Source organism: Hypanus sabinus, chromosome 11 (assembly GCF_030144855.1).
Source record: "Hypanus sabinus isolate sHypSab1 chromosome 11, sHypSab1.hap1, whole genome shotgun sequence".
Classification (NCBI taxonomy): domain Eukaryota; kingdom Metazoa; phylum Chordata; class Chondrichthyes; order Myliobatiformes; family Dasyatidae; genus Hypanus; species Hypanus sabinus.
Window position 1 is genome coordinate 46,234,585 of NC_082716.1, and position 144,179 is coordinate 46,378,763.

Genomic DNA, 144,179 nt, shown 5'->3' on the forward strand with positions numbered 1-144,179 from the left:
TTGAATGGTCTTCTTTGTTCTCATTTAACATTAAAAATTTCTGCACTGTTGTGAAAGATTGATTGCTTTAAAATCAGTACCATAACTGTAGTCTGATTGTTGATATTTTAGAGATAGCCAGACAATTGGCTACTATTGTACAGAATATATTATATGTTGCTATACAGCAGCTTGTAGTTTATTAACATGATACTAGCAATGCATTTATAAATTCTATGTACATTTTTATGAAATTTCAAAATGATTTATTTAATCAAATTAAAGAGACTTGCTGTTGTGTTATTTGCATACTAAATTTTTATATGACAGCTTTTCACATTTTAGATAAAATATAATGTTGTCAGGAAATAGAGCTTAATTATAAATTTAAGTGTGCATTTGTTAATAAAATCAGTTTTAACTCGGGACCTCCTCTGATATTAATTATTATTTGACTGTATTTATCACAATGGGACATTTTATAATGTATGAATCCACCATTATTTTCTGTTCCAATTTCATACTCAATGGCCTCCATCTCCTAACCCTTTAGCCAAAACCATTTTGGAAGCATCTTTGCCACAAAGATTGAAGTGATTCAAGAAAGAATATCAATACATGCTCAAGGGAAACCTAAAGTGGGCAAAAAAGTACCAGCCTTATTATATTGTTATTTCTTACCCTAACACAATCTGTGTAGATGGATAGAATTCACACCAAGCATGCAGTTTACCTTCAGAACAGATTTCCCCTTTATTACAATCTGATTTCAGCAGGGGAGTCACTCATCCTAGAACAAGTGCTCCCATTCCAAAGTTTTCATTATTCTTAAACTATTTTTGTCTACCCCTTCCCCCCCCCAGTCTGTCTCTACCCCACATGTACTGTATATACAGAGCTGAACCTTCTGCTGTGTCAAATATCACCAACTATGTGCCACGTGAGCCTGCAAGCTTAACTGCCTTGTGTGCTGCATAAGCTGTGTTCAGCTCTGTCTTTTACCCTGCATGTACAATGGCGTGCTCCCATTCTGCAGTTTATGGAGTTGTTCAGCAAGCAAGCAGGCATGAATTTACTATAGTTCAGTTTAGACTGCAGGTTGTGGTTTGGGCTGGTTTGAACTTGTTCCAGACTTTATATCCATGGTACAACTGTGTTGAGTCCTCTGATAAATCTCTGCTCCATGGTCATCCCCTATTCTCTATTACTGAACCACAGAACCAAGAATTCTATATTCCCTACTACACTTTGGATCAATATGCATATACAATCCATGGGCTATATACTGTCTATGACTTGAAAAAAGTCAGAAAGAGCACAGATGTTAAGTCTTATATAGGAGGTTTTTGTCAGTGTATCAACATTTTTGATGAGAAGCATTATTGGTTTTGGTTGCCTGCATCAATTGATCTATTGGCTGGTCTTCAATGCTGCTCAGTGAAGACATTTTTTTTTTAATGAAGATAACATCAGATAGGTAATCTTTCTCTTGAGGAAGATACATCACAGAAAAAGTATTTTTTGAAAAAGTATCAAAAGTTAAATGTTTGTAACGTTGTGTGACCATTTGTCTTTACAGATGATTCAACATGATCTGTAAGTTTACCATTTTTCATCCAAATGGATGTTATTTTTGGTAACTGAAATTTAGTGCTTTAACATTGTCTATAGAATTTTTAAGTCCTGGGGTATAATCTTTACTGCTGAAGTAGTTAAGCTCAGAGAGTTAGTCAAGGAAAGTTTTATGAACTCAAAGTACTTCAAATATGGCTGGTGAAGGTATTGCCTTTTCATTGCCTCTGGAATAAATTCTATTATAACCTTTTGTAAAATCAAGTACATTCATTAATTGTAACTCAAATAATAAAGTTCTTAGAATCATAGAGTTATACAGCACAGGAAAAGGCTGTAGTCTATGCTGATCAATATGCTACATCCAAGATATTTCTATTTACCAGTGTTTGGCCCGTAACCCTCTAAACCTTTTCATTCCATGTACCTGTACAACTATCTTTTAAAAGTTGTATTGTACCACCCTCAACTGTTTCCTCTGGCAACTTAGTTCATGCTTAAAAAAAAGCTGTTCCTCAAGTTCCAATTAAATCTTTTCCCTGTCACCTTCAACCTATGCACTCTAGTTCTTGTTTCCCTGACTCTGGGAGCATGATTGAATGTATTCACCCTCATTATTTTATACACCTCTATTAGATCACCTCTTATAATAAGGTTAAGGAGAAGGTATGTGCAAAATCCTTGCTATGTTCTAACCAGTTTTCTGACATAAAATGGAATAAGGAGTAAAGAAAACAAAACTTCGTGTAAAAACACAAAAAAATACAGATCTTTTTTATCAGTTATCCACTTTTTAATATATGTGCATATTAAGAGAGTCTATCCACTTGTTATTGGTATACAGTAGCATTATTTTTGAAAAATCTCCTGCAGATCCCTGTTGACCAAATACTCAGCTGGACCAGCCTTATAAATATTATGGCCTCTGCAGCAAATTAGACACAAGATGGTCCAGGTTGAGTGACTTGCTCCCTGACATCCAAAGTGCTTGGGCTGATGAAGAGAATGTTAATATAAATACAACAGACTTAAATGACATGTTAAATCTATTCAGCAATTGGGTCTTTCTGGAGATATTAAGTTTATATTGTCAATCACATAATAGAGATTAACAAACTAATTGTTATCCAGATTCCATTACATATTGGTTACAATACAATAGAATATACATTATTAGCTACAACCTGACACATGAAAATAATAAGTAAGTAAAATTATTGCTAGCCAATTTCTTTGAAAATGACTGAATTAGTAAAGGCCCTGTAAATACTTTAATTACTGGTATAACCAACTAAAATAAATGTGGGGTTATGATAAGTACTTGTAAAGATTGTGTGTATGTAAGTAAAAGTCATGTAAAATGAGAGGATATACTTCTAAAATGTACTACTTACAAAACCCTTTAATGATTTAACAAATCAAAAAGAAAATAGTTTATTGAGTAAGAAAGAATTTTTTTCTCTATGAAGTATTGATTATGTAGAAAAGATGTAGGAAGAGTTGCTTTAAAATCCATCTCAACATAGCTTGTTATTTTAATCAAACCAAAATCTCAGTCCATTTTATGGTATCTTCCTTTAATGCAATAATGTTATGTCGGGATGGGCTGCCACAAAAGCATTTGACCATCTTAATAAGATACAAAAACAAACTGCTGTTACCAACACATGTCAAAAACCCTTCACTAATTTGCTGAGAGTTTCCCATGTTTCTGTTTTTATCTTAGATTTTTGGAATCTGCAGATTTTGGTTCAAAAGATTACTTATATAATTTGCACATGGCGTAAATTATGTGCAATACACCTTTTTTTTTACTACTACACTGACAATCACTGCTGTGCTTCTTCATGAGTACCAAAGACACAGCAGACAGTGGGTGGTAGCTTCCATTTAATCTCAAACTCTGAAACAACAGTCTTTGGTGTCCCAAGTAAGACCTACAATTTTGAACTATTTAAGTGCTTCTCAAAAAGAATTAATGAAAGTAGTCATATTCTATTCTCATGCCATGGATGCACTCGCTGGAAATTTCATAATTTCATGGTCATGTAGACTCTGAACTTCCTCGACACTGGATCTTCTCAAACAGTTGCAGCTGTGACGCTTATCCTTTAAAGGCTGCAATTTTGGTGAAGTGATCGTCTCTAACTAGTTACCAGTGGGGAAAAATTAGGACCCAGGCACTGGAATTTGCTCAGGCTCAGACTGCCGGCTTTCCAAATGTAGGGCAGCTCTCATGCCATAGAGACTCTTAATACTTAACAGAATGGCAGGAAAGGCTCTCGTTTCCTTAATGTGCAGTTAGATGTGGACACAAGAAGATTCCTCATGGTCAATAACATGTTTCCAAGGGGAGCATATGACTCCTTTGCCAACCATTTTCAATAACCAGCACTAAGGATCCTGGAGAACAAGGGCTACTCCCCTGGCTCCTCACACAAATTCACAGCCCACCACAGGATCATGGGCTGATTACAGCACGGAAAAGAGCTGTTTGACATCCACAGTCAGCAACCCCTGAACAGAGGAGCCATACGTCATACAGAACCATGCATGGGGTTTCTTGATCGAGGGACACCTCAGGATGAGCCTGCAAAGTCATAGGCCCCAAAGCAATTAGGCCATCCTCTTCACTCTCCTCTGTTTCTACATTCATGCAAATAACGTTATAATTTTAAAAGTGTAGTGAATTACCTGGTGACTATTTAAAGCATTTTGTTGGGAGGAAGAGGGAGTCAGAAAAACAACAGATCAGACAGGACAAGAAATGTTAAAACAAAACAAACTTGGAACATTGAAGAATGTAAAGGAACTGAGTACAATTGTTTTTTTGTTCTGTTTACAATATTTTTAAGTTAAAAAAAAGCATTATTTTAATTGAGTTACTCCTGGAATTAATTATCTTTGTTCTTGCAAAGCTGCTGTCAATTTAATTAATATGTTACCTGTAATCTTACATGTTTGAACCTGTCAATAATAGAAAAGTTAATTTTTATGGAGTTGTTGCCATTAACCTACTGTTACAAACAAGTATTTCACTGAAGAGGTACAAAACCAGTCCGTAAGTAATCAACACGACAAAAATTATCCAAAGTATCCCCAGCAGAAGACATTAACTGCCAGTAGAATTAAAGCATTTATATTGCACACATTTTTCCAAAAGGGTTCTTCTTCAATGCTCGTTAAGCGTTCCCGTATGGCATCATTTTCTTCTTCTGTGAGTTCAGGCTCCTCCTGTACTGACAGGCCACAGAGGCAAAAGCATGTTTTCTTCCACCAAGAGAGTGCAGCTGTTTGAAGATAAAGAGGTACACCAAAATCAAATGGAGTAACAGCATCAAATGTAATGCATTCATTCTCATTAAGGGGTAGGAGCATGGAGTTTCCCCATAAAGCCCTTCTTCCCTTTGTACCTGATGTAAGACCATAAGATATAGGAACAGAATTAGGCCCTGTGGCCCATTGAGTCTGTTCCATTATTTTATCCAATTTTCCTCTCAGCACCAATCTGACTTCATGCCCTGACTAATCAAGAATCAATCAACCTCTGCCTTAAACATACATAAAGACTTGGTCTCTACATCTTCCCATGGCAAAGAATTCCATAGATTCACCTCTCTCTGGCTGAAGAAGTTTCTCCTCATGGAATTCCTCCTGGAATTTGTTGAGATTACAAGTAGGATAGATAAATGGGATGCAATGGATGTTGTATATTTGGATTTTCAGAAGGCCATTGACAAGGTGCCACACATGAATCTGCTTACCAAGTTAAGAGCCCATGGTATTACAGGAAAGTTACTAACATGGTTAGAGCATTGGCTGATTGGTAGGAGGCAGCGAATGGGAGTAAAAGGATTCTTTTCTGGTTGGCTGCCAGTGACTTGTGAAGTTCCGCAGGGGTTAGAGTTGGGACCACTTCTTTTTATACGGTATATCAATAATTTAGTTGATGGAATAGATGGCTTTGTTGCCAAGTTTGCAGATGATACAAAGATTGGTGGAGGGGCAGGTAGTGTTGAGGAAACAGGCAGGATGCAGAAGGACTTAGACAGATTAGGAGAATTGGTAAGAAAGTGGCAAATGGAATACAATTTTGGCCATGCACTTAGTAGAAGAAATAAATGTGCAGACTATTTTCTAAACGGGGGAGAAAATACAAAAAATCTAAGATGCAAAGGGACATGGGAGTCCTTGTGCAGAACACTCTAAATGTTAACTTGCAGTTTGAGTCAGTGGTGAGGAAGGCAAATGCAATGTTAGCATTCATTTCAAGAAGTCTAGAATATAAGAGCAGGGAAGTGATTCTGAGACTTTTTAAGGCACTGGTGATGCCTTACCTTGAGTATTGTGAACAGTTTTATCTACGAAAAGTGTGCTGGCTTTGGAGAAAGTTCAGAGGAGGTTCACAAGGATAATTTCAAGATTGAAAGGATTATAATATGAGGAACGTTCGATGGCTCTGGGCCTGTAGTCACAGCAATTTAGAAGGATGAGTGGGCGTATCTCATTGAAACCTTTCAAATGTTGAAAGGCTTGGACAGAGTAACTGTGGAAAGGATGATTCTCATGGTGGGCGAGTCTAGGACAAGAGGGCACAGCTTCAGGATAGAGGGGCATTCATTTAAAATGGAGATGCAGAGTAATTTCTTTTGCCAGAGGGTGACAAATTTGTGGAACATTACCACACGTAGTTATGGAGGCAAGGTTGTTGTGTCTATTTAAGGCAGAGATTGATAGGTTCTTGATTGGCCAGGGCATCAAAGGTTATGGGGAGAAGGCCGGAGAGTGGGGCTGTGGAGGAGTAAACCTCATCTGCACTCTTTACAGCTTAATGGCAGTATGGTGACCAAAACTGCACTGCTGTGAGAGAGTGCACCAGTGACCAGAAACTACATATCAGTGCAGAGTCTGGGTAAGCACATCCCTGACTTCCCAGAACTGATCCATCATCAACCAAGTTTATAAAGATGTGATGGAATTCTTCCTAATTACCTAGATGTGTGTGCTTCTGTCAACTGAAGAAATTCAAAACTACTCGAGACAAGGCAGCCCACTGGATCACTATCCTTCATTTTAAACAACTGCCTCTTATAAAACGGTCCAATAGGCTTAATGACTTGCTGCATTCCAGTTCAGTGGGTTCTGGGATGGCCGATGAAGCCAGTGTGGGACCGTATCCTCTAGGAGGAGCTTGATATCGTGACCTGCTGGGTGGACTGTAAGATAGTGCAGTCCTTCCACTTTTTAATACAGGCTTCCACATGCTTCCCCCTCACTGTAAGAAGTTATGGGCCAAGGATTCCCATGATGTTACTCTTTTTCAAAGAAACCTTCAGTGTGACCTTGAATTGTTTCCTCTTATCTATTTGATTATCTCTTACCAAACCAGAGTTCAGAAGTTTAATTCATTTCCTTTATTTCATTCTGCTTCTTCAAAATCCCTGTCCTTCTGCATCCACAAAATCATTAGGTAAGAGAGCAGACTGTCCTGCTATTGACTGAGATCCCAAGAAATACATTGCTTTGCTATGCTCTTCCAACATTGCACTGCATTATGAAACAGTGCAATATTTTGCAGGACAATCTGTAATTACCTAATCTCTATTGCAGTCTTCAATATGCCATGGTGTCTTCTGCTCTTTATTTACATTTGATGCTTTTATTCATTGATCCAGCTCCCACCCTTTCTTAGCTCGTTGTTTTTGTAATAGTTAAGTGGGATCTGATATAACTGAACCACCAACTACAAATGTAAATGCTGCTTCAGGAAGGAAACATGGAGAAAGGGCAATAATAGAGGAAAAATTAGGTAGGTAATATGCATACAATAGCCGCTTTCTTGGTACCTTGGTACCATGACCATATGTTCATGGTCTTCTGCTACTGTGGCCCATCCACTTCAAGGTTCAACTTGTGGTGGGTTCAGAAATGCTCTTCTGCACACCAGTGTATGGTTATTTTTTTGCCCACAGAACTGCCCATCACTGGATTTTTTTTGTGTGCTTTGCACCATTCTCTGTAAACCCTGAAGACTGCTGTGCACAAAAATCCCAGGAGATCAGCAGTTTCTGAGATACTCAAACTGCCCTATCTGGCACCAACAATCATTCGATGGTCAAGGTCACTCAGATCACATATCTTCCCCACTCTGATGTTTGGTCTGAACAACAACTGAACCTCTTGACCATGCCTGCCTACTTTTTATGCATTGAGTTGTCTCATGTCTGGCTGATCGATATTTACATTAACAAGCAGTTAATGAAAAGGTACCTAATAAAGTGGCCACTGCGGGTATTTTCAAAGAGTAAGTGCCTTATGTTCCTAACCCTGTTCACTCAGTGGTAGAATTTTGTGCTTGGGATTGTGGTGATGCAGGCAGTGTGCATGATGAATCCTGTAATAAAAACAGCAACTGGTGGGGAAACCCAGCTGTCAAGCAGCAGGTTAACAGAAACAGAGTTAACATTTCAGGCCATAGCTCTCCAAAACTTCTTTACCTGTTTCTTGCAGTTCATCATCCTCTGTGATAGATAATGATTCAGCGCTTCTGTCAATCAGCTCGGAGATTGTCTTTGGCTGGTTCCAGTTATTGTCCAAGTGCTTTGTAGAAATTTTGATGTTTCTAGTCCACCAGGTTAATCGAATTAGCTTTGAAAATATAAGTAATTCTTATTGTGTGAACTAAAGAGATCAGTAAACTTTATGTACAGTTGACAATTTTGAAAAATAACAAAAAGACAGACTTACTTACTGTGTGTTCTGTAATGTTATTGAGAAAGTACTGGCCATATATTACTACAGTAAAATAAGGAGGTTGTATTACCTCCGGATTCAATGAGGGAAAAGGTTGAGTAGACGGAAATTAGACAAAAGACAGGTTGTAGCAATGGCAGCTCAATATTAAACAATTTCAGGGAACTGTCTTTTTTTTTGTTCTGCACAGTGACACAGTTAGAGCAGCTGTTCTCTCAGCTCTAACAGCCTAGGTTCAACCGTGTGCTGTCATTTCCACATCAACGGGAAGACTAGCTATGAACAGCAAATGCACTACACTATTTTGAAAAGCACACACAGTTAGATTATTACTTCATTTAGAAAAATTCTTGCGACCGTAAACAGATGATAGGGTTGAAATAAAAGGTTTTATGTCCGCAGTTCTATAAAAGGGTGTCATGGGAAGGGGCTATATATTCCCAAACCTCTTTGCTTCTCAATCCAAATTAGTTGAACATTTATCTGACTTACTCTCCCAATCAAAATAAAACATCTTGTACTTCACCATACTGTGCTAGCCTGCAAAGATATTTACTTTGCAGTTTTAATTTTAGGAGTTAAAACTTCTATTTTGATCTCTGCAAAAGTTGTTACCTATTCTTGAGTCAATATTGAGCATGAGTTGCCCACTTTTTTTGCCAGTACAGGAAACTTCTGTAACCTGTTAATATCAATTTTCTATTTTAAAGCTATATTTTGATCCTATACTGCTACCTGCCCGTTTATTCTATAAGATATGCTCTTTGCCATCATTTACTTATTTGGCACATTATCGAAGCTTTTCTGAAAACAAAATATATAACAGGTCCACTCTATTATCTGCCAATGTATTTTCACATTAAGGTAAATTTACTGATTGATTGACCATGAGCTCTCTCAGAAATCATTGCTATTTTATTTGATATCCTCCATCCTGAGATGTTGTACTATCTTGCCCATTACTGACACTAAGACAATTGGTCTGTAGTCCATGAATTAGTTCTTTATTGGTCGAATAATTGTTATATTCTGCTGTAATCCTGGAACTACAGATATTATTTCAAATTTCAAGAAAAATAGCAATGTTTTAGCTTCAGAATTAGTGAAGGAAATATTCAAATATTGTGTCAGTTCAACAACTAAAAACTGCTTATAAAACACATGTAATATTCTTTGTTTGGGATATCAAATCAAATTAATTTTTCAATACACCAGTGAAATAGTTGAAATCAACATGAAACCTTTCATTGCAATTGAAGTAATTATGTCATATCAGTGCTGGTACCTGTGAGACAGTAAAAACTTAAACAATTGGAGCAGAAGGCCCCTTATCCCCTGAATCTGCTCCATCATTCAACAACACAGTTGATTTTCCACATCAGCTCTACTGATTTGCCTAACGTCTAGACGTATATCAGTCACAGTCTTATGTGTACTCATTACTGAGCATTCCCATTCTTCCAGGACAGCAGAAATTCATGTGGAAACAACACTTCAGCTTACCAAGTCTGCACCAACCATTGTCTTAACACGTCCTATATTAACCTATTTTATCCTTCCCAAATTCCCATCAACTCCTTCCAGATTCTGCCACTTGCCTACATATGGGGCATTTTATTATGGCCAATTAACCTATCCACCAGTACAAAGGAAACTAGAACAACCAAATGGGAACATGCAAACTCTACACAGGAAGCAAGAGGTCAAGGGTGAACCTGGATCACTGAGGTTGTCTATCTGCATGACTGTTGGAAAGAGACTAAAATTAAGCAGCTGCTAAAGCAACCACACTTGAACAATTAATGGTGATGCATGGCAATAATGTAACTTGTGGAAGAAGAGACATGCAAGGATTCAAGTGCTAAAGAAGAGCAGTCACCATTATTTACCTATTTACACGTTTGAGGTATAAGTATTTCTAGAAGCCTCTGCATGAGCTGAAAGTAACTGTACTCGTACACATTACCCCTTCAATTCCAATTGCTGGAAGTCTTTGTTTGGCTAAGGTAGCTCTGCAGACGAGGATGACCATGTGACAGAAAGGTGTAAGCAATGGGAGATGGCAACCTTAGGGGCCAGTAGCAGCTGATGAGCTGCCAGGCATTGAAGATCTCTGCCTGATAGCCACCAACATATATTGTGCAACTTCACTGACAGTACAAGTAACAGCTGTAGGGCTGCCAGACTGCAAGAAAGTAAAACTTGTTTGCCATCTTCCCTTAAGCAATGTCACACGAGTTCAGCTCTACAGGACTCGGATGAGGACAGGGGGCATTATACACACAAATGTGCTCGAGCATGAATGTTGAGATGCTGGTGTCTGGTCTGATATCTAATAAAACCCTCATGAAATGTCCTTTATATGATTTATATGAGGCCCTTACTTCCAGCTTGTAAATGGTAGCAACCGCACATAAATAATGACACAGCAAGTGGTGGCTGACGACAAGAAGGTACACAAAGGGCTACCACAGGAGTCCAGACTGCTGCCATCATGGCTCTGGATGAAGTGTCTGAAGGGCCTTGAGGGTTCCAACAGGTTAATAAGTTTCTTGGGGTCCAGGTCATGGCAGTGGAAATGGTCTTGTAGAGTATAAATCTTCTTTTCTCTCAGGATGACCACATACATTCATGCCAACTTTTCCATTTCCAGTCAACCAGCTGATTTATATGGTTTATATTGTTTACAAAAATTAAATCCAGCATTCAACTTGAGTTAGGCACTCAACTCTGGGAGAGTAACTCAGATAACAACTGGCTCACCTAACCTCACTCTTCTTAAAATCTTCTCCTGATTAATATTCCACCTTCAGAATTGATTTGCTTCAGTTACTGAGTCACTCAGTTCACCTTTGACTTATCTTTTGTTTTTTTACACAATTGTGATTAATGCAACCTTAAGCTCTAGCACCATATCGAACCTGTCATCAGAATCTGACACTGCGTCAATAAAATGTTTGTATATGAAAACTAATAGAAACATTCCTGTACTGAGAAAATAAACCAATTACAAAGAACAGAAAATGTGCAGATGCTGGAAATCTGAGCAACACACACAAAATGCTGGAGGAACTCAGCAGGCCAGGCAGCATCTATGGGAAAAAAAAGTACAGTCAACGTTTTGGGCCGAAATAAACCGATTCGTTTTTTCTTTCAAAATAAAATCTAACCCTATTAGAGTACTCTGGATGGACATCAAGGTTAAAATAGATCAAGGTTAATCAAGGTTAGTCCTGGACATCAGTTCAGAGGTGATGGTTAACTGATGTTAATGGTTGATTTTAAAATTGAATGGACCAAAGAAAAACTAGTCTGTGTCTTACAAATAGCACAGCTACAAAATATAAGGAAAACATATTCATTTTATTTTTTTATGGGGATCCTCTAGGAAATTCTAAGCATGATCTTGGAATACCTTGCTGTAGTAGACAAACTAAGGAAGAACTTAAAAGGTGGATTTTTTTGGGAGATGTACTAATATATCAATATCCATCACTTACATTTTCTTCCTGGATTGCTGGCGTCAGTAGGCTGACGATGGTGATAACAATTGCACTTATTCCACATAGAATCAAAGCAAAGTAAAGGTAATGCACGTCCTTGAGGAATGATGGTCTTTTATCCTCTTCACCACATGATGGCACTCCGTAGACAAACTCCATGACCATTCGAACAAGGCCCAGAATCAGCCCAACCATCAATCCCCAAAAAGCACCCTGTAACATATATAAGAAAATCTCATCAAGATGCTTTAACTACATAATAATCTCTACTAAAGAATCCAGGTATAACATATACACTCAATGTACAATTTCCTTTAGGAAAACAGGCTAAAATATTATTATTTCAAAGAAAACCTGTGTGCATTTTATTGCTTACACATGTTATAACCTTTATGCTAGGAATGTAGTTACATAGAATGTGACATGCTGTTCCTAATCAGTCAAGAATTTTCCTGTTTGGCAGACTAGTAAAAAATTTAGGTCAATGTTCATGAAAATGATCTACTTTCATGATTATCCGCGCCAATACTGTAAATATAATGTGTCATGATGATTTCATGATATCCTTTATACTGAGCGATAGCCTACTGTTTGCTGGAGTGAGAATATGTTAGATCATTCTGCCTTAGAGCCATTTAGTTAATTCAAATGCAACCTAAGCTGTTTTATAATTTATATCTTCTTAAATATGACTCTGGCACTTATCATTAAAAGGAAATTGGATGAAGGATCCATAATCTCAAGTAGGCAGTTGGCCTCAGGGGTGTCAATCTGAGTATATATTAAAACGGATGGTATTCAGCACTATTCTGTGAAACTGTGGGGGGAAAATACTCATAGAAATTGATTTAAAAAAGGATTTGGCATGACAGTATTGAAACAATAATGTTTAAACATGAACTTGAATAATGGCCACTTAGCAAGATTACTCAACAGTTGGACACATAGGAAGGAGATAGAAAGTCTGGCTGAGTGGTGCTACAGCAACAGCCTCTCACTCAATGTCAGCAAGACCAAAGAGCTGATTCAGGAAGAGGAAAACAAAGATTCATGAGCCAGTCCTCTAGGGGATCAGAGGTGGAGAGGGTCAGCAACTTTAAATTCTTTGGTATTGTCATTTCAAAGGATATGTCCTGGGTCAAGCATCATAAGCGCCATTATGATGAAAGCATGGCAGTGCCTCTATTTTCTTAGAAGTGTGTGAAGATTTGACATGTCATCTAAAAATTTGACAAACTTCTATAGATGTGCAGTAGAGAGTATATTGCATCACAGCCTGCTGTGGAAACACCAACGCCTTTGAATGGAAAAGCCTACAAAAAATAGTGGATACAGCCCAGTCCATCATGGCAAAAACCTTCCTCATTGTTGAGCAAATCTACATGAGGCACTGTCGTAGGAATGCAGCATCCATCATCAAAGACCCCCATGCTTTCTTCTCATTACTGGCATCAGGAAGGAGCCTCAGGACCCACACTACCAGGTTCAGGAACAGCTGTTGCCCCTCAACCATTAGGCTCTTAAACCACAGGGGATAACTTCACTCAGATCCACTTGCCTCACACTAAACTGTTCCCACAACCTATGGACTCACTTTCAAAGACCTTCATCTCATATTCTTAAGATGGCAGAGAAACATCAGTTATAATTGATGCCTATACCTGGCTGGAAGCCCAGGAAGACTTTATTAATCTCAGGGTTGCATATAATTTCATATATGTACTTTGATAATAAATTTATTTTTAACTTTGAATAAGTTTGTACATTGCATGCTGGGTTATGGAATGGGGTTATACTTATCAGGAACATTTCTAACTCCAAAGAAAGTGTTCTTTCAGCAAACTGGATTACTTTAATTCTTTGTAGAGCAGTTTATGTTGATATTTATACATTTTGAAATGCATCATTTATGAAGATTTAATTCTGGTTTCAGCAGATTTTCTACATTAATGGGCTATTAAATGACAGTAATTGCAATAGCTCTCACTGGTACTGGTTCTCACCGGCTCATTGACTCTTGTCCAGAAGACTGCCATAATGAAAAGTGCTGTGATAGGTGGTGCTAAGTAGCTGGTAACAGACTGAATGTAGTCAAATAGCTGGCCACTGTTAGCTTTCTGAATAATAGGGATCCATACTATACTGACAGCAACTATGAAAATAATAAATACCCTGCAAAACAAGTAAAAACAATGACAGGTTAATTAAAAAATAATACTTGGACACAGCTGAAAGGTCTCTGCTTCATGTCCATTCAACCACCTTTATTTCAAGACACTTCTGTAATATTGATCAATGCATTACCAATCACTTCTTGTTACAAGCAGCAAATATACATATTCAATTGGAGAGAATTTCTCTTCTGCAGTTATGGAGCTTTTGAAAAATAAAGTCCTTGTATTACAACTGCACAAATAATTGCCCATGAACCGGTATGCAAAAGAAGTAGTGTGAAAGATACACATCAACAGCCCCTGTTTATACTGAGTTTTAAAATCTCAAGGATCCCACAAGATAAGAATATGTAAAATGGGCACTGAGCCCAGAGAAAGAGTTACCAGGAGGCTTGTTGATGATATTGAGAATTTAAATTCAGTTAAACAGAGTAAATTCAGAACAAAATGCTGGTATCAGAAAGTAATCACAAAGCAAGCAGTTTGTTGTGAAATTCAATTGATTCATTACGTTCATTTGGAAACCAGCAGGCATATCTGGTTAAATTCAAGCTGGACATTGGAAGCAATATGTGAATGGTAAGTGAATGAACAGAAAAGCTAGAAACGATTGTTTATAATCAGAGGGTCAGACAGCATCAATGGCCAGAGGAAAAAACTTATTATTTTCAGGTTAATAACCATTCATTACAATGTACAAAAGGCAGAATTATAGCAGGTTTTAAATGCAGAGTAAGAAGAGGAAGGCTAGAACAAAAGGGAGTCAGTAATAGGGTGGAAAGCAAAATGATAAAGATCATGCAAAAATTGAGTATTCTTTTAAGGAAAACAAGATCAGTCTAGAAAGGGTATAAATGACAACAGCAGAATCATTGCCAATAAGAAAATGGCTGAAATAAGAGAAACATGGTTTCCTTCGCAGATGCTAGCAAATATATCATCAGACAGAGATGTTCAGTTGCCTGTCTGCCACTCTCCTCATGCATGTGCAAGTGCACCATTTCACCAGTACGTTTCCTTCTAAATGCTGATGCAAATCTGAGAAATAACTCCCTGCACTGAATATCCGTAGAATCAGGCCTTCTGCAGATTTTGCAGGTGCATTGAAACAGATGGCCTGCACACCTATTATCTAGAAATGGTCCATATTAAGTAGTTAAAATGGAGTCCTAAGGTAATGGACCTCTATGCACTTCAGTGCTTGTGCTCAGTAAAACAGAGTGTGTAGTCTCATCACCTGCTGGGTACTGGTGCCAGCTCAGTTCGTGGAAAAGTTTTCAGGTCCTGTTAGCTTCCTCACACCCTCTCTCAAGTGTGGACAGAGAATTGATATTCAATAGTGAGTGGCTCATCTCCTAGCATTCCAAAACCTTTTCGACTTCTACAAAGTATACAGCAAGAGTGTGATGGAATACTCTGCATTTGTCTCCATGAAGCCATTTTCCTCAATTCCTAATAAGCTCAACTCCATCATGACAAATCATCACAGATCATGCCTTTATTTTCTCCTCTGCTGGTGCACAATGGCTCTGTCTACCATCTATAAAATGCAGCCAGTTATCATGCAGGTTCTCTTCCTGATTTGAAAATATAACACTTATAATGCTCTCTAGAAATCCAATTCTAATTCTATTCATTTTTTTTTTGTCAATTAACTGCATTTTTCAACACAGTGCAAAATATAACTATCCTCCAATTCCACTTGCGAAGGATATTAGGCAGGGTTTATAATGGGCAGGTTATTCAATATCTCACACTTCAGCCTGGCAAAGTTGATTATTTTGGTGACTGAAAGAAGCTACAGAAAGTTGTAAAATTAGTCAGTTCCATCTTGGGTAGTGTCCAAGACATCTTCAAGGAGCGGTGCCTCAGAAAGGCAGTGACTATTATTAAGGACCCCCATCACCCAGGGCTTGCCCTTTTCTCATTGTTACCATCAGGTGAGAGGTACAGAAGCCTGAAGGCACACACTCAGCAATTCAGGAACAGCTCCTTCCCCTCTGCCATCTGATTCCTATATGGGCATTGAACCCATGAACACTAATTCACTTTAAAAAATATATATATTACTTCTGTTTTGCACTATTTTCAATCTATTTACTATACATACATATAATTGCTGTAATTATCTGTTTATTTATTTTTTCTTTCTATATTATCATGTATTGCATTGTACTGCTGCTGCTAAATTGACAAATGCTGGTGATAATAAACCTGATTCTGTTTCTAATTCTAACTCTTTATGTTCCACAATGCCAAAGATATCCTGTTAGTTCCAGCAAATAAACTTTTTAAAGTACTTAGGACAACTAAAGGGAAATGTCAAGAGGGGAAATAATTGTGATGAGAAAGTGATTATACACCTGGATAAGTGGGATACTTTTTAACATCTTGATGAAGAAGCTATTTTCCACTTGTACCTTTCTAATGTACGATCAGTAGATCAGCACCACAGCATGCCTGCAAGAGACTGATGCCAATTTCAGGCCAGAGCGGAGCATAATTGCCCTTCTACATCCATGTCTTATGTTCATGGACTGGTTGCACAAGATCTGCTGATCTGCCAGTTAGCAGGTGAATTACCACAGACATCCTCAAATGGCCACATCCTGGCAAGTGCAGTCAAGCAGGCAACACAGGTCCTGGTTACCTTGCTATTACTCATGCAATAACATGAAATTACTTGAGAATGCAACAGCATGAATTTTATTTCATCGTATTATGTGAGAATATTCATGATATTTTTCATTGTTGTTCGTTGCCGCTTATGCGCGGGAGGGGGGAACTGGGGGGGACTTCGAGGTTCTAACATTTAACTGTTGTTCATTCTTTGGGGCACTCCTCTGTTTTCGTAGATGGTTGCAAAGAAAAACCATTCCAGGATGTATATCGTATACATTTCTCTGACATTAAATTGTACTTTTGAAAGTAAGTTCATGGGTACACTGCCACAATTTTTAATTTTTCTTGCAAACCCTCCAGCATAATTGTGTGAAAGGCATTCATATATCTATGTGTCGACTCTGGGATGGTTGCAGGTATTACTGTTCTTGAAAAGAGAAGCATCCCCAACAAGGTCTGCAAAGCTGAGGTTCACTGTACCTCATCTGCAAACATTGGGTCATAGATGGACAGAGAAGAGAACAGAGATTTCCCGTCACAGCCAGACAACCTAACATGCTGCTACTGGAAATGGAAATCAGCAGAAATAAAGAAGACGGCTGGCTTGTAATGGACGAAGTTGAAAATCTATTTTTTTATGTACACTGTTTGGTGCTTTTACACAGACCCTTTTTGAATATGACAATGAAGCTCTCAGCTGATTGCTTAAATCATGGTACACCAAAAACACTCACGAGTTACTCTTGAGCAAATTAGTGACTCCAATTCATGTTTACCCTCCCCAACCTCACGATGAGATGGTAAAGGAGCTGAAATACTCCCTTTTTTATCGGTTATCAGTCTTGCTGAAATGAAAAGGTACCTGCCGACAATCATCAGCTCCTGTTCAGTGGCATTTGTGCGAAACCTCTGCCAGATATCCAAGGTGAAGAGTGTGCTGCTGCTGTTAAATATTGAGGTGAGTGAACTCATTAAAGCAGCCATCATTACTGCTATCATCAGCCCCCTCAAACCTGGTTCAAAACAAACACAGAAAGAAAAAATAATCAAGCGTAGTAGAAAAGGAGGACAATATCACAATTTTTGTAATGTCCCTATTATTAGGAGATTAGGAGAACAGACAAAGGAGTGGCAGATGGAATACAGTGTCCAGGAGTGTATGGTCATACATTTTGGCAGAAGAAATGTAAGGGTTGGCTATTTTCTAAATGGAGAAAAATACAAAAAAACTGAGGTGCAAAGGGACTTGAGAATCCTTGTGCAGGGTTCCCTAAAGGTTAATTTGCAGGTTGAGTCTGTGGTGAGGAAGGTACATGTAATGTTAGCATTCATTTCAAGAGGACTAGAACATAAAAGCAAAGATGTAATGTTGAGACTTTATAAAGCACTGGTAAGGCCTCACTTGAAATATTGTGAGCAGTTTTGGGCTCCTTATCTTAGAAAGGATGTGCTAAAACTGGAGAGGGTTCAAAGGAAATTCACAAAAATGATTCCAGGATTGAATGGCTTGCCATATGAAGAGCATTTGATAGCTCTGGGCTGGTATTCACTAGATTTCAGAACAATGAGGGGTGACCTCATTGAAATCTATTGAATAGTGAAAGGCCTTGATAGAGTGGATGGGGAGAGGGTGTTTCCTGTGGTGGGGTGTTCTTTTAGAATGCAGATGAGGAGGAATTCTTTATCCAGTGTGGTGAATCTGTAGAATTCTTTGCCTCAGGCAGCTATGTAGGCCGATTTTTAAAGTATATTTAAGGCAGAGATTGATAGATTCTTGATTGGTCAGGGCATGAAGGGATACAAGAGATGGGGCAGGAGATGGGGGCTGAGAGGAAAACTGGATCAGCCATGATGAAATGGAGAAGCAGACTTGATCCACCAAATGACCCAGTTCTGTTCTTGTGTCTTAAGGTCTTAGATATCAATAAATAGATATCAATCATTATCCTTTTCATAATTTCAAGCACAAATGATCAAATCACATGTCTTATACAGAAGAATTTATTGTTGGACAAATTGCTCTGTATAATTAATTCCCCTATATCAGATACCCATTCACCTGTTACATTTAGTCAGTATTATTTGTTTCAGTTTCTGTGTGAGGTTTTCAAGGTGGTAGCAGATTGATGAACAATCAGTGTATAAGAACAATCAAAAGTTATTGATTTTAATGGTCAATTTCTATATTTTTCTAAATTTGGAGTATTACTCCACATCTGTAGAAACATTTGCTACTTTGTTTTGATTATTTGAGCCAGAGAGAAGGGATATTTCCCAGCTGAGATTTAACCCCTTATCTGCCACATTGCTTCAAGGTCTTCAAGAGCAACTTCTCCCTAACAAACTTTTGTTTCAAGTTATCACTTGGTTACATTTAGCAGTGGTATTCTTGATTGTGAAGGTTACAGGTGGGAGAAATACTTATAATGCAAACATAGTCTTCCCATTTGGAATGATATTGTAAGTTCTTGATTTTAGCAAAGATGAATGGAGACCAAGCAGCTACTCATGTGCCACTTTGGCAAACAATGACAGACAGACAGACATACTTTATTGATCCCAAGGGAAATTACACCCACAAGGTCTTGAATGATTTGCCTGGCTCATTCCTCGTGGGAAATGGGCACCTTAATCATGAGGGTGAATAAATGGAGGCTGAAATACACTTCAGGAATAATTGTGAAATAAATTAGCAAGGTGCTGTGCTGATAATGGGAGCTGACAGGTTGAGCAGGTGACAAGAATAGATGCACTATTCATTGGTATGCAAGATGGTAATAAATACAGCCTCACCTACAGGCATAAGTTCCACTACCAGCTTGGGGTAGGCAATGTTTGAACATCCTACTCTGGCTCCACAGACTGACTCACAAATGTCAGGATCCACACAGCCCACCTGATCTGGAAATATTCAACGTAAATTATTAACAAAGGAAATACTTCAGAAATTCAAGTGAATACCTTCTATACATTTTAAAACAGTTAACGCTAATAGAGTTGATGCTAAAGTGTTAACATCAGAGTTACCTGGGACCTGGTACTTCCACAGAATGTGCTGAATAGCTTTTTTCTCTCAATTGAAAAAATGAAACATTGTTATTCCTCCTGCCACATATTTATTCATTAATGTACTGTCTACATAGATATTATAAATATTTACTTAATATATTTAATATACTTAAATATTTAATTATCTTTCTGTGAAAAACATGGTTTACAACAATAATTGCCTGACAGTTTTATACCAAAATCTCCAAAACACAAATTTGATATACACCTGGATACAGAGTTCTGCTGATCATGCCAGGCCAGACAATGAAGAACATGGGCAACATCTTCAGATAACCTCCCAAAACTGATCCCCCTTTGGCATGGGAAAGAGTTTTTGCTGAAAGGGACCTCTGTACGATTACCTAATGAAAGGAAACAATTGTAAGTAAATTATATGTAAATTACAGAACAACGTATCAAGTCATTAGGGTCTGTTAGCTGCAAACAGCCAGTATTTCTACAGTAGGGGTGATTCCAATGCCAGCTACCGTATTGGATTGGATGACCAAACAGCTGCTCGAGTAACCAAGCAAAGAGGTTTCGGCATTGGTCAGTGTAAATGACATCACTTCAGGACTTACATAGTATATAGGATTCTGCTCTCATTTAAACCTATTGAATTTTGAAAAGCCTAGATAGAGTGGATGTGGAAAGGATGTTTCCAATAGTAGGGGAGTCTAGGACCAAAGGGCACAGCCTCAGAATATAATAACATCCCTTTCAAACAGAGATGAGGAGGAATTTCTTTAGCCAAAGGGTGATGAATCTGTGGAATTCACTGCCACAGATGACTGTGGAGGGCAAGTCTTTGGGCATATTTAAGAGGTTCTTGATTAGCAAGGGTTACATGGGAAAGGATCAAAGGGTTAATAAATCAGCGATAATGGCATAGAGGTGCAGAATTGATGGGCCAAATGGCCTAATTCTGCTCTTATGCCTTATGGTCTTAAAAATCCAAAACCACACGAGATCTACAAATACTTCATTGACTGGGGAGAGTAGGACTGGAAGGAAGAAAGGAAAATAGCATGTAATGTCTTTTTATTAAATAATTGCTTCTATATTTTTCATTATTTACAAGTGCTTTCAAATGATTTATTTAATTCCATGTCAGAAAGTTCTCCGGTGGAGGCATTTTACCAGCTTCCAGACTTTCAAAGGAGGATCACCTTCAAGTCTTGTACTTCCTCACTTTTATCACTCTGCCATGTTTTCTGAGGCCTTGCCACCATCCAAGACTCCATCACCTGGCTCTTGGCCAATCAAGACCCCAGAAATCATTCTTCCTGATCCAAAGGAGATGAGGTTGTAGAATGAGGAAAGGAAATAATGAGCCAGGACAATAAATTTGATATAAACAACATTGCTACTTTTCCTATGGTTTGCTCTACCTGCCTTTAGGACAATGAGACATTGACTCTCACATTATATCATCATACATCCTCTGAATGAATTAAGTTCAAAGTTCATAGTAAAAGTTATTGTTAGAGTACACACATAACCCTGATGTTCTTTTTTTTACAGGCAAATTTATAGAACAGTAACTGTAACAGGATCTGTAAACTGTAAATATCAGGAACTAAAAACTGTAAACAAACTGTGCAAATGCAGATAAAAAATAAATAGTGAACATGAAAAAATGAGATAAAAGAGTCCTTTAATGAGTGTAGTTACCCCTTTTGTTCAAGAGCCTGATGGATGAGGGGTAGTAACAGTCCTTGAACCTGGTAGCGTGACTCCTGAGGCTCCTGTCCCTGAATGCAGCAGCAAGAAAAGAGCATAGCCGGCGGGTGGAGGGTGGTGAGGATCTTTGATTAGCTTGAATGAGTTCTGTTGTAATTTAGTGAACTTTAAATGGCTTAGTGTTTTTACTCTGAGCTAACAAGCAGAAAATACCAGTCCCAACAATAAACATCTCAGGTCATCGTCATTTCAGGGTCAGTAGGAGTCACTTCCATTGGCAATGATGTTGGGTATATTCTTAACGTTTCTAACAAATGCTCGTTATAATAAGGAAGAAATATGGTACAAGTTAATTCACCATGTATCTGCTATTATCATCTGCATTAGTTTAAAGCCATACAACAAGGGACATACAAGGAAGTCCAGATTGCCATCAATAATAACACTGATTTAACACAATAGAGAATCTGACTTGTTTAATACCTACCCTTTTCCAAGAAACAACATATCAATCTTAATTTACTCATTAGAGCTCTAGCAGTATGGGAATACATTTGGCGTATGTTATGAATGGACAGCACATTTGTTCATTAAACAGGAAAATCAAAATGTGAAAAAGGAAAAAAAAACACTGCATAATTAACTTCCATAATGATTGTGAGATATCTAACCATGTGGAGATCAAATCATTTTAATTGCTATTAAATTTCCCATGATGATGTCCTTAGACTATTGCGATTTACCTGATCAGTACACCAACACCATGTGGCAAGTACTGTAAGTCCAAATATGAGTCCAGGCCAAGGAATGTCACCATTGACTGGGTCTCGAAACATGTGGAAAGCATCAGCACGTGGAATGTGACATGAAGTATTTGCCACAGTAATGTTAGGAATTGCTTGAAAGTACTTTTCTTCCAACCCTGAATACCAACCGACTTTGTTTAAACCTGAAATCAAAAAGACACATTTTATTTCCATGTACCAAGCAAACTTTTATTAATAAATTCATCAATTTCATCTGAAAGTTACAACAAAGCACTACTTCTTAATATCTAGAATATATTTTACATTATGAATATGAATAATTTATAAAATAGGTTCTGATCTGTCTTAAAGACCATGATCTTGCTATTATACTTGAACAATTTCAAAATATGAGTTTACTGAATTTATGCAGAAGGCCATGGTATGGATTAACTAACAGCTCAGAATAAGTTACATCTAAATATTAATATTGGCAAGTCAGTTCACTTGTCACCTTATCAATTGCAACTGGTTGCACTTAGTGTGAAAAGTGTTACTTCAGTCAGCTGACAACATTCTTAACGCAGAGTAGTTGTTTCTGGGATCGGATTTCTCTTCAGAACAATTGGTAAATTGGAGAAAAGGAACAATGGGAGACAGAAAAAGGGATTAAAGAAGAGCAAGAGTAGGCCAGCAAAGACTAGAGTGAAGGGGAGTGGGGTTTGGTGCAAGTTTGTGCACAAAGTAGAAAATAAGTTCAGAATTATAGAATAGTAAAAAAGCATGGATGAGGGTTTCGTTGGTGGATTATATATATATATATATATACATACACACACACACATGCACATATATATAATATGACTATAAAAAGTATTCAGCTCCCTTGGAAGTTATCATGTTTTATTGTTTTATAACATTTAAGTTGGCCTTTTTTACAAACGTTTACATCGATAGACAGAAAAAGACTCTTTTGTGTCAAAGTGCAAACAGATCACAACAAAGTAATCTAAAATAATTATAAATATAAAACACAAAATAATTGATTGCAAAAGCATTCACCCACTTCAAGTCAGTATTTAGTAGATGTACCTTTAGCAGCAATTACAGCATTGAGACTGTGTGGATAGGTCTCTATCAGCTTTGTACATCTGGAACCCGCAATTTTTCCCCATTCTTTCTAAAACTGCTCACGCTCTGTCAGGATGGATGGGAATTGTGAGTGAACATCCCTTTCCAAGTCCAGCCACAAGTTCTCAATTGGATTGAGGTCTGGACTATGACTTGGTCACTCCAGGACATTAACTTCGTTGTTTTTAAGCCATCCCTGTATAGCTTTAGCTTTATGTTTGGGGTCATTGTCTTGCTGGAAAACAAATCTTCTCCCAAGTCGGAGTTCTCTTGAAGACTGCATCAGGTTCTCCTCCAGGATTTTCCTGTATTTTGCTGCATTAATTTTACCCTTCCAGGGCCTGCTGCACTGAAGCATCCCACAGCACGATGCAGCCACCACCATGCTTCACGATAGGGATGGTGTGCTTTTGATGATGTGTGGTGTTTGGTTTATGCCAAACATAGCATTTAGTCTGATGGCCAAAGAGCTCAACTTTAATTTCATCAGAGCAGAGAACATTCCAGCTGATTTCAGAGTCTACCACATGCTTCCTGGCAAATTGTGTATTCATGTGTGTATTTTTCAACAGTGGCTTCCTCTTTGCCACTCTCCCAAAAAGCTGTGATTGGTGAAGCACCCGGGCAACAGTTTTTGTCTGTGCAGTTGTTCTCATCTCAGCCACTGAGGCTTGTAACTCTTCCAGAGTTCTCATAGGTCTCTTGGTGGCCTCTCTCACTAGTCCCCTTTTTGCATGGTCACTCAGCTTTTGAGGACGGTTTGCTCTAGGTAGATTTACAGCTGTGCCATATTCTTTCTATTTTTTTGATGATTGAGCTATCTGTGCTCCAAGGGATATTCAGTGACTCCAAAATTCAATGGCTGAGGCTTTGAATTACTACTTTGTGTCAGTATTCATGGTGGAGGACACATCTAACATGCAAAAGAGAGGTTATGGATGTGATGGAAGGTGAAGACCTCAATACAATAGCTATCACTAAAGAGGTAGTGCTGAGCAAACTTGTGGGCCTGAAGATAGACAAGTCCCCTGGTTCTGATGGAATGCATCCCAGGGTATTGAAGGAAATGGCAGAAGTTATAGTGGAGGTTTTGGTGATAATTCTTTGGTCAGGTCCGAGCAGATTGGAAGATGGTGAATGTCCTGCCACTGTTCAAAAAAAAAGTAGGCAAAAGGAGGTAACTATAGGCCACACGAGTGAATCTGCAGATGCTGGAAATAAATAAAAAACACAAAATGCTGGCAGAACTCAGCAGGCCAGACAGCATCTATGAGAGGAGGTAGTGATGACGTTTCAGGTTGAAACCCCTCATCAGGAGTGAAGTAACATGGGATGGTCAAGGGGGGATAAGAAGCGGGGGGGAGGATGAAGTAGAGAGCTGGGAAGTGATAGGCTGGAGGGAAATGGGCTAGGGGGGAAGGTGGAGAATTATAGGAAATAAAAGAGAAAGAAAGGTAGGGCTGGGCGGAGATTGTAGTGAGGGGGGGATAAAGAGAGAGAAAGAGAACCAGACTAAAATTATAGATAGGGATGGGGTAAGGGGGGGCAGGGGTATCAACGGAGGTCTGTGAGTTCACTCCTGATGAAGGGTTTCGACCCGAAACGTTGTCACTACCTCCTCCCATAGATGCTGTCTGGCCTGCTGAGTTCTGCCAGCATTTTGTGTTTTTTAACTATAGGCCAGTTAGTTTAACATCTGTAGTTGGAAAAATGCTTGAAGCTGTCCTTAAAGAAGAAATAGTGAGGCACCTGGAAAGAATTGGATCCATCAGACAGATGCAGCATGGATTCAGCAAAGGCAGGTCCTGTCTGAGAAACTTACTGGATATAATGAGGGGATCAGATAGATGTTATTTACTTGGATTTGAGAAGGCATTAGACAAGGTGCCACATTATCCATAAGATAAGAATGCATAGATTTGGGGGTGATGTATTAGCATGGATAGAGGATTGGTTAACAAATAGAATGCAGAGAGCTGAGATACACGGATACTACTCTGGTTGAAATCAGTGCTGAGCTGTGTGCTGCAGGGATCAGTGCTGGGCCCACAACTATTGACGATATACGAGTGGTAAAGGGAAAAGGAAGTGAGTGCAGGGTCCCCCTGCAGCCATTCCCCTCAGCAACAGGTATACCCCTTTGGACACCTGTGGAGCATCTGAGCAAGGCAGCAGCAGTCAGATCAAAGGCACTGTGGTTGGCTCTGAGCCCCAGAAGGGTAGGGTAGGGTGAAGTGAAGTGGAGTAATGGTCATAGGGGAGTCGATAGTTGGAGGGACAGAAAGGAGATTCTGCAGCAGCAAAAGAGACGCCAGGATAGTGGGTTGCCTCTCAGTTGCCCTAGGATCCAGGATGGCTCTGAATGGTTGCAGAATATTCTTGAAGGGGAGGGTGAGCAGCCAGAGGTCATGGTACGTGTTGGTACCAATGACATAGGCAGGAGAGGGGTAGAGTTCCTGCAAAGTAAGTTTAGGAAGTTAGGAAGAAGAGGCTGAAGAGCAGGACCTCCAAGGTGGTAATCTCTGGATTACCCCCAGTGGGGTCAGAACAGGAAGATAGTGGAGATAAATGAGTGGCTGAGGAGATGGTGCAGGGGGCAGGGTTTCATGTACTTGGATCATTGGAACCTTTTCTGGGGAAGGGGTGAACTACACAAATGGGACATGTTGCACCTGAACTGGAAGGGAAGCAATATCCAGGGAGGGAGATTTGATAATGTTATTGGGGAAGGGTTAAACTAGATTTGCAGGGGGTGGGAACTGAAGTGAAGAGGCAGATGATAGGTTGGTTGGCACACAAGTAATGACAACTAGTAAGGAGTTTATGAGGAAGGATAGGCAGATGACAGAGCAAAGATGCACTCAACCAGATGGTATGAGATGTGTCTATTTAAATGCAAGTAGTATCATGAGGAAGGCGGATGATCTTAGAGCCTGGATCAATACGGGGAACTATGATGTTGTGGCCATTACAGAGACTTGGATGTTTCAGGGATGGCTGCTGAGTGTGCCAGGCTTTAGAAATTTCAAAAAGGACAGGTAGAGAGACAAAAAAGGTGGAGGAGTGGCACTGCTAATCAGAGTTAATGTCACAGCTGCAGAAAAGGAGGAAGTCACAGTGGGATTGTCTACTGAGTCATCGTAGGTGGAAGTCAGAAAAGGGAAGGGGGAAGTAACTCTACTGGGTGTTTTTATAGACACCCCCAATTGTAACCGAGACAATGAGGAGCAGATAGAGAGGCAGACTCTGGAGTGGTGCAATAATAATATGGTTGTTGTGTCGGGTGATTTAACTTCACCAATATCGACTAGTATCTCCTTAGAGCAGGGGTGGAGTTTATTCAATGTGTTCAAGAAGGTTTCCTGATACAATATGTAGATAAGCCAACTAGAGGAGAGGCTGTTCTTGATCTGGTATTGGGAAATGAACCTTGTCAGGTGTCAGTAGGAGAGCATTTTGGAGGTAGAGTTAGGCAGGAATCTGGAAACATAAATTGGGAGTAGATACTCTCAGGGAAATACACAGCAGAAATGTGGCAAATGTTCAGGGAGCATTTGCATGGCATTCTGCATAGGTATATTCCATTGAGGCATGGAAAGGATGTTAGGATAAAAAAACCATGGCATACAAAGGATGTAGAAAATCTAGTTAAGAAGAAAAGAAAAGCTTACGAAAGGTTCAAGAAACTAGGTACAACTAGAGATCTAGAAAATTACAAGGGTGCCAGGAAGGATCTCAAGAAGGAAATTAGGAGAGTTTGAAGGGGCCATGAGAAGGTCATGGTGAGCAGGATTAAGGAAAGCCCTAAGGAATTCTACGAGTATGTGAAGAGCAAGCGGATGAGCCGCGTGAGAATAGGACCAATCAGGTGCGGTAGCGGAAACGTGTGCATGGAGTTGGAGGAAAGGTACTTAATCAATATTTTGCTTCAGTATTCACAAGTGGAGCGGACCTTGGCAATAGTGGGAATAACTTACAATGGTCTGAAAGGCTGGAGTGTATAGACATTAAAAAAGACGATGTGCTGCAGCTTTTGAAAAGCATTAAGTTAGATACTGTAAAAAAAAGCCTCAAAAAGTAAACCAGGAAATTATAGGATGGTAAGTTTGACATCGGTGGTAGGTAAATTATTGGAAGGAATACTAAGAGATAGGATCTACAAGTATTTGGATAGACAGGGACTTATTAGAAACAGTCAGCTTGGCTTTGTGTGTGGTAGTTCATGTTTAATCAATCTATTTTTTGAGGAAGTTACCAGGAAAGTGGATGAAGGGAAGGCAGTGGATATTGTATACATGGACTTTAGTAAGGCCTTTGACAAGGTCCCGCATGGGAGGTTAGTTAGGAAGATTCAGTCGCTAGGTATACATGGAGAGGTAGTAAATTGGATTAGACATTGGCTCAGTGGAAGAAGCCGGAGAGTGGTAGTGGAGGATTGCTACTCTGAGTGGAGGCCTGTGACTAGTGGTGTGCCACAGGGATCAGTGCTGAGTCCATTGTTCTCTATATCAATGATCTGGATGATAACGTGGCAAATTGGATCAGAAAATTTGCTGATGATACAAAGATTGGAGGTATAGTGGACTGTGAGGAAGGTTTTCAAAGCTTGCAGAGGGATTTGGACCATTTGGAGGAATGCGCAGAAAAATGGCAGATGAAGTTTAATGCAGACAAGTGTGAGGTATTGCACTTCGGAAGGTCAAACCAAGGTAGAACATACAAGGTAAATGGTAGGACACTGAGGAGTGCAGTAGAACAGAGGGATCTGGGAGTACAGATACATAATTCCCTAAAAGTGGTGTCACAAGTAGATAGGGTTGTAAAGAGAGCTTTTGGTACATTGGCCTTTATAAATCAAGTTATTGAGTATAAGAGTTGGAATGTAATGGTGAAGTTGTATAAGACCAAATTTGAAGCGTTGTGTGCAGTTTTGGTCACCTAATTAGAGGAAGGATATTAATAAGGTTGAAAGAGTGCAGAGAAGGTTTACAAGGATGTTGCCGGGACTTGGGAAACTGAGTTACAGAGAAAGGTTGAATAGGTTAGGACTTTATTCCCTGGAGTGTAGGAGAATAAGGGGTGATTTGATAGAGGTGTATAAAATTATGATGGTATAGATAGAGTGAATGCAAGCAGGCTTTTTCCACTGAGGCTAGGGGAGAGAAAAAACAGAGGTCATGGGTTAAGGGTGAAGGGGGAAAAGTTTAAAGGGAACATTGGGGGGGGGGCTTCTTCATGCAGAGAATGGTGGGAGTGTGGAATGAGCTGCCAGATGAAGTGGTGAATACTGGCTCACTTTTGACATTTAAGAAAAACTTGGACAGGTATATGGATGAGAGGGTTTTGGAGGGATATGGCCCAGGTGCAGGTCAGTGGGACTAGGCAGAAAAATGGTTCGGCACAGCCAAGAAGGGCCAAAAGTCCTGTTTCTCTGCTGTAATGTTCTATGGTTAAATCACTGGTTAATACCCCAGGATACTGTGGGAAGTGAAGAAGGAGATTGCTGAGCCTCTGGCAATGATTTTTGCAACATCAGTAGGGACAGGAGAAGTACCAGAGATTTGGACGGTTGCAAACATTGTTCCCCTGTTCCAGAAAGAGAGTAGAGATAACTTGGGGAAATTATAGACCAGTGAGTCTTCAGTGGTGGGCAAGTTGTTGGAGAAGATCTTGAGAGGCAGGATTTAGGAGCATTTGGAGAGACATAATGTGATTCGGGATAGTCAACATGGCTTTGTCATGGGCAGGTCAAGCCTTATGAACCTGATTGAATTCTTTGAGGATGTAACAAAACACATTGATGAAGGTAGAGCAGTAATTGTAGTGTATATGGATTTCAGTAAGGTATTTGATAAGGTTCCCTATGCAAGGCTCATTCAGAAAGTAATGAGGCATGGGATCCAAGGAGACATTACTTTGTAGATCCAGAATTGGCTTGCCCACAGAAGGCAAAGGGTTTGTATTCTTCATGGAGGATGGTGACCAGTGATGTTTCACAGGGATCTGTTCTGGGGTTCTTCCTTTTTGTGATTTTTATACATGACCTGGATGAAGAAATAGAAGGGTGGGTTAGAAAGATTGCTGATGACACAAAAGTTGGGGGTGTTGTGGATAGTTTGGAGGGTTGTCAGAGGTTACAGCGAGACATCAATAGGATGCAGAACTGGGCTGAGAAGTGGTAGATGGAGTTCAATCCAAAAAAGTGTGAAGTGGTTCAGTTTGGTAGGTCAAATTTGAAGACAGAATATAATACTAATGGCACACACAAAATGCTGATAGAACACAGCAGGCTAGACAGCATCTACAGGGAGAAGCGATGTCGACGTTTCGGGCCAAGACCCTTCGTCAGGACTAACCGAAAGGAAAGATAGTAAGAGATTTGAAAGTAGTGGGGGGAGGGTGAAATGCGAAATGATATGAGAAGACCGGAGGGGGTGGGATGAAGCTAAGAGCTGGAAAGGTGATTGGTGAAAGTGATACAGAGCTGGAGAAGGGAAAGGATCATGGGATGGGAGGCCTCAGGAGAAAGAAAGGGGGAGGGAAGCACCAGAGGGAGATGGAGAACAGGCAAACAACTAAATATGTCAGGGATGGGGTAAGAAGGGGAGAAGGGATATTAACGAAAGTTAGAGAAGTCAATGTTCACGCCATCAGGTTGGAGGCTACCCAGCCGGTATATAAGGTGTTGTTCCTCCAGCCTGAGTTTAGATTCATTTTGACAATAGAGGAGGCCATGGATAGACATATCAGAATGGGAATGGGACGTGGAATTAAAATGTGTGGCCACTGGGAGATCCTGCTTTTTCTGGCAGACTGAGCGGTGGTGTTCCACGAAATGGTCTCCCAGTCTGCGTCGGGTCTCGCCAATATATAAAAGGCCACACCAGGAGCACCGAACGCAGTATACCACACCAGCCGACTCACAGGTGAAGTGTCGCCTCACCTGGAAGGACTGTCTGGGGCCCTGAATGGCGGTGAGGGAGGAAGTGTAAAGGCAGGTGTAGCGCTTGTTCGGTTTACAAGGATAAGTGCCAGGAGGGAGATCGGTGGGAAGGGATGGGGGGAACGAGTGGACAAGGGTGTCACGTATGGAGCGATCCCTGCGAAAAGCAGAAGGGGGGGGGAGAGGGAAAAATGCGTTTGGTTGTGGGATCCCATTGGAGGTGGCGGAAGTTACGGAGAATTATATGTTGGATCTGGAGGCTGGTGGGGTGGTAGGTAAGGACAAGGGGAACCCTATCCTGAGTGGGGTGGTGGGTGGATGGGGTGAAGGCAGATGTGCGGGAAATGGGAGAGCTGCGTTTGAGAGCAGAGTTGATGGTGGACGAAGGGAAGCCCCTTTGCTTAAAAAAGGAAGACATCTCCTTCGTCCTGGAAAGAAAAGCCTCATCCTGAGAGCAGATGCAGCGGAGATGGAGGAATTGTGAGAAGGGGATAGCCTTTTTGAAAGAGACAGGGTGGGAAGAGGAATAGGTCAGGTAGCTGTGAGAATCTGTAGGTTTATAGTAGATATCAGTAGATAGGCCGTCTCCAGAGATGGAGACAGAAAGATCAAGAAAGGGGAGGGAGGTGTCGGAAACGGACCAGGTAAATTTGAGGGCAGGGTGAAAGTTGGAGGCAAAGTTAATGAAGTCGACGAGCTCAGCATGCATGCAGGAGGCAGCGCCAATGCAGTCATCGATGTAGCGAAGGAAAAGAGGGGGATGGATACTGGTATAGCCTTGAGCGTCTGGTGCTCCCGGTGTGGCCTTTCATATATCGGCGAGACCCGACACAGACTGGGAGACCATTTCGCTGAACACCTACGCTCGGTCTGCCAGAAAAAGCAGGATCTCCCAGTGGCCACACATTTTAATTCCACGTCCATTCCCATTCTGATATGTCTATCCATGGCCTCCTCTATTGTCAAAATGAATCTAAACTCAGGCTGGAGGAACAACACCTTATATACCGGCTGGGTAGCCTCCACCCTGATGGCATGAACATTGACTTCTCTGACTTCTATTAATGCCCCTCCTCTCCTTCTTACCCTAACCCTGACATATTTAGTTGTTTGCCTGTTCTCCATCTCCCTCTGGTGCTTCCCCCCCGCCTTCTTTCTCCCGAGGCCTCCCGTCCCATGATCCTTTTCCAGCTCTGTATCACTTTCACCAATCACCTTTCCAACTCTTAGCTTCATCCCACCCCCTCCGGTCTTCTCCTATCATTTCGCATTTCCCCCTCCCCCCTCTACTTACAAATCTCTTACTGCCTTTCCTTTCGGTTAGTCCTGACGAAGGGTCTTGGCCCGAAACGTCGACATCGCTTCTCCCTATAGATGCTGCCTAGCCTGCTGTGTTCCACCAGCATTTTGTGTGTGTTGTTGTTTGAATTTCCAGCATCTGCAGATTTCCTCGTGTTTGCTCTTTAAATAATACTAATGGTAAGCTTCTCAGCAGTGTGGAGGATCAGAGAGATCTTAGGGTCCATGTCCATAGGGCACTCAACACTGCTACGTAGGTTGACAGTGTTGTTAAGAAGGTGTATGGCATGTTGGCCTACATCAACCAAGGGATTGAGTTCTAGACTCATGAGGTAATGTTACAGCTATATAAGATCCTAGTTAGGCCCCACTTGGAGTACTGTGTTCAGTTCTGGTCACCTTATTACAGGAAGAATGTGGATGTTACAGAGAGAGTGCAGAGGAGATTTACAAGGATGTTGCCTGGATTGGAGAGCATGCCTTATGAGAATCGATTTAGTGAACTCGGCCTTTTCTCCTTTGAGCAACAGGGGATGAGAGGTGACCTGATAGGGGTGTGCAAGATGATGAGAGGCATTCATTGTGTGGATAGCCAGAGGCTTTTCCCCAGGACTGAAATGGCTAACATGAGGGGGCATAGTTTGAAGTAGATACAAGGGGGATATCAGAGGTAAGTTTTTCACACAAAGATTGGTGGGTGTGTGGAATGCACTGCCAATGAAGGTAATAGAGGAGAATGCAATGGGGTTTTTTAAGAGATTCTTAGATAGGTACATGAAGCTTAGAAAAATAGAGGGTTATGCAGTAGGGAAATTCTAGGCAGCTTCTAGAGTAGGTTACATGGTCAACACAACATTGTGGGCTGAAAAGGCCTGTATTGTGATGTAGATTTCTATGTTCTATGTTCTATAAAATACATTAATGATCTGGAAGAGGGGACCGAGAGTAGTGTATCTAAATGAATGGGCAAGGGTCTGGCTGATGGAATACAATGTTGGTAAATGTGAGGTCATCCACTTTGGAAAGAAAAATGAAAAAACAGATTCTTATTTAAATCATAAAAGATTGCAGCATGCTGCTGTGCAGAAGGACGGGAGTGTCTGTGCATGAATCACAGAAGATTGGTTTGCAGGTGCAGCAGACTATCAAGAAGGCAAATGGAATGTCAGCTTTCATTGCTAGAGGGATTGAATTTAGGAGAAGGGAGGTCATGCTGCAACTGTACAGGGTACTGGTGAGGCCACATCTGGAGTACTGTTAGCAGTTTTGGTCTTCTTATTTGAGGCTTTGGAGGTGGTGTGGAGGCAGTTCACCAGGTTGATTCCAGGGATGAGGATGTTAGACTATGAGGAGATACTGAGTCCACTGGGACTGTACTCACTGGAATTCAGAAGAATGAGAGGAGATCTTATAGAAACATATAAAATTATAAAAGGGATATATAAGACAGAGTCAGGAAAATTGTTTTCACTGGTATGAGAAACAACAACTAAAGGACGTAGTCTCAAGATTCTGGGGATTAGATTTAGGATGGAGATGAGGAGGAACTTCTTTTCCCAGAGAGTGGTGAATCTGTGGAATTCTCTGCCCAATGAAGCAGTGGAGGCTGCCTCAGTAAATATATTTCAGACAAAGCTGGATAGATTTTTGCATAGTAGGAGAATGAAAGGTTATGGAGAAAAGGCAGATAGGTGGAGATGAGTCCATGGTCAGATTAGCCATAATCTTATTGAATGGTGGAGCAGGCTCGATGGGCCAGATGGCCTACTCATGCTCCTATTCCTTATGTTCTTAATTTTCTTGTACCATCTCCTGACTTGTGCTTTTCGATAATCTTTTAGCGGAGTTGCTTGAAGTGTTCTTTTGTCTTAATGGTGTGGTTTTTGCCAGGATACTGACTCACCGGCAATTGGACCTTTCAGATACAGGTGTATTTCAGTTGAAACACCTTGACTGCACACAGATCTCCAAAAACAGATCTCCATTTAACTAATTATGTGACTTCTAAAACCAGTTGGCTGCACCAGTGATGATCTGGTGTGTCATATTAAAGGGGGAAGGGGGTTAATTCTTATGGAATCAATTATTTTGTATTTTACATATGTATTTAATTTGGATCACTTTGTAGACATCTGTTTGCACTGACATGAAAGAGTCTTTTTCTGTAGATCAGTGTCAAAAAAGCCAAATTAGATTCACTGTGATTCAAAGTTGTAAAACAATAAAACATGATAACTTCCGGGGGCTGGGGTGATGAATACTTTTTATGTATAACATATTCCCATTTTATCTCGTAAGATAGTTTTAAATGAATGAGGCTTCTCCATATTAAACTTAAGAAAACATTTAGTGGGCTTAATAGATTGATAAATTAATAAGGTAGCTGAGGAGATCATATTTTGCCTGGTTGACGAGTTAAGATGTAAGAGTCGCAGTCTCAAAATAAGGGCTAGTTCAAATTTAAAAAAGACATTTCATCTCTCGGTGGGGAACCTTCGGCATTCTCCACTTCAGAGGGCTGTTGGAACCAAGTTATTGATTTCATTTAAATCTGATTGCTTTCTGATTGGATGATTCAAAGCTTGTGGGTTCAGAGCGGGAAGATGGTGCTGAGGTGCTGGATTAAAAGGCAGTCAAGGCTTAAACATTGAGCGGCTTCCACCTCTTATATCTTGTACTTTTTATTGCTTAAAGTTCATCAGTAACCTGCTCCAGTGTTGCATTAGGCCATATAGTTGACAAGGTTGCTGGTTAGATTATTTGTTAACCATTGACACCCCTGACAGTTTGTTTGCGTAGACTTTGCTGTGATCTCAGATTCTTACCTCTTGATCAAACCCACGGATACTTATGCCTGTAGGTGAAAAAACTCAGGGGGAGATGTACCAATGAATTCACTCAGTTCCTGTACTCATTCCATCTCTAAAGGAAACCCTTTTCCATCTGGTGCATTTAACTACTGAAGTGCTGGTAGTATTGGCAAACCCTCAGTTTTCCTGCTTATTTCAACTCTTCCTCAGATAATGAACTGAATTAACCCAAAGGGAAGGCAGCAGTAAATCAGCTTGAGGTAGCCTCTGTTCCTTCCCATGAAGAAAGAGCTACTACTTTGATATTATTTCATAATCTAGCAAATGGAATATTTTAGGTCTCCATTTTAGCTTAAAGTTAAAAAGTAAACAATTATGTGCTGTTTTTCTTTATGGTCACCCTTTCAGTTAAGTGCAGCATTTCAATGTTTGTTGGAAAAAGAGGTGCTGCCATCAGCCTCCCTCGATAACAAATGAGCCTCAAGCCATGGAAAGGAATTGCGTTAACCATGGAACAATATCACAGTTGGAACCAGTAAAATTTGCATCTCCCCTGTTCTCTACCCTAATCCACTCTGGTTTGTTTGGTAATCTCAAACTTCACTCTGTTAGCAGAACAGCATTACTGACCCTTTAAATGTTTAAGTGACGTAGGCAAAGTATATCCTCATGGAACATATTTCAGGGGAACTGCTAACCTAATGAAAGAAGAACCCTTAAACATTAATGATAATTACAATGACAATGAATGAACTACAGATACCTTTAGGCTGGTTAAGCAATATATATAAACTGGTAAATTAATAATTAATTGCATTGATATTAACATGCCCTCTCTATTTAAACATTTACACATGACAATCCAGTAATGTACACAGAATATCCGAGGACATTTCCACCCCTCATATCTATAGATATTATCTTTATAATGCTGCTTTTGTCTCCCTCTGTATTTTAACAACTTCTTCTTGCCCCTTTTCTGTCTATTTCTTCAAGTGACGAAAGAGATGAATATTGATGAAAAAGTTAATATAGGCGGCTGGTGGAATATAGTGGGGTAGGATCTGCCAGAAAATAATGGATTAATTTTAGGCTACAGGTCCAGAGTGACAAAGAGATCTTGGTGTCAGCATGCATTTACTGACAGTAACTTACAGGGGAAACTTGGTTAGAGGGAAGAGAGAATACTGCTTAGAGCACTGAAAGGAGTATTTAGGTCAGGATGTAGTAAAATAGAGCATTATAGATAAGCATGAACCTTTGGAACTAACAATAGTTTTGTGACTATATCCTTGGCAATTTTTAGAAAAATATAGATTACAATTGCACTTTAACTCTAGAATACAAAAATTAAAGGCAGACATTCATACAGGTTCACTGCTGAGGTCACATTAGAACTTTGTGACCACTTTTTACCATTGGAGAGCAGGTGGTTATTGTGCTGCAATGCCTTAGAGTGAGGAAACTCTGCCAGTAAATCATGTTTCAAGCAGAATGTCATTAGAACTATCATCATTTCAGGACCTTTAAGTGATTCTGAAGACAGATGAGTGGAGGGCAGTGATTGTTGATCTAAGAGGCTAGGAGTGTGAATGGGATAGAAAAAAGAAATTGGTGAGATCAGTCTTCCCCGGGTATTCTACAGAGGGATGGCCCACAAACACTACTATTAGGGAGACATGGGGGTTTATTGCAAATTGCACAAAAATGGCTGTGGGCAGTTGAGACAACATCATGCATTTGGAAGTATTGTAATAAAAAATAAGAAAAAAAGAGTTTGATGGTAAATTACATTTTATGACATACACATAAATACCAGATTGGATTTTCAATATACTGATACAATGCAATATAAATACCTTTTATGATTTATCTATCTGAATATGTAGTTTGAAGCTCTCAGACTGTTTATATTAAAAGCTTATTAATGTTCAGCCTAAAGCCTTCAATTCCGGCTGAAAGATAAATGGTGGATGTGCAGGCTTCAACGTCACTAAGCTGAATCTGCTACTCAATATGGATGCCTTCATTTCCATAATATTTCATAAAAGTTTATGTTTTTTCATACAAAGAACTCACCAATGAACATAAGGATAAGTGCTCCTGCCACCATGATCACAGTCTGTAGGGCATCTGTATATATCACAGCGGTCAAACCACCTGCCAGTGGGAAGGCAAAGGACCCATTTACTGACTTTTCAAACACATCATCCCAGATTGTATGCAATAAATCTGACATAAATGTAGTCATGTTACTCCCTGAAGAATTCAAATGAAGATAAATCTTTTGAGCTCAGGTTGTGGATCTGTGTGCAATAGAGATTAGTTTTCAACTTCTTTTCATTTCATTTATGACTAGCTACTCTAAGACTCCAACACAGATTTCTGATGCAGCACCAACTATAATTACCTTGTTACATCCCTCTTACATTTATCCTATTTTCTCTGCATTTCCATTTCCCCTTTTTGCTACAACTTATCTGTACACTTAATTCAGTTTACAGTGACCAGAATTTAGGAGTATCAGTGGGTATCTCATTGAAAACTATGGAATATTGAAAGACCTAGATACAGTAGGCATGAAGAGGATGCTTCCTATAGTAGGAAACGGCACAGCCTCACAATAGTACATCCCTTTAGAACACAGATAAGGAACAATTTCTTTAGCCCAAGGGTAGTGAATCTGTGGAGTTCATTGTCACAGATGGCTGTGGAGGCCAAGTCTTCCTTTAGCTCCAGATGGCTGTTCATGCATCTGTATGTCTGTACATTTCTGGAATTGTCTGCTGAAGAAATGCCTCAGAGCAACTCATTCATTTATGACCTACTGATGCTCCCCCCCCCCCGCCCCAGTTCTTCTTCATTATAATGTTCTTGAAAATACCATGTAAATAAAAGTAAAAATCAAACTCGTATCTATCTCTTGAGCTCCATGTATTAGTGCACCAACCCATCGTAACATACTGATAAAAAATGCATCAATGCTGAGCAAAGTTGTCAACCTATAAAATTTTAATCGCATTTAAAATCTTATTATAACGCCTAATTTAGGTTATGAATTGGCATATGTAAACCAATTTAGATTTAAAATATTCATCAAGAAATCAGTGAGCATCATTTAACTCACAGTAATTTTAAGGATTTCAGGAACTTAATTGCATACTGCTAACAAGAGGAAAGGCAATTGATTTGAAACATAAGCTCTTTTATCCCCACAAATATTCCCCGACCTGCCAAGCTTTTCCAGCATTTTCTGTTGTTTATTTCAGATTTCTAGTAGCCGTAGTGTATGGAAAATTTGAAACCAATTTTAAAATGTAGAAACTGCTCTGTAAATTTAAAGAGTAAAGAATATCAAATAGAAAAACAAAAGAAAACGATTGAATCAGAAAAAATAAACACAAGGAATGTTTCTGAGCGTCAATGGAATAAAAAATAAAAACTGGTGAGACACAAATGGTGCTGTTGGTTTGTAGTAGCTTTTTTTGAGTTATTACCAAAGATCGATTTCATTCCATTACGCATAAGAGGTAGAAATGAAATATTATTTTCATCTCACCTAATTTTGACATCTAAATATTATACCAATTGTGACTTTCACTTGAACTTTTATATTCATGGGGTGGGTAAATTAAATCAAATCCTTAGAAAGAGGTGGACATAGGATCAGAGGATGTAAAATCCATGTGGATAGAGTTAAGAAACTGCGAGGGTATACAGACCCTGGTGGGATGGGAATTTTTTATACAGTCCTCTGAACAGAAGACAGGCTGTGGGATACAAATTACAACAGAAGAGAGGAAAGGCATGTAAAAAGGACAATGTTATGATATGGATTTCAATATACAGGTAGATTGGGAAAATTAGGTTGGTGCTGGATCCTAAGAGAGGAAATTTGTAGAATGGCTATGAGATGGCTTTTTGGAGCATCTTGTGGTTGAGCCCACTAGGAAAAAAAGCAAATCTGCATTGGGTATTGTGTAATGAACTTTAATTTGATTCTGGAGCTTAAGATAAAGGAAACAGTAATCATAATATGATATCACCCTACAGTTTGAGATGAAGAAGCTAAAGACAGATGTATCAGTATTTCAGTGGAGTAAAGGGGCTTACAGAGGCATGAGAGAGGAGCTGGCCAAATTTAATTGGAAAGACACACTAGCTGGGATGATGGCAGAACAACAATGGGTGGAGTTTCTAGGTGCAATCAGAAGGTACTGGATAAGACCATAAGGTATAGGAGCAGAATTAGGTCATCGAGTCTGCCCCACCATTTCATCATGGCCAATCCAGTTTCCCTCTATAAGATCATAAAATATTTACATACTAAAGAAGAAGTATTCTAAAGGAAAGATAAGGCAACCATGGCTAACAAGGGAAGTCAAGGCCAGTGTAAAAGCAAAATAGAAGGGCATATAATGCAGCAAAAACTAGTGGGAATTTGGAGGATTGGGTATCTTTTACCATAAGGAGAGAAAAGATGAAATATGTGGTAAGCTCGCCAATGATATAAAAGAGAATACCAAAAGCTTTCCCTGATATATAAAGAGTAAAGGAGAAATGACAGTGGATATCAGACCACTGGAAGATGGTGCCACAGAAGTAGTAATGGGGGAGAAATAAATGGCAGACAAACTTAATAGGTGTTTTGCATCAGTCTTCACTGTGGAGGACACCAGCAGTAGGAGAAAAAATTGAGAGTGCAAGGGGCAGAAATGTAGTTATTATTACTGAGGAGAAGGTGCTTGGGAAGCTGAAGAATCTGAAGGTAGTTAAGTCACCTGGACCATATGGACTACACCCCAGAGTACATAATATCTACATTTTTCTTTTCATTTGACTTTCTTAAACTGATCAAAATGTAAACATCTTATTTAAGTAATACATACAATGCATTGGGAGAGCTCAGCAGGTCAGGCAGCGTTGATGGATGGGAATAAACAGTTGCCGTTTTGGGCTGAAACCCAAGTCGACGGTTAATTCCTATCCACAGATACTGTACTGCCTGGAGCTGCTGAGCTACTCCAGCACATTGTGTGTATTACTCTAGATTTCCAGCATCTGCAGTACCTCTTGTGTTTATAAATACTCTTCTGTTCAGTTAAAGTGTTATATAAGATTAACTATTCCATGATTCCCTTTGGGTTTAACTATCCAATCAAAACTCCAGTTATATGTGTACTTAAATAGAAGTCTTTAAAATACCTATTATTCTTGATGTCATTCCATTGGGTATTTTCTTTCTTCGCTGACAATAGAAAACTAAGTACTTTGCGTCTGTCTATTGTTTGCTAGCAGTATCAATAGATTATTAGTGAAATTCCAATGAAAGTACTACATCAGCTACTTATCTCCAGAGCTGCTTAGCATCTACTCTTAATTGAAAGTTAACAAGGTACATATTCTTGCTTTATTTTCTTGTTATATTTTATGAATTAGTTAAATCCAGGTTAATACTACCAAGTTATCCGCATTGCAGACTCTGATATGAGAAGTTTGTTTGAATATTGTAACATCTTTGTGCAAGGTTCAAATGAAGTTTAGAAGAGTTCAAGGTGATTGGGTTGTAACAGCTAATACCTTGGAGTGACTTTAATTGGGTGGATGTGGAAATGATGCCTGTCTTTGTGGGAGAATCTAGAGCTAATGGTTAGGGTTTAAACATAAAGGGTATCAATAGAAGACAGAGATGAAGCAATATTTTTACTTTCAGATTGTTATGAATCTTTGGATTTCTCCTCCTGAAAGATGATGGAAGTAGAATCCTTGATGATTTCAAGGCAGAAATGAATAGATTCCAGATGAGCTCAGGACTGAAGGGTTATTGGGAACAAGCAGAAACATGGGGGTGAGGATACAGATATATCAGACATGATCTGTTTGAATGATAGAACAGGCTTAAGGGGCTGAGTGGTCTATCCTTGTTCTTATATACACATTCATATATTTAAACATCAGATTTACTTAAGGCATCAAAATTGCTTAACAGAATTTAACCAAATATTAATACATATGATGAACCTACTGATACTTTCCAGCTGTATCTGAAGATTAATGATTAGCTTGATTTGTCACATGTAGATTGAAACATCGAAACCTACAGTGAAATGCATTGCTTGTGTCAACAAGCAACAGAATCTGAGGATGTTCAGACGCCAACATACACATCCACAACTTATTTTCTCTAACCCGTTCATCCTTGGAATGTGGTAGGAGACCGGAGCATGTGAAGGAATTCCACATGGTCACAGGGAGAATGTACATACTCCTTACAAGCAGCAGCAGGAACTGAACCTCGACTGCTGGAACTCCAAAGCGTTATGCTAACCAATTGAAAATTCGGATTGAAAATGTGCTTTTTCTGTGGAGGAAATCTTTTTGAACTAATTCTGCATAATGACTAACTTAATTTCCAGTAAATGGCAGGAACTTAAATGAGCTTCCTGTCAAAAGATGAAAAGCAAACTCCGCAAGCTTAAAGCAACAGTTTAAAGGCCATGGCAATGGAGGTAGAACAGAGACACATTGCAGCTGTTCTTGCTCTGTTATTGCCAATGATTTTCAAGAATACAATCACAAATGACATTATGCTGCATGATTAACTTCTTCACAGAAATATTCCACAAAGGATCACTTGAAAAGGCTCTTACAACAAGTAGCCATTTCAATGTAAAGAAAGAGTTGTTTATGATTCTTAAGGCAGCAATTTATTATCTGGAAAGGTGGTTTAATTTCAGAATTACTGGCTGAGGATATTTCCTTTGTACATTTAACAGATTCCTTTCTGGCTTTAATGGCTCCTTTTTTGATTATAATTTATGTTGCTAAATGAAGAAATCAAGTTGTGTAATTACCAGCAATTGTGTAAATGGCAGTTACTGCCAGAAGAGTTACTGTAGAAATGTAGAGATTCCAACCCAGTGAGACTTGGATAAAAAGTGCTCCAGAGAAAATGTCAGTCTGAAAGAAAGATTTCAATTAATACATAAACAATAATATGATCTACATTACTAATATACTTACTGAAGACAGAAAAAGCATGAAAATTGAGGAATCCATTAAAAAAGACTTTCAGATTTAAGTTACTGAATGTATTCAATATAAAAAATAATACTTTACCACATTTTGAAATTATTAATACTTATCATTGCGTACAATGTGCAACTTACATGAGATTACTTATTTTATCTAAACAAGTTCAACATCCTCAAAATGCTTTTGATATAAACTTAATAAATAATGAATTAGCATACCATTACATAAACCTCATAGGTAAATGAGTTATTCTTAATTTCAAGTGCTTAGATATGGATCTAGTGACAGCTTGACTTGTGAAAATCAGGAAAATGATAATAGCTCCATACCATTTTGAGGACACAACCAGGATTATTTCAATGCATGGCAAGTTTACTCCCAAGATTATCCATCCCTTCAAAAATCATTATGAGAATTATTTGTAGAATTATTCACATTTTATTATTGTTGACCACAACACATGAATTCAAAGCTTTGTCTAGTATAACTTGCCCAATTGGTAGGGTATTAGCAATTGCACTCTTCTCTTCTAAGGTGAATATATGAGGGAGAACTTGCATTATTTAACCTAAATTCATTTAATTCACCATTTATCATTTCATAAGGAATTGTCAAATATGGAAGTTTGCAACTAGCTAACCTGCTTGTGTTGTCGCTGTGGATATAATTCCAGAAAACAAAATATTGGAATGATTTCTGTATAACATGTAAACAGTGGTCTGTAGCAAACTGTATTTTCTGCTGATCATCTCTTCACTATAATGCCCACAGATATGATTTGATTTGCATTTCTTCCCATGAATATGAACCATGCTCTTAATCAGCTAACATACAACAGTATTTTACCCTGCTTTAGCATTTCAAAACAAAAAACAAACACATAATGGAACATATTAAAGGGCAGACTGACATGGTGAAATTACAGACATCTCTGGCGGACAGGTGCTGAGTTTTCAATAACCAAAATGCAATATTTTTTATGGTAATGGACACTCCTACAACCCTCAACAATGTTCAGTAAATTTATCTTACAAGAGATAAAGGTTCTCCAGGCAGTTATAATATTGTCTCACTTACTTACCGATATCTTAGTAAATATATACAGGATTAAAGATAATACAGACATGTAGATTTGGATTCTTTGTCCTCCAAACCTTTTCTGTAAATACTCAGGCATAGTAACCACACCAGCAGCAATGTACACTGGAACAAAAATCCAGCCGAGCACCACAAGAAGCCAAGTAGCCTAAAGTAAGATTATATATAATTAGAGAGATCAAGTCAGATTATCTTCACATTTAGAAAAAAAAACATTAATTTGATAAATGTTTATTAATTCCTAGCAATGATTATTAAAAAGACATTGTATAAAACTAGAAACTTGCACCATAGGAGCACACTTAGTTTGTAATGCCTTCTAAGAATAGTGTTGCTTAATTCCCTATTCCTACTTTATGATTATAAATTTACCAGCTTCTCATCTTTAATTACTTTTTCAGCTCCTTTTAAAATTACATTGATCCAAATTTCAACACTATTTTGGTGAATCATTCGTGTTCCTGACAACCTCAAAAAACTAATTATACAGTTGCTCAACTAATTATACAGCATGAAAACCTGCCCTTTAACCTGCCTTTTCCATGCTGTCCTTTTTACCATCTACACTAGTCTAACAATCTGCATTGTTTCTGCTGCACCCTGCCATGTCCACACACTGCATTCAATTCTAATCACCCTTTTCTCCCTGCTTCACCCTATGGCTTTTATACATTCCTTGGTTAATCGCCTTTCTGCTCTGTCCATCCCTGCTTCTGGTTCACACTCCGCAGTCCAGTAGGACATTACCACTTCAGGTCAACCTGATTTCCATCCAGCCTTTACCCTATCAGGTCCACTTGAACTTCTCAATGCCATCTCCTTTTCCAGCTCGCTTGAGTTCCACCCTGTTGTCACCATTTCAGGTCTAATTGAGCTCTTTCGAGATGAAAAACACTCATCTTTTTTTTTACACAGTTCTCAATTACAGTGGATTCTGATTAATTGGCCCATCAGTTACCTGGGGCAGCTGCCTATTTGGGACAACTCTTAGAGAGCAAAAACTAATTGAGAAAATAGCTGGGATTTTCTTCTTCTTTTTGGGACACTATGCCCCTTAATTGGGGCAGGAGACTGTTGCTGAACAGCTTCTAATTTTTGGGGCAGCCATTTGTGTGACTGTTAGACACAAGCTCACTGTAGTTTCAAGCATTCAGGTTTGGAGATGCCAGAAACGGCCAGGAGTGAAAATGAAAATGTTAAGAATTATGAAGAATTTGAAGGCATCAATGTTACAATGAAAATGAAGATTTGGAGTAGGCAATCATGAAAAATTGAACGAAGGCATGTATTATCTACACAAAATGTCTGTGATGACTTTGTTCATTTCCAGCGGTCGAAGGAACACAGCAGCATACACTCAGCTCTCACCTGTGGCTGCAAAGAGCTGTTGGCATGTGACAGTGGGCACACCCCAGTATAGCGCTTCTACAGGCAGAATAAACCAGTTGAGCGTAGTCGGCGAGCCTTGTACCCCGGTATGATAGGGACATGCCTGCCCTAGCATGCAAGGTCAGCTCTGACAGACTGGATGGATAAGATCTAAGTAAGATCCAACAGACAGGAAGGCAGTTCTGCAATGCTCTGCGGAGAGCAAAGGGCTTGACAAGACACAGCAGAAGCCATGTTCAACACTGCAACCAAAGTGGACCCCAGAGTGATGACGTACGTACCATTGGATACGGACATCTGGGGTCGACAGGATGGAACCACCCCAGTGCAATGGATTTTCCACTTTAAAACTCTCCTCCACAAGTTTCCTGTCATTGTTGGATAGCCAGACAACCACTAAATCAACTATTAGGAACAAATCACAGTTTTAGATATACTATAGTAGTATTGGTGGTATTCTAATTTCTTTTGTATTTCACTTAAACACATAATTTGTTCCTCAGTTAAATGGTAATTTGTCTTTTTTTATACCTTTTTAACTATTCCAATAAAACTGCAGCTAAGTGGGGCAGCTAATTCACTGGGCCAAAATGTACTGGTCCCAATGTGTCCCAATTAACCGGAATCCATTCTGACTTCATGTGCTCATTCATATCCATCTAATGGGAGTACACAAAAATCTGACTTCTGGCTATTCTTCCAATCGCTCCAAAGAGTTCTTCTCTTTCATTCCAATAAAACATGGTCTTAAAAATCTTTATGAGTTCACCTCTTAATGCTCTCTTTTAAGAAGGAGACATATATAACTATTTCAACATCTCCCTTACACATTGCTCATCTCTGGTAATGTCCTGTGAATTTCTTTTGTGCTGTCTCTAAGGATTACTCTACTGACAGGCACCAGGCCTAAGAACAGTGCATATCTCTCCTTGCTCAGCAATTATCCTGACTGTGGCTTCTGTAATTGGATTCTGAGCTGGGATAATGGTGTGTAAAATGATTACAGCAGAGACTGAAAGTGATTAACACAGACAGGGAATGCAATCCTTGCATAAATTTGTCTGACACCATCCCCTAGGATCAAGGATGGCTTGCAGTTCATTGGGTCTCATGGTCACAAATGAGGCCATTATAAGACCTATAGACTTGGCCATATGCTCAGCAAGGATGCTAGATAGTTTGGGAGATGGTGAGTTCCTTCCATTAAGGCTTTTGTGTACTCCAATCAGATGGATATGTGAGCATATGAAGTCAGAGTGGATCTTAAATTTCTTCCTGAAAGGATTTGAAAACATTCTTTGATCATTTCTTTCGTCCACCTGCATTCTTTTTCCCTGATGGATCCCAGAGTAAAAATGCCTACTTCAGCCATCTGGCATTGAGCTTGCATGTACCGTAACCTGCGGATGGGAGATAAGATCCTTTATATTGGGGATGCTGACCATGGCAAGATGCTGATACTGCTCCACTTATCTTGCAAGTCGACATGGAGAATTTTGCACAGGTAGTATTGTTGGCTTCTCAGTGCTTTTAGCTGTAGATATCTCTTATTTTTAAGGATGTAGGAGGGCAGATATCTCGTCTGCCTGATAAACAACATTCTATACGCCAGGTTTGAGGTCTTGAACTTTGAACCCTCTTTTGCTTAGATGGCCAAGTACTTCCATTGTGACAATGCTGAATTACATCGTCAGTGTTTGCTTTCATGGGATGTTGGCTCTGAGAAGTGAGAAGTTGCCCATGTTTTCCAAAGTCTCCTTGCACACCTTTATCATCTTGATAAACGTGGATATATTCAGAGAATATTTGTTTTATGTCTACTTGCTTGTACATTCAGGTGACCTACTTTGGCCACCAAACATGAACATATATAAGCATTGTGTGCACTCTGTGATATGATAGTACTGAATGACTCTGATACTGATATATGTGAAAGCTTAACAATTTGTCCTGTAAACTGACTTTACTCTAGCAGAAAATGAGGAATAGCACATGCAGGGATGATGTTCTATCTGTGGTACTGAGAATAGGTCCATTGTGGAATAATTGGTTATGGTCTGGCTTATGTGCTGCCATGTAGCAAATGTAAGGTAGATTTGAATATCAATGGGTCGCCAGATTTGAAAAGAATGCTCCAAAATCCTTCTTGCTTAAAGGAGCCAAAGACCTTTGGGAGGTCAAAAAAGCCATGTATAGTATTTCTCTTGGAGCTGGTGATTAGGGGAGATCATATCCATTGCAATATGGGAGGGCAGTCTTTGACCACTTAATAGCAGGTAATTGAGCAAAATACTGACAATATTTTCCCTATGACAGTCAGGAGAGACAGGCTGACTCCGCTGTACAATGTCTCAGAGGTTCCTTGACGTTACATGAGAACATAAGAAATAGGAGCAGGAATAGATCATCTGCTGGAGAGTCAGTATCCTGGCAAAAACTACACCATTAAGACAAAAGAAGACCCCAAGCAACTCCACAAAAAAGTTATTGAAAAGCACAAGTCAGGAGATGAATACAAGAAAATTAAGAACATAAGAACATAAGAAGTAGGAGCAGGAGTAGACCATCTGGCCTATTGAGCCTGCTCCGCCATTCAATAAAATGGCTGATCTGACCATGGACTCATCTCCACCTACGTGCCTTTTCTTTATAACCCGTAATTCCCCACCTGTGCAAAAATCTATCCAGCCTTGTATGAAATATATTTACTGAGGCAGCCTCCACTGCTTCATTGGGCAGAGAATTCCACAGATTCACCACTCTCTGGGAAAAGCAGTTCCTCCTCATCTCCATCCTAAATCTACTCCCCCGGATCTTGAAGCTATGTCAAATTGTTCTAGTCTCACCTACCAGTGGACAACTTTCCTGCCTCTATCTTATCCATCTCTTTCATTATTTTATGTTTCTATGAGATCGCCTCTCATTCTTCTCCTCTTCCCACACGAGTAAGATAATGTTGTTTATTGTGAATGAAATTCTTCTTAACCACGATTTAGGGCTTCAGCAGAAATACCAAGTGACCTCTAGGGCTTATTGTTTTTCAGTTGTTAAACAGCCAATGTGACTTCATGTCATATTTAGGTGTATGGCAAATGAGACTAATACAGGAATGTCAAATTCTTCCACAGGTAGATTAAGTGATGTTCATCAGAACAGGTGTGTGGATAGTCTGTGTGTATGCAGGGTTTTTCTGTGCTTCCAATGTATAACCCCAAGGTTCTCAATACTACCCAAGGTGCTTTTTTCACTTTGAGAGATATTTCCAAGATCTAGTGTGGTAGGTGAAAATCTTCAAGGAGACTTTGAGCATATCCTTGAATCTCATCCTTTGTGCACCTGGTAATCACTTTCCATGACAGACTTTGGAGCAGAATGCTTCTTTTTGAAGTCTGCTGTCAAATGGTAGCATTGTGGCACTCACTACAACATGGGTGTGATACTACTGTATCAAAAAATTCTAAAAATCATTGACACTTCTGAGTCACCAGTGTGAAATATATTGAGATATCTTAGTAAAGACAGTATTGCAAACTAATGTGAAGCAAATTGAGTGACATGGAAAAGGTGTGGGTATCTAAAATTAGTCGGCTGATGGGTTACTTTGTATTTCATAGCAATAGTTGCCTGTAGATTAAGCTGTAGCAATGAAGAGCTCAGCAATAAAGTTGAGACACCCGTGATACATCTGATAAGACAAAAATATGTCTCGGTCTGTAGTTTCTGCGTATGGATAGTGCTGTGTTGGTTTGATACTGTCTGATTATCCTGCTGCTCTGTAGCATTTCCATTGTAAGGACATGTTTTTTTGTGGCTCTGGAGACATGCTGATTCTAGGCCGGTGCCCATGACTGAGGCGTCGCGGGAGAACACGGAACATCGGGAGCAGCGGGCTAGCTGCCATGGGTTGTGTGCCCGGAGATCTGAGCCTTTCTGGGGCCGACACTATGGCACAGAGTTCAGACAAAGCGATGCAACAAACTTATAATATTGTAAATCACAGAGTTGTTTGTTATGTCTCCCTTCTTGCTGTGAAACGGAGAAAACTTTTTCCCTTATTAGGGACAGAGAGAGAGAGCCCGTGGTGAGTCGAATTACCGGGTGAACGAATAGTCTTTGGGGTAAAACAAGTCTGTGTCTTTATTGGTGCTTTGCTGCATGCTTGAGTACTCGGTAGAGAGTGCTGATGATTTTTTGCTGGTGGGGGTGGGGGGGTCATTGCCTTGCTGCTGTTTGTGTGTGGGGGGGGGAGCTGGGGGAGACTTTGTGGTTCTAACATTTGACTGTCATTCATTCTCTGTTTTCGTGGATGTTTGTGAAGAAAAAGAATTTCGGGATGTATATTGTATACATTTCTCTGACATTAAATGTACCTATTAAAACCTAAACTGGTTCCTCATTAATTGCTATTTCCAAGTTTAACACACATTTTAAAGCAATTTTTGTACGAATAAAGAAAATATCGATGTTCATACTCATCCTATAAAGCCCTTAATTATTTTAGAATATATTTTATTCTCAGGCCTGTTTTCTCAGAGGTGGGATTATCCAAAGCAGAACTCTAAGCTGTCAGCAATTAGTAAACAACAGGTTTCTACTTTGTATGTGGCATCCATCATATTTACACTTGGTGGACATTGTACTAGATGCCTCCTGTACCTAATAAAGCAGCTACTGAATATATGTCATTTAAATAAGCTTGAACGAACATTTGTGTATTAACAAAATGTTTTTATATATAAGTCGTGCTTTGAATATTAGGTTAAAGTAATTAAGTTTGTTATTTTCCATGGATTTTATACGAGGACCTGCAAAGGTAAAGACATCCTAATCCCATTTTGATTTGTTTGCACATTCTTCAATGCAAGTGAAAATATTGTCCTTCCAATGGAGTAATTAATTCACATTCAAATAAACATTATATCATGACAAGGGTGCAGAGCTGAATAAATTCAAGGATTTATTACTATATGATTTGTTGATTTTATTTTGTAGCTGCTAATGTTTAGAAAGAGCAATTGATTTAAAATTTAAATTGAAATTTCGATGAATAGATTTTGAACTAAGATCAAGAATACAGTGGATGACAGATTAATTTAAAAGTATATGCTGTTTATGAATTCGATTTTGTGTGCACTTTGGAAATATATCAACCAAACCTACATTCCATTCAAAACCACCAACAGCAATGCCTCCTGCAGCTCCAGTGCCTGCCAGACCGATAAACAGGCCACTCCCAACATTACTGGACATTAGAGAAGCCCCAATCTGTTCATGAAGCAAAAACAAATAGAATCAAAATACTGCACTGGTTCCAATGTTAACCATGTCATTATATATGCATTTCCTCGTGACTTGTATCATTATTCAATTATTTGATTACAACTCTATTTATCCAACTAATATAAACATTTGCTGGCATTATCTATTTTCTTTAGTGTGAAGTTAAGATTTCCTGTTATTAATTTACCCATGCATTTTATCATCATTATCACAAAGACAGTAGAACTAATGTCATTATTTCTAGTTTTTATAACTACTTGATCTTGTAAACTTCATAACAGAAAAACAAATAATAATGAACCTGATTCAGGTATGGGCAAGTGAATAAACAACTAGAAGTTCTTTGATTTGCCTAACAGATGAAGCAGCTGCAAACTAAAGTCTGGTCTAGAAAGCAGCAGCCTTTACAAAGGAAGCATAAAAAGTAAACTATTTTTTTTAACAGACTTTGAGATAGCAGTAATATCTCTTCCAGTTTTTTTAATCAGTTATTTATTTTCCTTGCTTATTTTTTTCTGGCAGCTAACATGAAGTAGTCAGGGCATTATTAGAATGCTACAAGGGTGAAAACCCAATATACCCAGATGCAGTGGCCTATACAGGATGTAACATTAAGGAAAGGAAGTTCCAAAGTTCTACATTAAAATTTTCAGGAATTACCAGGTGAGTTAAAAACTATGACTTCTTAGGTAGTTACCTCAACAATTCTTATACTGTGCATGAGTGAATATAGCATTAGGAGGAATAATTGATTGCCGAAAGTAAAATGTTTCTGGGAGTTTTTCAAATACCTGGGGTAATGTGACCATGTTTAAGGCTGAAGGGTGTTGTGGAGGGGACCAATACTGCTGAGAAGAAGATCGGGGTCCCTCTTCCATCCATTAGAGATATTTAGCAAGAGTGCTGCATATGCAGGCCCTTAGCATTGTCAATGATCCCTCCCATCCGTCCAACAATGTCTTTGACCTCCTACTATCAGGCTGGAGGTACCATAGCATTCGGACAAGAAATGTTAGGATAGGAAACAGCTTTCTCCCCCCAGGCTGTAAGACTACTGAACTCCCCACCACCACCCTGGTCTTATCATGTATGAAGTGCCAGTAGCATTATACTGTTTACTTTTTGACTTGCATCATATATGCACCTTATTAGTTGTTAATTTATTTGTGGCAATATTACTTTATGTGTTGTGTGTGAGTTATATGTATGTGCTGTGTTGTGCACCTTGGCCTGGAAGGATGTTGTTTCATTTGGCTCTATGCATGTGTACGCATGAATGACAATAAACTGAACTTGAACTTGAATACTTGCAGAAAATGAAACATTAACTGAAAGGGTTTAAATTATTCTTCCAGGGGATGAATATTGTGATAAAATATTACAGAGGTAAAACATGGTTTAGGCATTAAAGAGAGCTAAATAGCAGCAAAGAATAGTTCAGAAATATGTAGGACCAGCCAAACAAATATCAGACAGTCTAAAATGGGTTGGAATTGAATGAGGTGACATGTAAGGTAGGCGAGCTGCACATACTGCATACAGTAGAAAAATAACAACATGGCTGAGACTGTTATTCTGGAATTCCCTGCGTAAAACACACCGCTGTTTTACTCTTTGTGGAAAACACTACATTAAGTATTTCTCTTAGACAAGCACTTGGACATCTATTCTAATATCTTGAGGACTGCAGTGGCATAGCAAAACTATTAATCATTTGACTTGGAATATAGTGTCAAGCTCAAATCCCCACGGGGTAGATAGGAACTTAACCACAAATGAATTAAAATAATCTGGAAATAGTGATCATGAAACAATCAGATTGTTGTTCTAGTTTTCCCTAATATGCTTCATTAAAGGTAATCTTACAATCTCTGGCCTAGGTGTAACTCCAGATCCATTGCATGCTGTTGAGTCTTGTTTATAATTGTCCATAAACTGAGCAGTTTTGAAGCAATAAGCATTGGCCTTACAAATGATAAAGACCAATGCAAATATGTGGCTCCTTATTTTGTTTAATAATATTCTATGGCTTGTGGCAATTCATTTCATTAAATGCAACATAAAAGTTAATCTTATTTAGGGCAAAGGGCTGAAGAGATGGGCAAAAAAAGATCAAGGTCAGATTAAAACTGAATTAGGTTTAAGAAGGTTTCATTACGCAGTAGAAAATAAAGTTTACTATAGGCAACTACATTGAAGATTTAAAAAGAGAGCAAAGAGTTTGCATAAAACCTCATAACACAAAAGGTAAGTCACCCATAAATATCTTAAGAGTAAACCAGTGATTAGAGACAAAAATCTAGACAAAAAGGAGTGATTAAAGACAAAAATCATATTATTGAAACAAAGGGCTTGGCTGAAGTCTGGTATAGTAACATTAGGTACACCTTCAGTAAACAAAGATGATGCTACCAATACTGTAATAATGGAGGAGGCAATAGCAATATTGAATTCATTAAAAATAAAGGAGCTATTTAACAGAATGGGGATACTCAAAAGTGGAAAAGACACCTTAGGTAGGATGCATCCCAGAATGTAAAGGGGGGGGGGGAGGGAGGAATCTCCTTCCTATACAAGGGAGTGATGCCAGAGGACTGAGGGACACAGCCTCAAAATACAAGGATGTCCCCTTAGAACAGATATGAGGAGAATTTCTTTAGCCTGAAAAAGGTGAATCTGTGGAGAGCATTGCCACAGGTGGCTTTCGAGGACAAGTCACTGGTAAACTTGATAGGGAGAAAGTAAGGTCTGATGTAGCAGTATTTCAGTGGAGTAAGGGAAATTACAGTTGTAAGAGAGAGGAGTTGGTCAAAGTAAATTGGAAGGAGCTGCTGGCAGGTATGTCAATGAGCAGCAATTGTGTGTGTTTCCGTTAAAAATGAGGAAGGTGCAGGACATGTGTTTTTCAAAAATGAAGAAATACTCAAATGGTAAAATAGTACAATCGTGGCTGACAAGGGAAGTCAAAGCTATTGTAAAAGCAAAAGAAACGGCATACAACAAAGCAAAAATTAGTGAGAAGATAGAGGATTGGGAAGTTTTAAAAAACCTATATAGCACAAAAATCATTGAAGGGAGAAGATGGAATATGAAAGCAAGCTAGCAAATAATATCAAAGTGGATAGCTGAAGTTTTTTTCAAGTATGTTAAAAATAAAAGAGAAATGAGAGTGGATATAGGACTGCTAGAAAATGAGGCAGGAGAAATAATAATGGGGGACATGGAGATGGCTGCAAAAATAAATGAGTATCTTGCATCAATCTTCACTATGGAAGACACTAGCCGTGTATCTGATGTTGTAGTGTGTGAAGGAAGAGAAGTGGGTGCAAGCGAGAAGGTGCTCAAAAAGCTGAAAGACCTAAAGGTACGCAAGTACCTGGACCAGAGGAACTGCACCCCAGGGTTCTGAAAGAGGTAGCATTAGAGATTGTGGTGGCATTAGAAATGATCTTTCAAAAATTATTGGACTCTGGCATAGTGCCAGAGGACTGGTAAATTGCAAATGTTACTCCACTCTTTAAGAAAGGAGGAAGGCAGCAGAAAGTATATTATAGACCAGTTAGCCTGACCTCAGTGTTCGGGAAGATGTTAGAGTCAATTGTTAAGTATCAGGTGATGGAGTATTTTGTGACACAGGACAAGATAGTACAAAATCAGCAGGGAAAATCCTGCCTGACAAACTGTTAGAATTCTTTGAGATTACAAGTAGGATATTTTGCAGTGGATATTTTATATCTGGACTTTCAGAAGCCCTTTGACAAGGTGTCACACATGAGACTGCTTATCAAGTTAAGAGCCCATGGTATTACAGGAAAGTTACTAACATGTTTAAAGCATTGGCTGATTGGTAGGAGGCAGCAAGTGGGAATAAAAGGATTCTTTCCTGGTTGGCTGCCAGAGACTAGTGGTGTTCCACAGGGGTCAGTGTTGGGACCACTTCTTTTTATTCTGTATATAAATGATTTAGATGATGGAATAGATGAGTTTGTTGCTATGTTTGCAGATGATATGAAGATTGGTGGAGGGGCAGGAAGTGTTGAGGATATAGGTAGGATGCAGAAGGACTTAGATTAGGAGAATGGGCAAGAATGTAGCAAATGAAATATAATGTTGGAAAATGCATGGTCATGCATTTTGGTAGTAGAAATAAATGTGCAGACTATTTTCTAAATGCAGAGAAAATTCAGGAATCTGAGATGCAGAGGGACTTGGGAGCCCATTGGCAGAACACCCTGAAGGTTAACTTGCAGGTTGAGTCAGTGGTGAGGAAGGCTTATGCCATGTTAGCATTAATTTCAAGAGGTCTAGAATACAAGGGCAAGGATGTGATGCTGAGTCTTTATAAGGCACTGGTGAGACCTCGACTTAAGTATTGTGAACACTTTTGGGCCCCTCATCTTAGAAAAGGTGTGCTGGTATTGGAGAGGGTCCAAAGGAGATTCACAAGGATGATTTCAGGAATGAAAGGGTTATCATACGAGGAACATTTGATGGCTCTGGGTCCGTACTCACTGGAATTCAGAAGAATGAGGGGGGATCTCATTGAAACCTTTTGAATACTGGAAGGCTTCCTAGTCAGAGTAGATGTGAAAAGGATGTTTCCCATGGTGGGAGAGTCTAGGACAAGAGGACACAGCCTCAGGATAGAGGGGTGCGCTTTCAAAACAGAGATGCTGAGAAATTTCTTTAGCCAAAGGGTGGTGAATTTGTGGAATTTGTTGCCACATGCAGCTGTGGAGGCTAGGCTATTGGGTGTATTTAATGCAGAGATTGATAGGTTTTTGATTGGATATGGCATCAAAGGTTACAAGGAGAAGGCTGGGAATTGGGGTTGAGGAGGAGATAGAAAAAAAGCATCAGCCATGATTGAATGGCAGAGGACTCGATGGGCCAAATGGCCTAATTCTGCTCCTATGTCTTATATTTAAACTGGAGGTTGACAGGCTCTTGAGTAGTAAGGGGTTCTAAGGTTACAAGATGACAGGACAATGGGTTTGACAGGTATAAGTCACCCATGAATGAAATGGCAGAGCAGACTCGATGGGTTGAATGGCTTAATTCTGCTCTGTATCTTATGGTCTAGGAATTCAAATAGTACATTCACTATGGGGAAAGAGCAGTGAATAGGAATAATCCGGAACAAGCATGATAGCTGAATGGTCTCCTCTAAAATTTGAAAATATCCTTGACAAGACTACACATAAAAGTTAGTCTATTTTTTGATTAAGTGTTAAAAAATCTTGAGATTTGTTTGCTTACTGGCTGAAAGCAAAGAAATCTCAAGGTTGTATAATTTATACGTTCTTTGATAATAAATGCTCTTTGAAACTTCAGAAAAATTGTAACATTTAGCAAGACAAAATGCACAATACTATCACTGATTGAACACTATACTAATCCACAACCAATATTAACTTACTTCAGAAAAATAATTATATTTATGAACTTACAGGCCACCATGTCATAGATTTTCCTGCAAGGAAATATCCTCCCACAGTGTTCCGGTTGGCTCTCATTGACGACTAATATAGAAAGATTTGAGTGTCAATTCTCTTAATCAAAGTCCAAAATGAAAAGGAAAATAGACCAGTTAAAAATAAACTGTAGGCACCAAGGCCTTTGGAATACACTTAAGATTTTATATTCAGAAATCACGAACTGTTTCAAATCAATGTTATTAAAGTATTTCTTCAGCTTTCTAAATTCATATTTGTTTTTATATTTCTTTAATTTTTAGTTTAAAATGAGCCAAGAAATAACCAGCAGGCATAAACTTACTCAGCAAAAATAATTGTAATCTGTTTCTCATATTTTGCTTTAATTCCAGCATAGAAGTTCAATTAATAAAATTTTCACAAGCTTAATTTTCAGAGTATTATAACATAAAGATTAATTTTGGTTCAAACATTTAAATGCAATCCATATGTAATCACTAACTACATTGCAAGTTTTGAGAACATAAAAGTTTGGCAGTCAGCAGTTGATTTTATGCATGTCATTGAAATAATATATACCAATAAAAATAAGAGAGCTAAAGTTATAATAAAAGACAAATTTAGGCAAAATTAATGTTATTTCAGGCAATTAATTATGTCATTTAGTTACTCTAAATTAGTAACTGCTGCAGTTTGTTTAGAACCATATTGTACTATATTGACATATCAAAATACACCAAAGGGTTTTTAAACTCCAGAGGTGATAATACATTCAAGTTCAAAAGTATAAACATCGTGGAAGATATTTAAACACTATCTAAAAATGCCACAGTTCAAGGGTACAACTATCACATTTTGAGAACTGCTTATTCCAAAGTACTCTGCACTCACCCATATTCCAACACACATAACAAATACAAAGTAAATAACAACCACAATAATGTCTGGTATCTCCAAAGCAAATATTCTCGAAACTCTGGGTGTCGGTTCCATTCTGTAGTCTCACTATTGAATTTTGTAAGCTGTGTTCTTTTGAAATTGAACTTTGGACACATTTAATTATTAACATATTGAAGTAAGGGCGTTACAATCATTGCCAAGATGTAGCAATCACTTTTTTAAAATAAATCTGCTAAGCTTCTTGTTGGATGACCATATCAAATTCAAGCTTCTCATGACAAGCCCATTGTTTCACTTGTACATTGCTGTCAAGCAAAACAACTCCCTATTAACATGGATCCGATGCAATTTCAGGTGATGACAGGAAATCAGTTTGAAAATATTTTTTAATTTAGGAGCTCTAAGCATAACTAAAATTGAGACAAAACAAACTTATGAATCTTTCTGGAATTGTTACTTTTCAGATGCCATCATCAAACCACTAAGCCAAACAATTATGCAAGTCTAAATCTGCTCATTCTCCAAATCATGTTAGTAAATTTGAGGATGACTCCAAAATTGGTGGTATAGTGGACAGTGAAGGTTATTTAAAATCACAACAGGATCTTGATCAATTGGGTAGGGAGTCGAGGAATGGTAGATGGAATTTAATTCAAGGTGTATGTGAGGTTTTGCATTTTAGTAAGGACCAGGGCCAGACTTAACACAGTAAATGGTAGGGCTTTGTGGAGTGTTGCAGAACAGAGACCTAGCAGTGCAGCTGCATAGTTCTTTTTAAGTGGCAACACAGGTAGAGAGCATGGTGAAGGTGGGTCCAGTGTAATTGATTGTATTGAGTACAGGAGTTGGGATGTCAGCTTACAGAATCAGAATATCACTGGCATATGGCGCAAAATTTGTTATGCGGCAACAGTAAATTACAATACATAATAATAAAGGTAAAATACAGTAAGAATATATATTTAAAAAGTTAAATAAGTAGTGCAAAAAAGTAGTGAGGTAGTGTTCATGGGTTCAATGTCCATTCAGAAATCAGAGAGAAAGAAAGAAGCTATTTCTGAATCGTTGGGACCGCAAAAATGCTCATGAGAATATTATTTGTACTGGAGGGCTTGGGTTAATGAGAGTCTGTATAGGCTAGGACCTTTCACTCTGGAGTGTAGGAAGCCAAGAGTAACTATAGAGCTTATTATCTCATGAAGAGCATAGATGAATTAAGTGGCCAGTCTTTTCCATAGGGGAGCCCAAGACCAGAGGGCGTAGTTTTGATACTACTGCTCAATAGTCCTGATGAAGGCTCTCGGTCCAAAACGACAACTGTTTACTCTTTTCCATAGATACTGCCTGATCTGCTGAGTTCCTCCAGCATTTTGTGCCCTACTTTGATTTTCCAGCATCTGCAGATTTTCTCATGAATGGGTAATAACACATTTCCTTTCAGTTAAAGATGCCTGTTTCTACTTTCCTCATCATGTCGTCCTTTCAAAGGATGGCTGTTTCCAAACACTCTTATTTTATTAATACTGTTTCTCAAATCCAAAGCATATTGCTGGAAAGCTGTCTCAGCTATGCTTTCACTGGGTGTCAATCTCATGCTCTTTTTCATTGCACTTTTGTTCTGTTCTTCTTAGCATCTTTAGCAAGCCAAGCATCCTCCCAGCACCTGTCAGGATTTTTGATATCCTGAGCAGAGAAAGAGTACACAGGTACCTGAGGGCAACTTTCTCCCCTCCCCACAAGCAGTACAGAATGTGGCATGAAATGGAACAAGCTGCCAAAGGAAGTGGTAGAGGCAGGTAGAATTATGACATTTAAAAGGCATTTAGAAGGAAAGGTTCAGAGGGATATGAGCCAAATGCAGAATGCTATTAGCTCAGTTCAGCAGTTTTGATAGTTTAACTGGTAATAAAGGGCATTTACATATTTCTTACCTCAATAATCTTAATATTTTTAAGCATTATTCTAAATTTGTATTTTTAAAACTGCAATACATCTATGCTTAAGTAGATATTACAAATATAAGACTTCTGGGATACAATTTTTATTTCCTCCTATTTCACAATGTTTGGAGCTTGTTTAAGCAATCATCAAAGCAGTGATAACAAATATTGGCATTCGTTCAAATATTCTCCAAACTTTAATGAGAGTCCGGTTTCAAACAGATTAGTCAATTTGATTTCCATATTTTTACCATCATATATTCTATAGCATGTGTAAACTTTGGCATTCTTTGGCCTTTTTAAAACTGGAAATGAACTAACAGCTCCTATGCAGATGACTTATCCATGTTATTAATTTTCCACCATTCCGTTTTTGTCACATTATCAGTGTTAAAACAAAATCATACTTCAGTTTTAAATGTGGCATGATTTATGTTAATGAGGCCAAACCATTCACAGCACTCTCCTGTCCTAATAGAAGAAAACAAGTAACACTGATGTTAGAATCCAAGTACAGAAATGCTGGAAGAACTGAGTTGAGGAACATAAGTAGAAGGAGAAACCAGTCAATGCTTTTGATCAGCAACTCTTCCTCAGAACTGATGTGATGCTGGGGAAGGGTCAGGGGACTGACCTAAAACATTGACCGGTTTCTTCTACCACAGATGCTGCTGACTAGCTGAGTTCTTCCATCATTTCTGTAACTGTTTCTATCCTAGTAAAGCATTATTCAACGGATCACAAAGTGCGAGTCTGTAATCTTAGTACCAAAACTATTATTCATTTATTAAGATTGCATTTATTATACATATTGTTCTATCTTTAGAATAATAAAATGAAATTAGCTGTAATATTTCAGTTAAATGGCCACAACCAGACTATGTAAGTTTCTTCCTCCAAGCTATCAGACTCAATACCCAGAGCCTGGACTGACACCTACTTACTACCCTATTGTCTTATTATTTATTGTAATGCCTGCACTGTTTCATGCACTTTATGCAGTCCTAGGTAGGGCTGTAGTCTAGCATAGTTTTTCTTTCTCTGTGTTGTTTTTTACGTAGTTCAGTCTAGTTTTTGTACTGTTTCATGTAACACCATGGCCCTGAAAAACATTGTCTCGTTTTCACTGTGTACTGTACCAGCAGTTATGGTCGAAATGACAATTAAAAAGTGATTTGACTTGACTAATAACATTGTAAAGCTCAAGCCAATTTAACTAGTTCTTCATGGCACTGAGCAATTTATCAAAATACATGCATGTCAAACTCCTATAATGTAGGCAGAAAAGGCATAGGAAGCATAATTATATAAACACGAGGCTGTAATGCTATGGCTTTATATGGTATTGGTCAAAATGCTCTTGGAGTATTACAAGTTTTGGGACCACAAAAGAGATTTTACAGATGCACAAAATGCTGGTGGAACTCAGCAAGTCAGGCAACATCAATGGTTGGGAGCAGACAGCTGACATTTCAGGCTGGAACCCTTCATCAGAACTGGGAAGGAATGGTGCAGAAATCACAAGAAGGTGGGGGGGGAGGGGAAGGAATCTAAGCTGGCATATGATAGTTGGAGGCCAACAACTTATTAATATTCAAAAACATTTCTCCTAGCAGTTGGTGTAGAAATACAGTAAGAATCCATTGCTTTATTTCCCATGTTCATATAGAAATACGAAGTTCATTAAATCATCAACAAATTTATTGAGACTTATATATATGAGCACCATCAATCTGCCGTTCTAGTGCCGTTGACACATCAAGCCTTTCACTAATGGCTTTGCCTTTCTAAAACCCAACAATCTGAAGATTATTTTTTCTTCCAGAATTTGCTGTAATCTTCAACTTTAAATTCATCTTCAAGTTGCTCTTCTTTTACTTTGACTTTCTTGGGGCGACGTTTGTGCATTCTTGCTTTCCGTTCAGCTTCTGGTAGAAGAGAAACATCCACTGGCATCTGTAACAAATCATTTACAGAGTATTCTCAAAATTATGGTAAACAACCCAATACCTGTGTCACAACAATACTCAATGTACTTACAAGCATATGACGTAAATTGTCAAAGGATATATTTTTTGTCGAGATATTCTTCACAGAGGCTATTACACCCGTCTCTCGAAGCAACCCCATTCCTCTATTGTATTATTATTCTTTCCAACATACCCATCAATTCCTTGGCAGTTCTCCTAACACCTACCACTACTAGCATTATTGAAAATAATCAATTCATCCTAACAACCTATGTAAGAGAAAACTGAAGAACCTAGAAACCCATGCAGTTATTAGAAGAATGTACAAATATATATAAACCTTCTTTACCTACCCTTGCATTTTCACAGAAAAATGCCCATATCACCTTGAACCCCTTTGTTCTTGCATCCCGTTTAGAATTGTGCTTTCTAGCTTACACTTTCTCTCCAGTCCTCCTATCAATATTCCTCACAATTAAATTTCATCTTTCCATTTCACCAGCCTATCTGTCTCCTCAGAGGACTACAAAACACAAAGTACTCTGCAGATGCTGTGGTCAAATCAACACGTACAAACAAGCTGGAGGAACTCAGCAGATCAGGCAGCATCCTTGGAAATGAGCAGTCAACGTTTCGGGCCGAGACCCTTCGTCAGGACTATCCTGCCCACAGCTTATTCCATATCAGGGTTTTGGAATGCATGGAGGTAGGAAAATAACACAATATAAATGATAAATTATATATTTTAAGAAAATTTATGATATTCACAGGCACTTGCACTCATCCCTTTTACTTCGTAGTGCCCAGTCTCAAGATTACATTAAACTAACAACACTGAACATCTGATCTATAAAAAAACATTAGTTTAATGAGGACATTTAACTTTTAAATAAATTATTTAAAATATTATTTAAAAATTATTAAAAAAGTATTATTTAAAAATTATATTAGTTAAGTTAAAAACTATAAAAATGCCCTAATGAAAGAAACTGAAGTATGGACTTGTGGTACCTTATCACACTAGTAGGAGAGTCTCAAGCAAAGAGGTGATAACAACATGATAAAGGGCCAGTCATTTAAAACAGAAATAAACTTTAAATTTTTTTCTCTTGGAAGTTGGTAAATCTCTGCCCCAGCTGGAAGCTGGATAATCAGGAGTGTTCAAAGTAGAAGGCAATAAATAATTTTTAGATGTGGAATAGAGTGTTTTGGAGAAATGGTGCAGAACAGAAATCGAGGCTAGCACAGATCAGCCACCATTGTTACGATATATTTGTACGTGCACTCGTGGGCAGACAATTAAAGTCGGTGCGCATGCGCCGTTGTTTTTATCTGAAATATCTGTCTCAAAACATGGTGGCAGCAGTGGTGCTCAGAAAATTTGCTTTTTCTCAACCGCAACGCCCAATTTTTTGGCAGCACAATAATAGAGCAACTCTGAAACATCGGAGGGTGAGTGTAAGTGTAGAAAAGTATCAACCGAGATGAGCAACTAGCCACAAATAGAGATGGGTGTAGAAACAACACCCAGAGGTGAGACAGCAGAATCTCAGCAGCACCCAGCACCCACGGGCGACCCTGTGCTGGGGAACCATGGTCGGGCCAGAAGTCCTCCCCCAGTCAGCGGCATTCGCCTGCCACTGGCCATGACGTTCAACCACGGACTGATAGACGAATGGAAGACATGGCGGCAGATGTGGACTCACTACAGCGTCATGGCACAACTGCACAAACAAGTTCCAGAATACCAGACGGCATTAATTTTGCATACAATTGGACCGTCAGGACTTGAGGTCTACAACAGTTTTGTGTTCGCAGATGAGGCTGAAAGCCAAGACCTTACAAAGATTTTAGCTGCATTTGACAGATATGCTATCGGGGAGAAAAATGAGACACGTGAACGGTACTTGTTCAACAAGCGGCAACAAGAACAAGATGAGACAAGATGAGTTTCTTGCCAGCCTTAGATCTCTTGCAGAGACATATAATCTTTGCTCGCGTATGTCAGACAGTCTGCTGAGAGACAAGATCGTACTGGGCATTAATGACTCTCAAACCAGAAAACGTCTGTTACAAGAGAGAAAGCTAACGCTCAATAACTGCATTGACATCTGTAAAAGCACAGAAATGGCTGAATCACACCTACAACTATTCAGTACAGCTGCAGATAGCAGATCCACTGCTGTCCATGGGATTAAACCTCGCGCTAACAAGAAAGGTTCGAAGCATCCTGGACAGAAGGCTAGTGCTTCCGGTGGAGCCAGAGCAAAAGGTACCTTGAACAGCTGCAGAAGTAAAGTGAACCCTTGCAAGTACTGTGGCACAGAACATGTAAGAGACAAGCAACAATGCCCAGCATACGGACAGGCTTGTGGCATTCGAAATCACTTTGCAAAGGTATGCAAGCAGAAGCCTGTGCATAGGGTGGAAGCACAAAGCGATGACCAAACCGACAGTGACAGCAGCACCAAGTTTATTGACAATGTCATACTGGTGGCCAACAGTTTGAAGACAAAGGATGACGTATTCGCACAGATGCTCATCAATGGAAAGCCAATAGATTTCCAAGACCACAGCAGGTCAAGCATTAACATTTTACCCCGCAAATACTTGGAGGGAGTAGATCACACACCAAGACAATGCACAAAAAAGCTGATGATGTGGAACAAGACCACCATGGATGCAGAAGGGATGTGCAGAGTGAAATTGCATAACCCCACGACGAACCGCAAATATTCTGTCAAATTTGTTGTGGTCACTGACAACTTTACAACATTATTGGGAAGCAGGGCCAGCCAGCAAATGAAGCTGATTATGATCACCGATGACAACTTTTGCAGAGTGCATGTATCTACACTCAAAGAAAAACAATGCACACCAGAAGAATGCTATGAAGAGGTGTTCTTCGATGCGCTCAGGGAGCTTCCGGGTGCAGCCCATCTACAGATTGATGCGGAAGTTCAACCCACAGCGTTATCCCACGACATCTAACTCACGCTATGAAGCAGAAAGTGAAAGCTGAGCTTGATCAACTGGTAGATCGCAAGGTGATAGCTCCAGTCCATGAACATAGAAGGTGGGTTAGCCAGCTAGTGGTTGCAGAGAAGATGCATTGACCCTTGACCTTTGAACAAAGCACTGAGGAGAGAACACTACCCTCTTCCGGTAATAGAGGACATTTTGCCATATTTTGACCAGTAAGCTTGATATGAGTTCTGCATTCTGGCAAGTGAAATTGGACAGTGAATCAAGCGTGCTCACCACCTTCAACATACCTTTTGGGTGGTATAGATGACTCAGACTTCCGTTTGGAATCAGCATGTCATCAGGCACTGGAAGGATTACCGGCAATGATCTGCGTCACAGATGACATTCTGGTGTACTGAAAAGGGGAAACGCAGGGAAGGGCAATCGCCGATCATGATGTGAAACTTGAGCAGCTATTACAGCGTTGTGCAGAGCAGCATATCAGGCTCAACAAGAACAAATCTGTCTTCAGAGCGACAGAGATACCCCTTTTGGGGCATCTCATCACAAGTGAGGGACTTCAGCCAGATCCTAAAAAGGTCGCTGACGTTCTCAACATGCCAGCACCCACAGATGTGCAGGGAGTGCAGTGATTGATCGGATTTGTCAACTACCTGAGCTGTTTCCTACCAAGTCTCTCAGATACCTTGAGCCAATAAGACAGCTGACAGAGCCAGATGTAGCATGGGAGTGGTCAGCTGAGCAGCAAAACACTCTCTCCAAGACCAAGCCGATGGTATCTGCAGCACCGGTGTTAGCATACTACAATTTTAAGAAAGAGCTAACCATCCAATGAGATGCCAGCAACAAAGGCCTAGGGGCAGCACTTCTCCAGAAGAATGCAAGCAGAGCGCTAACGGACACAGAAACGCTTTACACAGTGATCGAAAAGGAAATGCTTGCAATCGTTTTTGCACTTGAGCATTTTCATCAATACACTTTTGACTGCTTCACAAGAGTACTCTGCGATCACAAACCTTCAAAATGATAGTTAAGAAGCCATTGGTGAAGGCACCAAAGTGCCTACAGGGAATGCTTCTTCGCCTGCAGAGCTATGATTTCGACATCACCTACTATCAAGGAAAGCTCACGCACCTCACAGATACGCTATTGTGAGCAGTTAGCAGTGCTCCAGACCAGGAGAATATCTTCGACGAAGTCAACATGCTATTGCACCTGCCAATCCGCGATGAGCTACCAGAGCAACTCGCACCTTACTGTAGCTATAGGGATGAGCTTGCAGTCCAAGATGGCTTAATCTTCAAAGGTGAGCGTGTCACCATACCGCAAAGTGAACAAAAGCAAATGAAGGAAAGGATTCATTCGTCACACTTGAGCATAGAAGGATGCCTCAGACGCACACGCGAATGTCTTTTTTGGCCAGGCATAAGCAGTGACATCAAGCAATATATTGCTACATGTGATGTATGTTGCACATACGAAATGAATCAGCAGAAAGAATCGCCTATAAGTCATGAGGTACCTGCTTGGCCGTGGGAAAAGATAGGTACCGACCTACTTACATTCGAAGGAAAAGAGTACCTCATCACAGCTGATTACTACAGCTATTACTTCAAGGTAGACCTTCTTTGCGATATGACCAGCACTGCCGTTATTCGCAAACTGAAGGCTCACTTTCAAGATATGGTAGCCCAACACAAGTGATAATGGGCCACAATACACGTCAGCGGAATTTCACAGATTTACATGAGAATGGGATTTTGAGCTCTTGTGTAGCAGTCCCGGAAATAGCAAAGCAAATGGAAAAGCTGAATCAGCAGTTAAAACAGCTAAGCGGATCCTCACAAAGAGCAGCAAATTGCGAGCAGATCCCTACCTTGCACTTATAAACCAGCTCAACACACCTTCGCAAGGGCTCAGCACGAGTCCTGCCCAGCGTCTGATGAATTGTCACACAAGCATACAAAACAACGCGTCCAGCAGCAGGCCGACAATTACAACAAATCAGCCAAAGATCTTGCCCCACTCGACGAAGGGGATACTGTGGGCGTGCAACCCCTGGTGCAAGGTAAAAAGAATTGGGAGAAAGCAATTGCGTGTTGGCGCCTTGATGAGCGTTCATATGCAGTTCAAACCCCTTCTGGGATCTACTTCACGCATACATCTACGAAACACGGCCGAGGAACCGCCTGAAAAGCACATTATCAGGCAAAATCAGGTCAAACAACCAAGATCAATGATCACAGTGTGCCTACCGCATCAAATGCACACACAAACACTAGCAGACGCTAGTGATACAACACAAACGTTGAAACATGCAAATAACAAACAAGAAGACTCAGACAAAACAGTAAAAACTCGTTCTGGCCGCACAGTGAAAAGGCCACAATACCTAGAAGACTTTGTCCTACACAGAATAATTGTATGAACAATAAGACTGTGACACTATTTGGCATTTTAATGCCATGTTTATACTCAGAGGAGGACCATGTCCTATTTGAGGTTGTGTAGTTTGTAGTTTGATGTTAAAGTCGAATTTTAGTATGTTTTATATTTTGTATATATGCTCCCACAAACAGAAATAATGAGTGGTATGTATTTGTGACACGCATAGAGACATAAAGCATGATTAATGAATGCTTTGAAAGTTAATCCCATGAAAATATACTGGAAAGCAGACTCCAGAGAAATGAGTTTAATTGTTAAATACAATTGTTCCTTTACTTTGTTTTGATATAAAGAGGGATGTTATGATATACTTGTACGTGCACTCATGAGCAGATGATTGAAGTTGGTGCGCATGTGATATTGTTTTTATCTGAAATATCTGTCTTGAAACAGCCATCACTTAAAATGGTGGGGCAAGGTAGAAAGGCCTGGTGGCATGACCCCTGTTCCTATGTGAGTGGGTTCTAGCATATCATTTCTTGGAAATATTGTGAAACTCTTTTAAACTTTAGACCATTTATAAAAAAAACTAATTAAACATTAATTGGTAAATCCTTACAGTGATAATTCTTTTGGGCTCCTTGTATCGGATATTGATAGTAGATCCATCAGGTTGAACCAGCAGAACAGGATACAGCCTGGCGTAGACTTGCCTTCCAACGCGAACTACTGAAGTTCTATTTGAATTGTTTCGTTTGGGCAGATTTTGCCAAGGACATGAGGCAGGAAGCAACCTTTCAGAAGCATTTAACTGTAAGAAACTATTAAATGTAAAAAAATTGTCAAAAAAATTTAAGTAAAATATTACCCAAACACTTTAACCACAAACTTCATTACACTCAAGCCCGTGTGAGCACTTCTATCATGATGAAGTTTTAGATTTAAATATTTATTGAACTGACATAATTATAATTGATTTCTGAAGAGAAATTCTGTTCTGGCTCCTTTGATTATACCAAAGCATACAGTGTTACCAAACAGTCATAATTTTTCTAATACTCCTTTGGGAAATAATAGGCTTGCATTTATGTATCAATTTGCTCTGTCTCATAACCTTAGTAGGCTATAGGCCAAGTGCTGGTAAATTGAATTAGTATAGATATGTGCATGACCTCTACATGGGCATGATGGCTAAAAGTTCCACTTCTGTGCTGAATTACTCAATGACATCCCACAGCATAATATGGTAAAGTGCTTTCAAAGTGCACGTTATCTCATAGCAGACAATTAGTGCATAGCAAGCTACCATAATCCAGTAAGGACTAGATAAATAGACCATTTAATATTTGTTTAAGAATTAATAATGAGATTACTGAGAGCAACTCATATTCTTTAAGATAATATTCAAAATTTTTGTCAACCTAAAACATAATAACAAAACATTCCATACAAAGTATAACATCTCCAACTATAGGAAGGATGACATTAAGCTGGAAAAAGTGCAGAGAAGATTCACAAGAATGTTACCAGGACTGGAGAACTTGAGTGACAAGGAGACTGCAACTGTTTTTTTTTCTCTTGAGCCTATGATGCTGAGGGTGAGCTTATAGAGGTATATAAATCATGAGGGGCATACACAAGATGTATGGTAAGTTTTGTTCCTCAGGGCATGGGAGTAGAAGGCATTAGTTTATGGTGAGAAGGAAAGGTTTAAAGGGGCACAACTTTTCACACAGGTGGGAGAATGAGCTTCCAGAGAAAGTAGCAGAGGTTTGTAAAATTTAAAGTTTAAAATCGGACAAGTACATGGACAGTAGAGGCTGGGTTATGGGATAATCACAGGCAAATAGGTTTAACTCATGTAGATATCTTGGTTGACATGGACGAGTTGGTCTAAAGGGCCTGCTTCCATGAGACACAAGACTTTAGATGCTGGAAGCTGGGGCAACAATCTACTGGCGAAACTCTGCAGAGGAAAGGAATTATTAATTTTTGAGTTGAAACTTTGTATCCTGATTTGGGCTGAAATGTCAACAATTCCTTTCCTCCCACAAATGCTGTTCACCTGCTGAGTTCCTCCAGCAGAGTGTTGGGCCCATTTCTGTCTTGTATGATTCAATGACTGTACTGCTGCACCAAACGAGATATCGGGCTAAGATCTAATGTAATAAACACAGCGGATTTATATTACAGTCAACCATTTAATGAATTGGCATTTGGTTCATTAAACACATTTACCAGCATTGCAATAAGATGAAATTAAACTTTTCTATTACTCAATTTTCTATTCTAAACTTCTTTAAAATTCAGAAATATGAAAGGTGTAATCACTCTGTTGGGATTATACTACAGACCCCCAATATCCACTGGGAGATTGTGAAACAGATATACAGGCAGATTAGGGGAAAGAGCTAAAACAACAGGGTTGTTGGAGTGGCTGACTTCAACTTACCCTACGTAGACAGGGGTAAAAGATTTAGACAGGGCAGAATTTGTTAGGTGCACCAGAGGGATCATTAAATCAGTAAATAGATAGTTCAACTAGAGGAGGGGCTATACTGGAACCTAGCCAGGTGACAGACACGTCAATGGGAGAATGCTTAAGAAAAAGTAATCATAACACACAGTATCTGCAGATTTTCTCTTGCTAGTGATCACAACTCCTTAAGTTTTAAGATAAGGATGAACCTCATGGGAGAATATACAACTGGACCAAGGGTATTAGGCAGGATCTAGGAGTTAATTAGAAAAAGCTGTTTAGAGGCAAATCTACACCTGGCAGGTGGAGGGTGTTTAAAGATCAGTTGCAATTGACCTGAGGGCATAACTGCAACAAAGGATGCAAACTCACGGCAGAAGCAGGAGATGAAGTTTAACTCCAAGGATCGTGCCACAGAAAGACTTTCATTCCCCCGCCCCCCATTCCTCCCCGATTCGATGCCCTCAGCAGCAGACCAGAGTTCCGATGGCTCTCTGACTTTGTACACCGAGGTTGGGCACTACTGCGACTAATATTCTTCATTTCCAGCGCTGAGTCCGCTCTGCGCCTGCGCAATCCGTTACCGCCGATACTTACGGTGCAAACCACCGCAGCCGCGCGCTCCACGGGACCGCCATTTACCGACTCCGGAAGCGTTCAACACGAGAACCCGGTCCCCAGCGCAGCAGAGGCTCGGAACTGAGGTTCCCACCTCGTGGGCCGGCCCGGCGTGGTAATTAACCCATTCCTGATACCGCCGTGCCTTCGGAACCCTTCATGTGTTTTACCCAATGCTTGAATACAGATGATGCTTTTGCATGGAAAACCTGTTCCCTGCAAAAGAATGTAGAATACTGATATTGTTATTGTCGGAATTGACTGGTTCGATGTCGCTCTGTTTCCAAGGAGACATTGCTGTGATAGCAAGACACGCGGAATGCTGCCGGAACTCAGCTCGTCAGGCAGCGTCTGTGGAAATGAATAAACAGTCGACAGGACTGGAAAGGAAGAGGGAAGGCGACAGAATAAAAAGGTGGACAGAGGGAAGGAGGGATAGCTAGGCGGTGATAGGTGAGGCCAGGTGGGTAGGCAAAGTAAAGGCAGACATCCCACCCTGCAAAATCTCATTTCAGGGAGGGAGCACCACCACCCCGTTCCCCCAGTCGACCTCCAAGGGTGTATGTATACAGGACATTTGATTATGAAAGAACACAATATTTGATCACATATTGAAACTATTTACACACACATACACGTTGAGTATTTTGTTGGCAGCCTCAATGCTAATAGCTAAATGCAAATGCAAATAGCTTTTCTATTTCTTTTGCTGTACTGTGATGTGGCTTGGCGGGTCTGAGCATTTTTCCAGAAGTCTCAACCTCATAGCAGTCTGTGTCAATGAATTTGTTAATTTTGCAAGACATCAGATTCACAAGTGAGACAGCTGACTTCTGAATTCTGAAGCACCATGCTGAATGCCCTTTCTACATCACAATTAGAATTTGGCAGCACCAAAAGCAGCTTCATCAACTGGCAGAGCTCTTTGAATCTCAACTGCCCTGTGCTCACAGATTTTACTTTGCACAGCTTCCCCCAGAACTCATCAACTGGCAAACGTTTGTAGTTTGGCACCAGTCCTTCAAGGATAGTTGAGACATAATCCAGGACTTCCAAGTGGAGCTGTTCTCCTGCATCTGCCTTGATCACATTTGGAAATCTCTCTGACAAAGTCGAAATCTGCTCTGGATTCACCTCATCTTGGCTCTCTGTATTGACCACTGACAGACTTTCCAAGATTTTGTCTCTCATTGGGAACTTGTCCAAGATTTTTTGAAAGCACCTGGCAATGATGCTCAATGATGAAAGATGTAAAGTACACCTCAGCTCTAATGGCCATCTCTGTCAGACTTTGGTTTTCTGCTGAAGAGAACTGTGAGCAGCCTTCCCTGCACCTAGCCTCCCTAATATGTTGTGGTCCCTAAAAGAAATACAATCATAAGGTGTATCCTTATTATATTGTCTTATGCAGAAAATGTGGCATTAAAATATGTACTTATATTATCATGGAGTCATTTTTTTATTCTATTACAACTTTAAGCAAGTCTACAGGGAGTTTGGCCTCATCATGTAGGACAGTAATAGAGTAGCTCCTTAGCAGCTAGCCAGCTAGTTTAAATAACGTTAGCTATGCTAATGAACAAATGACATCTGTTAAACTCACCTCAACATGTCATTTAACAGTCATTTAACCCACCTTGGGCAGAAGAAAAGTCACTGTTGCAAACAGTGCAGCGAGCAACACTGTCATTAATTTTGACCCCTATTAGGCAGGGGTACACTTTAGTGCAGTCTGGGGTGAAGTACGTTTTATATTTTCTTTTTTTGTAACACTGCCATGGCGCAGCAGGACACAACTGAAATGATGGACAATAAAATAGAGAGAAAGGTCGACTAAAGCCAGCCCATAGAGAAAACTGATAGGTCTACTTAGCACAAAGAGAGACCAATCAGGATTCATCCTCTCTCTGTCTCTCAAAAAAATCAGTTTCCGGGATATTCTATATAATTTGCGGATGTCAGGGAGCTGCTATCAATATGTGGGAGATTCCCAGAACTTTTGGGAGAGGTGGGATGTCTGTAAAGGGTAAGAGAAGAATGAATCTGGTAGGAGAGGTGAGTGGACCAAAGTTTCAAAGTACATTTATCATCAAAGAATGTATAAGTTTGCTTACAGGCAGCCACCTGTAACAATTAAGCCACCTAACCCAATTAAAACAATAAAATAAAGACCAGCACCCGATGCATGGAGAAAGGGAAGGGGAGGGGCTGAAATACAAATTATGCAATCAATAGAACTGAGCAACAACATTCCGAACCTAAATGAATCCTTAGATCCGAACCCCGGAGTAGGCCCCAAAGCCTTGGTATCCATTCATCATATTAAGGGGCACAGAGCACAGCAACCAGGGCAGTCTTCATTGCCTCAGCCCCTTGGAGCGTGGAGTAAATATTGCGGAAAAGTGAGTGATGTCTTTCCAGTCTACCTGGGCCGGCATTCAAGTTGTCCAAAATCGTCACATATCTTGTGCTAGGACCTGGCCCCGGCATAGTGAAACACACCGTGTCGAAACCCCGCCACTCAGCAACTCCCTTTGGGCCCAGATTTCGCTGCCCAGCCTGAAGCTGCACTTGATTTCTCCAAATCAGCTCGGCACCCAGAGTGATCCAACTTCACACCTGGGCCAATTGTACAGGCACTGGAACTCCTCTGCCCTGACGCCTCCAAATAGCTCACTCCATCCGCATTGATTCTGCAATGTACCAGCACAGTTCATCCCTGGAATTTGCTTCACCTCCACTCGTCTCTTTGTTGTTTGTGGTGATAATGTAACACAATTTACTTCAGAAAAGGTGCTACTAGTAATGTTTTTAGTCATTGTTTTTGCCTTTTGAACTGCTGCATACGTTTGGTAGCACCGTCTTAAACTGGAACCATAGGAGAACGGGACCCAGGGGAGGTGGTAGGAGGGTGTGAAGAGGTAAGAGACCAGAGTGGGGAATAGGAGGGGAGGGACATTTTTTTACTGGAAGGAGAAATTGATATTCATGGTATCAGGTTGGAGGCTATCCTGATAGATCTGTGTTCACTTTCGTTGTCATTTCTAATTGGCAGCATTAGGAAGTTTGAATAATCTGATGCTATGACATCCTCATATGTTTTGTATATCTAAGGTAGTGTTTGCAGTTGAATATTTTTATTTCTCATCAGCAGCTGTTGGATCAATTAAGAGGACATCCATTGCTATTTGTTCTAAGCATTCTTTTGTGTTTATGCTTCATCTTGACAGGCTTACTCTCATCTTGTCAATGTGGCTTTTGATTTAAAAGCTGAACAAGCTTGCACCCTCTAGGTTAAAGTAGCTCATTCAACATGTACAGTATGCACCATTCTAAAATGTGTTGCCATTCGTTATTCAGTCTACATTCACAGTGATTCCCAAACAACTGTTCTCCAACACTAAAAGGAACAACGGCACTTAGTAAATGAAACCACCACATGCAGGTTCCCAGCCAAAGTCACACATAGATTTTGGCTCCTTAATTATCACTGGGTTTCAATCAAAGAAATGTGCTGTCAACAACATTTTGGATTATATTAACATGAAGAATTGAAGCAGTTAAAAAATTCAGCACTTCCTCAGGAACAACTGGAGAACCACTCCAGTGATGCCAACATTCCATGAGGGGATAAATGGAGGCATGTGTATTACATAATGTATTTAAACTAATTGCATCAACCATTCCAGCAGGAAGTGAGTTCTGCATTCTCACCACCTGCTGATTAACAAAGATTTTTTTATGAACAATTTATAATATTATATGTACAGGCAGTCCCCGGGTTACGAATGACTTCCGTTCCTGAGTCCATCTTTAAGTTGGATTTGTTCGTAAGTCGGAACAGGTACATCCAGTATTATTTAGCGTCAGTTAATTGAAATGTTGGTCTTTGTGTATAGTATATATTTTACCGTCAAGGAGACAGAAAACTGCAGATTCAGCAGCAGCCGCGGGCGTCAGGTCCTCTGCTCCCCCGGGTCCTAAATTCCACCCACACTGGGCCAGGCTAAATGGGACAAGTAGGGGCGGTGCTTACTGGAAAAAGGTGGGGGTGGTGGTCAAGGTGAATCTTGCTAAGAAATATTTAAGCCAAATACAAAGTTACACACTCAACACAGTGTTAACTGCAATGACTTAAAATGGCAGACAGCGTCGTGATCTGACTTAAAGTAGCGGACAGCATTCTCCTCCCTCCGTTCGTAAGTACAAGTTGTTTGTAAGTCGGATGTTCGTACCTCGGGGACTGCCTGTACTTTCGTTTATAATGCCTAGATTTGGGCTGGCCCAGGTATAACCGGCTGCTAGGAAATCTAATTAGATAAAACTGTTCTAAACAGGAATTCTTGATGATGCCCTGGGAGCTGCACACAAAAGGTCACTACCTCTTCAAGTTCCTAGGCATCAACATCTCAGAGGATTAAACCTGGGCCCGGTTCAGGGAGCAAACATGAGGAAATCTGCAGATGCTGGAAATTCAAACAACACACACAAAATGCTGGTGGAACACAGCAGGCCAGGCAGCATCTATAAGGAGAAGCACTGTCGACGTTTCAGGCCGAGTGCTTCTCCTTATAGATGCTGCATGGCCTGCTGTGTTCCTCCAACATTTTGTGTGTCCTGGTTCAGGGAAATTGGATAGGTGCATGGATGAGAAGGGTTTGGACGATTTTGGGCTGGGTGCAGGTCAATGGGACAAGGCAGGTTAATGTTTCAGCACAGACTAGATAGGTCAAAGGGCCTGTTTCTGTGCTGTAGTGTTCTGTGATTATATTCTATCAATATTTATTTAATGTATTTTGGTGGTCCATTCTATTGGGTGAGATCTTTCTATGATTCTATTACGGTACTGGATTTATTGAAGATGCCCACAAGGAAACAGATCTCAGGGTTGTATATGGACGCACATACGTACCTTGATAATTACTTTGAACGTTGACTTAGGTGGTGGAATTGATAGTTTTGTGGCCAGGTTTGCATATAATACGAAGGTAGGTAAAGATGCAGGTAGTGTTGAGGAACAACTTGGACTGCAGAAGGACTTGGACAGATTCAGAGAATGGGCAAAGAAATGGCAGTCAGAATATAATGTAGGGAAGGGTGTGGTCATGTACTCTGGCAGAAGGAATAAAGGCATAGTTTATTTGCTTCAGATATCAGAGGTGCAGAGGAACTTCGGAGTCCTCATGCAGGATTCCCTAAAGGTTAACTCGCGGGTTGAGTCAGTGGTAAGGAAGGTAAATGCAATGCTAAGACTCACTTGGAGAGAATAAAAATATAAAAGCAAGGATGCAATGCTGAGACTTATAAGCCATTGGTCAGACCGTACTTGGAGTACTGTGTGCGTTTTTGGACCCCTTTTCTAAGAAAGGATCTGTTAGTGTTGAAGAGGATCCGGAGAAGGTTTACGAGAATGATCTGGGAATGAAAAGGTTAATGTATGAGGAACATTTAATGGCTCTGGGCCTGTACTCACTGGAGTTTAGAAGAATGAGGGAAATTACATTGAAAGCAATGAAGTATTGAAAGGCATTGATAGAGAAGACATGGAGAGGATATCTTCTACCCTGGGGGACTCTGGAACTGGAGGGAACAGCTTCAGAATAGAAGGATGTCCCTTTAGAACAGTGATTAGGAGGAATTTCTTTAGCTAGACAGCAGTGAATCTGTGGAATTAATTGACACGGAAAGCTGTGGAGGCTATGTCATTGGGTATAATTAAAGCAGAGATTGATAGGTTCTTGATTAGTAAGGGTATCAAAGGTTATGGGGAGAAGGTAGGAGGATGGGGTTGAAAGGGATAATAAATCATCAATGGCAGAGCAGACTCGATGGGCTGAATAGCCTAATTCTGCTCCTACAATATTTCTTTTGGAATGAGACTGCAGAATGTTGCAGACTCATCCAGCCTTCTCATGGGCACTACCTTCCCCACCATCAAGAAAGTCTTCAAAATATAGTGTCTCAAGAAGGTAGCATCCAGCATTTAGGACCCTCAGTATCTGGGCCATGCCCTCTGTACATTGCTGCCAGTAGGAATGAGATGCAGGAGTCCGAAGCTCCCATTCGGTGTCCCAGGAGCAGTTTCTTCCTCCCTGTCATTAGATTTCTGAATGGTCCACGAATTCATGAACATTACCTTGCTATTCCTCTTTTGCAATATTTATTTATTTATTCATTTGTTTGTTTGTTTCATTTAGTTATTTTTATGCCATGCATGTACTGCTGCTACAAAACAATAAAATTCACAGCAGAGGTCAGTGATAATAAACTTAATACTCATTCTGTTTTCTTTCAGTGTTGGGTGATTGAAAGGTAGAACAGGATCATGGCAATTTCTTGGCCTTTGTGTATAAATCCACTCAGTATGAGGAAATTTGGTCTAAATTGTCCAAGGAGTGAATGGTATTGGGCAGTTCCAGAATAATGAGATCTTTCCAACATAACTGTGGACCAGGGTTCCTACCGGGTTAGTCTCTTACCAATCTTTCATGCTTTGGACCCTATGTACTATGTCTTATGATTCCATAAAACCCTCTTTGTCAAGATTCTGTATCTTAATTGTTGAAGTACCTTTTGCACAGACCTGATTAATCTCTCCCATGTTCCTCCATGAAGTGAACCAACCGGAGGGTTAAAAATCCACTTAATTCATTTTGAAGAACATCACCTATGAATGATTTTAATTTTCAATGATTTCTTGCAACTCATGCTCAGCTCCAACAAAGTGTGACACATTGTCAGAGTGCAGTTCACGAATCTGTTCTCATCTTACAATAAAGTGTTGGTGTGTTAACAAAGGAATCTGCATAAAGAAAGTGCCACATCAATGTGAACAGCTCATAAAGCTAGATGGTAAATATGAGCCCATACCTCTTCACTGTACCCTTTCTGATGTTCACCTCAAAGGGTCCAAAGTAGTCCACTCTTACATGTGTAAGCAGAGGTTCATCTGGAGAGACCCTGTACAGAGGTAGATCTATGTGCTGGCATCCTGGATCTGCATGCTTCAGTCAACAAACAACACACTGAGACAGGATTCTTATAGTTGTACTAACACCAGGAACCCAGTACTTTTAGCACCAGCTGGTAACGTGTTATTATGGCCACCATGTCCCACTTCTTGTTCTACATGCCACAGAATGAGATCTGAGATATGAAGATCCTTTGCCAGTATAACAGGATATTTAGACTCTTCAGGCATGGATGCCCTACTAAGTTGTCCTCCAACTCTCAAGGCACCACCTTCAAGTACTGAATTGATCTTGTAAATATGGCTGTACCTTTTCATACTTTCTTCTATTTGCAAACCTGAGAATTCATCTGGAAATCTCTATATTTGACAAAACCCAATGATCTCCATTTCAGTTTTTCTGAGCTTCTCAGTTGATCTGACTTATAGCCTTTTCAATTTCTTTCTCTCCAAAGAATACCCTTGTTATTCATCATCCAAGTCAAACTGAGTAAGAGTGATATTCAATTGCTTCCTCTTCTGACTAAGAAACAAGGACAGGTTCTTAAATCTAAGAATCTAGGCCACAGTCATCCTCAAACACACCCAAGATGAGAAGTGATGGATTATACATGTTAAGGCATCCAACTCCTCTTTAATATGCATTGTAACACTCTTGATTTCTGGATCATCTACCAGAAGTTCTCCAAAACAATCAGGATTCACAGGCCATTTCCTTTCAAGCTGAAGAAGATTCTGAGGCTCTGACACTCATGTCTCTCATTCTTCATGAGTGCTTTCACTTTTAACCCTCTAGAGGTCACATCTGCTGGGTTGCTTGAAGTGTTTCCATACCTTCATTAAGATGATTGTAAGACTTTTCAGAATTTCTGAAACTTTGCAACGATGGTTCACAGCCTAGAAATTTCATTCACAAAAGTGCTATCAGTCCAAAACATTGAGTCATGAAGCTGCTTGTGCAACTCCTTTTTCCATAATGTGTCCATTGGCTTGATATTGTAGCAGCAGTGAGCTCCGTACGAGCGATGGAAACTGACTTCAACAAAAATACCCAGATTTTCCCATGATAAAAGCACAGTGCACCTGAGAACACATATTGTGCAACAATAGGTAGATCACTGCTCCAAAGCCATCTTCGCCTGTGTCTGTAAAATGGTGTAACTGTGCAGCAATAGCTTCAAAAAGAATCCAAGAGCTTCAAACACCTAAAAACCTTAAAGTCTTTCAATTGCTAGAGTTCTTCCAGCCAACTTGTCCACTTATGAACAACTGATGTTGGCATACTGTCATCTCAGTCAAGTCCTTTCCTACATAAATATTGTTGGATCTTCTTAGGAGATAGCACACCAGACCCAAGATTCCTAAAAGACCATAGATGGAACTAACTGTGGAAAGGTGAGTGGTCTATCTTGGATCATGATCTTAAACTTGATAGAGGCAGACTGCATGCACCATTGCACACTCAGTACTCTCTCCACTGAAGGTATATCTTGATGCAAATTCAAATTCTTTATGACTTTCACTCTTTTCTCTTCTGGTATCACAGTTAACACACTATGTCTGTTGCTTATCCTCTTCGTGAGTCGAAAGGTGCCTCTAGAACAAATGGTCCAAGGTCATGATAGACATGACTTCTTTCTCAGACAACACTGACACAAGACAATCATCAACGTAGAAGCAATGCAAAACCTTATCCACTGTCTTATGGCTGAACTGTCCTTATGTGCATTTCCTAAGAGTGAAAATTTTACAGTTCTGTGATGAAATTGCTCCAAAGAGATGTACCAGCATTCTAAAGTCTACCACATTTTTGCCAAGATTACCATCAGGCCACTAGAGAAACTCTGCAGCTCGGCATCTTCTGCTGGCATCCTAAACTGATGAAATATTGATTCAATACCTGCCATAATCACCACTTGTTCTTTTCTGAATCTGATTATGACTCCAATCAGTGAACTAGTAAGATCTGATCCTTGTAAAAGGTGAGTATTAAGTGTCATTCCCTGAAAAGTCGCTTCACAGTTAAACACAACACAAAGTTTCCTTTTTTTCTAGGGTGATCAACACTATATCCTTCAGTGTGAAATGACAGATCCTTCTTAAACCTCTTTGATTTAGAGCATGCTCTTCAACAATCTTCCTATTATTCAGCATGTTAACCACTTTTTTCAAAGGTAAGCTAATCTGGTAGTACTCATCCACCAGTCTTATTGAATTTGTAACCAGCTCCACAAACTTGTGATCTTCTCTTGACCAAGTTGTTCGCTCTGACTGCATTCAAGAAAGTTTGGCTTGAACTGCCTCTGTGAATGCTCATCCAAGTTCAAAACTGAGATCTTGTTCACTGTCAGCTCTGGCAGTGCACAGTCTCTTCCATCACCATGGTCTCCATTCAGTGGTCTATTCACAGGCCAACCCAGCATTGTTCTAATTGCACAGGGCTCATCATTCATACAGCAAATCACTTGCAACAGCTGTCTGGCAAATAAATGAACTTGTTTCAGATGAGACCATTAATGAAAATTGCTCTGACATGGAATGTTCCCTACATGAACAGGCATACTTCCTGTGTGAAGCCAAATTTGGAATATTGTGTACAGTTCTGGTCACCTAACCATAGGAAGGATATCAGTAAGATTGAAAGAGAGTAGAGAAAATTTACTAGGATGTTGCTGGGTCTTCAGGAGTTGAGTTACAGGGAAAGACTGAACAGGTTAGGACTTTATTCCTTGGATTGTCGAAGAATGAGGGGGGATTTGATAGAGGTTTACAAAATCATGAGGGGTATATACAGAGTAAATGGGAGTAGGCTCTTTCCACTTAGATTCGGAGAGATAAATACGAGAGGACATGGCTTCTCGTAAAAGAGGAAAGGGGAGAGGCTTAGGGAGAACATTAGGGGGAACTTCTTCACTCAGAGAGTGGTGGGAGTGTGGGAACGACGTGGTAAATGCAGGCTCACTCTTAAGCTTTAAGAATAAATTGGATAGCTACATGGAGAGGTCTGGAGGGTTATGGACTGGGTGCAGGTCAATGGGACTAGCGGAATAAAGTTTTGGCACAGATTAGAAGGGCCAAATGGCCTGTTTTCTGTGCTGTAGTGTTCTATATGTGTAGATAGTCAGTAGTTCATAATAGTTTTAACCATCTAGGCCAGCCCCTTCCAATCAAGAAACAGTGTAGCTACTCACAATCTTCTCTTGACCCATGGTGCGTAAGATAATGCGTGTCCTTTTTCCTGTGCGGTTGAACTTGTTCATGAGACTAACTGTGCAGAACACTGCTGTGATTCCTGGGTCTAGGGATGCATAAGTAATCGCTGTCTTTTTACCCTTCTTAGCCTTCACTTGTACTGGAACTGTGGGAAGTTTACTATCATGAACACCAGCCTCTGTGAGGCCATTGGATACCAGGACACTACTCACTGCTGTGTGATTCTTTCATGGCTTGTTTTGATTCTGCACCCTTTTCTTCAGAGTGTATATGAAATATGCTGGGATGCTTGCCTCTGCATACCTTGCATGAAAGACACTTCCTACAATCCTTGCTGATGTGTTCTGTACACAAACAGCCAAAGCAGACACAATTTTCTTTTAAGAAGGCAATCTTCTCACTATGAGCCCTTTTCTGCAGCTGAGGGCACAATGTATGTTCACTCTTGTAGAACAGACAAACCCTTTTGGCTAATGAGACCACTTCCCTTCCATTAGTTCCAGGTTCAGTTTTAGCTTTAATTCTCACAGTGGCCCAGTAGTGGAAAAACTGTTTCCTTTAGCCTTAGGATGAAATAGCGACTTCGTTTTGTTTACACCTTTGCTTATTGCTGGTGATGTAGCAGCCTGTTTATTCCCAATCACCTAATGTGTAGCAACCTTTACTTGCCCCTCTATAAAACCAGCAACATCAGTGAATGTAATCTTATGGTAATACCTTTCTTGCAGTTCATAGACCACGGTTCTCCATTTATCCTTAAGCATATAGGGTAATTTCTTTATGACATTTTGGCTTTTGTTCTGTCCCTATCTATATAGGAACATACCATAGGACTGTTCTTCTGGAACACTTCTAGCAGTTGCCAAACTTGAAGCCCTTAGCACATTAACTTTGGACACCTGTGCAGCAATTTCTACCCGCAACCTCAGCTGTTCCTTCCTTTTCCATAGCTGCTCCTCTTGCTCTTCCTGTGCATATTTGTCTTTCAACAATTGTTTGTCCTTCAATGCAGCTAAAAAAGCCTTCATTTTAATGTGTGCAGAGGAGCTATTAAATACCAAAGATATTCTGCCTGCAGCAGAATTTTGAGCGCTGACATTTGATACACTGCTGCTTGGGTTTATGTCATCCTGTGGGTCCTCTGCCATAAGTGTAGTCAAAACATGATGTGGAATTTGATAAGCATGGTCTGATGGAAGGTGTGACACATATTCACTTTTTGTAGCAACATGGCCTTAAATATAACATGTCTGGTTCAACCATTGTTCCACATCCCCTATGAATGCACTACAATAGTGATCAATGTGTGTAAAACATTTATTATGTTCTTACTGCTCGAACTTGGAAAGTACTGAGATTAGCATGTGATATTGCTTAGCAACAACTTCACAGAGATTAGTCAAGTCCTCAAAATGAGATTGCATTTGTAAGGAATTTTCTTTTAACTTCTGTAAGATTATTAGTTGGTGGTATTAAACCTTTACTTTTGCTCACATTTGTTTTATACTCCTTTTGAAGACTTTCAATCTTACCTGCTAAGGCTTTCAAATTAAGCTTAATTTCTCTTTTACCAGCCCTGATGTGAGCTTCACTGACTTCAGTTTCATACTTCGAGTCACTCATGTTACTTTTTCCTTATTGTGCTACTCACAATTAATTTACGTTCAAACGTCAGCAACTAGAATACTTCAGCACTTCAATAAAACAAAGCGACAAACCCTCAGGCAAACACCACATGATTGAGCAACAGTCCCCAATGGATGGGCAGTACTGACCAATCAAAACTGTGTTCAAACCACAGACACACAGATTGAATCAACAGAAGGTCGTGTTGGTCTCAGTGTTATGATTCCAGTTTTGCCAATGGGTCTGAGGCAATCCTTTGCTATAGACTGGTGTTTGTTTGGCATAACTATATTTTTGTTTACAAAATGTACAGGTTACTTTAAAACAAACTAAAACCACTGAGAGACTAAGCCAGGAGATTCACACTGTATGACGCATTTCCAAAATCAAAAAAAGAATGTTTGATCCTTTATAATGAAATCAGGAAAAACAAGCAATCTTGAAGCAATAAAGATCTAACAAAACTAAATTAGTGATTTAGCATTCAAATTATCAAACTAATGAAGTTAGCAGTTGGACTATCATAGTTAAGCAAAGTTAGTGATCTAGTTGGTGTTTCAAATATATCCCAATTAGCATAACTAAGCAATCGAACCACAGTAAATTTGAGATTAACAAAAAAAAACCCATGGCTTACTCTCTCTCAATTAGACTAAACTAAACTAAGCATGAATGTGTAACTATACTCATTTGCTTCTACCACGCCCCAACCCACATGACAGATGACCATAATAAGCAGGCCACAAAATACAATACAGACAGAAAATAGACACGTGGCTCCTACACCAAAAGTAGGGTGAAATTGTGGATAGTGAATGGTGAAAGCAATGACAAAATTGGTCACTGGTGCCCTAAAGCAAACATTTCATTTGCATGGCTGTGTTAGTGTTGCAAAAGAAAACCTCTTTTGCTCAGTTCATTGTTCCAATGGATCTCTCACAGGTAGTCCTCATTATCCCATATGTCAAGGTATCTGGCCTTATCTAACAGTTAATGTTTCTATGCTTTGGTGTGATAATTGTAATTTTTTTCCTTATTCTGGCTACACTCTGGTTTCCTTGAACCATCAAAAACCATAAGACAGAGGTGCAGAATTAGGCCATTTGGCCCATAAAGTCTACTTGGCTATTTCATTGTGGCTGATTTATTATCTCTCTCAACCTCATTCTCCAGTTTTCTCCTTGTAACTTTTGATGCCCTGACTAATCAAGAACCTTTCAACCTCTGCTTCATATATGTCCCATGACCTGGCCTACACAGCTGTCTGTGACAATGAATTCCACAGATTCTCTACCCTCAAGCAAAATAAATTCTTCCTCATCTCTGTTCTAATTGAATGTTTCTCTATTCTAAGGCTGTGCCTCTGGTCCAAAATATTCTCTTTACATCCATTCTATCTAGGCCTTTCAATATTCAATAGGTTTCAATGAGATGCCCCTCATTCTTCTAATGTCCAGTGAGTAAATGCCCAGAGTTATCAAGTACTCTTTGCACATTAACCCTTTTACTCACAGAATCATACTCGTGATCCACCACTGGACCATATCCAATGCCAGCACATTCTTTCTTAGATAAGGAGCACAAAAACTGCTCACAATACTCCTAGTGTGGTCTGACCACTGCCTTATAAAGCCTCAGCATTACATTCTTGCTTTGATATTTTATTCCTCTCAAAATGAGTGCTAATATTTAATTTGCCTTCCTTATCACTAACTCAACCTCCAAGTTAACCCTTAGGGAATCCTTCACGAGGATTCCCTCGTTACACATCACTCCTGCCAATCTTAACCGTGCTACAAGATCATCTACCTTATTCTATATACTGCTTCTATTCAATTATAACACCTTCAGTCTTGTATTCATCACCATTATCAATTTTGCCCTGTTACCTTTCAACTCATCCCACTGTCTGCAATATGGCCATATCATCTTCTTCTCTGTCCTCATAGTCTGACTACACACTGTATCTACTTGTATATCGATTGCCCCATCCTCAGCTCTATCACTCTGTTTCTCTTCCCCCTGACAAATTAATTTAAACCCTCCCCAATAACTCTAGCAAACCTACCAGCAAAGATATTAGTCCCACTTGGGTTCAGGTGTAACCCATCCTTTCTGTACAGGTCATACCTTCCCAGCAGAGATCCTAATGATACAGAAATCTGAAAGCCTATCCCCTGCACCAGTTCCTCGGCCACACATTCATCTGCCAATTCATCCTATTCTTTCCCTCACTGGCAGATGATACTGGCAGCAGTTGAGAAATTGCTACCCTGAAGGTCCTGCTTTTCAGCTTTCTATGTGACTCCCTATATTCTGTCTTCAGCACCCCTTCCCTTTTCCTACCTATGTTATTGTAACAATATGTACCACGACTTCTGGTTGTTCACTCTTCCCCTGTAGAATGCTGTGAGCCAGATCCGAGACATCGCTGACCTTGGCACTTGAGAGGCAAGCAACAATTATACCAGTACCTGTGAAGAATCATGTGAGCTGCCTTGATGACTGTTGCTCAGTAGCACTCTTGTCTGTAGTGATGAAATACTTTGAGAGGTTGGTCATGACTAGACAGAACTGCTGCCTCAGCAAGGACCTGGACCCACTGCAATTTGCCTATCACTCCAATAGGTCAATGGCAGATGGAAACTAATGGCTCTCCACACAAATCACCTGGATAACACGAACACCTATGTCAGGATGCTGTTATACCGACTGCTGGCACAGCGGCATCAGCACTAAACTTTGGAAGTGAAGGCTCCCAAGTTCAAACCCAGTCGACACCCCCGAGCACACTTACCATCCGAGCCAGGTTGAGCGTCGAGCTAGCCACTCGGCCTCGTTAAAAACAAGGGCCAAGTCAGGAACGTTCAAACCGTGACCCGGTTAATCTGAAAGGAGACCAATCCTGATACTACGTGCCAGACAAGAATGGCTGACTGTCTGGTGTGACAAGCTATGAATGAATGAGGATGCTGTTCATCGACTATAGCTCAGCATTTAATACCATCATTCCCACAATCCTGACAGAGAAGTTGCAGAACCTGGGCCTCTGTACCTCCCTCTACAATTGGATCCTTGACTTCCTAACCAGAAAACCACAGTCTGTGCCAATTGGTGATAATATCTCCTCCTTGCTGACGATCAACACTGGCACACCTCAGGGGTGTGTGCTTAGCCCACTGCTCTACTCTCGATATACACATGACTGTGTGGTTCGGCTTAGCTCAAATGCCATGTTTAAATTTGCTGATGATACAACCATTGTTGGTAGAATCTCAGGTGGTGATGAGAGGGAGTACAGGAGTGAGATATGCCAGCCAGTGGAGTGGTGCCGCAGCAACAACCTGTCAGCTCTTTCGTCAGTAAGACGAAAGAGCTGATTGTGGACTTCAGGAGGGATAAGACAAAGGAACACATACCAATACTCAAAGAGGGATCAGAAGTGGAGAGAGTGAGCAGTTTCAAGTTCCTGGTGTCAAGATCTCTGAGGATCTAACCTAGACCCAACATATCGATGTACTTATAAAGAAGTTAAGATAGCTGTTCTACTTCATTAGGAGTTTGAAGAGATTTGGCGTGTCAAAAAATACACTCAAAAACTTCTAAAGATGTACCATGGAGAGCATTCTGACAGGTTGCATCACTGTCTGGTATTGGGGGAGGGGGTGGTGGCTACTGCACAGGACTGAAAGAAGCTGCAGAGGGTTGTAAATCTAGTCAGCTCCATCTTGGGTACTAGCCTACAAAGTACCCAGGACATCTTCAGGGAGCGGTGTCTCAGATAGGCAGCGTCCATTATTAAAGACCTCCAGCACCCAGGACATGCTCTTTTCTCACTGTTACCGTCAGGTAGGAGATACAGAAGCCTGAAGGCACACACTCAATGATTCAGGAACAGCTTCTTCCCCTCTACTATCTGATTCCTAAATGGACATTGAAACCTTGGACACTACCTCACTATTTTTAGTATACAGTATTTCTGTTTTTTGCATGATTTTTAATCCATTCAATGTACATATACTGTAATTGATTTACTTAATTATTTATTATTATTATTATTGAAGAGAAATTTTCTACTCTGTACTTCTCTATGACTCTAAATGAGAATGCCATACCAACATACATGTATGATTGAAACACAGAGGCCTTAGACTTCCACTCTTGACTATCTCCCTGGTGAATATACAGTTTCAGGAAAATAACCTCAGAGTAAGTTTGCTGTACCAAAGGGACATTAGTGACTGCTGAGTACTCTGCTTTATGGAAACATGGCTCACACCTGCAATTTTGTATGTAGTGCTGCAGCCCATTGGCTTCACCATTCTCCACAAAGACGGGACAACTCAGTCTTAAAGATAGAGGAGGTGGAGTATGGCTTATGATTTTAACTCAGGCCAATGTTAAGCAAGCACTGGAGGAGCTGAGCAACATTTTGAGCAGGAATGAAACTAGGCACCCTGATCCCATACCTATCAGTGTGGGAGATTTCAACCAGCCAGCTTGAAGAAACCTCTGAACAAATATCAACATCTCACCTGTGAAACCAGAGAAGCCAATGCACTTAACCACTGGTATACCACTGTTAAGAATGCTGACTGTGCCATCCTATGCCCATGGTTTGTAAAGCTTCATCAGACAGAGATTAAAGACTGCAGCATCAGTTGTGAGAACCAAGAGGTATGGTCAAGGGAGGCAGAGGAGCACTTCCAGGACTGCCTTGAGAAGGTGGACTGGACAATATTCAGTGATTCATCTTTGAGTCTGAATGAATACACCATAGTTGTTACTGAATACTTCAGAACGAGTGTTTTCATGTTTGCTGTTGTGTGCTGGGGCAGCCGGCTGATGGTAGCAGACATCAGCAGAATCCACAAACTCATTTGTAAGGCCAGTGATGTTGTGGGTGTGGAACTGGACTCTCTGACGGTGGTGTCTGAAAAGAGAATGCTGTCCAAGTTGCAAGTCATCTTGGACAATGACTCCCATCCACTCCATAATGTACTGGTTAGGCACAGGAGTACATTCAGCCAGAGACTCATTCCACCGAGATGTAACACTGAGCGTCATAGGAAGTCATTCCTGCCTGTGGCCATCAAACTTTACAACTCCTCCCTCGGAGTGTCAGACACCCTGAGCCAATAGGCTGGTCCTGGACTTATTTCCAATTGGCATGATTAACTTAATATTATTTAATTATTTATGGTTTTATATTGCTATATTTCTTCACTATTCTTGGTTGGTGCGGCTGTAATGAAACCCAATTTCCCCTCGGGATCAACAACGTAAGTGTGTGTGTGTGTGTGAGAGAGAGAGAGAGAGAGAGTGTGTGTGTGTGTGAGAGAGTGTGTGTGTGTGTGTGTGAGAGAGAGAGAGAGTGTGTGTGTGTGTCTGTGTGTGTGTGTGTGCGTGTGCGTGTGTGTGTGTGAGAGAGAGAGAGAGTGTGTGTGTGTGTGTGTGTGTGTGTGAGAGAGAGAGTGTGTGTGTGCGTGTGTGTGTGTGCGTGCGCGCATGTGTGTGTGTGTGTGTGTGTGTGTGTGTGTGCGCTTTTGAAAACATTCCAAGCATACCCAAACCAAAAGCCATGGATGAACTAGGAGGTTAGCAGTCTGGTGAGGGCTAGGTCTGTAGCATTCAAGAATTATGATTCAGAACTATACAAGAAATCCAGCTATGTCCTGCAGAGGGGTATTTTAAGAGTGAGAAAACAGTTATGATTGTTAGAGACAGAATTGGATGCACATAAACTCTGGCAGGTTTTATAGGCCATTACAAGGCAAAACCTAACAAAATGAGTGGCTGTGATGCTTCATTCCCAGATGAGCTCAATGCTTTTTGTGCACATTTTGGAAGAAAATAAAACTACATCTGTGCGAATCCCTGCAACATTTGGTGACCGTGTGATCTCTGTCTTGGAGGCTGATGTCAGGATATCTTTCAAAGGCTTGAACCCTCACAATGTGCCAAGTACTTAATGATTCCTTTTGAGTACTGTCATGGAAAGTGAGTCTGTAAGTTTTAGAAACAGTTCAGTGTTGAGATGAGTGAAGTATCCACACTGGTGGGGAGCCTCATGGTTGAAGGGTAATGACAGTCCTTGAACCTGGTGCTGTGGGACCTAAGCCTCCTGTAGCTCCTTAATGGTAGCAGTGAGAAGAAAGCATAGTCTGGATGGTGGGGTCCTTGATGGCAGATGCTGTTTTTTGGTGGTAGCGTTTCTTATAGATTTGCTCAGTGGTAGGCAGGGTGTTTCAATTACTCTACAGCTCATGGTCTCAATATTTTGTTTTGTATTTGCGGTTTGTCTTCATTTGAACATTAGTGTTTGTTACAAGAATGGGTTGGGAATGGACCCAAATGCAGGACACAGACACAGAGGTAGTATAAACAGAACAGTGTTTATTGATAGTTACCAGGAAGGCCAGGGAGCGAGGACAAAAATGTCAAAATGGACGTAAACGTTGATAACAATCCAGTAAAACCTGGACTAGGACTTGGACTCGGACTCGGACTTGACTTGGACTCAGATCTCGGGACTTGGAACTTGGATCTTGACTTGTACTTGGAACTTAGATCTTGATGTGGACTCAGGACTTAACAGGGACTCAGCCTGGACTCGGAGCCTAGAATTGGAACATGAAGCCTGGAACTGGAACACGGCTTGAAGCTAGGAACTGGTACATGACTGGGAGCCTGGACTTGGACTTGGACAACGAGGAGACAGACTACCCAACTCAGAGTAGTGGCAAAATGGCCAGCAACTCCACTGGACATGAAAATGACTGAATTCACAAGTGGCACTGAAGCAACTAGAGTCCACGGTTCTCAGCAGCTCTGAGAGGAGCATAGCCACCTTGCTGAGATGACTGGCCTCCGGTGACTGGTTACCGGTGACGAACTTCTGATGATGGTCCAGCCCTGTGGAGCCTTTTATGCTGCCGGTTTGAAATGAAGATCAGGCGCCTTAATCAAGGCACCCAATGGAACACGGGGAAAAGGAAATAACTGGAACGAGGAGTCCACAGACCGGACTGTGACAGTGTTAGTTTGTAATTTTTCATTGATCCTGTTGTGTTTCTTTGAATCTACTGCAAATATCAGCAAATAAACAAATCTTAGGGTAGTATATGGTGACACATATGTACTTTGATAATAAATTTACTTTTTGAAATGATTCAATGCACGTGATTTTCCACACTACAGGAAACTCATTCTCATGCTTTGAATGATTCTTGATATCACTACCTATTTAGGACTCACAACTGTCCAGTTATTTACAATTGTGCTTCTTGTGGGAAACTTAAAATACTTAATAATTATTTGGTGTTTACAAGCAGGCTGCTTGGAAGGCTAAAATGAGTCTTCCATGGAACACAATAAATACAGCCTCAAATTAGAGAAGTCCATAATAATTCACAACGTAATTGATGATCTCAATACATCTGTCAAATGGAGCTGTGATATTTTTGCTGCTTGTTTCCACTTAATCCTAAGAAATTTTTTAAGCAATAGGGAAGTCATGGCTGCATTAATAGAAATAATGTGAACATGTATAACACACATGCACACTTTCCTTCAATCAATTCTATCAACAAATCAGAGCAAAACCTGATGTGGACTCAGTCATCAACCATTAAGTGGAATATCCTAGTTCGCTCTGCAGCCCTGATCAACAGCCTGAACATGCATGCCTTGTTTTTTTTTTGTATGATTTTTCTGATGGATAAAAAGTTAAAAATTTGACCTAATCTTTTCTGTCGCCTTGGAATCACCCAGCAGAGTGCCCGAGTAAACCAGCTACTATCTCCAATTTAATGCGAACATAAGAGATTTTGCTGATGCTGGAAATCTAGAGCAACACACAAAATGCCACAGCATCAGCATCTCTGCAAGTCAGGCAGCATCTCTGTCAGAGAATTCCCCTCCATAGATGTTGTCCGATTTGCTGAGTTCCTCCCACATTTTCTGTAGGTCCAATTAAATGTAGACAGGTTCTTTAAAATTTTGCTTATCCTGTCCTGAAATGAATATGGTATTTAAAGTAGTCATTTCTAAATTCCATTTCCAACCTCACACAATCTCTCAACATCTGCACGATGATTATTACACAACAGATTCCTGCCCTGTGATCTGAACCCTTGAATGTAAATTTTAGTTACAAAAAATCTTGTAAAATATGTTCTACTAAGCCATTTTCCTGTGGTGATATGGTTAATCTGATCCAAGGTATTGCTACGTTTTGTGATTTTTAATTTCTTATTAGCCTTTTTTAACAGTCACTTACTGAGAGCATGCTAACAACCTAAAATTTCAAACATAGACATTTATGAGGAAAACAAACAGCTATAAAGTAAGTGGATGTGCTGACGCCATTGGTTTCAATTAAAGATGCAGAATGCACCGCATATTAGCCATCTTTTATAGCCTGCAGGCACCACTAACAGTCAAAAGTATTTTTTGTCTATACAGCCTGGAGGGAGATGAGAGAGGAGTGTTTGGTGAACATGAGGGTTTGAGTGGAGAGGGAGAGAGAATGAATGGAACTGGAACATCAAGGGAAAGAAAGTGATCAAAAATGTTGATGACAATCATTCAGAAAAAGAACTCAGGAGCTGGGTGATGCACCATCAATAACTCACTCTGAGACGTAAGGCGAGATATCGGCTTTTATTGACTGGAAGAAGGAACAAGCAGTGAGTGGCCACCATTCTACATCCTGGAGACTGAGAGGCCGGGCTCAGGCCTCAATCACCTTTATACCGGGGTCTGTGGGAGGAGCCACAGGAGCAGTCAGCAGGGGGCGCGTCCAGACAGGTATGTGTAGTTCACCACAGTAACCAAATTCAGAAAGAGAAGAACAGAAGCAGGAATGGGCAACGCATCCTGTGGTACCTGCTTAATTCTCTTGTACAGAAAAGAGTTCTCTCAATCTCAGTCTTGGATATATTCAGTGACTGATCCTTCACAATTTACTAAGCTATGAGAATTCCAAAGATTCATCATCTTCTGGATGAAACATCTCTTTCTAAGCTTAGTCTTTAATGGCTGTGATAGTGACCGCTGAGAATTTTGTATGTGTCAATGAAATAATGAGAGCACATCTTATTCTTCTAAACCCAGTCTAATTATTTTCATTCATAGGACAACTGGATGCCTGGGCAACCCCTCCATGCTGCACTCCCTCTATAAGAAGTATATCCATTCTTAGGGAGATAACATGGATAAATAGTTATAGCTAGCCCCTAGATAATTACAGTAAGACATCTCTACTATGATGTACAAATCTTTCTGTAATAAAGTCCAACACACCAATTACTTTCCTAATTGCTTGTTGTACCTGTATTATATCTTTCAGTGCATGATATAAAAGGACATCCAGGTTGTCTGAATTTCAGTACATTTCAACATCTTGTCATATTAAAAATATGTTCCACTATTTTTCTGACAAAATGGATGACCTCACACTTCTCTGTATTGTCGTCCACAAGCACAGCCTTGCCCATTCACTTAGTCTATCTTTATTCAGCTGAGGCTTCTCTAGATTCTCCTCAAAATCTTGCAATCAGGCATGGCATATCATGCCTCCTTATTGCCAGAAGTTGTGAAAGATTGGGCTCCAACTGATCCTTGCAGCCCCTCTCTAGTTACTGCCTCCCAAACAGAAAGCAGTGGGGAGAAATTGCCTACTGGGATGGACATGGAAACAAGATTGTATTAAGCATATGGAGCTGAAGTAATAACAATAAGAGTATGAGGACACATCAGGAGAAACTGGAAACTAAGGTGTAAAACCAAGGTCCTTATTGGGCCTTGAGTCGTGGAAAGCCAGAATTCCAATTCAGCAAAATGTTGAAGCCACTTCTCAAGAAATCCTGTATTCCCACTGAAAACTGGAAGAATCTTGCCCACAACCACTTGATATCTAACGCACCAGGTCAGGTCTGGTGTTGTCACTGCAGAGTCAACTCTAAAACCACAGCTGAGGCAAGGAAAATAATATGCTCTAATCTCCATCTGGCGAGTGGGTTGTTGCCCAGATGCGATGGTCTGCCATTCCTGCACTGTGATCCTCTCCCACACCACTAGCTAGCATCACCGACTAATTGTTGCATCACATTTTACTTTTTGAGATGCTAATTAGTCTTTAAAGCACAGAATATTTCACTACATCAAACAATATACAGAATAGAAACTGTTTGTGCGAGGACCAGTGGTAATATACTACCACCATTTATTGGAAAGAAATATATTAAATTTTTTTCAGTGAGAAAGTTGCAAGCAGTTTGGCAGGCAACATGAAATTTAAAAAGAGTTTGGGGCCCTTCAGAATGTTTGACAGGCTGCAATCATAATGATCTATTAGGCATTCAGTATGGCTGATAAAAAGAAGCAAGGTATTAACAGGGTGGCTATTGTTGAAGTGGACAATGTTACAGTGATCAAGCTTTGGCTCAAGGAGCTTCAGGGAGAATAGGCATAGGCTCTAAGTAAGCTTTTTTTTCTTTCTTTGTTGATTAGTACATAGCTGTGTCATGAAAATAGGTCCAGGTATGTTCTTTGTATAAGATGTGGGAACTTTGAGAGACCTCCAGTCTCTCTGATAACTGCATCTGTATGAAGTGCAGCTCCTTAGAGACTGTGTTAAGGAACTGGAGCTGCAGCTGGGTAACCTTGGGCTCATATGGGAGAATGAAAGGTGATAGATAGCAGCTACAGGGAGATAGTAACACCTAAGTTGCAGAAGGCAGTATCTAGGTGACTGTCAGGAGACAGAAAAGGAATAGACAGTTTGTGCAGAGCACCCTTATGACCCCTCAATAGTAAGTATACCACTTTAGATATTGGTGGGGGGGGGGGGGTGGGGGAATGGAGAACCTAATGGGGAAGTCACAGCACCTGGGTCATAAAGTTATAGAACTAGAGCAGAGAAACATGTTCTATGGCCTGTCTAGTCCATGCTTAACTGTTGTTCTGCCTAGTCCCATAACTTGCACCTGGACCATAGCCCTCCATACCCATACCAACCATGTACCTTTTGAAATTTCTCTTAAATGTTGAGGTCAAAGCTGCATCCTCCACTTCCGCTGGCAGCTCATTCCACACCCTCACCTCGCTCTGAGTGAAGAAGTTCCTCCTCAAGTTCTCCTTAAACATTTCACCTTTACGCATGACCTTTAGTTCTAGTCTTACCCAACCACAGTGGAAAATGCCTGTTTGCATTTACCCTATCAGTACCCTTCACAATTTTCTGTACCTTTATCAACTCTCTCCTCATTCTCCTGTACTCTAGGGAATAAAGTCCTAATCATAATTGATTTAGGAACCTAACCGTCACATTATCAACACCTGAAGACCCAGCATATTGCTAAATTCATCTGAATTGATTGTGGGTTTAGGGGGAAGGAAAGACTCAATTGAGTTTATTTCCACTGACTTCTCAATATCCTGGTTAGCAATACGTTTGAAGGTGATGAAGATCCAACCAGGCAGGGCTGCATGTCAACAAGGAAAGCAAGAAACTGGAGACTGTGAACTGGCATAAATATACATGCTTGCAGGTGGCATTGGCTCTCACGCAGACACATAAAGGGTTTTGGAAACACAGAGAAGGACTGGTGGTTGCCTCATGCAAAATGGCACCCAAGAGGTGGGCAGTCACTTGGGTGTTGTAAAAAGCTCAGGCAGTGAGTGGGTGGTACAGAAACGAAATGCATCTCAGACTTGGCATTGGGACCCTCATGTCAGTTGGGAGCTGGAGCTGTCTGCAAACCAACTCTGAGAGACTTGACTAAAGTGCTACCGTTTTAACCAATGCCAATATATCCTTTGGAATGATTTGGCCTTTTGTAATTAATCAGCTTGCGGGCCTAAGGCCTGTATTGTGCTGTAGGTTTTTCTATGTTTTAGTTTATCAATTGCTGGGAAGAGCGCAACCGAGCCAGGGAAGTAAATAGTGTAAAGGAGCAGGATTAGTTTGGAGTAAGTAGTTTGGCTAAGGTAATTAAGAAGCTATGAAGGAATATTTGCTTTATCAGCAAGGCATAGAATACAAAAGCAGGGAGTCGAGACGCTTGACAGGAAGGGTTGATAGGTAGTTGGGGAAGTGATACAATCTGTGTGTATTCTTGTTATGTGGACTTAATGCCATCCTGAATACTCCTCTTTTTTGAGTGGTCATGGGCCAGGGTTTCACAGTGCATATTTTCAAGGAAACTTTGAGAACACTTGAATCATTTCCTCAGCATACTTAATAATCTCTTGTCATGACGGTGCTCAAATATCTGTTTGATAGCCTGATGCTGGGCGTGCAAATGTTGTGGCTTGCCCATTATAATAATCATAACTTGGTTAAAGAGCACTCTTTGTATAGGCAATGTAGTTCAAAGTGTTTTACAATGTGATAAAGTGCAAACTTGAAAATAAAAATAAACATAAAAAAAGACAAGAAGATATTAAATAAATAGGTTTTGAACTGATGTTTAAAAGTGTCACTAGGTCTGTATCCCTTATAGTTTTAGGCATTGAATTCTACGGTTTAGAGGTGTAGTTCGACAGGCAAAGAATGTTGTTTCTATTAGGGGATCACTTATCTTTGGAACCCTCTTTGGGCTTTTCCTGAGATGGAATGGACTGTATCCACTACTTTTTTGTAGGCTTTTCTGTTCAGGGGCATTGGTGTTTCCATACCAGGCTGTGATACAACCAGTCAGGATACTCTATGCATCTGTAAAAGTTTGTCAATGTTTTAGATAACATGCTGGATCTGTGCAAACTTCTGAGAAAATAGAGGCACTGCCATGCCTTCTTTGTAACTGTACTTATGTGCTGATTGCAGGATAGATCCTCTATATGATAAAATATAATATATAAGGGTGCCACGGTTGTATAGTGGTTAGTGTAAAGATTTTACAGCTTGGGGTGGTTCCAAAGTTCAGTATTCAATTCTGATGCATCTGTAAGGAATTTCTATGTTCTCTCCGTGAACTGTGTGGGTTTTCTCTGGGTGTCCCGGTTTCATCCTTTCGTCCAAAGATGTACTGATTAGCAGGCTAATTGGTTATTGTAAATAGTCGTGTAATAAGTGGGCTGCTGGATGGTGTGGATTGTTGGACTGGAAGAGCCTGTTCCCAGCTGCATCTCAAAATAAATAAAAATAAGTAATTAACAAATACTTCTGAAAACAAATTCATTCAATTTTGAAAGAGTATATTATTAATTTGAACACATCGTTCCAGTTAGAGTGCCTTGAGGAAGTACTCAGTCCCCACAACTATTTTCATATTTTATTGTCTCATTTTCTAAACTTAAAATATATCGAAGTAGGATTTTTTGAGCTTCTTTATAAAACATTGTACGTCATGTCAAATCAAAAGAAAAATTCCGAAACCTGCAGTTTACAAAAAATTGAAAAACAAAATTGTGAAGCTGAAACAATATTTATTCCCTTTGTAATTACTATGCTAACTTCCCTCAAGTGCAATACTAAATATTACCTTACTAACTCACCAAATTTGCTGATATAGGAAATTGAAGGATCATCTGTTTTCAGTGAATTTGTAAGAATAAATACCCCTTCTCTTTGTAAGATCCAACAGTATGGTAGATTTTCAACAGACTAAATCAAAATGAAGTCAAAAGAGCATTCAAGACAAGTCTGGGAAATGATAATTAAGAAGCACAAATATGGGGAGAGGTACAAGACCAGCTTAAAGACACTGAACATATATCAGAACTCAGTGCAGTCCATCATGAAAAAGCAGTAAAAATCTGTAGCACAGCCACACTGCCTAGGTCAGGCCACCCTGCTAAACTTTGTCACTAGAGAAGAACAGTCACTCTGAGTAAGCTGCAGAAGTCAATGGCTGTAGCTGGAGTTGAAGTTCATGCTCTACAACTCTCAGGCTTTGCACAGAAAGGGTAGTTATGGAAGAATGGTGAGGAAGAAGCCCTGGCTAAAGAAAATGCATATTCTTGCTTGTAAAGGTTTTGTGAAGTGTCGCTTAAAAGAAACTGTAAAGATGTGGAAGAAGGTCTTTTGGTTGGATGAGACTGAATTGGAACTTTTTGACTTTAACAGAAAACAGTATGTGTGGTGCAAATCTAGTACTAAACATCAGCCAGGTAATACCATCCCTAATGGAAAGTACGGTGGATGTAGCATCATGCTATGGGGATGTATTTCAGCAGCGGGGGCTGGAAATCTGGTAAGGATTGATGGGCAGATGAATACTGCTAAATGCAGAGAGATCTTGGATAAAAATCTGCTAGAAAGATTGAACTAGGGAAGAAGTTTGTCTTTCATCAGGACAACAACCCAAAGCACATTGCCAGAGCAACCATAGAGTGGCTTCAAATGAAGAAAATTAGTGTCCTTGAGTGGCCCAGTAAGAGTCCTGACCTTAACCCGATTGAACATCCCTGGCAAGACCTCAAGATTGCTGGCCACCACCACTCCCCAATTAACCTGGCACAGCTTTAGCAATTTTGCAAGGAAGATTGGGTAAATATTGCTCCATCAAGTTGTGCAAATCTCATAGAGACTTATCCAAAAACACTACTGGCTGTAATAGCTGTGAGAGCTGGTTCAACTCAATACTGAGCTAAGGGGGGTGAATAATTTTGAACTGCTGATATTTTAGTTTTTTAATTTTTATTTATTCATGCTTTACAATTTCCCTGCTTTTGGGCTGTAATATGATAAATGGGGCACGTAATTTATAAATAAAAATTCTCTGTTAAATTGATCAAAATCCATGGTTGTAATACTTACTAATGTGAACAAAGGGTTGGGGGCTGAGTACTTTTAGAAGGCACTGTACATACTAAAACAAATCAGACTTAGCAATTTCACCACGTCTCTTAGCTTTAGAATAATTTTGTTCAAGATGTCAACGTGATTTCAGCATAGCTGAACAGATGGGGAAGGTCATTATCAATTAACGAGTACTCTGAGTAATTACTATTAATCATAAGAATGAAATGCATTAAAATTGCAGACATGATCAAAGTATGAAGCTCTCTTACATTAACAGCTGGAATTGCACACTGATGAATTTTGTTCACTAGATTCATTGGGTCTGTTATAATTTGCTGACCTTGACATTTTCTGAAAGAGTCCTTGGATACCTAGTCCCTAAGCAATTGGAAAAGTGGGTGAGGCAATGGATTTTCACAGGCATATGTTTTGCTGTTTATTAGTTTGACATAGATGATGGCAAGCTTGGGTGATTTAGTAGGCACATGAACAAATGACTAATGGAAAAGCATGTTATTTTACAATCTATTATAAATTCATCTGCAAGTGACATCCATGACACTTTGGGCTGTAATTGATGTTCCTTAGCTCTTTTTGGCTCTGTTTACCACACCCTGCTATTGTGGACACCCCGTGTAATACTACTATCACTTCTTATCTGGACGATGCGAATGTGCACCCATTTCTGTATAATTTATGGTAATTCTTGCACTACCATCTTACTAGTGTGAACTTGGAAATCTTGTAAATAGAACATAGAACATTACAGCACAGAAACAGGCCTTTTGGCCCTTATTGGCTGTGCCGAATCATTTTTCTGCCTAATCCCACTGACCAGCACCTGGACCATATCCTTCCACACACCTCTCATTCATATATCTCTCTAAGTTTCTCTTAAATGTTAAAAGTGAGCCCACATTTACCACTTCATCTGGCAGCTCATTCCACACTCCCACCACTCTCTGAGTGAAGAAGCCCCGCCCCCATGTTCCCTTTAAACTTTTCCCCCTTCACCTTTAACCCATGACTTCTGGGTTTTTTCTCCCCTAGTCTCAGTGGAAAAAGCCTGCTTGCATTCACTCTATCTATACCCATCATAATTTTATATACCTCTATCAAATCTCCCCTCATTCTTCTATGCTCCAGGGAATCAAGTCCTAACCTATTCAACCTTACTCTGTAACTCAGTTTCTCAAGTCCCAGCAACATCCTTGTGATGCACCATCAATAACTCACACTGAGACGTAAGGCGAGATATCGGCTTTTATTGACTGGAAGAAGGAACCAGGAGTGAGTGTCCATCATACTATGTCCTGGAGACTGAGGCCGAGCGTCAGGCCTCAGATCGCCTTTATACAGGGGCCTGTGGGAGGAGCCACAGGAGCATTCAGCAGGGGGCGTGTCCAGACAGGCACATAGTTCACCACACCTTGTAAACCTTCTCTGCACTCTTTCAACCTTATTAATATCCTTCTTGTATTTTGGTGACCAAAACTGCACACAATACTCCAAATTCGACCTCACCAATGTCTTATACAACCTCACTATAACATTCCAACTCTTATACTCAATACTTTAATTTATAAAGGCCAATGTACCAAAAGCTCTCTTTACTACTCTATCTACCTGTGATGCCTCTTTTAGGGAATTTTGTATCTGTACTCCCAGATCCCTCTGTTCTACTGCACTCCTCAGTGCCCTACTGTTTACCTTGTATGTTCTACCTTGGTTTTCCTTCCAAAGTGCAATGCCTCACACTTGTCTGTATTAAACTCCATCGGCCATTTTTCAGCCCATTTTTCCAGCTGGTCCAAATCCCATCCTAAGATAAATGATCTTGTAGTGCAGTTAGGGATAAGCAATTATGACATTGTGGGTATCACTGAGTCATGGCTTAAAAAGTTCATAGTTGGGACCGTAACATCCAAGGATACACATTGTATCAAAATGACAGGCTTGTAGGCAGAGAGTGGAGTGGCTCTGTTTGTAAAAGAATTAAATGAAATCCTTAGAAAGAGGCGTGCAATCAGAAGATATAGAACAAACACAAGGAAACCTGCAGATACTGGAAATTCAAGCAACACACACAAAATGCTGGTAGAACACAGCAGGCCAGGCAGCGTCTATAAGGAGAAGCACTGTAGACGTTTCGGGCCGAGACCCTTCTTCAGGACTAACTGAAAGGAAAGATAGTAAGAGATTTGAAAGTAGTGGGGGGAGGGGGAAGTGCGAAATGATAGGAGAAGACCGAAGGGGTGGAAATAATTGAATTATTTTCAATTATTTTTAATTTAATTTCAATTACTTTCTCTACAGTTGGAGGCTGAGGGGAGATCTGATATAAGTTTATAAATTTATAAGAGGCATAGATATGGTCAGGATCTTTCTTTTTTCTCAAGTTGAATGTAAATACTAGAGGATATGAATTTCAAGTGCAAGGTGTAAAGTTTAAAAGATGTATGCAATGTATTTTTTATTACACAGGGAGTGGTGGTTCCCTGGAATGGACTGCTAGAGGTAGTGGTAGAAGCAAATATGATAGTGGCATTTAAGAGGCTTTTAGATAAATACATGGATATTCAGAAAATGGATCATATACAGGTGGAAGAGACTTAGCTTAATATGGCATCGTGTTTGGCACAGGCATTGTGGGCCAAAGGGTCTATTCCTGTGTTGTACTATTTATGTTCTATGTTTAATTAATCTGCTAACACTTGACAGAACAATATAGAACAAGAAACAGTTAACAGTTTAGGCTTTGGACCCTCTGTCAGATCTGTTTTTACATCCTCTTTATGGATTTCTGGTTAAAGTAGAGCAGTATTTGATCAGCAAGTGTGAAATATCTGAATGTTTTCCTAATAATTTTTGCTTGCACGGATATAATGTATGTAGATGTCTGCAGGTAGTATTATGTTCTAGTTCTATTGTCTAGAGAAACCTTTTGGACCAGAAGCAAAATTATAGCATTATAAATGCCTGATTGTTATGTTGTTACTTGCAAAATAAAACAAAAACAAATTTTCAATGTACTAAATAAAAGTTTGCAATTATCTATAATGACACTTGAAACAATCAGAATGATTATTTTGAGCATCATGCACATGAACAATTCTCCAGGAAAACTGGTGTTTATTTAGTTCCTACACGCTTGCATATTCTAAATCAGAATGTTTATAATATTACCTTAGGTCACAAAAAAACATCAGTAAAAACAAATTACAATCCTACTCAGCAACAGAAATTTAATGAAGCATTCCAATATTTGATACATTCAGTTTTTAGTTGATAGCTTCCACTTGAATCTAATTTATACAGTTTGAAATTGTTTTATGCTTGAATAGTTTATTTCATTCATCTAGCTCTATTATTGTACATAAAAATTAATAAACTCTTTAATAACTAAAATAGCATTAATCCAATTTGGTACGGAACCTATTTACTGTGAGGCAAAACGCTGAATTTGCCCACACTAATGCACAAAATCATTGCATCTAAGTCTTAACAATTGGGCCTCCGGCATTGATATAAAGTAAAGGCAAACTTGATGCAGGAAGGAAACTGGTTGTATTATTAGTAGAATAGAATCTGTAAGACCTTGAATGTCCTTGATTACAAAATGGAAGTTGAAGCTGCAGTGGGATAGAAGCAAGAGTGACAATCCAGCCAGTCTTCTCTGGCCCATTCCTTCCTTCCTAACGAGTACAGCAGTTGAGGGTAGAAGATTTAGGTCATGGCATACACTTTCTCTCCAGGTCTTTCACTTTTTTCTGTATCAAATTATCAAACCTTGGAAAGGATAACTTGCCTATTTAATTATGTGTTTCCCAAATACTTGCAAAATTTTATGGTACAGATCTGTACCTGCTGGAACCTGGACTGAGAGTGCCAATCTAAAATGTTATGATATTGTGACATTTTCCATTAAAGGTAAACAATTCATGCCTCTAGTTCACAGTCAATGCTGGATTAAATATGCCAGCACCAAATGGATCTAAATGTAGCATCTGAAACATCACCCAATGTGTTATCACCTGAATAAATCTATATTAGAGATGACAATCCTTACAACATTGCCCTGTAAATCTATTGTAGAGGCAGCATTCAAATTGCATTTTAACTCCACAATAGCAATAATAATTGATGTAAAATCAGAAATTACTAGACTTCATCATGTCAGGCAGCAGCTGTGGGGGCTAATACAAGATTATGGGCCTGAAACATTAACTCCATTTCTCTCTATATGTCTGACATCTGATCTGCTGTGGGTCTACAGCAAATTCATTTTTTTCTTATTCAAAGCATCTGCAAGCCTTTTCCGCAATATAGTATTTCCACTTTATATAGAGTTGTAAATTTTATAGTATGGAAAAGGCATGAATTGTTTACCTTTAATGGAAAATGTCACAATATCATAACATTTTAGATTGGCACTCTCAGTCCAGGTTCCAACAGGTACAGATCTGTACCATAAAATTTTACAAGTATTTGGGAAACACATTATTAAATAGGCAAGTTATCCTTTCCAAGGTTTGATGATTTGATTTGACCAAACCAGCCAAGGTGTATTGCTAAGTTAACCCCATCTACATTTGGCCCAAACCCTCCAAACATTTCCTGTTCACGAATCTGTCCAAATGATATTTAAACATGTTAATTGCACCCACTTCTACTACTTCCCCTGGGAATTTGTCCCATACATCCACCACCCTCTCTGTGTGAATATCTTGCCCCATCAGGTTCTCTTTAGAATTTTCCCCTTTCACCTTAAGCATACATCCTCTTGTTTTAGACTTTTACCTTGGGAAAAAGACTATAACTATCTTGTCTATGCCCCTCATGATTTTATAAATCTCTATCCAGTCACACATCAGCATCCTTCGATCCAGGGAAAACAATCTAAGACTGTCCCGAACCTCCTTATAAAAAAGTCATTAAGAAGGAAATGATGGAATACAAAGCTAACCAATAATATTAAAGAGGTAGCAAAAGTTTCTGCAGATATATGAAGTGTAAACGAGAGGCAAAAATAGATATGGGACTGCTGGAAAATGATGCTGGAGAGGTGGTAATGGAGGACAGGAAAATGGCAGACAAGCTGAATAAGTATTTTGCATCAGTTTTCACCATGGTAGACATTAGCAGTATGCTAGAAGTTTCAGAGTGTCAGGGGGCAGAAGTGACTAAAGTCGCTGTTACTAGGAAGAAGGTTCTTGGGAAATTTTAAGGTCTGAAGGTAAATAAGTCACCTGGACCAGATGGTGTACACCCAGGTGTTCTGAAAGAAGCGGCTGAGGAGATTATGGAGGCATTAGTAATGATCTTTCAAGAATCAATTGACTCTGGCATAGTTCCAGGTGACTGGAAAATTGCAGATGTCACTCCACTCTTCCAGAAGGGAAAGTAGGAGAAGAAAGGAAATTATAGGCCAGTTAGTCTGACCTCAGTGGTTGAGAAGATGTTGGAGTCAATTATTAAGGATGAGGTTTTGGGGTACGTGGAGGCACATGATAAAATAGGCCATAGTCAGCATAGTTTCCCTAACAGAAAGTCTTGCCTGGCAATTCTGTTGGAATTAGTTGAAGAAATAACAAGCAGGATAGAGGAAGGAAAATTGGTGGATGTTGTGTACTTTGATTTTCAGAATGCTTTTGACAAGGCATCACACATCAAGCTGCTTAATAAGCTATAAGCCCATAGTATTCCAAGAAAAATACTAACATGGATAGAGCATTGGCTGACTGGCGAGGCAAAGTGTGGCAACAGAAGGAGTTGCTTTGTTGGCTGCCAGTGTCTAGTGGTATTCCACAGGGGTATGTTTTGGACTGCTTCTTTTTGCATTTTAAGTTAATGATTTTGTTGATGGAATTGATGGCTTTGTGCCATGTTTGCAGATGGTACAAAGATAGGTGGAGGGAAAGGTAATTTTGAGGAAGTAGAGAAGCTACAGAAGGACTTAGAAAGATTAGAAGATTGGGAAAATAAGTGGCAGATGGAATACAATGTCAGGAAATGTATGGTCATACACTTCAGTAGAAGAAATAAAAGCATAAACTAGTTTCTAAATGGGGAGAAAACCCAAAAATCTGAGATGCAAAAGGACTTGGGAGTCCTCATGTAGGATTCACTAAAGGTTAATTTGCAAGTTGAATCTGTGATGAGGAAGGCAAATGCAATGTTAGCATTCGTTTCAAGAGGACTAGAATGTAAAAGCGAATGTAAAAGGACTAGAATGTAAAATGTTGATACTTTATAAAGCACTGGTGAGTTCTCACTTGGAGTATTGTGAGCAGCTTTGGGCTCCTTATCTAAGAAAGGATGTGCTGACATTGGAGATGATTCAAAGGAGGTTCACAAAGATTATTCCGGAAATGAGGAATGTTTGATGGGTTTGGGCCTGTATTTACTGGAATTCAGAAGAATGAGGGGTGAACTCATTGACACCTATTAAATATTGAAAAGGCTCAACAGAGTGGATGTGGAGAGGATGTTTCCTATAGTTGGGGAGTCTAAGAACAGAGGACACAGCTTCAGAATAGAGGAACGTCTATTTAGAACGGACATGAGGGGGAATTTCTTTACCTAGAGTGTGGTAAATCTGTGGAATTCATTGCCACAGGTGGCTGTGGAGACAAAGTCATTGGGTATAATTAAGGCAGAGGTTGATATGTTCTTGATTAGTCAGGGATACGGGGAGGTAGAGATAGATAGATAGATACTTTATTGATCCCTAAGGAAATTACAATGTCATAGTAGCATTTCAAGTGCACAGATATAAATATTAGAAAAGTAGAAAGAATAAAAAAAATAAGTTGCCACGAGCCAAAAAACAGAAGGGGGGTAATCATTTCCCCTCCTCTTGGTTGACTCATTATAGAGCCTAATGTCCAAGGGTAAGAATGACATAATGTAGCACTGTTTGGTGCAGTGCAGTTGCCTTAGTCGATTCCTAAAAGTGCTCCTCTGTTCAGCCAAGGTGGCATGCAGAGCATGAGAAACTCTGTCCAGAATTGCCAGTATTTCCATGGTCTACCACAGCCTCCACCGTGTCCAGTTTGACCCGAATAACTGAGCCAGCCTTTCTAATCAGTTTATTGAGTCTGTTGGCATTACCTGTATTGATGCCATTGGCCCAGTACACCACTGCATAGAAGATTGTACTGGTGACAACAGACTATGGTAGAACTTGTGAAGAAGAGGCCTGTATACTCCAGAGGACAGACTCCTCAGGAAATAGAGGAGATTCTGGTCCTTCTTGTACACAGCCTCTATGTTGGAGCTTCACTCATGTCTGTCCTCCAGCTGCACCCCCAGATACTTGTAGGTCCTCTGCAGATCCACATCCTCACCATCAGTAGTAACAGGGAGCAGTGCAGACTTAGTCTTCCTAAAGTCCATCACCATCTCCTTTGTCTTACTGATGTTAAACTGCAGGTGATTCAGCTTGCACCATTTGACAAAGTCCTCCACCAGGGCCCTGTAATCATCCTCCCGTCCTCCCTTTGTACACCCAACTATTCCTGAGTCATCAGAGAATTTATGCAGGTGACAGACTCAGTGTTGTATCGAAAGTCTGAGGTATACAGGGTAAACAGGAAGGGAGCAAATACAGTCCCCTGTGGGACCCCAGTGCTCCTTCTAGCCATGTCTGACACACAGCTCTGAAGCTGCACATACTGTGGTCTACCAGTCAGGTAATCCATTGTGCAGAATATAATAGAAGTGCATTGAATTTAGCTTTCTCCCCAGCAATGAGGGCTGTACGGTGCTGAAGGCACTTGAGAAATCAAAAAACGTGATCCTCACAGTGCTGCCCTGCTTATCCAAATGGGTGTGGGTTCGGTTCAGCAGGTAGATGACAACACTGTCGACTCCAATGTGCTCCTGGTAGGCAAACTGCAGGCGATTGTGTGCTGATCTGACCAGGGATCAGAGGTGAGCCAGGACCATCCTTTCTATGGTTTTCATGATGTGTGAGTTCAGGGCCACTACAAGAAAGGAGATTGGAGCTCAGAGAGAAATGCATCAGCCATGATAAAATGGCGGAGTAGACTCGATGGTCCAAATGGTGTAATTCTGTTCCTATATCTTATCATTCAAGCCAGTCAGACCCAGCAACATCCTTGTGATTCTTTCTGCACTTTCTCTAACTCAATCACATCTTTCCTAGAATATTCCTCTCACTTACAGACGCCTGGATCAGTTGACAAAGCATGGCAGCTCATAAATGGAAGTGGAAAAGGGAAATTGGTCAACAGTGCTAAAGTACAAGTTAAAAAATATGTATAAGAAATGCAGTTGCAACCTGAATATTTATTGGTAATGGTAATTTTTAATGCACTTTTGTGTTTATGTCAAAAATATCAAGTAGAAAAATAAGTAAAATTGAATGTTTTAAAGCATGACAGTAGTAATCTATTTACAGCACCACCTTGTGGATATATAGATGCATTTAACATCGTTACAACTACTATTCTCTCTTGCTTAGTTTAGGTGAATAAAAACCCTGACATATTGACCCGTAATTCAAGAGGAGGTCTGCCAGTATCCTGTGGTGAAACAGCATGAGCATCATAAACCCTGCAAAAATTCAAGGCTTGTTTTACAATTACTTCTAATCTTTCTACATAAATAACGACTGGACAAGCAAGTTCAAAGGTAACACTGATATGTCATTCCAGTAACCAAGGCAGTTAATTATAGCAATGTGTACAGAGTGGTGGGGCAGAGAGGAGATGAGTCCCTGCCTATGTCATTGTCAGGAAGCAAATTAAAGTTACCCAAAAGTGTTTGACCTTGTACCTTGTGTCTGAAAACTGGAAAATTCAGATTTCTCCTAATGCTCCAGATTAAAGGTCAAGAACATATGTAAAGCTGATGTGAGGCATAGTATTACTGTCCTCAAATGAGTGTATATTTTCCTTGGATTTCCTCTGAAATGAAAACATGTAGAGCTACTGGATATTAAATGGCAAGTGTTCTTTTATTTACACATGTATGGTCTTCTGCCAACTTTGTGTTAGGCAGCATTCAAGCAGAGAGATACAGTTACATTACAGGCCAAGGACTCTTCATGTAAGTTGGAAAGGTGAGAATGTAAGTGTGTCCTGTTGCAGAGAGGAGGGGAGAGCAGAAAGAATGTTTGTGATAGGGTGAAGACCAAAGTTGTCAAGATGACAGTTACTTTAAAACCCAGAGTTAGATGCTGAGGAGAAAAGAAGAGTATGCAAAATGAAACAGAAAGATACAGCCCGATGTGTGGTGAGGGAAACAGAATCAGTTTTCCTTTTTTAAGCTACAGATTTGTACTATGTCTTTGCTACTTCTGCTCCATATATTCCACTAACCCGAGTCTCATGCTTAATTAATGTTATTTTTGAAAAGTGATTGATTAACAATTCAGCCAGCAATTAATTTTCAAATAGAATCATGGTATATTTTGCATCTGTCTTAAGATGTCATTTGAAGAGCTCATCTAATGGTGGGGCACACCCACTCGGATGCCTGCACCTCCTCCCTCACTACCATTCAGGGTCCCAAACTGTCCTTCCAGGTGAGGGGACACTTCACCTGTGAGTCTGCTGGGATCATATACAGTGTTTGGTGCTCTTGTACACTGGTGTGGCCTCTTGTATATCGGTGAGACCCGACGTAGATTCGGAGACCGCTTCGCCGAGCACTTACACTCTGTCCACCAGAACAAGCAGGATACCCCTGAGGCCACCCATTTTAATTCCACTTCCCATTCCCATTCCAATATGTCCATCCATGGCCTCCATTGTTGGGATAAGGCCACACCTAGGTTGGAGGAACAACACCTTGTATTCCGTTTGGGTAGCCTCCAACCGGATGGCATGAACACCGATTTCTCAAATTTCCAGTAATGCCTCCCCCCCCTTCACCATTTCCCATCCCCTTGTCCCTCCCTCAGGTTATCTCTGTGCCCACCCATCACCTACTGTCACTTTCACCAATCAACTTCCTAGCTCTTTGCTTCATCCCTCCCCCTCCAAGTTTCACCTATCACCTGGCGTTTCTCTCTCCCCTCCCCCCACCTTTCAAATCTACTCCTCAGCTTTTTTTCTCCAGTCCTGCCGAAGGGTTTCAGCCTGAAACATCGACTATGCTTTTTCCATAGGTGCTGCCTGGCCTGCTGAGTTCCTCCCGCATTTTGCGTGTGTTGCTCGGATTTCCAGCATCTGCAGATTTTCTCTTGTTTGTGACATCCAGTTGGATGTCAACTTACGTCTCTGATATCGGATTTGATCATGCTGTGTACTTAGACAGACGTAACAGTACTTATTCTAAGCCAAGACTGACACCTACGTAGGCAACATACTCAGAATATGGTCACTACTGATAAGACCGATATTTATTTCCCATCATCATTAGCTGGTCCTGGTACAACCACATAGGCCAAGGAAGTTCACCAGTGCCTCAACATCCTCAGAACACTGAAGAAGTTTGGAATGTCCCTCCCCAATTTTTACTGATAGAAAGCATCTATTTGGATGCATCATGATCTGGCACAGTAACTGCCAAAGACTCCGAGAAACTACAGAGAGCTAGGGACACATCCTGGAAATCAGCCTCCCTTCTGTGGACTCGGTCTACACTTCTTACTGCCTTGGTAAAGCAGATAACACCCGGTCCCCATCCACCCTAGACATTCCCGCCTCTCGCCCACCATCAGGCAGATGCTACAGAAGCCTGAGAGCATATACCATCACACTGAAGGACCGTTTCTATCCTAAGACTTTTGAACAGTCCTTTAATACAATAAAGTGGACTATTGACCTCACAATCTACCTTGTTATGACCTTACACCTTATTGCCTACTTGCATTGCACTTTCTCTGTTAGTGTGACATTTCATTCTGCATTCTGTTGTTGTTTCATCTGGTGCTATCTGCATGCACTATTGTAATGAAATGATCCATATGGACAGTATGACTGACTAAACTGAGTCACACAGAAGCTGTAACTGGGAGTTATAAAAGTCATTATTAAGCACAACATATCTTTTGGAGAAAATCTATCTCACCAATGTTGCCACATGTTCAATAGTTTAATAGTTTCATATCAGAGAAACGTATACATTATACAGCCTGAAATTCTTGTTCTTCGCAGACGTCCATAAATACAGAAGAGTGTCCTAAAGATTGAGTGACAGTAAAAGCACTAGAACCCAAAGTCCCCCCACTCCCCAACTCTCACACACAAGCAGCAGCAAAGCAACGACCCTCCCCCAAGAAAGACCATGATCTGTGACACAACAAGAACTAATTGTTCACCCTGACAATTCGACATACTGCAGGCTGTCTCTCTCCCCAATAAAGGGTCAGTGAGGTGTCACCCTTTCATTGAGAGAGGGGAGACATAGATAAAACAGCTCGCTGATTTATGCTTATAAAGTCTGCCATGTCATTTTTTTTCCCATGGTCTTAACTCAAGAATTGACAACAAACTCTCCACCACTCAAAAAGAGAGAGTAGGAGTGCGCGATTCACCGAGTACAGAGCCCCTTGACAGACAATCCGCTGTTCCCAAATTGCATTTTCTCCTGCTTCAGTCGGTAACACCAGCATAGAGTCGGCTTGTCCACAGGGCCATGAAGCCATGCTTGTCTTCTATGCCACATCCTTGGGATATCCAAAAATAGCTGGTTGTTAGCCCCAGGAGCAGCTCCCACCACCACAAAGAACTGAAGACTGAATGTACCTCTAGGTCAGGGTCTCCAACAGAACTCTATCCACTTTGAAAAGGAAAAAGAGAGACATTAAAGATAGAAATTAAGCTGTTTCCACAGAAGAGCTGAAAGGAGTCACTGTTAAGCACCATTGTATCACCACCCCAATATTTTATACGTTCCAAGCTCAAAGAGGACAATAAAAAATTAACTACAATTTCAATAGGTATAATCACCTATTTAACCTACTTCATCTACTTTGAAAGCGATCATGTAACTGCAGAATTACATATTTACAATGGCAGCACAGCCCAACTAGCAGAAATCCCTTGAATATCCATTACTGGTGGTTGGTCCCACAACTTCTGAGCACACACTCCAGATACCTAATATCTTTTGTTTCAGTGTTGAGGGATGGCTGCCTAAATATACAACTAGCTAGAATATTATGTGATTAAACAGATCTTTCCTGAACTATGCAATAAGTGGCAGAGATACAAGCCCCTTAATGCCTTTTCTGATCTCATCCTGAAGTTTTCAATGACCACTGGTTAATATGAGCATTCTGCTGTTGTTTTCCACTGCATGGTTCCTTTGTTACACAGTCAGGTTGTCCCATATGCAATGATTGGTTTGGAAGATCCCAGAGTATTATTGAAAGTTAAATAATGAACAGGTTTTATTTCTGGAAGACTGGATCTTATTTTAATATTCACTATCCCATAATTTTGTTTACTGTATCTCCATACAGTTGACAATGATAAAATGATTTACCAATTCATTATTTTTTTCTGAAGGTAGAGCAGAGCAGGGTGTGTATATTTGAAGTATTTTCACAATGCTTTTGATTAGGGAATATATTGTTTCAGAAAAACCAGCAACAGAATGGTAAAGGATATACTGTACAGAAGAACTTTGAAGTGATGGTACCATATCCCCTGCAGCCCTTTCCATCTGCAACAATCTGTCAAGAAGTGAAATGCAAATTTTGTTTTTGTAAAGTTTTCTGTGAGGTTATACCTCTTTGACTTCCATATACAAAACTGATAAAATACATTGTCGACAATTTTCCTGAGCTTTGTATGGATGTAGAAAGGAACAGGCAAAAGTGGGAAGAAGAAAACACTGTAGAAATCCTTAGAGCAGCAGAATTCTTTGCTTGCAAAATAGCTAAAATGGAAAAAGATACTATATGTGAGTATCCGTAGGTCTTGTATTTCCTATTCTCCAATGCACTGCTACATTTCTTTCCATTTCAAAATTTCTTTTCCTCTTCAATTTTATCTACTTTAATTTGCTTTTTTGAATTTCTTGTGATGATCCTGAGTTTTATTTGGAGCCTCTCCAATGCCAGCACAATATTTTAAACAACAACTGTTTACAATATTCATGGTGAGGCCTCACCAGTGCCTTATAAAGCCTCAGCATCACATCCCTGCTCTTGTATTCTAGGCCTTTTGAGATGAATGCTAACATCACATTTGCCTTCCTCACCACCAACTTAACCTTCAGGGTTTTCTACACAGGGACTCCCAAGTCCCTCTGCATCTCAGATTCCTGGATTTTCTCCCTGTTTAAGAAATAGTCCACACATTATTTCTACTACCAAACTGCATGACCATGCATTTTCCAACATTGTATTTCATTTGCCACTTGTTGCCTATTCTCTTAATTCTTCTGCATCCAGCCTGTTTCCTCAACACAACCTGACCCTCCACCAATCTTCATATCATCTGAAAACTTGGCAACAAAGCCATCTATTCCATCATCTAATTCATTTATATACAGCACAAAAAGAAGTGGTCCTAACACCGACCCCTACGGAACTCCACTAGTCAATGGTAGCCAACCAGAAAAGGATCCTTTTATTCCCACTCGCTGCCTCCTACCAAACAGCCGATGCTCTATGTTAGTAACTTTCCTGTAATACCATGGGCTGTTAACTTGGTAAGCACCCTTATGTGTGGCACCTTGTCAAAGGCCTTCTGAAAGTCCAAATATGCAACATCCACTGCACCCCTTTATCCATCCTTCTTGTAATTTCTTCAAAGAATTCCAACAGTTTGTCAGGCAGGATTTTCCCTGCTGACTTTGTACTATCTTGTCTTGTGTCACAAAATACTCCATCACCTCATCCTTAACGATTGACTCTAACATCCTCCCAACCACTGAGGTCAGGCTAACTGGTCTATAATTTCCTTTCTGCTGCCTTCCTCCTTTCTTAAAGAATGGAGTAATGTTTGCAAATTTCCAGTCCTCTGGCACCATGCCAGAGTCCAATGATTTTTGAAAGATCATTTCTAATGTCACCACAATCTCTAACACTAGCTCTTTCAGAACCATAGGGTGCAATTTATCTGGTTTGGATGTCTTATGTATCTTTACGTCTTTCAGCTTTTTGAGCACCTTTTCTCCTGTAACAGTAACTGCACCCACTTCTCTTCTTTCACACACTACAGCATCAGGTATACTGCTAGTATCTTCCTCAGTGAAGACTGATGCAAAATACTCATTTATTTCAGCAGCCATCTCCTTGTCCCCCACCATTATTTCTCCTGCCTCATTTTCTAGCAGCCCTATATCCATTCTCACTTCTCTTTTATTTTTAACATGCTTGAAAAACCTTTTGCTATTTACATTGATATTATTTGCTAGCTTGCTTTCATATTTCATCTTTTCCTTTCTAATGGTTTTTTTAGTTGCTCTCTTTATGTTTTTAAAAGCTTCCCAATCCTCTACCTTCCCACTAATTTTTGCTTGATTGTATGCTGTTTCTTTTGCTTTTACAATAGCTTTGACTTCCCTTATTAGCAACAGTTGTACTATTTTACCATTTGAGTATTTCTTCATTTTTGGAATACACATGTTCTGCACCTTCCTCGTCTTTTTCCAGAAACGCACACCATTGCTGCTCTGCTGACATTCCTGCCAGCAGCTCCTTCCAATTGCCATCTCCTCTCTCATACAACTGTAATTACCTTTACTCCACTGAAATACTGCTACATCAGAATTTACTTTCTCCCTATCAAATTTCAAGTTGAACACAATCATATTGTGATAACTGGGTCCTAAAGGTTTTTTTTACCTTAAGCTCCCTAATCGCCTCCGGTTCATTACATCACACCCAATTCAATATTACTGATCCCCTAGTAGGTGCAACAACAAACTGCTCTAAAAAGCCATCTATTAGATATTCAACGAACTCACTCTCTTGAGATTCATATGAAATACACAATACTCCTCTTTGGGATAAGTTTCTGCTGTGTTGAGCTTTCTGTCCTTGCTTCATCCTACAGAGTCTCAACCTATTCTCCTGAAGTGAGGCTCAATGAAAATTCATCATGTGTTTCTTCCAGAAACACTCCCATTGTATAGAAATTCACCCGTGTAAAGGCTGGTGCTGTTTCATTGGGAAAACCACAGAAAATGAAAATGTTTCCCAAAGTTTAGAAATAAACACCCAGCAAAGTCCTTGGAGAAATCCACAGTCTTCAGCAGGCAGAATTTGTGATGAACAAGAGAGGAAGGAAGGATCCACAATGGCCCCTTCCTCCATAGCCACTGGAAACTGCAGGAAGTGGAGCTGAGACATGGAAAATCTACCAACACACCTGATGTGGTGAGAAGAGAAGGTGTGATTCATGGTAGTTGTGATAGGAATTAATAATCCCTTTCAAGTTACTGATTTCGGGGTCTTTACGTTTCCATCATTATTGAAAGTGATACTTTTTGAGTAGGGGAGAGAGAGGTGTGGGAATGAGGAAGTAAATTGTGTGAATAAGGAGAATCTTCTCTGTTTCTTACAATTGCTTAATCCTCTCCTCAAGTTAATGTAATTTTTACTCCTTTCAGTGTTTCGTTTTATTTCTACGAAGGTAGTTGTTTCAAACTCCATGACTGCCATCATCCTTTTTAATATTTTGCTATATATTACTGTGGGCCTAATGACATGCTTTATTGTTCACAACATAGAACTGTACAACACAGGAACAAAGTTCAGCCCACAATGATTTACCAAACTAATTAAACTAGTAATTAAATGCCTAACTAAACAAACCTCCTCTGCCCACTCAATGTCCATGTCCCTCCATTGGCCACATATTCACATGCCATCTAAGAGCGTCTTAATGACATTGTTTTGTTTTCCCCCACCAGCCCCATGCAGTCTAAATTATAGTAAAGCATTCTCTTTCTGTTTAACAGGATTATGATAAGTCCTGAAAGAAAAGTTTGTTGTGAGCATATCTGACAGTTCATTTATATTTTATCTTGTGAAATTACCAGCATCAAAATGTATTAGTTTGTCTGTAGCACGTGTTGCATCTTGGTGTGAGATACATAGGGTAAGGGAGGACACCGTGCTGTTTACTCTATTCTTGTTCTTTCCCTTGTTTTTTATCTGCAACTATGGTCATACTTCCAGGATATATAGAAGGGACCATTCTTCCTTAAGAGATCCAAAATCAATATTTACAATAGTCCCCTGACACTGATAAATGTTTTGAAAAGGGGAGAAAGCAAAATCTCAATTATTTCATTCCCACAAGAGCCATGTTCTTGGGTGGTGGTGGGGGTGGGAGGGGTAGAACAATCAAAGTTCAGAAAGAACTTCAAATTAGACCATGGATAATGAATTAATTTTGGATAGGGCAGATAAAGTGGTTGTTCTGTGAAAACATTTGTAATGAAGCCATTGATGTCTGCACAGCAGAAAAGAAAAGCGTGATCAGTTTATGCTTCTTTATTGTGTTTAATGCAAACCACTTTCAAAAGAGCTGTGAAAGTACTGGTATGTACATTTCATACTGCAGATCGAATCTCTGTCATAAATCTAATTTGAATAACACTGTGTATAAATAGGCAGGAACATGAATGTACTTTGTGAGATAAGTTAACCTAAGATTATTGTTTACAACAAAATTATTCACAATATTTTATTAATAGTAATTTGTATTTACATACAGGATTACCTTTGACATAGACTTACCAAGTTATCACAAATATATAAACAGTAAAAAGTAACACTTCTGCCAAAGGAGATAGTAGGAGAGTAATTACAATGTAATTACAGCAGAACTTTCCAGAGGATTTTAATGGAGAAGAAAATGGAATATAGGAAGGAAATATTAATGTTTGGAACCTAAACAGATATCAATATGTTTATCAATGGAATAGTGACCAAAGGGCAACATAACAACATAAGAAATAAAGCCAGGAATAGGTCAAAGAATGGTTTGAATCGGGCTGCTATTCCGTGATATCATTTTTGATCCACTTTCTAGCCCAAGTCTATATCTTTATAAAGCATATATTGTTCTAAGCATCCAAAGTATAGATTTCCAAAGATTCACAACTCTCTGAATGAAAATATTTCTTCTCAGGCCTAATGACTGATTTTCTCTGACAAACACAAGGAAATCTGCAGATGCTGGAAATTCAAGCAACACGCACAAAATGCTGGCGGAATGCAGCAGGCCAGGCAGCATCTAAAGGGAGAAGCACTGTCGATGTTTTGGGCCGAGCCCCTTCATCAGGACTAACTGAAAGGAAAGATAGTAAGAGATTTGAAAGTAGGAGGGGGAGGGGAAAATGCAAAATAGTAGGAGAAGACCGGAGGGGGTGGGGTGGAGCTGAGAGCTGGAAAGGTGATTGGCATAAGAGATACAGAGCTGGAGAAGGGAAAGGATCATGGGACGGGAGGCCTACAGAGAAAGAAAGGGGGAGGGGAGCACCAGAGGGAAATGGAGAACAGGCATTGTGATGGGCAGAGAGAGGAAAAAAACTAAATATATCAGGGATGGGGTAAGAAGGGGAGGGGCATTAACAGAAGTCAGAGAAGTCAATGTTCATGCCATCAGGTTGGAGGCTACCCAGTCGGTATAAAAGGTGTTGTTCCTCCAACCTGAGTGTGGTTTCATCTTGACAGAAGAGGAGGCCATGGATAGATATATCAGAATGTGTCAAGGTCCGGTCCGTAATCCGCGTTCCGGGTCTTGATCCGGTCCAAGAGCTCCGGACTCCGGGTCCTGCAGTTGCCCCTCCCGTCACCCGTGAACTAGTTAGGACCCTCCTGGCACAAGGAGGCACTCCTGTAACTCATTGAGCTGCAAGTGTTTATAAGGGGCCTTGGGACTGGGACCAGACGGGTGGTCGTTTTGTTCTGTTTCCTGTTTCTCCGCTGACTCTGAACTCTTCTCTGCATTCTGTTTTCCTGCCCGGGCTCAGATCCACTCCTCATCATGCTTCTCTGCCCCGTACCAGTACTGCCAGGTTGGTCCTCTCCCCCACCTTTCTTCCCATGCACTGGTCCCGCTTCTCCGCTCGTTTGTTTTGTTCACGTGGTCGGGCTGTCTGCTGGCCTTTCCTGATTTTCCTGCTATCATGACTGTTGTGTTGGTCACCCTGGACCTATGCCCGTTCCTATCCCTTGCCTCTGTCGGGCAGGTCGACCGACCTGCCGCTGCCCGGCAGTGGTTCTGCCCACTCCTATCCCTTGCCTCTGTCGGCCATGGTCTGGCGGTGGTTCTGCCCATTCCTATCCCTTGCCTCTGTCGGGCAAGTCCAGCTGGTCTGCTGCTGCCTGGCGGGGTTCTGCCCTGTCCTCCTCTTCCGCCCGAACCCTGGGATTGTGCCCCACACCCACCTAGGGGTTCGCGCCTTGCCCAGGCCTCCGGTGTTTCTGCCTGGGAGGCGGCCCTACCTGGGATATATGCGGCCTGCCCAGGGAGGGCTCTCCGCCAGCTTATCTAGCCACCTAGACCTGTCTGCCTGCTTGCCTGAACCCCAGGGACCTGTCTGCCTGAACCCTGGGAGCTTGTTTACCTGAACTCGAACTCCGGGAGCTCGCTCCACTCTGCCTGCCTGAACTTCGGGAGCCCGCTCTGCTCTGCCTGCCTGACACTCTATCTACCTGAACCTCAGCTATACCCTTAAATGCCATGGCATCCCCATCCTGTCTTCCCCCTAGTACTTTAGTGTCTGCATCCTGCGTTTGGGTCCATCTGGCCCCATTCCTGACAGAATGGGAATGGGATTTTCTCTTTTGAGATCAGTCTCCAATTCAAAACACCTGGTTCTGGACCCACCTGCTGGAGGAAGCAGCCTTTCAAATTTGCCCAAGTCTCTCAGAAAACTAAATGATATAAATGAGGTAACATGTTATTATTCCAAATTCCAATACATTTTGTCCATCTTGCTTGATCTCTCAATTTAGACTAACCCACTCGTGGCATGTATCAATATCACATAGACCCCTAGAGCAAGGGGTTTAGATGGGGTGGAGTTTGTTAGGTGTGTTCAGGAAGGTTTCCTGACATAATATGTAGATAAGCCTACAAGAGGAGAGGCTGTACTTGATCTGGCATTGGGAAATGAACCTGGTCAGCTGTCAGGTCTCTCAGTGGGAGAGCATTTTGGGCAATTCCAAATCCTTTACCATAGCATTGGAGAGGGACAGGAACAGACAATTTAGAAATATGTTTGATTGGAGTAAGGGGAAATATGAAGCTATCAGGCAGGAATTTGGAAGCATAAGCTGGGAACAGATGTTCTCAAAAAATGTACAGCAGTAAAGTGGCAAATGTTCAGGGAATATTTGCATTGCATTCTGCATAGGTATTCCAGTGAGACGGAAAGGATGGTAGGGTACAGGAACCATGGTGTACAAAGGTTGTTGAAAATCTAGTCAAGAAGAAAAAAAAAGCTTACAAAAGGTTCAAAAAACTAGGGTAGTTAGGGGGGAGGGGTTAAGGGGAGGGGGTATGGGTTATATACATTGTTTTTTTCATACTTTGTAATCATTTAAAAATGCAATAAAAAAAGTTTTAAAAAAAAACTAGGTAATGATAGAGATCTAGAAAATAATAAGGCTAGCAGGATGGAACTTGAGAAGGAAATTAGGAGAGCCAGAAGGGGCCATGAGAAGGCCTTGGCGAGCAGGTTTAAGGAAACTCCAAAGGCATTCCACAAGTATGTGAAGGGCAAGAGGATAAAACGTGAGAGAATAAGACCAATCAAGTATGACAGTGGAAAAGTGTGTATGGAAACAAAGGAGGTAATGGCAGTACTTAATGAATACCTTGCCTCAGTATTCACTATGGAAAAGGACCTTGGCAATTGTAGGGATGACTTACCATGGACTGAAGAGCTTGAGCACATAGATATTGTTACGAACCCCGTAACTGGGTCACTTACCAGCAAAGATGGAGACGTCCGTTGAAGTCTGATGATACTATTTTTTACAGTATTTATTAGTAAAAATACACAAAAATAATATCAATGCAAATATACAGATAATATATGTCGTCAATACTAAATCTAAAAGTGCAGGTATAATAATAATCAATAAGAAATAAGCTCTATCGTTGTCTAGGGGATAATGTATTGTCCGATGGAAATATAAAGTTCACTCAGTTCATGCAGGCTGCAGCCTTTGGGGACCGCTGGGTTTGCAATGGTTGGAGAGAGAGAGAGATTAGGAGAAAAACTTGCCGGCTTTCCTTTTATGATTGCAATCCGTCAGGAGTCTCATTGTCATGGCAATTCACTTGTGTTCTCTCCTTTAGCTAAGCCGTTCTTCCGTGGTGAGCCTGCCAACCCTGGCAAGGGAGGACGCACACGAGCCCCCCCCATCGGCTGTCGTTATTAAACACTGTCACGGGATTTCTAGTGTTTCTCCTGGTGCGTCTAAAGGGGTGTTCCCCAGACCCTCTTTGATCCTTACTCATGGGGTCTGAGCTGTCAATCAGGTTGGGATGATGCAATCCCTCAAGCAGTCCACTCTGGTTGTCCCCTGAGGGGTTTCAATGAATAGTACAGTACTCAATACACAATTCCGTCTCCAAGAGACAATGGCCGTTATCAGTGGTTCTGTTTCGCTGAGGTCAGGACACATTCCAAACCTTGTGTATTCTGCGTGTCTCTCTCTCATTCCCTGGGTCCCAGACCCGAATTAATAGTGATCTTGCGATTCTTAAAAAGGAGGGGGCGACTTTGTACCCTTCGGCCCCGTCACATTTGTAACAATATTAAGAAAGAGGATGTGCTGGAGCTTTCAGAAAGCATCAACTGGATAAGTCACCGGCACCAGTCGGGACGTACCCCAGGCTACTGTGGGAGGTGAGGGAGGAGATTGCTGAGCCTCTGGCAATGATCTTTGCATCATCAATGGGGACGGGAGAGGTTCTGGAGGATTGGAGGGTTGCAAATGTTGTTCCCTTATTCAGGAAAAGGAGTAGACATAGCCCAGGAAATTGTAGACCAGTGAGTCTCACTTTAGTAGTTGGTAAATTGATGAAGAAGATCCTGAGAGGTAGGATTTATGAACATTTGGAGAGGTATAATATGATTAGGAATAGTCAGCATGGCTTTGTCAAAGACAGGTCATGCCTTACGAGGCTGATTGAATGTTTTGAGGATGTGACTAAACACATTGATGAAGGTAGAGACGTAGGTGTAGTATATATGGATTTCAGCAAGGCATTGATAAGATACCCCATTGAGAAAGTAAGGAGGCATGCGATCCAAAAGGACCTTGCTTTGTGGATCCAGAACTGGCTTGCCCACAGAAGACAAAGAGTGGTTGTAGATTGGTCATATTCTTCATGGAGGTTGGTAACCAGAGGTGTTCCTCAGGGATCTGTTCCGGGACCCCTTCTCATCCTGATTTTTATAAATGACCTGGATGAGGAAGTGGAGGGATGGGTTAGTAAATCTGCTGATGACACAAAGGTTGGGGGTGTTGTGGATAGTGTGAAGGGCTGTCAAAGGTTATGAAGAACATCTATAGGATGCAAAACTGGGCTGAGAAGTGGCAGATGGAGTTCAACCCAGATAAGTGTGAGGTGAATCATGTTGATAAGTCAAATATGATGGCAGAATATCGTATTAATGTTAAGGCTCTTTGCAGTGTGGAGGATCAGAGGGATCTTTGGGTCTGAATCCATAGGATGCTCAAAGCTGCTGTGCAGGTTGACTGTGTGGTTAAGAAGGCATACGGTGTATTGGCCTTCATCATCCAAGGGACTCAGTTCAAGAGCCAAGAAGTAATGCTACAGCTGTATAGGACTCTGGTCAGACCCCACTTGGAGTACTATGCTCAGTTCTGGTCACCTCACTACAGGAAGGATGTGAAAGCCATAGAAAGAGTGCAGAGGAGATCTACAAGGATGTTGCCTGGATTGGGGAGCATGCCTTATGAGAATAGGTTGAGTGAACTCGGCCTTTTCTCCTTGGAGAGACGAAGGATGAGAAGTGACCGCATAGAGGTGTATAAGATAATAAGAGGCATTGATCATGTGGATAGTCAGAGGCTTTTCCCTAAGGCTGAAATGGCTAACACAGGAGGGCACAGTTTTAAGGTGCTTGGAAGTAGGAGATGTCAGGGATAAGCTTTTTATGCAGAGAGTGGTGAGTGCATGGAATGGGCTGCCAGCGATGGTAGTGGAGGTGGATACGAAAGGGTCTTTTAAGAGATTCTTGGATAGGTACATGGAGCTTAGTAAAATAGAGGGCTATGTGTAACCCTAGGAAATTTCTAAAGTAAGTACATGTTTGGCACAGCATTGTGAGCTGAAGGGCTTGTATTGTGCTGTAGGTTTTCTATGTTTCAATGTTTCTATCACATATCAGTGCTATATGGCTCAGAAGTCATGGTCGTCTTCGACTCCGAAGGATGAACAACATGGCTCTCAACAGAAGTTTAGTGATGGGCACTGAAATTCCACATAATGCTCCACGTGTTGTTTCTTGTACATTTTGGTACATGTTACTGGAATTCTTTCTTTCATGTGTACTTTAAACTGTAAAAGCAATCAAATTCCACATTTTGTAAACAAGCATATTTAGGCTTTGCTGTTCATTGACCTTTCCTCATTTCTCACTATTTCAAAATATTTTGTTTTGCTACACCACTTCCCAACTTCTTGTCCTCTCCTTTAACTGTCTATATCCTATTTGCATCCTCCTCATAGCTCACTGTATCACCAGTCAATTCTGTAGCAACAGTAAGTCTTACATTCCACTCTGTCATGTAGGTTGTGAACAGCTGAAGTTTCCGGGATTGATCCCCAGAGCAGTGTGAAAATGGTCAATTTATTCTAGCTGTTTTCTATTTTTAACCGAAGCTTTGTTAATTGTCTCATGTTTGCAATCCTGAGAAATTCAACATTGTAGGAATTTTTTATGTGGGTTTTCATCAAATATTTTTGAAAATCCAGACTCATTAAGTTCACTGGTTCACATTTAACCAACCTGTGTTTGAAAGAAAACTTTTCCGTTCCAACCCTTTAATCTTCAGGCCACACCACTCAGAGAATAGTGCTAAAATTATTTTGTGACTGTATGGTAGAGCTACAATGAAACTAGACAGCAGCTTCTTCGAGCTCATCTATGGACACATCTTTATTATCTGTCCTTAATATCTCTTTTTTCCCTTTTCAAAGTGGTTGGGGTTCTGTCTGTGCCCTTGACCTGCAGCTACACTCAAGAGGCAGTTTTTCATGGTTCCCACTCCTAAGGCACACCAACCAGTCATTTTTCAATATCCCAAGGGTGCAGCCTGGAAAGTGAGCACGGCCGGTGGAAAATTCTCTCTGGCGCTTTGCGGCCCTGTGGACAAGTGATTCTATGCCACTGTTGCCAACAGAAGTGTCGTGGGAGAACACAGAATTGTGTGAGCAGAGGATCAGCTGTCGGAGATCTCTGCACTCCATTGCTCTTTCTCTCGATGGTGAGCAAGAGTTTGCTGTCTATACTTGGGAAAACTCAGGAAAAAAAGTGACTTTAACATTCCGATCGGTCAGTTGTTTTTTTTTTGTTTTGTTAGTCTTCCCTCTCACTGGGCGACACCTCTCTGCCCCCTTATTAGGGAGCGAGAGACCTTGTGGCATGTCGAATTGTTGGGTGAACAATTGGTTTTTGTTGTACTATAGATTGTGGTCTCTCTTGGGGGCTTTGCTATTGCTTGCTTGGTGAGTGATGGGTGCTGATGTTTTATGCTGAGATAAGTGGTGGGAAAGGGGAGGGTTAATGCTCACGTGTGTGTGGGAGGGGAGAGTAGAGGGGCCTCTGGAGTTCTAACATTTTTACTGTCACTTTCAGTGGATATCTGCGAAGAGCAAGAATTTTAGGTTGCCCTCTTACTTTGTCTTAATAATGGATTTTATCAATAGCTAATGTCAGTACCTCAAGAAGGTGACATTCATCCTAAAGGATGCTCTCTATCCAGGATGTACTGTATTCTCATTGCTACCATTAGGGAGGAGATACAGGAGCCTGAAGGTACACACTCAAAATGTTAGGCACAGTTGCTTCCTCTCCACCATGAGATTCCTGAATAGTCTATGAACACTACTGCAGTTTGCTCTCTTTTCGCACTCTCTATCTATCTAGCTTAAACATTTCTTTTTATAAATGATAGTAATTTGTATATATTGCATTTTACTGCTGCTGCAATGCAACACATTTCACAGCATGTGTCAGTGATAATAAACCTGATTCTTATTCAGATTCAGAAGCTAACTGGCCTGGAGCCCATGCATTATCTTTACCTTATTTCATGAATTATTTGCAGCCTCGCAATTGGAATTGGAATTAGCTTTTTATTGACACATATACCAAAGTACAGTGAACAGAGGAACAGAGAAGTGCTGTGCAGGTTGACAATAAGGTGCAAGATCATAATAAAGTAGACTGTGAGGTCAAGAGTGCCCCTTTTCATAGTAGAGAATCATTTAATAGTCTTATAACTGTGGGGTAGAAGCTGTCCTTGAGCCTGGTGGTACAAGTTTGATCCAAAGTGAGAGGGGAGAGGAGAGGATGTCTTCAATTAGGCTGGTTGCTTCACTGAGGCAGCAAGAAGTATAGACCAATGAGTCCAGGGAGGGGATGGTGTTTTCTGTGATGCGCCGTGCTGAGTACACAACTTTTCCTTCCAAGTCATTAGGACCAAACTGGAATCTAGGAAATTTTGGAAGATTGTTGAAGTATCCATTATTACTGAGCTATCCTTTTTAATTACAATATCAGATCTAAATGATAGGCTGGCTTCTGATCCTATTAACTTTATCAGCTTTTCCTTCTTATTGATCAGGAGAGTTATTGCCAGTCACTTCAATTATTCTACTTGGACTATGATTGCAAAACCTAGACATGATTATGCCTGGGAATCACCTCAGATCCAGCATGGATCCAAGATCCCACTGCATTCAGAGAGTATTATTTAAAAAAGGAAAGGGAAACAAATTATATTTTAGAGTTATATTTTTAACATTGACTATATTTGTAATAGTTTTTTTCAATATTGCTTTCTAAGATATATCTGAAACATTGCTCTTTTCTGTTCCACAGGTGCAGCCTGACCTGCTGAGTATTTCCAGCAATTCCCGTTTTGTTATAGGAAACTTTAATGCTTCTGTAGTACTATAACCATCCTGAAACTTCCTGTGACCAGTTTATGGAGCTGGATCTGCGCTGACCATAAACCACCCATTCTACACTAATCTTATATTTACTCCTCATCATCTCCTCCCATATTTTTCCATTCTGCTGCAGACTAGGACAATTAATCTACTAACCTATATATCATTGGAAATCAGAGGAAACAGGCTCAGATACAAATGGGCAAGTCATGAAGGAGTTTAAACAAGGAAGACAATTTCAAACTGAATGCATTTGAGAAGCAGGGTACAAAATAGACAGTGTAGTAAAGGAAAGGAGAATGAGACTTGTTACAGGGTTCGGATAAACTGAACTTTCTGCAGCACTGAGAAGGTAAATGAGGTGAAGAACAATGGTAGGATAGCACAGTGGCTCTGCAGGCAGTGCTTATCGCTCCAGGGATACAGGTTTGCTCCAGACCTTCAGGGAAGTCAGTGTGGAGTTTTCACGTTCTCCTTGTGATCTGGTCCATTTTCTCAGGGGTCTCTGGTTCCTTCCCACATGCCAGTTGTTCAGCTAACTTGCTACTGTAAGTGGGTGGTAGAAGAATCCAAAGATTGTTAATGGACATGTATGAAAAAATAGAGCATAGAACATAGAACATTACAGCACAGTACAGGCCTTCTAACCCAGTCTAAGATCTTTCTCCCACATAATCCTCCATGTATCTATCATCCTTGTGCCTAGCTAGGAGTTTCTTAAATGCCCCTGATGCATCTGTCTCTTCCACCATCCCTGGCAGAGCATCCCACACACTAACTACTCTCTGGAAAAGAAACTTACTTTTAACATCATCCTTGTTACTTTCCTCCAACCACCTTAGAATTATTCTCCCTTGTATTAGCCATTTCCTTCCTGGGAAAATGTCTATAGCTCTGATTATCTTGTACACCTCTATCAGCTACCTCTCATTATCCTTCACTCTAAAGAAAATACCCTAGCTTGCTTAACTTTCCTCATAAGACATGCATTCTAGTCCAGGCACCATCCTGGTAAATCTCCTCTGCACCCTCTCTAAAGTTTCTACACCCTTCCTATAATAAATTATATGCAAATAAGTAGGGGAATAGATTGATGGATTACTCTCAGGTTCCAGATTGGCCAAGCGGCCTCTCATCATAGGGGATAAAACGAAAGTGTAAGTGGAGGTCACAGACATCTAAATGATAAAAGTAATGAGCCAGAATGGATATTATGCTGATAGATGGGTAGTTCATAAAATTTGTTTGTATGCTAATGATTAAGGCTAAAAACCCAGTAATTGCATAGAACAAGCAGGCAGAACTTTGAAAAAACCAGGGCAGAGATGAAAAGATAGTTATGTTTTCTTTAAGTTTTAACATTATAAAGCCATTCTAGGACTTTTGTAAAAAAATTGAGTGCCAAAAGTTCATGGGTATTCTGTTAAGCTCCAGCTGCCTTATGTGACATTTGTGCTTATCCCACATCATAACAACTGTGGGGGTCACAATTGGGGGTATCAAACAAAACTTCTGAAATGCAGCCTTATCTTTGATGGTGGTTATTGTTAAATGTGCTATTATGTATTATTAATCAGTAGATGGCAGCATCATCCTGCTTCATAATATGAGTGGAACATGTCAGGTTTGACAGCACTCGACAGGAAAAAAGAGCTCATTTTTTACATATGGATTATTTACCAGAAATCTTTTGTTGCTCGTGCCTTGTCTCCCTACCTGCTTTTACCATTTCCTTCTTTTCAAATTTCAGATTTCTGACAATTTTATTTACTTTTTTATGCATGTCCACTATTTCAAATTTAAGCAACATAGTGAAATGGCACCTCTTTTAAATCATGAGAATACCAGACCATTTCTAAAAACACCCACAAATTCAGTCCCAACCACCAGAACATGTGTGTCGGCAGAGAAGTGTTTTCTGACATAGTATGGGAAAGGTCAGCTATCATATTTTTAAAATTATGTTTCCAAGGCTTGACTATTTGTGATGACATGGCTTTACCCTGAACACTCAGGTTAGCTCCATTTTCCCATCGCCATGCATTGGGAGGTCATTTGGCCAATGGATATTACTCCTAGATGTTCTCCAATGTAATCTAGAAATGTTTAGAAAACCTAAAAGATAAGTGTTAATTACTCTAGTTAACATTTTTTTTACTTTGGTAATCAAGATAAAAGCCGGCTGGTGGCGTAGTGGCATCAGCGCTGGACTTTGGGGCGATAGGACCCGAGTTCAAATCAGGCCGCCTCCCTTGAATGCTCTCCATCCATGCCTGAGTTGAGTATCGAGCTAGCAACTCAACCTCATTAAAAAAAACCTGCAGAGGGATGGGCTCTGCCATGTTTCAGATGCCCAAGACATGCTGTACGATGAGCAATCACCAAAAAAAGAACAGTGCAAAACGGTTGTCATGATGGCACCCCGACAACTCTACCAGGCGTTACGGGCGCGCACGCACGCATACACACACACACACACACACACACACACACACACACACACACACACACACACACACACACACACACACACACACACACACACAATCAAGATGCAAGGGGAATATCTGTTGTGCACTACAGATATTAAATAAATAGATAATACAATTATTAGTTGTAGAATAACTTCAAAATTGCACCTGCCAAGGAATGGCATGGTAGCATTTGTGGTTAGTGACCCAGGTTCATCTCCACCCACTGCTTGTAAGGAGTGTGTACATTCATTCCATGACCTCATTGGTTTCCTCCTGGTGCTCTGGTTTCCTCCCAAAATCCAAAGATGTACCGTTTGGTAGGTTAATTGATCATTGTGCCATGCTGTATCTCAGTCAATCAATTAATCAAGTATTACATCTGAAAAGAATATGCAAGACAATGAAACACAAATATATAGAGAGCTTTCCTATTTAGAAGTGCACCTTGAGTTCCTATGCCTATGGCAGCTTAAATAGAGTTTCCCTTTGCTGTGTACCTGAAACTTGGAAAGAAAGTTGTGGGCGTGTAGAAAGATATCATGGAACATGGGGGATTTCCACTTATATTTCCAAATAAAGGTGTGGGCTTGCTGTGGTACAGAGTCATAAAAGAGGTACTCTTTTTCTGAACAGAAACCTGGCTCCAAGAAAGTTTTACAATGGGAATGAAACAGAATGCCATCTCTGTAGCTTTCGGTAGCTTCTTTATGTTGTAGCATTGAAGAAGTTGATGATAACATTTTAGACAAGTTTTTGGTATTTCTGGCCAAACGGTAGAGGGCTGAACATGTGTAACTAATTAAGAGTCTGACTAATGATATATTCCATAAGAAACTCCTTCCATAAAAGGGTAAATTTTGTTGAGGGTCAATAATGAAACAGTGGTTGAATCGTATCATTGGGATAATGCAAAAGAGGCTGAAACACTATTTATTCATGCATGTATAAGGGATTCTCTTTTATGCTAACTGCTAAGGCTGATAAAATAGCTTCTCTGTAGTGTTGTAATAAAATGGCTTCTCTGTAATGCTGACTGCTGAGGTAATGTGCTCTCTGTAGCTGCGATGTTTGGGTTATAATTACAGATAATGGGGAACTAACCAACTGGTGACATGTTATTCTATCTTGTATGTCTGGGAACCGAGTTGGTTCATGCATTTTACAGGTGAGGCGAGCAAAGAGGGAAGATGAGTGAGGGAAGCGCTCGGTGATCATGGAGCGGCAGACACAGAAATTCAAGGATCTGAAAGCGGAGGTCGTTTATGGAAGGACACCAGAGGCGTGAGCTCCAACGATTTTATCTTCTGTGCATGAACTGATACTTTTAATAAGAGTGGCACCTTTGTGTTTTATAATTTTGTTTCTCTATTAATCACATCACAAAATAAGATTTATAAAGTGTAATCATTTAATCGCTTATTGTGTACTGTCTGATTTTTGCATTGGGGGGTTATACTGGGGTACATTGCACAGCATCCACACAAACTTGATTACTCAGTTTGGCGGGGCTGAAGGCCGCTTCCCCTAGATGAATCTGAGCTGAGCGAGACTGAGGCTTACATTTGGGGGTTTGTCTGGGATTTGATCCTATTGGATGCTGTACGAGCACCCTGTTTAAATTAGTGTTGTTATGGATGCAGCCGAGTTCGAGTACTGGCGTGCAGCTGTAGGTCTGCCAGGGAGTAATGCGCGTGTGTTGAGTGCGGTAGAGGTAAGTACCCCAGATGAAATGTTACTTTGATTTTTGAGTATGGTTAAAACTGTTGGCAAAGTTGAAATCTTATCACGAAAGTATGATAAAGAGACAAGATCAGACCTGGTGTTGATGCAGACAAGCATGGATGTACGGGGGGGGGAGGGGGGGGAGCTGCCAGAGTTTATTGGTGACCCAGCAGAGGTGGGACCATGGCATGTGCAAACTGTCAGGGAGGGAGGGGCCAGAGCTCAGTGAGCTGACTTGCCAGCAGCTAGGGGTGGAGATCTGAGGGAACGAGTCCTCACGTTACTGAGGGATGAGGGGAAAGAGTGGTCTCACGACAAGACTGTGTAACAGTTTCTTCCCCCAAGCCATTCCCAGAGTCTAATCTCACACACACACACACACACACACACACACACACACACACACACACACACACACACACACACACACACACACACACACACATACACACACACACACACACACACACACACCTGAACACCACTCTACTCCCTTCGCAACTTTTGCTCATTTCTTTCTCAATTCCTGCTAAAACATTGTTTACATTTACAATTACATCATTTATTATTATATTGTAATTTGCCCTTTACTGTGCCTGTTGTCTTGTTTATTGATTATTGTACTGTCTTGCACCATTTTGTGCACTTTATGTCATCCCATGTAGGTCTGAAGTCCAATGCAGTTGTGCGTTGTTTCACATAGTCTAGTGTAGTTTTGTGTTGTTTCATGTAGCACCATGGTCCTGGAGGAACGTTGTTTCATTTTTACTATGTACTGTACCAGCAGTTATGATAATAATATCAAATGATAATAAAAAGCGACTTAACTTGACTTGAGATTTGGAAAGTTTGATTAGTTCCCGTCCGCCAGTGAAAGTTAAGGTTCTGAGTTGGCATCTGCCATTACTTCCCTGGCGGGAAAGGCAGAGGGACCCCGCCAGAAGCTAAGAATTTTCTCTGGAATAACGCCCACCCCTGAGGGTGAAGAGGTTTATGAGACATGGGCGGAGCAAACCTCGCAGTTGTTAGATGAGTGGCAGTGCTCAGATGATGTAAAGCGAAAAGAGATTGGTTGAAAGTTTGCGGGGGTGGCGGCTGAGGTAGTACGAGTCGTGAAAGTTAACCAGCCCTCGGCTTCTCTTGCTGAGTACCTGGATGCCTTAGAAAGCGCATTTGGGTTAACGGGAAGTTCTTGGAAGCTCTTAGGGGAGTTTCAAAACATGTGTCAGGAGAAGGGTGAGAAGCTCTCTGCATACCTTTTCCGGCTAGAGAGGTGGCTAAGTGGTGCTCGGGGTGGGGGGGTGGTCATTCGGGTGGCTGAGGTGGGTCAAATAACTAGGGGCACCCAGGATGAGGACAAGATTGCTTGGAGTCTCCGGCAGTCCTATAAAACGCGCTCCCCTCCCTCATTCATTCAGCTGATCAGAGAGGTGCAGAGGGATGAGAATGCATTGGGCCCATGGGAGGACTTTGTCAGCAAGGTGAAATCCTCAGTTGTGGCCCCTTGTGGTGGAGTGACTGGAGCCAGCTCCATCCAGGAATTGGTAAAGGAGGTCATGGCAGAGCTGAGAGCTGAGAGGTCACGGGGGTCCAGGGTGGGTGTGGACCCTTCTATGATAGCACCAGTAGGGAGGGCCGCCCCTCAGGGGGCAGACCGCGCAGACGGCTGTGGGTGGCAGGCGTTCCGCAAGAAGAGGGGCGGCTGATAGTGTGTGCTATAACTGTGGGAAAGAGAGACTCTTTCAGCAGGAATGTGAGTGGCAGGAAGCCCCTCAGGGAGCGAGCCCCTGGGTATCTAAGCAGGGAGAGACATCAGGAAACTTAGAGGAGTCCAGTGAGGAAACAGCCTGGTGCCTCTGGGAGAACATGTTCCCAGCAATGTACCGAGGAACCCCCGAAGGCAAAAGACCCTATTCCTGATGGATTATTGGAACCCAGCGTGTCGCTACGGATAGAGGGAATCTATGCTAAAGCCATCCTCGACACCAGGTCACAGGTCATAATACTGTACCATTCATTCTACAACCAATTGATGAAGCATTTGTCCTTGACCCCATTCAATGCACTGGAGATTTGTGGCATCAGTGCTGGTGATTACCCGTACAATGGTTATTTGTCAGTGAGATTAGAGTTTTCGGAGGTCGATGTGGGAGTGTCTGGAGTTCTTGAGACATTGGTGTTGATCCAGTTGAGATGGGAGGCATTCCCATTCTGGTGGGGACTAACACCCCTCTTGTACGGAGGTTCATGGGGGCCTGTAAGGAGAAGGAGGGGGGAGAGCTTTTTGGGGACCCTATCTGTACACCCAGTGTTTCGAGCTGTGTTTGAGAAAGTGTGTGGCCGCAGTGGGCCAGATACTGAATTTAAGCAAGGAACTGTGTGGGGCACCCAGTTGAAGCCTGAGGTGATTCACTCAGGGAAGGTGGCGAGAGTGATGGGGATCTCCAGATACCCCAGAGTACCGGGGGGCAAGGCCCTCTTAATGGACGCTCCGGAAGACCTTGAGGGAGAGTCTCAATTTCCTGCTGGGGCGCTGGTGAGGCCTGAGTTGCAGAGGTCCTCGGTTGTACAGGCGAGCAGGATGGCAGTGATTGTCAGGAACACTACGAAGAGAGAGATCACCTATAAGAGATTTGTTCCTGGTGACAGTGATGTCTAGCACCCCCGTGAGACCCACTGGGGAGAAACTATTGGAAAAAAGGGAAAAACTGACCGCTGGTGCCCTTAACTTTGGGGACTCTCCAGTGCCACCGGGTTGGAAGCGGAGGCTGGTGGAGAAGATGTTGAAGCTGGAAGGTGTCTTTTCCCTTGGTGAGTTCGATGTGGGTTGTTCCAAGAGCACTCAGCACTCTATCCGGGTGACCGAGGACACCCCATTTCGGGAGGGGTCGTGGCGACTGGCCCCGACGTATGTGGAAGACATGCAGCAGCACTTGTGCAAGTTGAAGGATGCTGGGATTATCAGAGCCCCAAAGCCCCTATGCATCCCCAATAGTAGTGGCTGGGAAGAAAAGTGGGAAGGTATGCATGTGTGTGGACTACAGGACTCTGACAGGCACATGGTCCCGGACCAGTATACGGTCCCAAGGGTCAAAGACATGCTGGCCTGTCTGAGTGGGGTGAAGTGGTTTAATGTGTAGGACTTGAGGAGTGGATATTATCAGATCCTGATGAGTGAGGCTGATAAAGAGGAGACAGCCTCTTAAATGCATTTATTTTAATGCTAGGAGCATTGTAAGGATGGTGGATGAGCTTAGAGCATGGATTGATACCTGGAAATATGATGTTGTAGCTATTAGTGAAACATAGTTGCAGGAGGGGTGTGATTGGCAACTAAATATTCCTGGATTTCGTTGCTTCAGGTGTGTTAGAGTAGGAGGGACAAGCGGGGGAGGTGTTGCGTTGCTTGTCAGAGAAAATATTACAGTGGTGCTCTGGCAGGATAGATTAGAGGGCTCATCTAGGAAACTGTTTGGGTGGAATTGAGGAATGGGAAATGTGTAGTATCACTTATAAGGGTGTATTATAGACCACCTAATGGGGAGCGAGAATTGGAGGAGCAAATTTGCAAGGTGATAGCAGATATTTGTAGTAAGCACAGGGTTGTGATTGTGGGAGATTTTAATTTTCCACACATAGACTGGGAAGCCCATACTGTAAAAGGAATGGATGGTTTGGAGTTTGTAAAATGTGTGCAGGATAGTTTTTTGCAGCAATACATAGAGGTAGTGTTGGATCTTTTGTTAGGGAATGAAATAGGTCAGGTGATGGAGATATGTGTTGGGGAGCGCTTCGGGCCCAGTGATCAGAATGCCATTAGTTTCACCATAATTATGGAGAAGGATAGGACTGGGCCCAGGGTTGAGATTTTTGATTGGAGAAAGGCTAACTTTCAGAAGATGCAAAAGGATTTAAAAGGAGTGGATTGAGACAATTTGTTTTATGGGAAGGATGTAATAGAGAAATGGAGGTCGTTTAAAGGTGAAATTTTGAGGGAACAGAATCTTTATGTTCCTGTTAGGTTGAAAGGAAAGGTTAAAAGTTTGAGAGAGCCATGGTTTTCAAGGGATATTGGAAACTTGGTTATGAAAAAGAGAGATGTCTGCAATAAATATAAGCAGCATGAAGTAAATGAGGTGCTTGAGGAATATAAAGAATGTAAGAAGAATCTTAAGAAAGACATTAGAAAGGCTAAAAGAAGATACGAGGTTGCAAGTAAGGTGAAAATAAATCTGAAGGGTTTCTACAGTTATATTAATAGCAAAAGGATAGTGAGGGATAAAATTGGTCCCTTAGAGAATCAGAGTGGACAGCTATGTGTGGAGCTGAAAGAGATGGGGGAGATTTAGAACAATTTCTTTTCTTCGGTATTCACCAAGGAGAAGGATATTGAATTGTGTAAGGTAAGGGAAACAAGTAGGGAAGTTATGGAAACTATGATGATTAAAGAGGAGGAAGTACTGGCACTTTTAAGGAATATAAAAGTGGATAAATCTCCAAGTCCTGGCAGGATATTCCCTAGGACCTTGAGGGAAATTGGTGTAGAAATGGCAGGGGCTCTGACAGAAATATTTCAAATGTCATCAGAAACGGGGATGGTGCCAGAGGATTTGTGTATTGCTCATGTGGTTCCATTGTTTAAAAAGGGCTCTAAGAGTAAACCTAGCAATTATAGCTCTGTCAGTTTGTCGTCAGTGGTGGGTAAATTAATGGAAAGTATTCTTAGAGATGGTATATATAATTATCTGGATAGACAGGGTCTGATTAGGAACAATTAGCATGGATTTGTGCATGGAAGGTCATGTTTGACAAATCTTATTGAATTTTTTGAAGAAGTTACGAGGAAAGTTGACGAGGGTAAAGCAGTGGATGTTGTCTATATGGACTTCAGTAAGGCCTTTGACAAGGTTCCTCATGGAAGGTTAGTTAGGAAGGTTCAATTGTTAGGTATTAATATTGAATTAGTAAAATGGATTCAACAGTGGCTGGATGGGAGATGCCAGAGAGTAGTGGTGGATAACTGTTTGTCAGGTTGGAAGCCGGTGACTAGTGGTGTGCCTCAGGGATCTGTACTGGGTCCAGTGTTGTTTGTCATTTACATTAATGATCTGGATGATGGGGTGGTAAATTGGATTAGTAAGTATGCAGGTGATACTAAGGTAGATGGCGTTGAGGATAATGAAGTAGGTTTTCAAAGCTTGCAGAGAGATTTAGGCCATTTAGAAGAGTGGGCTAAATGATGGCAGATGAAGTTTAATGCTGATAAGTGTGAGGTGCTACATTTTGGTAGGAATAATCCAAATAGGACATACATCATAAATGGTAGGGCATTGAAGAGTGCAGTAGAACAGAGTGATCTAGGAATAATGGTACATAGTTCCCTGAAGGTGGAATATCATGTGGATAGGGTGGTGAAGAAAGCTTTTGGTATGTTGGCCTTTATAAATCAGAGCATTGAGTATAGGAGTTGGGATGTAATGTTAAAATTGTACAAGGCGTTGGTAAGGCCGAATTTGGAGTATTGTGTACAGTTCTGGTCACCGAATTATAGGAAAGATGTCAACAAAATAGAGAGAGTACAGAGAAGATTTACTAGAATGTTACCTGGGTTTCAGCACCTAAGTTACAGCGAAAGGTTGAACAAGTTAGGTCTTTATTCTTTGGAGTGTAGAAGGTTGAGGGGGGTCTTGATAGAGGTATTTAAAATTATGAGGGGGATAGATAGAGTTGACGTGGATTGGCTTTTTCCATTGAGAGTAGGGAGATTCAAACAAGAGGGCATGAGTTGAGAGTTAGGGGACAAAAGTTTAAGGGTAACACGAGGGGGAATTTCTTTACTCAGAGAGTGGTAGCTGTGTAGAACAAGCTTCGTGTAGAACGAGCTTCCAGTAGAAGTGGTAGAGGCAGGTTCGGTATTGCCTTTTAAAGTAAAATTGGATAGGTTTATGGACAGGAAAGGAATGGAGGGTTATGGACTGAGTGCGGGCCAGTGGGACTAGGTGAGAGTAAGCATTCGGCACGAACTAGAAGGGCCGAGATGGCCTGTTTCCATGCTGTAATTGTTATATGGTTATATGACCTTTGTACAGTATCTCCCCTGGGATTCTTCCAGTTTGAATGGATGCCCCAAAGCATATCGGGAGCTCCTGCCACCTTCCAGAGGGTCATGGAGAGGACGGTGGGGGATATGAACTTGCTTGAAGTGTTGGTATATTTGGATGACTTGATAGTATCCAGGCTTGATTCCAGCCCACTTTGGAAGAACATGAGGCAAAGCTACTGAAGGTGCTAGGCCGATTGAAGGAGGAAGGGTTAAAACTTTCCCTGGACAAATGTCTGTTCTGCAAGATGTCTGTTAGCTATGTAGGGCATATAATTTCATGATATAGTGTGGCTACAGACCCGGCTAAGATAGAAGCAGTGACCACGTGGCAGCTGCCCCAGACTGTGAGCACTTAGCACTCGTTCCTGGGGTTCTGTGGGTATTATCGGAGATTCGTGAATGGCTACACCAAGTTGGTCACCCCTTGAACCAGCTTCTGTGTGGTTACCCACCCTTGAGGAAAAAAGGACTAGAGGTTGGACATTATCTAAACCCATCGGAGCCCTTCAGACAGAGGTGGGATGCAAAATGTGACGAGGCTTTTCAATCGCTGAAAGAGTTGCTGACCCAGGCACCGGTGCTGGCTTTTGCGGACCCCCGATTGCTGTATGTACTGCACACGGATGCCAGCCAAGAAGGGCTATGGGGCGTCCTGTATCAGGATCAAGGCACCAGGTTGAGGCCTGTGGCGTTTGGCTGCCGGAGTTTGTCACCCTCAGAGAGAAACTATCCCACGCACAAATTGGAATTCCTGATGTTGAAATGGGCGGTGGCCGATAAACTGAGTGACTTTCTCTATGGGGCCAAGTTTGAGGTGAAGACAGGCAACAATCGTCTCACTTCTATCCTGACCTCGGTGAAACTGGACGCCACAGGCCATTGGCAGTTGGCAGTGTTGTCAGCCTATGATTTCAGCCTGAAGTACCAGCCGGGCATCTGGAACATCGATGTGGCTGCTCTGTCCCGACAGATGCATGAGGGATTAGACAGGGACGAGGAGTGTGAGAGCATTCCTGCCCCTGGGGTGAAGGCCATGTGTCAGATTGCAAACACTGTGAAGGCCGAGATCAAGGTGAGGCCAGATTGAGCAGTGGTTCATTCGGAGGTTTCTGATGATGCTCTGCCCCTTGTTTACTGTAACCTGACTGCTCTGAAGACCAAGCAGTTGCCCGAATTGAGTTCTGAGGAAGTGGTAGCTGCTGAGCGAGATGACCCGAGCAATGGCACTATTTGGTACAGGGTTAAAAAAGAAAATATGGCTCAGATGAAGAAGACGAAATGCATTTCGGTGCCTTCACTACTGAAAGAATGGACTTGGTTGAAGTTGAAGAGCAAAATCTCATATCAGGTCACATCACCCCTGGACTGACCTCGACATTGCCAGCTGGTCCTGCCTGAAAAGTATTAGAAGATTGCGCTCAAGTCACTTCATGATGATTCTGGACATCTGGGAATGAAAAAGACCTATGGATTACTCAAAGACCTGTTTTACTGGCCCCAAATAAAGTTGGAGGTTGAGGAGTACTGCAAGTCATGCATTCAATGCATATGGAGGAAGACATTGTCTATGTGGGGAGCCCTTTTTTCACCCTTGCAGAGTGGAGGGCCCTTGGACCTGGTGTGTATGAATTTCCTGTCCATAGAACTCAATGCCAGCAACACAGCGAATGTCTTAGTCATCACAGAGCACTACACTAGATACGCTCAGGCTTTTCCTACTAAGGACCAGAAGGTTATTACAGCAGCAAAAGCGTAATGGGAGAAGTACTTTGTTCATTATGGCATTCCCAGGTGGATACATAATGACCAGGGACGGGTCTTCGAGAGTAGACTCATCTATGAGTTACTGGGCATGCTTGGAGTTGAGAAATCGAGGACCAAGCCCTATCACCCACAGGGCGATCCCCAGCCTGAGAGGTTCAATCGGACCCTGCTAGACATGCTCAGGACCCTGGAGATCAGCAAAAAGAGCAGGTGGAGTCAACATATTGGGCATTTGGTTCACTGCTACAACTGTACATGAAATGACGCTACTGGATATTCGCCCTATTATCTGATGTTTGGGCGCAAGGTGAGGTTGCCCACTGACCTTTGTTTTGGGACTGACACAGGTGACTTACCACCGAAGCCTTATCGAAAGTATGTGTCTGATATGAGGGGAAAGCTGTAAAGGGCGTTCGAGCTGGTGGGCGTGGCAGCTGCCAAGCAGAATCGGGGAATTAAGAGGAGGTATGATCAGAAAGTGAAGTTTGCCCAACTACCACTGGGAGACTGAGTCCTCATAAGGAACTTGGGACTACCTGGAAAGTACAAGTTGGCTGACCGTTGGGCGGTCACACCCTGTGTGGTGGAGAGTCAGATGCTGAACCTACCTGTTTTCCAGGTGAGGCCAGAGGAGGGAAGGGGCCTGTCAAGATTCTCTATTGGAACCACCTGTTGCCCCAGGACAAGAGGTGCAGGTAGACCCAGAGCCCAACTTGGAGTCTACACCTTGTACGAGGACTCTGCGGAAATGCAGGGCGACGGAAGAGCCCACCGCGGAAGAGACTGAGCCGGGCCCAGCCCCTGAGAGGGATACGGATTTGGAGGGTGATGATTCAGATGTGTGGTACATGCTGTCATTTGCTAACTCCCCCGTGACAGAGGAAGAGACTCCTGGCCCTTCTCCCACTGAGTCAGGTGAGGCGAGGGGAGCTATTGGTGGGCAGCCTGGGGTACAGCGGGACTTTGAAGGAGAGGAGGTGGGGCCTGAACATGAGTCAGGGGGCTCCGAGTTGCAGGAGGTCTTGAGTGATAGCTCGTGGGAAGTTTCGCCAGGCAGATTCGGAGTATCTCCAGTGTTGTCTGAGCTGGAAGAGGAGGTACGGATTAGGACCCCCCCCCCCCCCCCGATAGGTTGGCCTATGTAGCACCTGGGGACAGGGTGTGATCTCTACTGTTCTGGGGAGCTATGTCACTGCTTTCTGCACTTGGATTGGGCTCTGTGTTTTGCAGGAAGAGTTGGTGAATTATCTTAGTGTCATGAGGGCATGACTAAATTTGGTGAGGGGAGAGTGTATGGGATTATCTTTTATGCTAACTGATAAAATAGCTTCTCTGTACTGTTATAATAAAATGGCTTCTCTGTAATGCTAACTGCTGAGGAAATGGGCTCTCCGTAGCTGCGATGTTTGGGTTACAACTACAGATAATGGGGAACTAACCAATGGGCAACATGTTATTCTATCTTGTATGCCTGGGAACCGAGTTGCAGGTGAGGTGAGCAAAGAAGGAGGACGAGTACGGGAAGCACTCGGTGATCATGGAGCGGCGGACACGGAAATTCGAGGATCCGAAGGTCGGTGGGATTTCAGCGGAGGTCGTTTATGGAAGGACACTGGAGGCGTGAGCTCCAACAATTTTATTTTCTGTGCATGAACTGATACTTTTAATAAGAGTGGCACCTTTGTGTTTTATAATTTTGTTTCTCTATTAAACACATCACAAAATAAGATTTATAAAGTGTAATCATTTAATCGCTTATTGTGTACTGTCTGATTTTTGCATTGGGGGGTTATACTGGGGTACATTGCACAGCATCCACACAAACTTGATTACTCAGTTTGGCGGGCCTGAAGGCCGTTTCCCCTAGACCAGTGATCGCCAACCCCTTGATCGCGATCGACTGGTCAATCTTTGAGACTTTCCCAGTAGATCCCGAAAAAGATTAAAAATAAATACACAAATACTGTTGAGGGATTGTTTCTGGGTTGTGGGGTTTTAGTTCCGTTCTGTCTGCCCAGTGTGCATGTGAGTAGCTCCCCCGCCACGCACTTGACTACACAGTATACTTCAGTGGTCCCCAACCACTGGGCCGTGAGAAAACGATATGAGTCAGCTGCACCTTTCCTCAGTACCTGTCACGTTCACTGTTGAACTTGAACGCATGCGAGTCACCTAAATGCAGTGACACGCTCGCGCGGCCAGCGGGAAGTGCTGTTGCTACTGGCCTGGAGCACGGACGGATGGGCACCACCTCTAAACCTGTTTAGCACACTGAATGTTCGTGGGGAACCTGGTGCTAAAATATTCGCAGATATTAAATAATCCAGGCTCAGGGTTTCGTAAGTAGCAGAGCAGCTACCTCGCTGTAATCTACTGAAACAAACTTTTGTTGGCCGATAGATCCTACAAGGGGGCAGGCTCCCTGTCGCTCTCCTCGCTCGGTCGTTTGGTCTCTCCAGACTGTGACCGCTGCAGCCCCAGCACAGGGACTTCCGACCCTTAACTGTCCTCTCACCCCATCCATGACCTGCTGCACCTGTCCAAGGCATCTGGCAGGGTGGAGGTTGTCTATTGAGGCAATGAAGCCCTCAAAACTGCTTCGGTACCTTGAGTCCAAGCACCTTGCACTTAAAGACAAACCCGTTGAGTTTTTTAGCGGAAAAAAACGTAAGCAAGCGGGACAGAAGCTGAGAGCCACAAAAACTAAATTGCGGAATAGACTGGACATAAGGAACCTGCTTCGAGTATCACTGTATTCCGGTCGTGTTTAACACCACACCCCCCCACCGTCAGCCGGTCTGCAAGAGTATTGTCAATATTAAACCAGTCGGTAGTGCATAGAAGGGTGGAGACCCCTGGTGTGCATACATTATTTCTACTTCCGGGTTGTGGGGTCTTTTCTGCCCCGGTGCGCTTGCGTGTAACTAATCAATTTGGAGTCGATCTTGCCTTCACTAAGTTCAAGGTAGGGGATCTTGGGCTTAAAAAGGTTGGTGACCACTACCCTAGACGAACCTGAGCTGAGTGAGTCTGAGACTTACATTTGAATAAAGAAGTATTTACTTTTCGCTACAATGGCATCTTGTACCTAAAAATATGAAAAAAACCTGTCTGAACTCAGAATAACATAAAATATTTCACAGTAGCATTTAGCCACATTTGTTTCATATCTTCATACGCTTCAGAGTCTCAGAATAAAACAGTCTTCCAGTTCCACCTTTCTACGTTCATCTACTTATAAGACAATTAATTTTGTTTTCATTTAGACCTCCTGGCTAATTTAGTTTGGGTGATGCACTCCTAGAGTACCTACTTGTTCTAGAATTTTATTGAATAAGCAAAAAATTAGGATTTAATGCAGCAAACAAAATAAAAGGTTGGTGTTCTTGCATCAAGGAAAGAAGTAGCAATTGCATTACATTTTGTTGATGCCTGTCATTCAGAAGAAGTAATAGATGCACTTTAGATTGCTGGAGAAACTATTATGCTTGTAAATTTTGAACATGAACAGTTCTTTGCTGTTATAGCTGTGAGATTTTTAAAAGGCAGAGGGGCAGTTGATATCAGGAAAAGCCTTTCTGGCAGGATCGCTGAGTTAAGAGGAACTTACAGGGATTAGAAAGTCTGGAGATGTTAGCTTTGGCTAAAGGCCAAAATAGTACCACCATTTGCTTGTATAAAGGCGAAAAAATTCTTTGCATAATTTAGTATTGGAGCTTAAATCTACTTTTTAAAACATGCTTCTGAAAATACAAGGATTTTAGTATGGACTAGAGAAGATTAAGAACTGGTTGTGAACCCACTATTAATTCAGTGGCTTTGTAGCCAGTGAGTTTAAACAGATTTTCTTACAGTCCTAACCAGAGATAAAAGCTCAATAGGAATAATGACTATTTGAGGATTTTGGTCCTTACAGCTGATTTTTCTTCATACAGTGATAAAAAACACTGGCCTATGTGGTCAGAGTTGTTTTACCTTTTCTACATCTGCCAACATTGACTTGTTGCAGGAAACAATCCTGTGTGAAGTGAGGCAGCCCTGAGTGCAGGAGGCTGTCACGCAGTGCAATGCCATTATGTGGGTGGGCCAGAGCAAGCCCCTCTCATCAAACTGCAGGACAAGACCTTTGATAGCTGGCTAATATTTGCAGTTAATGCCTCTGAGTAAACGAGATGTTCAAAAACTTTCAATAAAGCCTGAAACTAAAAATTTGTAAAATGTTATCACCAGCCCTTTTGACAGGTCTCAGCCAGAAATATTGACTGTTTATTTCCCTCCATAGATGCTGCCGAACTTGTTGAGTTCCTCCAGCATTTTGTGTATATTGCTCAAGATTTCCAGCATCTGCAGGATCTCTTGTGTTTGTAAAATATTATGGTGTTTTAAACCATCTGAATGATTAGTAGTGTTTATGAAAAAATGATTAGTTTTTAAAAAATAATTGTAAATTATCGCCCTTAGCTAGGCTTCCTGCAGCCATTCTTCTCCATTCAAAAAAAATATATGCTGCTCTTGTGCCAGTCCAAATAACAAGTAAGTTGTCCAGTTTAAGTGCAAAGGAATTGGATAAAGCTCTTCTCCACTCCACTAGGAATCCAGCCCATTGGATTGCCTTTAGGGAAATGTTATGAAGTGTGCAATTGCACAGGAAACCTCAACATGTTGCATGCTGAAATATACTGATGTTCAGCAAGGAACTATCGCTGTTCTACATGGATTTTTCAGATTAATTAAACAATATGATCAATTACTCAGTAGCTTCTATCCATTTTGAGCTAGTAGCGGTTTTACAGTTCCATGAGGAGACTCTTCAGTATGAAACGTAATGTGAGCACAAACATTATCCAGTCTAAGGGACTGGATGTATTAAGTATTTGGATAGACAGGGACTGATTAGGGGTAGTCAACATGGCTTTGTGCATGATGGGTATTGGAAGAAGTTACCAGGAAAGTTAATGAAGTCAGCAGGGTGGATGTTGTCTATATAAACTTTAGCAAAGACTTTGTGTGATGAGAGACCTTGACAAGGATGGTTTGGACTCAAGTACTGGAGTATCCGAAGCTGGAATTGAAACTTGATATAAAGCTGGAACGAAAACTGAGCAAAAACGAAACGCTAGATGATATCTCTAGTTAGGCTTACAATTGAGCATCGAGCGTCAGTTCAGGTACTCTTTCACTGATCCATTCTTGGCGCCCAAAACATGTTTGCCAATTAGTGGGATGATCCTGAACGCTTAAAGGGGCCAGGCCAGCCATCAATATTCTGGAGAGTTTGAGCATCTAAACCAGGGGTCGGCAACGTTTACCACTGAAAGAGCCAATATGGACCCATTTCCCACAGAAAAGAAAACACTGGGAGCCACAAAACCCGTTTGACATTTAAAATGAAATAACACTGCATACAATGTTTTTTTTTTGCCTTTATGCTATGTATAAACAAACTATAATGTGTTGCATTTATGAAATTGATGAACTCCTGCAGAGAAAACGAAATTACATTTCTGCATGCAACAAAAACATTTTGCACTCCGAAAAAAAGACGTTGGGTTGAAGGTTACTCCATAGTTAGCCTACCTTGGATCGAAGAATTAAAAGAAAGCGCGCACTGGCGGGTGTCAGGCATTGGCAGTGGTGATGTATATTAATAGCGATAAAAAACACGTTGTAGCAGTGTAGCGCTACACGCAGCGCTAAAATAAAGACACTGTAGTCAAAGGTAACTTTATTCAAACTAAACAGCCTTGATTTAAAGCCTTCCTCAACCCGACCCCGTGGGCGCGGATGCTCCAAAAGACACGTACTCACAAACCCCTGTAGGCTACCTCCCTTAGCCGGAACGGTGGCTAATTGTGAGCTGGTTCGGATGTGCTAGGAAATGGGGTCTCCACAACATTTTTAGATTGTACAAGATCACCATAATCTTCAAATTTCAAATTACATTTCAAAAACTAACAAACTACGGGGAGCTGCAGCACAGAGATCAAACAGCCGCATGCGGCTCCGGAGCCGCGGGTTGCCGACCATTGATCTAAACATTGAATGCTGGTGTGGTAGGGTGCCTGTCCTAACAGGACTCCTTCTCCTACAGCCGACTCCTAATGTCCCTGGTTGCTCAGAGAGACAATGATGGTAATCATGAATGAGATCGGTTCCAAGATATCCCTTAAAGGAACCCAGCACCATTCCTGGGATCCAAATCCCTTCCTGTCCATGAGGAACACGCCAAACAGTTCATGAATCCAGAATTCTTTTTACAATGAAAAGCTGTTCCCCATCAACAAATCTGGGTGGCTGTGGGGCTGATGGTGGTGGGGCTAAAGGACCGCTACTCACAGTTTTCAACTTGCAAATATGGAAAGTGGGATTGATTTTGAGGCTCTTGGGGAGCTGCAAGGTGTAGGTCACTGTGTTTACTTTTTGAGAACCTTGAAGGCGCCAAATTCTTAGACTCCACCCGGAGAGGCAAATCCTGAGTTGACAGCCAGACCTGTTGCTCAGGCTGCAAGGCAGGTCTTTGCCTTCTCTTGTGGTTAGCCTTTATTTAAACCTTCCGGATAGAGACTAACAAAACCTTCCTTGCCCTACTCCATTTCTCCTTGCAGCATCAGATGAGATGTTTAGCTGCAGGAACCCATACCTTGGTCTCTAGCTCAGGAAAGAGTGGCAGAGTATGCCCAAATTGGCATTCGAAAGAGGACATCCCATGCGTTGAATGCCATAAAGTGGTGTGGGCGACCTCTGCCCACATCAAATACTCACTCCACTCATGAGGTGAAACCCAGAGAAAAGACTCACTGTTGCCCCAATCAGCTTGGAAAATGGCCTCCAGAAACATGATGTGAATTGTGGACTATGTCCACTGGAAAGCCCTGGAATCTGGTCCAGGACAATTTCAGCTCTCTGCACCACAGATGGCACCTTGTCCAAGGCAATGAATATGCAAGTCTTTGAAAATTGATCAAAAATTACCATGATGGAATCCATGACGAAGTTTATGGAGATATGTGCCATGGTTGGTCTGGAACGATTAGAGGATGGAGAAGCCCTTAAGGGTGAGTATGAGGATGCTTGTTCCGGGTGCACACCTTGCATGCATGCTCATATTGTTGAACCTCTTTTGCCATCTTAGGCCACCAATACCTTCTCTTGATGAACGCGAGGATCCTGGCAAATGCTGGGTGAGCCATTATTCTTGATGAATGTCCCCACTGGAGAACCTGTGACCTGATGGAGCTTGGGACAAACAGTCAACCTGGAGGATCATCCTTAGGCACCTCCCCTTATGCCTGGGCCTTGCAAACAAGCTGGCTGATTCCCCAGCAGATTGGTGCTACCACCTTCATTGGGGCAAAATGCTGATAAGTTGCTCCTTTCCTTGAGATAAGACATCTGGTTTTTGTTTCTTTGACAGCCGATCGATGGGTTAAGGCAAGGTTGAAGAAAGGAGACTGGTCTGCCTGGAATTCAGTCTCTTGGCCTCGAAGGTCAGTTTTCTCTGCTTTGAAGGGAGCTGGGATGGCTGGAGTTGAACACCAACGAGCATTGAGTGATGAAGCTGCAACAAGAACCCGGTACTCCGATGAATCTCTCCAGGGTTGGAAGACGTACTGGCTCCACAGCCTCCTCCTTGAGAGAGCCGGAACACGGAGGCCTGGAGGTCATGTATCTCCAGGTTCTGTCTGGAAATCCTCTCGCTTTGGCTGGCCACAGTGGCTGAGAGACTCTTGATACCCTGCTGGATCCATGTTGGCTCAATCCTACTACGAGAAGAAACCTTGACAAAGACGGTTTGGACCCAAGTGCTGGAGTATTCGAGGCTGGAATCGAGACATGGTATAAAGCTGGAAAAAAAAACTGTGCAGAAACAAAACACTAGATGATATCTCTAGTTAGGCTTATGATTGAGTATCAAGCCTCAGTTCAGTTGCTCTTTAACTACTCAATTCTTGGCATCCAAAACATGATTGCCAATCAATTGGACGGTCCTGAACTGAAGCTGGTGTGGTTGGGGATGTGTCGTAACACTTTGACAAGGTCCTGCATGGGAGTTTGGTCAAGAAGGTTGAGTCACTTGGCATTCAAGGTGAGGTAGTAAAATAGATTAGGCATTGGTTTCATGGGAGAAGCCAGAGAGATGGTTGTCTCTGACTGGAAGCCTCTGACTAGTCGTGTGCTGGGTCCATTGTTGTTTGTCATCTATATCAATGGTCTGGATGATAATGTGGTAGACTAGATCAACACATTTGTGGATCACACCAGGACTGGAGGGTTAGTGACAGTGAGTGACCAGCTGGAAAAAAATAAGCTGAAAAATGCAGAATGAATTTAAAGCAGGTAAGTGCAAGGTGTTGCACTTTGTGAAGACAAATCAGGGTAGGACTTCCATGCTGACAAATAGGACACAGAGGAGTGCAGTAGAACAGAGGGATCTAGGAGTATAGATCTATGATTCCTTGAAAGTGGCGTCACAGGTAGATAGGGTCGTAAAGAAAGCTTTTGGCACATTGGCTTTCATAAATCAAAATATTGAGTACAGGAAATAGGATGTTATGTTGAAGTTGTATAAAATGTTGGTGAGGTCTAATCTGAAATATTGTGTTCAGTTCTGGTCACCTACCTACAGGAAAGATATCAATAAGTTGAGAGAGTGCAGAAAAAAGTGTACAAGGATGTTGCCAGGACTTGACAACCTGAGTTATTGGAAAAGGTTAAATACGTTAGGACTTTATTCCCTAGAGCGTAGAAGAATGAGGAGAGATTTGATAGAGGTGTACAAAGTTACGAGGGCTATAGAAAGCATAAATGCAAGCTAGCTCTTTCCACTGAGGCTGAGTGAGATTAAAACTAGAGGTATGGGTTAAGGGTGAAAGGTGAAATGTTTAAGATGAACATGAGGGAAAATGTCTTTACCCGGACGATGGTGAGTGTGGAATGAACTGAAAATGGAAGTGGTGAATGCAGGTTTGATATCAACACTTAAGAGAAATTTGGATAGGCACATGGATGAGTAGGGTCAGGAGGGCTGTGGTTTGGGTGCAGGTTGATGGGATTAGGCAGATTAATCTTTGGCATGGACTAGATGGGCTGAAGGGCCTGTTTCTGTGCTATGATCTATAACAGCTTGCATCAGCAGCACTAGTGGTGTCAATTGTGAAAACGCAGGAATACACTTGAAGGCACCTTCAAATGAATGGAAGTTGAAGAAGCATACTTTTCTGATTAATTCAAAGTTGGTTCATGCTGGTTCCATTGGGCTCACTTTCTGAAGGTGCAATCTTTCAATGCCTTCCTTTGCCTTGACTTTGATAAGTTGCACCATATCTTCTGGTATGATGTGGTTCTTGGGCACTAACCAAAGGCGTTCTTTTTTCTTTTTTAAATGCCTTTTTTACAATAGCGAGACAATGATGGACTCCAAGAACTTTGAGTACTGCAGGTCTACCCAGTCAGTGAGCTGCTCATTGGCAGTAGAGCTGGACTTGGTGCAGACCGTGTTGCTGCCTGCTACAAGAAGGCATCGAAAGCATCAGAGTTAGTGCGCAGAGGTAGTGTGTGGTGTAGTCCAGGGTGATTGTCTTGGACATTTCTCTTGTGATCACAAGACCCTTTGGTTCATTGGTAATGTAAGATGCCACAGGCATGTTTCCTTTGTCTGGTGCCATGACAGACAGCAGAGGAGCAGCATGGACTCGGTTGAGGTGAAGACCGGACCTCAAGCCGTGGGCTTGCCTACTGCTGCAGTCCAGGAGATGAGCAGGTAAGTGGTGTAACATGGCATCCATGCATGGTTGGGGGCTGGCCTCCCCTGTTGTTGCTGCCCTCCAGTGCTTGATCAGTGGATCAAGCTGGACTCCATGCATATGTTTGTCTACAGACTGCTGGGAACTGCACCATCAATTAGTAGGACATGTCACTCAGCGACTTGGGATACATATTTGCATGACTGTATGTGTGCTTGCTATCTTGATGTGCTGTGTGCCTGTGTTTTGTACCTTGATCCCTGAGGGTCACTGAGTTGTTTGGCTGTATTCATGTATGGTTGAATAATAATCAAACTTGAATTTGATTTGATTTGATGTATACTATCATAACAAATGCACTTTGCTTTTGAACAATTGACATCTATGGAAGTGAATTGTAGAAGAGTACGCTATTGCATAATGCATTTATTTCATTTTTCAGAAAATAATCTCAAAGCCATCCTTTTACAAACAACAAAATTTGCATTATTCTAGTGTTTCATGTTAGTTTGATTTACTTTTGGGAAACTACTTGGAAAAATCCAAGGAATAATTTGAAAATCAAAAGCTACAGATGCTGGTAATCTAATCATCTGACTCCTACTTGCATACAGGCAGAGGTTAAAGAGCAAGGCTCCAGAAGTAAAGACAATGAAGAGGTGGGTGTGGAAGGCAGAGGAGTTGCTGTGGGACTGCTTCGAGCCAGTGGTCTGGGCCAAGTTCAAGGACTCATCAGAGGATCTGAATGAATATGCCACAGTAGTCACAGGCTTTATAAAGTCAGTCATGGATGAGTGTGCCCTCACAAAATCATTTAGCGCCTTCCACAACCATGAATGAATTTGGATGAATCAAGAGATCCACAATTTGCTGAGGGTCAGATCAGTAGTGTCCAGTTCTGGCTACCAAGTAAAGTACAAAGTGTCCAAGCACAACATGCAGAAAGCTATCTCCCATGAAAAATGGCAATACCTGATCAAACTGGAATCACAGGAGGATGTTTGACAGCTGTGTCAGGACTTGAATGCATTCACCACCTGCCAAGTAAAACCAAGTGACAAGGTTTTACTCCCAGACGAGCTTAATGCCTTTTATGCTTGCCTTGACTGACAAAGCATGAGATACCTTTGTGATTTCAGTCTCTGAGGCCAACTTGAAAGCGTCCTTCAGGAAGGTGAACCCACGGAAAGCACCTGGCCCAGATGGAGTTCCTGGCTGAGCATCGAAGACCTGTGGTGATCAACTGGCTGGAGTGTTCACTGAGATATTTAACCTCTTGCTTCAGCTGTCTGAGATACCCACCTACTTTAAGTAAGCTTCAGTTATACTGGTGCCCAAGAAGAATGTGGTAACCTACCTCAATACTATCATCCAGTAGCACTTGCATCCACTGAGATGAAATGCTTTGAGAGGTTGGTGATGAAACATACCAGCTTCTGCCTGAGATTTGGACCCACTCCAATTTGCTTACCATCACAACAGGTTGAGAGCAGATGCCATTTCATTTGCTCTTTGCTCCAGCCTAGAACATTTGGACAGTGATGATGTATACATCAGGAAGTTCTTCACTGACTACAGCTCAACATTCAATACCATTATCTCCTCAAATCTAATCAATAGGCTCCAAGACCAAGGCCTCAATACCTCCTTGTGCAACTGGATCCTGGATGTCCTCACTTGCAGACCCCAGTCAGTTCAGACTAGCAACAACATCTCGTCCATAATCACAATCAACAAAGGTGCACCACAAGACCCTGTGCTTAGCTCTCTGCTCTACTTGATAAATACTCACAACTGTGAGGCTAAGCACAGCTCCAATGCTATATTTAATTTTGCTGAGGACATCATTGCCATAAGCTGAGTCAAAGGTGGTGACAAATCAGCACATAGCAGGGAGACTGAAAATCTGGCTGAATGGTGCCACAACAACAACCTCTCACTCAATGTCACTGAAACCAAAGAACAGATTATTGACTACAGAATGAGGGGGCCAGAGGTTCATGAGCCAGTCCTCATCAGGGGATCAAAGGTTAAACCTTAAATTCCTGTGTTGTCATTTCAGCGGATCTGTCCTGAGTCCAACATGTAAGTGTGATTACAAAGAAAGCTGGCAGTGCCTCTACTGTCTTTGATGTTTGTGAAGTTTGTATCCAAAAAGTAGTGGACATAGCCCAGTCCATCATTAGTAAAGACTTCCCACCTTTGAGCACGTCTACAAGGAGTGCTGTTGCAGAAATGCCACCTCCATCATCAGGAACCCGCACCATCTAGGGCATGTTTTCTTCTCACTGCAGCCATTAGGAAAGAGATACAGGAGCCCTGAGTCCCACGTCATCAGATTCAGTAACACTTATTAAGCCTCAAACATCTCCAAGGGAATAGCTTCACTCAACTTCACTCACCCCAACACTGAATTGTTCCCACAAACTATGGACTCACTTTCAGGAGTCATTATCTCATGTTCTCAATATTTATAGTTTATTTATTTACTTTCTTCACTTTGTATTTGCACACTTCATTGTCTTTTGCACCTTGGTTGTTCGTTCATCTTGCTTTGTGTGGTTTTTTGTTGATTCTATTGTGTTTTGTATTGGCTGAAAAATCAGGGTAGTATAGGTTGACATATATGCACTTTGATAGTAAATTCACTTTGAATTTTGAACTTTGAATCTGAAATAGAACAGAAAATGCTAGAAACAGTCAGCAAGTCAAGCAGCATCTGTGTTAAGAGAAAGAAAGTTAACGCTTCTGGTTAAAGACATTTCCTCAGAACAGCATTTTCTGCTTTTAAATCTGGTTCAAAGCAGCGGAAATGCAGGATAATTTATGTAAGTTTCTAATCCATTAGAACTTGGAAATCAGCTGCCAAATTTGATGGATATAACCCACACCTTTGGTAGCAGGATATCGATAAATGTAG

The 144,179-nt window shown here is 40.9% G+C and overlaps 3 protein-coding genes across 3 annotated transcripts; 1 reads left to right on the forward strand and 2 right to left on the reverse strand.

Annotated features, from left to right (window-relative positions):
* Positions 1 to 2,322: 2,322 nt before the first annotated feature.
* slc5a9 (solute carrier family 5 member 9) lies at positions 2,323 to 55,650 on the reverse strand. Its single transcript, XM_059984266.1, has 14 exons — positions 55,395 to 55,650; positions 54,519 to 54,590; positions 48,949 to 49,053; positions 42,383 to 42,547; positions 41,121 to 41,226; positions 36,346 to 36,426; positions 22,081 to 22,286; positions 19,881 to 20,016; positions 19,397 to 19,504; positions 17,466 to 17,616; positions 13,811 to 13,979; positions 11,805 to 12,020; positions 8,049 to 8,199; positions 2,323 to 4,841 (listed from the first exon to the last, which is right to left on the reverse strand). The coding sequence occupies exons 1-14, from the start codon at positions 55,494 to 55,496 to the stop codon at positions 4,636 to 4,638; spliced, it is 1,974 nt and encodes a 657-aa protein (XP_059840249.1). The 5' UTR covers positions 55,497 to 55,650; the 3' UTR covers positions 2,323 to 4,635.
* On the forward strand, positions 49,698 to 65,231 carry LOC132401918 (uncharacterized). Its single transcript, XM_059984267.1, has 2 exons — positions 49,698 to 49,731; positions 59,816 to 65,231. The coding sequence occupies exon 2, from the start codon at positions 61,183 to 61,185 to the stop codon at positions 62,302 to 62,304; it is 1,122 nt and encodes a 373-aa protein (XP_059840250.1). The 5' UTR covers positions 49,698 to 49,731; positions 59,816 to 61,182; the 3' UTR covers positions 62,305 to 65,231.
* On the reverse strand, positions 57,596 to 67,934 carry mrpl55 (mitochondrial ribosomal protein L55). Its single transcript, XM_059984268.1, has 3 exons — positions 67,766 to 67,934; positions 65,309 to 65,510; positions 57,596 to 59,299 (listed from the first exon to the last, which is right to left on the reverse strand). Exons 1-3 carry the CDS (start codon positions 67,804 to 67,806, stop codon positions 59,153 to 59,155), a joined length of 390 nt encoding a protein of 129 aa, XP_059840251.1. The 5' UTR covers positions 67,807 to 67,934; the 3' UTR covers positions 57,596 to 59,152.
* Positions 67,935 to 144,179: the final 76,245 nt, after the last annotated feature.

Excerpts from the sequence above, each read along its gene's own strand:
- slc5a9 (XM_059984266.1), bottom strand. The coding sequence starts at position 55,496 with ATGGAACCGACACCCAGAGTTTCGAGAATATTTGCTTTGGAGATACCA. Across the intron at positions 22,287-36,345 it reads ACTTATCCTTATGTTCATTG|GTTTAAACAAAGTCGGTTGG; the intron begins GTGAGTTCTTTG and ends TTTTGATTTCAG. Across the intron at positions 4,842-8,048 it reads TGATGAACTGCAAGAAACAG|CTGCACTCTCTTGGTGGAAG; the intron begins GTAAAGAAGTTT and ends ATCTTCAAACAG.
- LOC132401918 (XM_059984267.1), top strand. The coding sequence starts at position 61,183 with ATGCTATCGGGGAGAAAAATGAGACACGTGAACGGTACTTGTTCAACA.
- mrpl55 (XM_059984268.1), bottom strand. The coding sequence starts at position 67,806 with ATGGCGGTCCCGTGGAGCGCGCGGCTGCGGTGGTTTGCACC. Across the intron at positions 65,511-67,765 it reads CGGCTGCGGTGGTTTGCACC|TTTCTTACAGTTAAATGCTT; the intron begins GTAAGTATCGGC and ends TACATTTAATAG. Across the intron at positions 59,300-65,308 it reads AGCCCAAAAGAATTATCACT|ATGCCAGTGGATGTTTCTCT; the intron begins GTAAGGATTTAC and ends GATTTGTTACAG.